The sequence below is a fragment of the Giraffa tippelskirchi genome, chromosome 9, assembly GCF_054371585.1.
Source record: "Giraffa tippelskirchi isolate mGirTip1 chromosome 9, T2T-mGirTip1v1.2.pri, whole genome shotgun sequence".
In the NCBI taxonomy this organism is placed as follows: domain Eukaryota; kingdom Metazoa; phylum Chordata; class Mammalia; order Artiodactyla; family Giraffidae; genus Giraffa; species Giraffa tippelskirchi.
This window is the reverse complement of record NC_137283.1, coordinates 90,055,500-90,199,678: the sequence shown is the minus strand read 5'-3', so window position 1 is coordinate 90,199,678 and position 144,179 is coordinate 90,055,500. Positions and strand designations below refer to the sequence as shown.

Genomic DNA, 144,179 nt, shown 5'->3' with positions numbered 1-144,179 from the left:
TACAGCACAGGGAACTATACTCAATATCTTGTAATAACCTATAATGGAAAAGAATCTGAAAAAGTATATATATACACGCACACACATATAACTGAATCACTTTGCTGTACACTTGAAACTGACACAAAATTGTAAATTAACTGTATCTCAATTTTAAAAAAGTGCCCTCAGAGCCTCCCAGCTGGCACTAGTAGTAGAGAACCTGTCTACCAGTGAAGGAGACATGAGACATGTGTTTGATCCCTGGGTTGGGAAGATCTCTTAGAGGAGTGCATGGCAACACACTCCAGTATTCTTGCCTGAAGAATCCCATGGACCAGGGAGCCTGGAGGGCTACAGTCCATAGGGTTGCAAAGAGTCAGACAGGACAGAAGCAACTTAGCACGCACACACACTCTCAGAGCAGTAGAGGAGACAAATAAATACTATAAAAGCCCCAGAATGGAAAGAGGGTGAAAGAATTCTTTTTAAAAGAGAAAATGCTTGAGCTGCACATAACGGGGAGAGAATGGGCAGCTCATGGTGTCTCCTTGGGCCTCCTCCTTATGAAGAGAGTGCCCAAGTTACCCAGGAATTTCTGGGCTGCAGTTGAAACCCTGCCTTCTTCTGATGGCCCTCTTTCTCTGAAAAGCTTCTGTAAGGGCTTCCCTTCCAGGTGGCTCAGCGGTAAAGAATCCGCCAGCAATGCAGAAGACCTGGGTTCCATCCCTGGGTTGGGAAGATCCCCTGGAGAAGGAAATGGCAACCCACTCCAGTATTCTTGCCTGGAGAATCCCCTGGACAGAGGAGCCTGGTGGGCTACAGTCCGTGGGGTCACAAAGAGTCAGACGTGACTGAGCATGAGCACCTCTATAATAGGACTGTAACATAGAAAGGATAAGTTTCCCCTCTTCATGGGGAAATAAAGGAAGAAAACTGTTGTCATTCTCTCCAAACATTTCTACATTCATTTAAGTGTGCAACAAACATTCGTGTCAATGAAGTACTAGGCCCTGTGCTAGTTGCTGAGGATTCAAAGAGACAAGAAACTCAGTCTAGAGAGAAAGAGAAGTGAGGTTGTTGCTCAATCATGTGCAACTCTTTGCAATCCCATGGACTGTAGCTTCCCAGGCTTCTCCATCCATGGAATTTTCCAGGCAAGAGTACTGGAGCGGCTTGCCATTTCCTTCTCTAGGGGATCTTCCCAACCCGGGATTCGAACCTGGGTCTCCCACATTGCAGGCAGATGCTTTACCCTCTGAGCCAGAGAGAAAGAGATAAAGTCAAAATGGTAGTCTGTTTATAAGAGCTCTATTTGAAGTGTACTCAGGGGGGTGGGGGGAGCAGTGCTGGGGTGACCAGCTTCCCCAGTTTATTTGCTACTGTCCCCATTTTGGCACTGAACGTCCCACATCCTAAGAAACTGCTCAGTCCTGGACAAACCGGGACAATTGGTCAACCAAGCTCCTAGCCACAGCATAGGGCCCCCTGATGCAGCCTGGGGTAGGGCTGGGAGCATAGTCACGTTAGAATTTGATGTCGAGCGTAAACTTAATGAAATACTCGATGAACAAGGACACAGGGAACATTTATGAAGGGGATGAATTTAGCACATGGGAACCAGATGATACTGAATTATGCTTAGGAAAATCCCAGCAGTGTGCCCACAGTTCATGTGAAACCATCCCCAGCACTTTTATTAACCACAGAGTTTATTTTTTAAGCTGAATCTGAATAATTGATAGCAAAATCTAAGTTTCCTGATCTCTTTTTTCCTGTTGCTCGTGCCCTGTGAGTGCTAAGTCAGTTCAGTCCTGTTCGACTCTTTGTGACCCCATGGACTGTAGCCCTCCAGGCTCCTCTGTCCATGGGACTCTCCAGGCAAGAATACTGGAGTGGGTTGTCATGCCTTCCTCCAGGGGTCTTCCTGACCCAGGGATCGAACCTGCATCTTCTGCGGCTCCTGCATCAGGCAGATTCTTCACTGCTGAGCCACTGGGGGCAGAACCTCATAAATTCAACCCCACTGTTTGTTCATCCCTGTGCCTCTCTCTGCTCCCCTCATCCAATTTGTGCTCCCATAAAACGCAATGTTCACATCTCACTTCTCAGCAAAAATATGAGATGTGTTGAGTGAATTCACATTAATAATATTTTAGCTAACAACACTTCGAAGAGCTCTACAGACCATTTACCAAGGAAACTAAATTATTTCAAATGCTTGTGTCAAAATAAATGAACCAAGGCTTTTCTGATGTAGCAGCCTAACATTTTATTGTGGGTATAAACACAGCTCCCCCCTTTCCAAAATTTGGCAATCCTTTATTAGATTCTTTCTTCATTAGGGAGAATAAAACATGTCCTCCTATGGATTTTTCCATAACTTCTAGTGGTGGAATAGGGCATCTCTTTCCTAAAGTAGTTTAAACTAGCATGAAACTCTTTTCTAATAATAAAAAAAGTGTCTTTAGAATAACTTAGAATTATTTCAAATGATAAGCAGAATTTATTAAGGTTATGAATCAGAGAGAAATGTGTTGTTGTTGTAATTAAAGAAAAAACCTTTAGAGGTTAATCTTTTCCCCCATATTTTGGCTGAGCAATTGAATTCGGGTTTTTTTTTCCCTCTCCTAATAGGTTCTCTTTGGTTCCAAGGTATTCCCAGCTGCTGAGAGTCACAAATTCTGCCTGAATAGCAGGGTGACCTTTTCAGAGAGCAGCCAATGTTTGTAAGCTCAAGTACAAAGAAAACCAAGTTTACTGACTCAATGCTAGAGGAAGAAGAAAGCTCATTCAAAGCAGCCCTCTATCACCCCATACTCCCATCCCTGCCAGAGTCTTCCAACTCCTTCCTCTTCATCCTGCCTGACCTTACTGGACCAGTAGAGCGGCCAGCTACAGGGATGCCATAATTCACTCAGGCTCTTTGATGTCTTTAAAATTCTCTCAGTTTCCGCTTGTCTTTTTGGGGCAAAGAAGCAGCATCTGGCACCTCCACTCTGTGGAATGCGGCTGTCTGCTCCTGGGAAGGGACTCAAGAGGCAGCCATCCTGGGTTAGGAAGGCAGGTGACCTGATTATGACTGCCCACTGCCAGTCTCCCAGGTTACTTTTGGTCTGTATCTGACCAGATGTCCTCAATTCCCCAGGCCTGAATACACTTAACCTTGCTTCTCCAAACTGCTTTGCATTCCTCACCCACCCCCAGATCCTCTCCATTTTCAGCTGTTAAAAAAAAAGAAATCACAGACATTGCAGTTATCACACATCTTCTGACTGTTCATCACGGCTTTGGATGCTCCTTTCAAATCGTCTCTTCCTTTCTTCCCCTTCTTTTTAACCTCCCAATTCTGCTTTTTGGCAAACAACCAAAGATTTCTCTGTGCGACTTAAAAGAAATATTACAAGACAAACCTTCTCCTGGTAGAGAGCAATGGAATGATTTGCATATATAATCTCTTCCTGTGTCTCCTGCTAGCTAGCATGGGCCTTTTTGTCTCCAATCCTCATGGTCTAACAAAAGAATAAATTACAGCACTACTGATGGAACATTAAACTGACAATCTTCTGAGGCACTGGGAGTTTTAATGGAAACCAAAGAAAAGTCAAGATTAGACAATTTCTTGTAAATGTATTTCTTTTTTCCTATATGCCCTCTCACGTATTATCAATTTTCTGACCTTCTTATTATTCAGTTTCCTAGCTGCCAAATAACACATCTAAATCTGCTTTTGAGCCAATCTCTCATCAATGGAACTGTACTTACTGTTAGAGAATTATGGTATTGGCAAACTGGTTACAAGGTGTTTAGGCTTATAATTTAAAGATTTAGTTAAATTAATAAATGATAGCAATTTCAAGGACTGAATGGATTCCCTTACTTAATATTTTGCCTCCTTCCGCTTTCATTGAGATGGGAAAAGCGAAAATCAAGGTGTTTATATAGTGCCATCTAGTGGCACAGATGTTTAAAAGCTCTGGAGAAGGAAATGGCAACTCACTCCAGTTTTCTTCCCTGGAGAATTCCATGGACCTGTGAGCCTGGACAGGAAGGCCTGGTGTGCTGCGATTCATGGGGTCGCAAAGAGTCGGACACGACTGAGCGACTGAACTGAACTAACTGAACTGAGGAGGCTGGAGGGCTACATACAGTTCATGGGGTGGCAAAGAGTCGGACACGACTGAGCAACTAACACACACTTTCATTGAGGGGCTGTTTAAATGAACCTAGAAAACAATTGCTGCTATTAATATTAAGGTCTGATTTTAGAATCTCCAGGATTGATTCTAGTCTTGTTTTACCTCCTATGGGGATATCCAATCATGGGGGCCATTTTTGGTGTCATTGAGAAAGTTTTAATCTGCTTAGTGGAGAGCCAGAAAACCTCTGAAAATCCAGAGGAATTGCTGCTGCATTGCTGTTTTAACTTTAAACTTTCTTGCCACTCCACTTCTGATTGTAAAACAGATTCTGCTGAGAAGAGAAAAATGTTAATAATCTAAGAAAACAGCAATGATCATACCACTGAAAATACAAAGATGCTCTCCTCTTCCAACTCTTCTCACTTAAACCTATTGTTCTTAAATGCTAACTATGTGAATATGTACAAAGGTTTAACCAGTTATATTTATGAAAGAGATATGCTTTTACGCAGACAAGACCAGAGTTTGAGAAGTTGGCCCCTGCTAGCAAAGTTCAAAATCAATAACAACCCCTCCACCACCACACACATATAGAAAGTAAAAATTAGAAAAATGAAGCCAAATCAGAAACTATGGTCTAATTTATTTACGTTTCCAAGGATCTGCATGCTCTTTTGAAGACTGATCTTGAATTTGGAATTAAGGCAGGCTTTGCTTTGTGGGCTTCTTCCAAGACCAGAATTCTATCTTGACCCAAAGTACTTCTGGCTTTCTCAGAGGGCTCTCACCTGTCAATGCAGAGGGCATGGGTCCAATCTCTGGTCAGGGAACTAAGATCCCATATGCCGAGTTGGGGTCAAGATCCCTAATTTCCCCAAATATCCCATCGGGACATTTCTCCTTAAAGAAATTCAGTCTTCCTCTCGTGGTTCCCTGAGATTTACAAAAGGACATCTTTGGTCTTAATCTTTTCTTTTTTTATTAATTTATTTTTAATTGGAGGATAATTGCTTTACAATGTTGCATTGGTTTCTGCCATACATCAACATGAATCAGCCAGAGTTTATACATATGTCCCTTCCCTCTTGAACCTCCCAACCACCTCCCACTTAATCTTTTCTTCACTGAGGTACTCATAACTGTGAAAATGAATATGACAAAAATGAATGTTTCAGGATAGAGGCTTTTAGGACACGGATTTTACTACCATTTTGCCATGTTAATTAGAGAGTAACTGAATGAGGTACACCTGTCTAAAGCAGTTTTCAGTTAAAAAGGACTCAAAACCTCTGTTCTGAATTTTGGCTAAACTACTATAGAATTTGCCTTTTCAGAAACAGAATGCTGCTCTCTTGGTCTCTGTGGTTTTAGAATCCCTCTACTCCCGTAATTCAAAGGCTTTCATTCTGTTGATGGCATTAGCAGCAGTCTCATAATTGCTAGTTAGAATCCACATGCGGTGAAGTTGAAGTGGTCGTTGGGCAAGTTGTTGTTAAAGAGTTTTAAATTAAATACCAGTTTGGTATCTGGTGTTCTTTGAAAGGGCCAACCTTCCACAGCAGGAACTTTAGTGGAAGAATGCCAAGCCGTACTCACTTTTTGTCTCCCTTCCAACCCTCTCCAGTGGTGCCAAGTTTATTACGGGTTAGAAGCTGAGCAGGATCAAGCGCTTCATTTCTAAAATGGAATCATTTAATGTTCATATAATTTTATGAGGGCAGTTTAATTATTTCATAATTACATAACCAGAACATGGCACGATGCAAAGTTGTGATGAATGCACTATCTTACACCCTTAAATATACCTCCCCATCCTCCGCCCCCGCCCCCGCTGCCTCAGAAGTCTTGATCAAATCACATACAGAGATTCAATTAAACTAATACCTAGTCTGTGTTGGCATCTCTCTCTCTGCTCTCTGTGTGGGCATTAATTCAGAGTTTTCATGGGCATATAGTAAGAAAAACCTTCCTCCTATGTCCTGTTAGTTTCTCTTAGTGCTTGAACTTTCTGGTAACCTATTAGACACTATTTTATCCCGCTCTTAAAAAGTAGAATCATGAGGGACTTCCCCAATGGTCCAGAGGTTAAGACTCCACCTGTCAATGCAGAGGCCATGGGTCCAATCTCTGGTAAGGGAACTAAGATCCCATATGCTGAGGGGTGCAGCCAAAGGTCTTAAAAAAAAAAAAGTAAAATCATGAGATTCAGTAGTAAGATGCTCCTCTAGGAATCTCTCTCTCTCTCTCTGTCACCCTTCTCAAGGATGTGTGACTAGAGGAGACATAGATGCTAAGCTATGGGCTTCATGCCCTCTCTTCGAAATAACTTTTTCACATCCCACTCATCATGGAAAGGTAACACAGTACTGGGGCACTGATCCGTTTCTGGCACATCATTTTATTAATGAACAAAATAGCACCTAAAACAAATTCTTGCCTGCAGTAGTAGAAGATATCTACTTGTGGACTGGTTTAACCAGAAACTAGAGCTATTCTCATTACAAGGAACTTAGGACTGGCAGGAACTATAAGGTTGTTCCAGTTTCGTAAAACAAGCAACACGTTGTGTTAGTTGCTCAGTTGTGTCCGACTCTTTCCAATCCCATGGACTGTCACTCACCAGGCTCCTCTGTCCATGGGATTCTCCAGAAAAGAATACTGGAGTGGGTTGCCATGCCCTTCTCCACGGGATCTTTCCGACCCAGGTATCAAACCTGGGTCTCCCACATGGCAGGCAGATTCTTTACCATCTGAGCCACCAAGGATCAGTTCAGTTCAGTCACTCAGTCATGTCTGATTCTTTGCGACCCCACAGACTGCAGCATGCCAGGCTTCCCAGTCCATCACCAGCTCCCGGAATTTACTCAAACTCATGTTCATTGAGTCGATGATACCATCCAACCATCTCATCCTCTGTCGTCCCCTTCTCCTCCTGCCCTCAATCTTTCCCGGCAGCAAAGTCTTTTCTAATGAGTCAGCTCCTTGCATCAGGAAGCCAAAATACTGGAACTTCAATTTCAGCGTCAGTCCTTCCAATGAATATTCAGGACTGATTTCCTTTAGGATGGACTGGTTGGATCTCCTTGCAGTCCAAGGGACTCTCAAGAGTCTTCTCCAACACCATAGTTCAAAAGCATCACTTCTTCAGTGCTCAGCTTTCTTTATAGTCCAACTCTCACATCCATACATGACTACTGGAAAAACCATAGCTTTGACTAGACAAAACTTTGTTGGCAAAGTAATGTCTCTGCTTTTTAATACGCTGTCTAGGTTGGTCATAGCTTTTCTTCCAAGGAGCAAGTGTCTTTTAATTTCATGGCTGCAATCACCATCTGCAGTATTTTGGAGCCCCCTCAAAAATTAAGTCTGTCACTGTTTCCATTGCTTCCCCATCTACTTGCCAGGAAGTGATGGGACCAGATGCCATGATCTTAGTTTTCTGAATGTTGAGTTTTAAGCCAACTTTTTCACTCTCCTCTTTCACTTTCATCAAGAGATTCTTTAGTTCTTCTTTGCTTTCTGCTGTAAGGGTGGTGTCATCTGCGTATCTGAGGTTATTGATATTTCTCCCGGCAATCTTGATTCCAGCTTGTGCTTCATCCAGCTCTGAGTTTCTCATGATGTGCTCTGCATATAAGTTAAATAGTCAGGGTGACAATATACAGCCTTGACGTACTCCTTTCCCAGTTTGGAACCAGTCTGTTGTTCCACGTCCAGTTCTAACTGTTGCTTCCTGACCTGCACACAGATTTCTCAGGAGGCACGTCAAGTGGTCTGGTATTCCCATCTCTTGAAGAATTTTCCACAGTTTGCTGTCATCCACACAGTCAAAGGCTTTGTCATAGTCAATAAAGCAGAATAACTCTCTTGCTTTTTTGATGATCCAATCAGTTCAATTCAGTTCAGTTCAGTCGCTCAGTTGTGTCCGACTCTTTGCGACCCCGTGAATCGCAGCATGCCAGGCCTCTCTGTCCATCACCAACTCCTGGAGTCTATCTAATAGATGTTGGCAATTTGATCTCTGGTTCCTCTGCCTTTTCTAAAACCAGCTTGAACATCTGGAAGTTCACAGTTCATGTACTGTTGAAGCCTGGCTTGGAGAATTTGAGTGTTACTTTGCTAGCGTGTGAGATGAGTGCAATTGTGCTGTAGTTGGAGCATTCTTTGGCATTGCCTTTCTTTGGGATAAGAATGAAAACTGACCTTTTCCAGTCTTGTGGCCACTGCCGAGTTTTCCAAATTTGCTGGTGTATTGAGTGCAGCACTTTCACAGCATCCTCTTTTAGGATTTGAAATAGCTCCACTTGAATTCCATCACCTCCACTAGCTTTGTTCGTAGTAATGCTTCCTAAGGCCCACTTGACTCCCAGGGATAGTAATGGCTTATTGTTTATTTGTTTGTTTGTTTTTGGCTTTGCTGGACCTTCATTCCTGTGCATAGACTTTCTCTGGTTACAGGGAGCAGGGTCTACTCTAGCTGTGGTGTGAGGGCTTCTCTTGTTGCAGAGCACAGGTTCGAGCGCTCTCAGGCTCAGTAGTTGTGGTGCTCAGGCTTAGTTGCCCAGCGGCACATGGGATCTTCCTGGACCAGGAATCAAACCCGTGTCCCCTGTGTTGGCAGGTGGAGTCTTATCCACTGGACCACCAAGGAAGTCCTATTAAGCATGTCTGTGGTTCCAAAAATATATTTCTAGAATATCTAGGTTTCTTATTAAAATTTCCTGGGTTTTATGGACATAATTAGGAAATAAAAGGACATTTCATCTATGAGACAGCTTCCTACTCAGAGCTCTAAGGGACCCACGACCCCATGTTATAGTTGTCATCCACAGAGAGAATTTTATGCTTCGGGTCCTAAAAAGAGGGTTTCCCTGATGGCTCATTGTTAAAGAATCCACCTGCCAATGCAGGAGACGCGGATTTGATCCCTGCATCAGGAAGATGCCCTGGAGAAGAAACTGGCAACCCCCTCCAATTTCTTGCCTGGAAAATCCCGTGAACAAAGGAACGTGGCAGGCCACCATCCATGGGGTTGCAAAGAGACAGACATGACTTAGTGATTAAAACTACAACTAAAGAGAAGGTGATGGATGGATAGGGATGAACATAAACAGATATTTGTATTTTCACGGCACTAGACTAGAACCCAGGGTCTATGGTTATATTGTCTTAAGAGACAATTTAGCTATGTCTTCAAAAACAGAGGGGACAGGGTGATTCCTGTGTGTTGGGGACAGGAGTGAGGCAGATGTGTGGGCAGGAACTGAGAAGGAAGGACAGATATTATGGGCTCCACTGGGAAAGCCATCCAAGCCTGCTTTAGCCATCAGTCTCTGCTAGAAGAGACCTCGGTGTGAGGCAGTATAAATGCTGCTGACAACCTGGGCCTGAGGACTCGGGCACCAGGAGTCTGCGTGAGGTGCCTACACTGACTGTATGAAATGCTGGGGAACTAGACAGTCTGCAGATAGATCCACCTGTCTGGGAACAGGAGCTCTCTGAGGCCTTGCTATCACCTGTATACAAATTACAGTGCTGTAAAATAGCTCATAGACACTGAAAGGCCCAGGGACCCAGTAATATGAGCTAATTCACCTAGTTTTCCATTAGTGTCACCCAGATCTTTTTGGTCCATTTCAACGTCTTTCACAATTTTTTCCTACATTGGCAATCATGGAAATAAGAGATTGTTTTCTGATGCTCCCCTGAAGCCTAGTCATCCTTCAATACACTTACAAATAACTCAGTTTAGAAGTTTATTCTGATCCTCTCAACTGATTGTAGCTCTCTCTTATATTAATAGCTCCACAATTCCCTTCTCTCCCTCTCTCTCTCTGTTTTTCTTTAATATATATATTTTAATTTTTTTATTTGGCTACACTGGCTTTAGCTATGGTGCTCAGGATCTTTAGTTGCAGAATGTGAAATCTTAGTTGCCGCATGTGGGATCTAGTTCCCAGAGCAGGGATCAAACCCAGGGCCCCCTGCATGCCTTGGGAGGCAGCGGAGTCTTAGCCACTGGACCACCAGGGAAGTCTGTTCCTTATCTCTCTTTTATGGCAATATTTCATTTTACCACCAGTAAATGAAAAAATTAAACCTTTGGAGTGTGGGCTTTATAATGATTTAAATGAACAGAAGTCCTTCATGGTCATCCTTATGAGAAGATTTTACTATGATTTCCTCCAGTGAAATTGAAAGTTTAGAAAAGTTTTCCATAGAAAATGTGAATAAAAGTTTTTTTAAAAGATTTTTAAGAATGTGTTTTGTTTTTTGAAGTGCAGGTTAGATCCTGATCATCAGCTAATCATTTATGGATTGATACTACCTCGAAAGCATTTTTAGGTCATTCGGTATGTAAATAGAGAGAGTTTAAAACACTGCCTTCAAAACTAGAAATGATTGCACTGGGACCCAGAAGTAGTTGGCATCCTTGCATAAAAAACATCGGGTACCAATCATTTATTCACTAAAGGGGTCTACAATCCCAGATTAAATTATTCACTGTTTTGATTCAATTAGCTTTTGATTCAGCACCTGTGTCTTTAATGACAAAGTTATTCCAGAAAAAGTTGAGCCCTGGAAAAGTTTTACCTAGCTGAGATTCCCCTCGAGGGAGGATATGAGTCACACAGTACTTACACTGGCAAATAAAACCACAGCACATGTCTGCTCCCTGTGGATTTTAATTTGCAGCAACAATAAGCTGCAAGTAATGGGCCTTAGGTTAAATGGTTGAATATAAAGTTCAAATCAGAATTAAAACATCTTGTCTTAAAAAAGATGAGGTAAATGTCAGAGGCCAAATGTTCTGAGAAGCCTTACAAAAATGACTGCCCAGCCCCCCCCCCCCCCAAAAAATCTAGATAGGGGCTTCCCAGATGGCTCAGTGGTAAAAAACCTGCCTGTCAATGCAGAAGATGTAGGTTCGATCCCTGGGTCAGAAAGATCCCCTGGAGAAGGAAATAGCAACCCACTCTAGTATTCTTGCCTGGAAGCTTCCATAGACAGAGGAACTTGGTGGACTACAGTCCATGGGGCTGCAAAATGTGGGCACAACTGAGCAACTGAGCACCAGCACTTTCTAGATAGCCTGGGTTTATCTCCCCCCAAAGATATCTTCGTATGAATCTTTTCATTTGAATTAGTTCTTTCAATCCAGTTTGTATCTTGCACTCACAATCCCAGAGGAAAGGGACAGCAAATATGACCAGGAGAAAAAATTCAGTTGTCAAAGCATGACTTTGCCAATCGATTTCTCCCCTTGGGGTATACTTGCATCTCCAATACAGTGCTCCCTGCCTTTCTCCCTGTTAATTTATTCTTTCATGCTTATGTTGTTGTACTTATTCATTCATGTTTATTTAGTCATTCCTTCAACCAACACTCTTGCCTGGAAAATCACATACCAAGGAGCAGGAACAAGCATGGCATCAGGATTCTCAGGAGCACTGCTGTACACCAGAAGGTGACAGAGCAGTGCCTGGCCTGAGAACAAAGCCAGCCCTGAGGAAGACAGCATGAAACAACAGAGAAGCTTGGTGTTGCTCACATCATTTGAGCTCTAAGATGAAGCCATGTTGGAAGGCAGTTTTACCTTCGGTCTTCTCAGTTCAGATACCCATCATTATTTACACAAGTGTGTGTTCATCTTCCTGTTACTTGTTATCTTGTCTCCAGCATAACTAAGGTAAGGAGTGAAGAAGGCTGAGGTGTAGGTTGACCCAGGATTACCATTGAGTTTGAGGCAGTCATGTGCCCCAAGAATTCAGGGAATTAAAAGTCATGACAAGGGACTTCCTTGGTGGTCCACTGGTTAAGCACTGCCTTGCAATGCTGGGGATGCCGGTCAAAAGATCCCCAAGTGCTGCAACTAAGACCCAACACAACCAAATAAAGAAATACTAAAAAATAAATAAATAAGAATGAAAGAAAATGAAAAACATTTTCTTAAATGAAAATATTTAAGAAAGAATGATAAATGAATGTAGACTCCATAGGCTTAAAAATATCTGGTCTTCCTCCACAAAAATTTTCCTTTTCTCTGTCTTATCTTCTTAGGGCTGAAGTCCATATTTTTCATGCTATTATCTAATTTGATTAAAGTCAAATGAAAACTATTTATAAGCATTGCAGCGTTAAATTTCGTGAGAATACAGAAGTCTAGGTTCCTGTTTCTAGTCCTTGTGCTATATATAGTAAGAGTGTTAACATACCCACAGGGGCTTCCCAGGTGGCGCTAGTGGTAAAGAACCCACCTGCCTCTGCAAGGGACGTAAAAGGCGCAGGTTCAATCCCTGGGTCAGGAGGATCCCTTGGAGGAGGGCATGACAACCCACTCCAGTATTCTTGCCTGGGAAATCCCACAGACAGTGTAGCCTGGAGGGCTACAGTCCATGGGGTTGAAAACAGTCAGATGTGACTGAAGTAACTAAGCACAAACACACACACACACACACACACACACACACACACACACACACACACACACACACACACACAGCACTCACCCATTCACTTATTCAACTCTTAAAAAGCAAGACAAGGCAAAATGTGAAAATGAGCTCAAGTGAATTTTACAGATGGCAAGTGCAATGGGATTTGAGAGGAAGTAGAAGGCAATCTGTGCAGTTCAGCTAATGTGGGGTGATTAGAGGAAATTCCCCAGGGCTCCCTTTTCTCTCATTTAATCTGTTAGCGTGACAGGGGGCAGCAGGCTTAGTCTGTTTCTGATGTGATGGATGAGGAATCTTTTATTGGCTCTGTGACCTTGAGCAAGTCACTTAACCCCTTAGAGCATCATCTTTTTTATTATAAACCTTTTGATTGTAAGTCCCTACTTCTTTCTCAGGATTTATTGCTGTGAAGCAAAATCATAATTGGAAACAAAGGATGTTAAACTAACTTCCAAACTGGAAAACACCAAAGAAAAGTAGGCACTGATGATGATAATGAATGGTGGACCTCAGCTAGTCTAGAGGTACCATGACTATGATACTATTTACTATGTTTTACTTTGTTTTTGTCTTTGGTCAAAAATCTAAGTATCTAATGGTGGCAGTTTTAGAAGACTTAAAAAGAACAAAGCTGTGAAGAAGAAACTGCTATACAAGTCATAACATGTACCTCTCTGTTATCTCCATTTGGGGGCAGGTCCATTGGGCAACGATGTAAATTTTTAGGAAGTGCTTATTCAGCTGCATTATATCCACAGCCCTAAAACTGGGATCAGGAAACAGATGTACACTAACAATGACCTTTTCTGTTTGGGACCAAAGAAAGCTTCCATTCAAATGAAGTTGTTCACGTGGTTCTGCTCTTGTAAACTTTGCAAGTTAATTTCTTCATGTTAAAGGCTGAGCGAATTAGGAGCAAATTGCCAAACACCAGCAAGGATCCAAATCCACATACACATTGAAGGCAAAGCAGTCATAAAGGTTATAGGGGAAATGAGGTCCTTAAGATCCTGGCTGTCTTCCTCCTCCTTCTTTAAGTTAGGCCAAGATAATTTCTCTGAGTCTTACTTTGTTTATCTGAACTATGTGTTTCAGTCTGTTCTCTTGCTTGCTCCTCTGGTCCTGTGCCTGTCTTCTTGTCCACTCCTGATCTGCTTACAGTAGAGGGCAATTGTGCAGCTCCCTTTAGCATCCCCCTTTCAGAGCCCTCACTGAACGTTGTGCTTAAAAGCAGGAAGGAGCTTCCCAAGTGGTGCTAGTGTTTGAGAATCCACCTGCCAATGCAAGACATGTGGGTTCAATCCCTGGGTCTGGAAGATCCCCTAGAGTAGGAAGCGGTAACTCGCTCCAGTATTCTTGCCTGGAGATTCCCATGGACAGAGGAGCCTGATGGGCTACAGTCCATGGGGTTGCAAAGAGTCAGACACAACTGAGCAACTGAATACAGAAGCAAGAAGTTTTCCGAGGCTTAGTCTTCCTTCCATCTGAGAACCGGGATGGGTCACTCAGGGGGTTTAGGGAGGGCCGTGCTGCATAGCGTGAGTGAGCTATAGAAGAAAAACCCACATTCTGGACATGGAAGACATGCCAGAATTCTTGTTTCTTTGGGATTTCAGAATAACAAAAAACCTCAGAAAGGGAGGGCCACCGACTGTTCCAAGTTCCAGTTCTCTCTGCTTCTAGAGGTAACCAAGCAGCTACATTCAGGCTCAAAACAAAGCAATTCTTGAGGGATATTGCATATCCTTATTACATTCTAGCCTGATATCAATTTCTCAGTGGTTTTAGTGGGTAGAGATATGCTTTAGGCTTTGTTGATCACCCTTTTAAATCTCTCAGAAAATTAAGATATGCAATTGAAACCCTCAGAATAAGAACCAGCCAGCATTCAAAAGTGCAAAGAACAAAGCCTGCATTGCCTAGTTTAAGCCTAAAAGGGATGTATTAAGATTTTGGGCACCTTATAATTTCTGAGAGAACCTTTATAATCAGGTTTATAGGCTACAGGGCCTGTAATAATTAGGCTACTGGGTTATCCAGTGAAGACAGTATCTCTCTTGCTTCTGGATAGAGGAAAGGAAGCTTGTTCTTTTGCACTGTCAGCACTGAATATGCAACTCAAGTTCTAGGACCTTCACCCTAATTACCTTTGAAATCTGAATGCTTTTTCTTTTTAAACTTTATTTCCATTTCTCTACTTTTTAGAAAATATATTTATTTTTTATTTTGCAGTAATTATAGATTCCAAGGAAGCTGCAAAAATAGCTCAGGGAAGTCCCTTATACCCTTCACCCAGTTCCCCCCAATAATTACATTTTATACAACTATGCTGTGCTGTGCTTAGTCACTCACTCATGTCTGACTCTATGACCCCATAGACTGTAGCCCACCAGGCTCCTCTGTCCATAGGGATTCTCCAGGCAAGAATACTGGAGTGGGTTGCCATGCCCTCCTCCAGGGGATCTTCCCAACCCAGGGATCGAACCCAGGTCTCCCTCATTGCAGGCAGATTCTTTACTAGCTGAGCTACCAGAAAAGCACTTGTATAACTATAGACCTGTGTATAGGTCTGTGCAAATGTATAGATTCGTAGAACTATCACTGGAATCAAGGTACAAAACTGATCCATCACCATAAAAATTTTCTCTGTGCTATCCTTTCATAGTTATACCTACTTCTTCCTGTTGCTAATCCCAACAACTATTAATCTGTCTTCATCTCTATGTTTTCATCATGTCAAGAATGTTAAGTAAATGCAGTCACATATGATATTTTAAGATTGACTTTTTTTCACTCTTTTCACTCAGCTTATTGCCCTTCAGATCCATTTAGATTATTGTGTTAGTTAAGAATGAAAAGTTAGTTCCTTTTCATTGTTGAGTAGTATACCAAGGTATGGATATACCATAGCTTGGGATATACCATAGCTTGGGATATACCATAGCTTATTGAACAATTCACCCAGTGAAAGACATTGTGGTTGTTTCTGGTTTGGAACTTTTACAAATAAAGTTGCTTTGAATATTCACGTAGTTTTCCTGATCCACTTTTAAACCAAGGTCTTCCTCACATTGACCCACTGACCCATTGGAGGTAGATCTGCTTGATAGAACCCAGACCAGAGTTTGTGCCCAAGGGTCCTAACAGATCTCCCTTATCATCATTAATCCCTATTGGTCATTTAGTATGATAAGCATACTTTCAAACATATACAAAGTATATGTAATTATATATATATATATATATAATTTAACATATACAAACTAGAAATATATAGAGATTTTAACATACACAATAATTATGTACCTATACAATTTCTAACATATACAAAGTAGACAGAAATGTAGAATGAATACCCATGACCATCACTGAATTTCAACAGTATTGTGATTCTGCCATGTCTTTCGCTCACATCTCCACCTGCTCTCCCTACAAACATTTGATTATTTTGAAACAAATCCCCAAGCTATAATTTTATCTGTGAATATTTCAATATGTATCTCCAAAAATGAAGAACTTTGAAAAAACATAACTAAAATGTCATTATCCCAATGTCATACTCTGGGTTCCTCCAGAAACTTGTACTATAACACAGACTTGAATGCAAATAGTCTGTTTGAGAGAAGGAGCCCCAGTAGGGAAAAGGAGGAAGTGTGACAAAAAAGGGAAGGTTGTAAGTTAAACACGGGTAGAAAGCTGCTCTGGTAAGCATTAACTGCCCAGCACTTGCAGACAGCCAAGGGCTGGCCAAGACTTCAGCAGGCAGAGAAAGCCCTCAGGGAAGAAATGCAGATGCTGACAGTAAAATTCTGGGTAGCATGCATATTCATCCTAGTAAGGGTGAGTGACTATGGGACCTGGGAACTTATCCTACACAGGCATAAAAACAGTTAACAAGTAATCAGCCAGTGTTCAGATTCCCCCTAGTGTCTCATCATTTTTAGCATCTTACGTGTCCAAATTATGACCCAAATCAAGTCCATACATTGTAATTGATTTATATAATTTGTTTGAAAATTCAGACTAATTTATTTATTTAAAATATTTATGTATTTTTGGCTGTGTTGGATCTTTGTTGCTGTGTGCAGGCTTTCTCTAGTTGCGGTGAGCAGGGGCTACTGTCCGTTGCAGTGTATGCGTTTCTCACTGCAGTGGCTTTTCTTGTTGCAGAGCACAGGCTCTAGGATACTCGGGCTTCACTAGTGCTGCTCTTGGGCTCTAGAGCTCTGGCTCAGTAGTTGTGGTGCATGAGCTTAGTTGCTCTGCAGCATGTGGAATCTTCCCAGATCGGGGATGGAACCTGTGTCCCCTGTGTTGCTAGGCAAACTCAGCCACCTAGACCACCAGGGAAGCCCCTGAGTTATACAGTTTTAAAGTCAATTTTCCTCTTTTTATTTTGGAAACTTTAAACATGCAACAAATTTGGAGGAGTTTTACTTTGAACTACAGTAAACATTTTTAATATACTTCCCTTATCACGTATCTATCATCATTTATCGTTTTCTCCAAATTATATTTCTTGATACATAGTAAATAGTAGGCATTAATTTACACTTAAATATTTTGGCATAAAATCATTGCTAAAGTTCATATTGCTTACTATTTTTTTTCCTCTTGACGTAACTTTTAAACAATGAAATGCACAAATTTTAAGTGCATATCTGTTGTCTTGACAATGCATACAGTTTTGTAATCCACACCCCTGTAAAGATACAAATTTTTTTTTTTTTTACCAACTTGGAAACTTTTCTTTCCCAGATAATATCTATCCCTGATTCCTCAAAGGCAGACCACCTAACCTAATGTTGTTTATAATGTTTTCTTATTTTTCCTTCTAATGTCTGTAGGATCTAGAGTGATGACTTCACTTTCATTCCTGATATTGGTAATTGGGGTTCTTATTGAGAGACAATTACCCATGAGTCTCTGTTATCTGAAACCTAGTTTTACCTCTTGGTGGATATTGAGTCAAAAGACACAACCAAGCCAAAGAGCGGGAGAAAGAAGTATTTATTACTTGCAGCAAGTAAGGAGAATACCAGGGATTTCCCCCAAAGCACTGTCTCCCTAAATAGCAAAATTGCCAAGGGTACATGCATATTCAACGAAGGGATTGGGATGGCATATTCATATTCCTGAAGGGGCTTGAGCAGAGGAGAATTCAGCATAGAAGTGGGGCAGTGGTTAAGAGAGTCCAAGTTTGGTTGACTGAAGCAGTCAGGAGGATCAGAAAAGGTCAGTCTTTGTCATTCCTTAGCTTCCAGTTGATCTGGTGGTTGAAGGCTGGAGGGAGCTTGAATTCTGCAAAGGAGTTCAAGAATGCCTCAGGCTAGTCATTACCATGAACTGATAGCCTTTACAACTGATTTATTATCTCTGCTATTTTCACTTCTCTTGCCTGATATTAGTCATTTATTCCTGCATTCTTTTGTTCCTTAAAATTATAATCACTGAGCTCTGTTGAAGGACGAGCACTGGGCAGGCTTAGATCACAGGGTGGCTTAGGCCCAAAATGGCTTCTTTTGTGTCAAAAAAGCCTTAGCTGGCTCTCTGTCTCCAGGAACCCCTACCCTATCTACTTATATGTCTTCATGTTTCTGCACATCTTGTGAGGAGGACACTGACAGCCTTTGTCCTCCACTGTCTTCTCAAGGTTGTGGTGTTGGTATTCAGTTCAGTTCAGTCGCTCAGTCGTGTCCAACTCTTTGCGACCCCATGAACCGCAGCACGCCAGGCCTCCCTGTCCATCACCAACTCCCGGAGTTTACCCAAACTCATGTCCATCGAGTCAGTGATGCCATACAGCCATCTCATCCTCTGTCGTCCCCTTCTCCTCCTGCCCCCAATCCTTCCCAGCATCAGAGTCTTTTCCAATGAGTCAACTCTTCGCATGAGGTGGTCAAAGTATTGGAGTTTCAGCTTCAACATCAGTCCTTCCAATGAACACCCAGGACTGATCTCCTTTAGGATGGACTGGTTGGATCTCCTTGCATTCCAAGGGACTCTCAAGAGTCTTCTCCAACACCACAGTTCAAAAGCATCAATTCTTCGGCACTCAGCTTTCTTCACAGTCCAACTCTCACATTCATACATGACTACTGGAAAAACCATAGCCTTGACTAGACAGACCTTTGTTGGCAATGTAATGTCTCTGCTTTTTAATATGCTATCTAGGTTGGTCATAACTTTCCTTCCAAGGAGTAAGTGTCTTTTAATTTCATGGCTGCAATCACCATCTGCAGTGATTTTGGAGCCCCCAAAAAATAAAATCTGACACTGTTTCCACTGTTTCCCCATCTATTTGCCATGAACTGATGGGACCAGATGCCATGATCTTAGTTTTCTGAATGTTAAGCTTTAAGCCAACTTTTTCACTCTCCTCTTTCACTTTCGGAGAAGGCAATGGCAACCCACTCCAGTACTCTTGCCTGGAAAATCCCATGGATGGAGGAGCCTGATAGGCTGCAGTCTATGGGGTCACTAAGAGTCACACATGACTGAGCGACTTCACTTTCACTTTCATCAAGAGGCTTTTTAGTTCTTCTTCACTTTCTGCCATAAGGGTGGTATCATCTGCATATCTGAGGTTATTGATATTTCTCCCGGCAATCTTCATTCCAGCTTGTGCTTCTTCCAGCCCAGCGTTTCTCATGATGTACTCTGCATATAAGTTAAATAAGTTGTGTTGGTATAGCAAACAGCCTTGGTAAATAGCGACAGTGGCTTTCTCTGGAGCAGAGGACATGTTTGTTTACTATTTAGTATAATAAAGGCAATTTCTGCTTCAGGGATAAAAACAGACAGGTCTTCTTGCAATATATTTTAAAATACTATTTCCCGAAGCTTGGAGTTCCTTAGCTGGGATGCTGACTCACTAACATTTGCAACATCTACCTGGGCCACTCTGTGTCATTCTTGATGGATTTGGGGGCTAAAAGTGAAACTGTGTACCTCTGATTGGAAGTTGAAGCCACTCACCAGGACTTGAACCCAGCCGAAACCCAGACTGAGACTTGAACCCACAGTCTTTTTTTTTTTTTTTTTGAACCCACAGTCTTTTAACTGAGATCATACCAAGTCTCAGGAGTTAATGAATCTCAGGTTCTTGATGTCTCATTGCAAAAAGAATTCAATGAGAGACAAAGTGATTGGTAAGAAGTGAAATTATATAGAGATAGACACACTATACAAACTGAGTGTAGGCCATCTCAGAAGGCAAGAGTGGCCCTGAAATATGGCATGGTTAATTTTTATGGGGGCTTCCCTGGTGGCTCAGAGAGTAAAGAATCCACCTACAATGCAGGAGACCTGGGTTTGATCCCTGGGTTGGGAAGATCCCTTGGAGGAGGGCATGCCAACCCATTCCAGTATTCTTGCCTGGAGAATTCCATGGACAGAGGACCCTGGCAGGCTACAGTCCATGAGGTTGCAAAGAGCTGGACATGACTGAAGTGACTTAGCACAGCTCACAATCCTTCTACTCATTAGCCTATGAAATTACCCAGCCTATAAAAATGTGCTGTATGCTGTGCTTAGTCACTCAGTTGTGTCCAACTCTTTACAACCTCATGTACGGTAGCCCTCAAGGCTCCTCTGTCCATGGATTTCTCCAAGCAAGAATACTGGAGTGGATTGCCATGTCCTCCTCCAGGGGATCTTCCCAGCCCAGGGATCGAACCTGCATCTCTTTTGTCTCCTGTGTTGGCAGGAGGGTTCTTTACTGCTAGCACCACCTAGGAAGCCCATCATGGTGGGTATGTCACTTAACTTATGCTAATGTATTACAATGAGTGCATAATGAGGTTCAAGGTGCATTGAAAGTCAAAGCTTCCACCATGTTGGATCTAGTTGGTTCTAACTAGTTTTTATCATGTCCTGTGGCTTTGTCATTCTTCTTTTTTTTTGGTTTTCCTGGGTCTTTGTTGCTGCACACAGGTTTTCTCTAGTTGCAGCAAGTGGGGGATACCGTCTAGTTGAAGTGCACAGGCTTCACATTGCTGCGGCTTCTCTTGTTGGGGAGCACAGGCTCTAGGTGCATGGGCTGCAGTAGTTGCAGCTTTGGGGCTCTAGAGCACGGGCTCAGTAGTTGTGGCACACGAGCTTTGTTGCTTCATGGCATGTGGAATCTTCTTGGACCAGGGATCAAACCCACATCCCTTGCACTGGCAGATGGATTCTTACCCACTGTACCACCGGGAAGTTCACTATCTCATTCTTTGAAAGGTTGTCCCCTGCTTCCTTCCCTCCCGTTTCAAAGGGAAGTGATGCAGACATAAAGCTCATTCCATTTGCTGTGCCATGAACAATAAAGTCTTGTCTCTGGCCCAGGAATCCCATTAAGTGCACCTGCTGCTGCTGCTGCTAAGTCGCTTCAGTCGTGTCCGACTCTGTGTGACCCCATAGACGGCAGCCCACCAGGCTCCCCCGTCCTGGGATTCTCCAGGCAAGAACACTGGAGTGGGTTGCCATTTCCTTCTCCAGTGCATGAAAGGGAAAAGTAAAAGTGAAGTTGCTCAGTCGTGTCCGACTCTTAGCGACCCCATGGACTGCAGCCTACCAGGCCCCTCTGTCCATGGGATTTTCCAGGCAAGAGTACTGGAGTGGGGTGCCATTGCCTTCTCCTATTAAGTGCACCAGCATCCCTGAAACTGTGATAAACTAATTAGTTAGCTTTCTAAGTAGGGTATAATTTCAAGCCTTTGAAATTCTTGTCAGTTCTCAATTTTTTTTTTTTTCTGGATAACTAACTCTAGGTAGGAGTTGATCAATTTTGCTAATCTTTTCAAAGAATAGTTTTCAGCTTGCCACTTTTCTTTACTTTTTTCTCTGTTCTATTTGATTGAATTCTGATGTTATTATTTTCTTCCCTCTCTTCACTTTGAATTCACTTTGGCTTTATTTTTCTAGCTTCTTAATGTGGAGCCATAGGTGACTGCTTTTTTTAAATTTTTAATTGGAGGATAATTGCTTTACAGTGTTTTTGGTTTTTGCTGTATAATGTGAATCAGCCATAAGTATACACATGTCCCCTCCCTCTTGAGCCTCCTTCCCAATCCCCACCCCATGCCATCCTATAGATTGTTATAGAGCACCAGCTTGAGCCCCCTGGGTTATACAGCAACTTCCCACTAGCTATCTATTTCACACATGGAAATGCATATGTTTCAATGCTACTCTCTCAATTTGTTCCACCCTCTCCTTCCCCTACTGTGTCCAGAAGTCTGTTCTCTAGGTGATTGATTTTTGGTTGCTCGTTACTAACCTAAGTATTAAAAGTTACAAATTTCTATATATGAGCACTACTTTATCTGCATCATGCAAATGATATGTTGCATTTTTATTTTTGTTGTTGCTGTTTAGTTACTGAGTTGTATCTGACTCTTTTGCCACCCCACGGACTGTAGCCCACCAGTCTCCTCTGTCCATGGGATTCTCCAGTCAAGAATACTGGAGTGGGTTGCCATTTCCTTCTCCAGAGGATCTTTCCAACCCATTGATCAAACCCAGGTCTCTTGCATTACAAGCAGATTCATTTTTTATGGCTGAGTAATATTCCACTCAGTATATATGTTCCACACGTCTTTATCCATTCATCTGTTGATGGACATCTAGGTTGCTTCCATGTCCTAGCTATTGTAAGTAGTGCTGCTATGAACATTGGGGTACATGCATCTTTTTCAGTTATAGTTTTCTCAGGGTATATGCTCAGTAGTGGGATTTCTGGGTCATGATGTAGTTTCATTCCTAGTTTTTTTAAGGGATCTCTGTACTGTTCTCCATAGTTGCTGTATCAATTTACATTCCTATAAATGGTACAAGAGAGTTATCTTTTCTCCACATCCTCTTTAGCATTTATTGTTTGTAAATTTTTTGATGATGGCCATTCTGACTGGTGTGAGGTGATATCTCATTGTAGTTTTGATTTGCATTTCTCTAATAATTAGTGACATTGAGCATCTTTTTATATGCTTATTGGCCATCTATATGTCTTCTTTGGAGAAATACCTGTTTAGGTCTTCTGCTCATTTTTAATCGGGCTGTTTGTTTTTCTGATATTGAACCATATGTGCTATTTATATGTTTTGGAGATTAATCCTTTGTCAGTTGTTTCATTTGCAATTATTTTCTCCCATTCTGAAGACTCAATATTGTGAAAATGACTATACTCTCCAAAGTAATCTACAGATTCAGTGCAATCCCTATCAAACTACCAATGGTAGTTTTCATGGAACTAGAACAACAACAATGAAATCACAATTTGTATGGAAACAAAAAAACCCTGAATAGTCAATGCAATCTTGACAAAGAAAAATGGAGCTGAAAGAATCAACAAAACAAAAAAACCCTGAATAGTCAATGCGATCTTGACAAAGAAAAATGGAGCTGGAAGAATCAACCTTTCTGACTTCAGACTATACAACAAAGCTACAGTCATCAAGACAATATCAATACATCAATATCATCAAGACAATATCAAGACACAAAAACAGAAATACAGACCAATCAAACAAGACATAAAGTCCAGCGATAAACCCAAAAACCTATGGGCACTGTATCTTTGACAAAGGAGGTGAGAATATACAACGGAGAGAAGACAGCCTCTTCAATAAGTCGTATTGGGAAAACTGGACAGCTATGTGTAAAAGTATGAAACTAGAACACTTCCTAAGACCATACCCAAAAATAAACACAAAATGGATTAAAGACTTAAATTTAAGGCCCAAAACTACAAAGCTCTCAGAGGAAAACATAGGCAGTACACTCTTTGACATAAATCACAGCAAGAGCCTCTTTGACACCTCCTAGAGTAATGGACATAAAAACAAAAATAAACAAATGGGACCTAATGAAACTTAAAAAGTTTTGCACAGCAAAGGAAATGATAAACAAGATTGAACTGATTTTTTTTTTTTATGTTAAACTGATGGCCATGATCTCATTCTTGAACAAAGCTGATCTAACACATGTATTTTCTGCCCAAAGCATCTTTACAGACTTCTTGGGCTTGGGAACACTTCAGCAGTCCATTTTGGGGGAGCCACTTTAAAGAGCAAAATCATCCAGAAAAAAGCACAAGAATGCAAAATACATGGCAGTATATAAAGACACCTGCTTGCATCCTGAGAGTTAAAACAGGAAGGCAGAGCTTTGTCTCGTTTGAGCCCCTCTGGAATGTGCTGAGAACACCTGCAGCAGGTGACTCAGAGTTCCCGCTGCCCTGTGTGTATCCCTGAATCACTAAGCTCTGAGTACCGATTTAGGGGTTACACATACATTTTAGCCCATTGGTGAATTCACAAATACAGAATCTGTGAAAACTGAGAGTTGACTATATTTCCTTGAACATTTTCTCTTTTTCATGTTCTTCCTTCCTTCCTAAAATTTTTGAGTTTCCAATTGGCAGCATTCCCATTGAAGATCTTTCTTTAGCATCTCTTGTGGGCCGGTTCTGATGACAGTTACTTCTGTTACTTTTTGTTTCTCTAAAAATATCTTCATTTGCCTTCATTATTGAGGGACAATGTCTGGGTTAGCAGTTATCTTTCTTCTGCTCTTTAAAGATATTGACCTACTGTCATTTTCATAGGTGGCACTGTGGTAAAGAAGCTGTCTGCCAATGCAGGAGACCTAAGAGATGCTGGTTCAATCCCTGGGTTGGAAAGATCTCCTGGAGAAAGGAATGTTAACCCACTCCAGTATTCTGCCTGGGAAATTCCATGGACAGAGGAGCCTGTTGGGCTACAGTCCATAGCGTCACAAAGAGTCGAACACAACTGAAGTGACTTGGCACACACGCACATCATCTTCATAGTTTATGATGTGAAATCCACAGTGATTCAAGTCATTCTTCCTTTTATATAATACTACATCTTTCTCAGAGTGCTTTCTGATTTCTCTTCATCTTTGGTTTTCAACAATTGGACTATGATGTTTCTGGGCATAGCTATCTTCGAATTTATTCTGCCTAGGTTCTACTGAGCTTCTTTGGATCTGTAAATGTATATTTCTCACAGTGTTAGTTTTCCTTAAATATTTGATGATTCTTAGTTTTGTGCTCATCTGTGCACAAAAGAGATTAGAACAGTATTGTTTGTGGAGGAGGCTGTGTCTATTGTGAGGAGGAATAAGACCTGTAGCCACACCTGAATACCTGTCTTGCTTTAGGGGTATGAGGAAGGGGTGGGTCATGTTGCTGAACAGGAAGAGCTAGTAGCTAGTGTTCAGGTATAAGAGTTTCCTGATTACTCCAGGTTTCACCTTCCACATGGCCACTGTCCTGTCTTTTAAACTGAAGGTCCTATATTCGACCTGGAGGCAAATATCCTAACTGTGCTCATTGAAGAGGGAGGCTAAGGAAGATTCAGTTAGCTTATCTGCTCCTGCTATGATAGTCCAGTTAATCACTTTGTGGGTTAGTATGAATTCCTTTAGCCACCTGCTCCCGATAGCCACCATGGATGTGGAGGCACTGCTGTTGTCTTTTGTAGCAGTCCTATCTTGTTGTTTTGGGGCTGTTACTACTTTCTACTGTCCAATCCAGCCTCCTATCCATCTTTCAGAGAATCCTCCTAAGTTTTGGACCATCACTAGCCAACGTTCTTATTTTCCAATGCACTCATTTATGAATTTTAAAATTCAATTTTAAAGATGCTTTTTCTGCCAGGTCTAGGGATTTGTGGCATGCAGTATGTGCCCAGCCTGCCATTTTAAATCCAACTTGCTTTTCTTCTCCCCCTCCCCCATCTCCTCTCCTCCTCTTTCTCCTCCTCCCACTCCCTTTTCTGAAAGAAGCAGTGGTTATAATCTGATTTAATCACATAGTTAAGCAAAGAAGGAACACAAGCAAATCTAAGTTAAGGTGGGCTGAGAAAAGAGCACTACAGATTCTTGTAGTAAAGTGGGAATAGAGTTTGTCCTGATTATGAAAGAATGCTAAGCTTGCCAAATCCATAGATTTGATTTCTCACAATTTTTGTTTGCCTCATGTAGGCTTTGACATGGTCTCAAATTTCTCCAGCATTTGCCTTGAATTTTTGGATTTATTGGTGAACTCTGCTTTCAAGCTTATATATTTCTAAAGTTATATTCAAACACTGCCATCTTGTGGGTCATTTCTTGGGTCTCCCAATCCCACCCCTCAAACTTGCTCATGCAAATATATTCATCCAGAAGATTTCAGGGATATCAACGTTTATTAGGTGCACTAACAGCAGTACTGAGATATATATAAAATCATTAAACTTCATAAGTTCTTTATGAAGGAGGTACTGTTAATCCCATCAGAGGTGAGGAGACTAAGGCCTAGAGTGGTTGTATAATTTGCCTTAGGTCTCAAAGCTGGTGGTAATAGAAGTAAATTTTTATATTCAGACAGTTTGCCTTCAGAACCTTTGCTTGTACTGCACCCACATATAAAACTAATAAATCTAAAACAACCCAGTGTGACACAGTAATATGAATAAGCTATAGAACTATTAGAGAAGAGAGGATAACTGTTAGGAAAGGGCATCAGGGAAGGTGTCACAGATTTGTGAGGAGGTTGCCTCCTCTAAGTGAGAATTAGGATAATTTTCCCATTGGAAGGATGCAGCAGAGACCATAACCCCTGGATCTAATAACATAGAAACACCCTCAGTTCAGTTCAGTCGCTCAGTCGTGTCCGACTCTTTGCAACCCCGTGAACCGCAGCATGCCAGGCCTCTCTGTCCATCACCAACTCCCGGAGTCCACCCAAACTCATGTCCATTGAGTTGGTGATGCCATCCAACCATCTCATCCTCTGTCGTCCCCTTCTCCTCCTGCCCTCAATCTTTCCCAGCATCAGGGTCTTTTCAAAGAAGTCAGCTCTTCGCATCAGGTGGCCAAAGTATTGGAGTTTCAGCTTCAACATCAGTCCTTCCAATGAAGAGTTATCTAATTTTATCTGCCGTTGTACCCTGTCTTCTTTTGGGAAACTACTTGTCATTCTGCTTCAATTATTTGTTGTTTAGTTGCTAAGTCATGTCTGACTCTTTGTGACCCCCGTGGACTGTAGCCAGCCCAGGTTCCTCTGTCCGATGGAATTTCCCAGGCAGGAATACTGGAGCGGATTGTCATTTCCTTCTCCAGGGCATCTCCCAGACTCAGGGACTAAACCCATGTCTCCTGTATTGGCAGGTGGATTCTTTACCACTGCGCCACTATAGAACTCTAATAAAGGCTGTCAGTCATGATGCCCTTATGCTTCACCTAATCTGAGACAATATCAGGGTACATCAGGGGCCATGAGATTTTTGTGCTTGAGGCAGAGGGCTCAGTCCCGTCTTCTCTAGTGGCAAAGCTGAGGTGGGTGTCAGAAAGCTGCTTCCAGCCAAGCGTTCTTACCTGGAAGGCAGTTTGGAGTAAAAGAAAATTAGGTCAAACAATAAAGTTCTCGTCATCTGTAGGCCAGCTGCATTGCTGATCTTCCAGTAGCAATAAGCACTCTTGCAAAACCTGAGCAGGTCTGAGTTTTGGTTCATTGCAACCATACAAATTCTGATATTCTTTCTTCTGTCACCAGCTGAAGTAGGGGCAGTAATACATTCCTTGTCTCTGTACAACTTCAGTGGTAGCACAGTACATTCTGATTATGAAGGATAGCACAATTAATTAACATGGGAAATGTGGCATTTATGGAGTTTATTGGAAATGGTGTGGTTTAAACATCTCTGTGATGCCCTGTCTTGGCCTCATCTCAAGCTCCATTCCTGATGCCTGGACTATTTTCCTACTTCTCTGCCTCTAAATCACTGTAATCTTGTAAAGCCATCCTTAGATTTCTTGCTTTACACCTAATTTAATTTTAAAAAATTGTTTATTTTTTGGCCATACCATATGGGTTCTTAGTTCTCTGACTAGGAATTGAAACCAGGCCCTCAGCAAAGAAAGCACAGAGTCCTAACCACTGGACCACCAGGGAATTTCCTAAGACTACTTTGGAGATTCCAGTCAACTATTTTTCTAAACTTCGATTTTTTTTTAAACTTAATGAAGTAACTTTAATTATTGCAAATAAAAATGACAAATTCAAAATGATAGAAATTAAAAGTCACCAATAACCCACCACACAGATAATAATTGCTACTGGTATAGTTCTCTCTCTTCTTTCTTCTATGTGTCAGCACAAAGAGAATTTTTTTTTTAATGGCTAATTTTGATCTCTTCCTTCACTAACCATATCTCCAGTGCTTTTTTCATTTCATTTTCCTTTATTTGTACTATTTCCTAATCATTGCAGTATTCCATCCTGCAAATTACCAGTATCTTTGAAGACCTCTACTTTTCCAGGGAAATGGGGAGCAATCTCACATCCCTTGGCTTGCAGTATTCTTTCGTTCCTGCTTCATCTTGTTATCATCTACTCATTCTTCCAATGTTAGTTCAAGTGTTACTTCTTTGGGAGCTTCAATTTATCATAGTATTATTTGCAGTTTTTGTACAAGTTGCAAACAATTCTTATGTGTGGGATTATCTGGGTCTGTATAAGTGTTTTGTTCACTAATTGGATCCCTATTGTTTACAAGTGCCTGACACTGGCTATTGTTAAAATGAATAATTGCAATGGGACTAGAATAATTCCACTGCTAAGGAAATCCTTCTTATTTATAAAAAGTAACATCTACCATTTAGGAAGTGTTATTGTGTTCCAGGCACTCTGCTAAGTGCAATATGTCTCTATTATATATGTCTGTATTATAATTACATTTTGGTAATATGGTAATATGCATTGTTGTTCCTATTTTACAAATGAGGAAACAGAGGCTTCCAAAAAGGCAAGTAACTTGTGGAGAGACTGATAAAATATTTGATCTTTGGTCAGTGCATTTATTTACATTATTTTACTTGCCATTGCTAGCTTCTTTGTGCATGAATATAAAAGTCGTCATACATAGCTTACTTTCAAAATCACTTCAATGTTTACATTATAAACTAGTTTTTGTTACCTGTCAAAGAAGGGCACCTAGAATAAGGGGCAAAGAGACAGAACAGAGCTAGTTATTCTCTTCACTAACCAGCTGGGTGTTTTTGGGCTTCCACAAGGCAAGCTCCAGAAAGAGTTCAGCTGAATGGGCCGTCCCGAAGGAGACATTTAGTCCAACTCTGTCGTTTACAGATGAGAGAGACTAAATGGCTTGTATAACTGACCACGTGGCAGAGCCCCACAGCTACTTCCTGACTCCTCGTGTTGTTTGTTCTGAGTCACCCAGCCCTCCTCCAACGAACAGTGACCCGGCGCCTACTGTATTAGGCATTCCCAGGCAGGGTGTTTCTTTTTCGCTACCCTTGTATCGATTATTGGCTGCTTGCTTTTCCTTCCTCATTTTTCACGCGACCATGTTAATAAACGGCCCTTCCGTGCGGAGTTAAAGGTGGGGAAGGATAGTGCCAGCCTGGCGTCAGGCAGTGGCGTGAGCTGGTGATTGGCGGGCCCCGGGTCGGCCGCTGGACCCGCACAGCGATGATCTAAGCAGTCCCTGACGCCTTCTGACCCAGGGAGTGACCCCCCAGATCATCCGGGTGTGGGAGGGGCGAGGCTGTCTCTCTGCCAGACCGCGCCCTGAGCTTTTCAGTGACCCCATTGGTAGGGCCTCGGGGAGGAAACTCAGGGGCCAGATGCCTACGCCTTTGGTTTCTGTTGCGTGGTGACCAAGGCATCCGTCCAGGTCTCCAAAGCTCAGTTTCTCTACCAGGGTTTATTGTGAACTGCCAAGTCTCCAGCTGTGGGGGCGAACAGGGTTTCTCCTTGGGCGACAACTGACGGCGGGACGGACATTTCCACCCCCCTCGGCCCCCCCGTTGGCTTAAGAGTCCCCGACCGCGGCCTTCCCCCACCCCGCCGTCCCCCTCCGCACCCTCCCAGCCGCCAGCGCTGGCAGTCCCAAGGCCGCCGGGGTCAAGTTCCTTTAGGGCGCCAGGGAAAGGCCACAGTTTCAGTGCTGCCACGCGAGGCCTTCTGGGCAGACACTAGCCAATCCTCAAGAGGCATACACGAGCCCCAGCCAATCAGCGCCCGTCTTATTCCTAGGTCCCGCCCGCACCGGCCTTACCTCCCAGAGCCACCCCCCCCACTCCACTTCCAGGCGCCTGTAGACGCGGCTGGAGCTGCAGCCACCTCCAGAGCTGACCCGGGCCTGGGGACCGGCCTCCACTGGCGCCCTTCGCTTTCTCCTGCTGCCTTCACTGAGGATGAGTCCCTGCGCGGCCGTGCGCCCACCCTGCGGAGACCACTGGTGCATTTTCATCTAGCGACTGGTGAGGGAGGCTTCAGCCGTGCCCTGCCGTTAGGAGCCGGGCAGAGGCGACGGGATGGTGTGATCTTCCCGCAGGGTGCGGGGCACAGCGGGCCGGGGACTCCGCGGCGCCGAGGCCGCCGGGCTCCGCTCGAGGCGGCGCGAGGCCGGCCGTGTGGCCCGGGTCCCAGAGGCCACCTCCCCGCGTCCTCCCCGAGCTAATGAATGGTGTGTGCGGGCAGTGCGCTACGTTGCGGTTCTCCTGCCACGCCCTCCAGCGACGTCGCGCTGCTCGTTTCTGGTGGTTGTCTCCTGTCACTGTCCCTCGAGCTTTGAATGTGAAGGCATTCCTCGAGGCGACCGTATCCCTCAGCCCCTTCGTCGCGTCACAGAAGTTTTCGTTCACCCTGGGGATGCTAACGATGAAGTGCAGAGTGAATCGAGTTCTGTAAAAGGGACCCGTTCTTTTCTTGGGGGATGGAGGAGACAGGATAGAGGCCTTCTGTTCTTGTGTCATGTTGCGGATTTCTAAAAAAAAAAAAGTTTTAGTTGAGCAGCGAAATAAGTAACCCAGGATATCCGTGATTCCGGATTTCCAGCGTAGGTAATAAAACGTAAAGTGTGTTCACCGGACAGGTCAGGAAGTAGAAATTGACGTGACACCTTGGTTTTTTTGCCCCACGCATGGAAGTAGGGGGTTTGAAAGTCGAAATTCATCAGAAATGCTACAAGAACCAGTGTTTCTATGCCCGTGATGTCCAAATTCACATCCTGCCATAGATCCTTGATCTTTTCACTGCCGTTTTTTTCTTTAACTTTTTAATTTTAATTTTTATTTATTTATTTGGCTGCACCTGGTCTTAGTTGGGGCATCTGGGATCTAGCTCCCTGACCGGGGATGAAACCTGGACTCCCTGCACTGGGAGTACAGCGTCGTAGCCACTGGACCACCAGGGAAGTCCCTGCCCTTTCTAATTTGAATTCCGTGATTTTTATGGGTTTTAGAAACCGATATAGGGCAGAAAGAGCTGCTTTCTAAAAAGAATTATAGTATAGATACTTGCAGAAAGTACAGATATTTAGTCAAAGCAGCTTATTTCAAGGAATTAAAAAAACGGCTCTTCTATTATTTAAAAAATTTTTTAAAAACTTGTGCCCACGGCTTTCAGTATGCTAAATTGTACATTATGCTTCAAGACCATAAAGTTCAATAGACCATGTTACATAAGGAGCTCAGTGTTACTTGGTTAATTATTATAAATGACTTCAAAGTTAGCTTATTATTATTTTTTTAAATCTTTTGGTCATGTCCTGTGTCATGTGGGATCTTAGTTCCCCAACTAGGACCAGGGTTCAAACCTGTATCCCCTGCAATGGAGCACAGAATCTTAACCACTGGAGGGACCCCTAAAGAAATCCCTTTATTATCATTAATAGGATGGTAATTCTTTGCCACCTCCAGAGATGTGCTTGTCCCTTAAAATTTGGGGAATTGTTCAATTGTGAAACTGGGTTTTATGCTAATAAAATATTGAATTTTCTATCTCTTGTACCCAGAGAATAATTGAGAAGACATTAGAATGAAATACAGTATTGATAAAGCTAAATTATTTCCTAAAGTAGTAAGTCTTGATGTTTTAAAATTAGATGAAATATTTTCAGGGCTTACAGAAGGAATTTAAAATTTTAAAAATTCTTTGATTATAAGTCACTATTATAATTTGTAGCTTTGTAACAGTTAACATAGATACAAGTCTTTAGGGAAGATATTTTGATTTTAGAGAGCTCTTCAAAAAAAATAAACCTACTGGTTGAGTACATATTATATTTTGTGAGAAATGTAAGTTAGTATGGCATTCCCTTCCCTCCTTTCAGGAGCTTAAAATCTTTGTAGGCAAGGTCTCCACTCATAAGGCAAGTTGTTATCATTTTGCTGATGAAGAAATTCGGATTAGGGAGATTAAGCTACTGACCAAGGTTTTAGATAGTAGGAATCCAATTCTTTTTCTTTTTTTTTTTTAAGTGAAACATGTATTTATTAGGTGGAAAAGAGTTGCTCCCTCATGGTAGTTTGAATTACTTTTTAGGAGCCATTTCTTCTGGGTTTCATTTGGCCAGTCATTTTGATTTGCCTGGGTCTGAGTCTGTATTCAGTATAGCTGAGGAACTTCCCATGCGTGCCTGTTCATCTCTTAGCCAAGATGGAGTCAAGTGCAGAGGCTTATGGGTAGTTGACATCACTTACTGTGAGGTGATGCCTCCTCCCTTTTTGACCTCTAAGGAGCGTTTCATGTGTAGTCCGCAAGGTCTCCTTGACTTCAAGAATGAGGTATAGGTGGTCTTTTATCTGGGCAGGGCCCAGACTCTTCCATTGTCCTGCTTTTATGGAGTTTCTGGTGTTTATCGAGTTTCTGTCCATAGGGGAGACACTGTTGAGCCTGCCTCAAATCCCCCCTAAGAGATATAAACCCCAAGAAATCCTTATTGGGAGGATGAAGGGCAAAGGTCTGTCTTCTCTAGCTTCTTTAGACTGACATGGAGCTCATACACTCTACCTAGTTGGGGTCATAGAGCTCTTGTTCTGTCTCACCAAGGGACCCGGGTTGACTTCAGCTGTTATTTTGGCAGGATCTATTCCGAGGAGTGGCTGGTATCTCTCCATCACCGTCATCTTGATGCAAAACTATTATTATATATATTATTATATTATATATTATATTATTATTATATATATTATTATATATTATAATTTGTAAGAGACAAAATAATTTAGATTGAAAAAGTCAGGGGCCAAATATCAATAAAAGAATTTTTGTAACCAGAGGCCCAAGCAGGGGTAAGAACCAGGTTACATTTGGTAGCAGTTTTGATCCTGGTCCAGATAGAATCAGAGCTTGGGTTACCCTGTCCAGAGGAATGGATCTATTTGGTGTGGTCATACACATTTTCTTTGTCCTGTTAGCCCAGTATGATTGATGTAGGTAGGTGTCACAGACTGAGTCAGAAGTAGTTGGACAAGTGACAACCTGAATGTTAATAGACAAACTGGGTCACATTTCTTCTCAGCATAGTAAGTCAGAAACCCAGTCTGGTCCTGGTGCTTTGGGGAGACTTGTAGCCAGGTAACCATTTGTCTCGTTTTATGTAGGGATGTTTTACCTCTTGATGTGGTATTAACATGTACATAACGAGTGCTATTGGTCCCCACACATGTGTTTTCTCATCTTGTTAACATATGATTTAAAGCAAATTCATTGTCTAAAAATATAATAATTACAAGAGGAGGCCTTTAAAAAGTAAGGTCATGGTTACCACCTGCTAGCAGACATTCTTTTGAGACTGGTTGGTGGCATCCCAAGTTTGACACAGTTCAGAAAACTCAAGGTCTTAGCAATACAAGGACTTGTCTGAAATCACATCCATAGTAGGAGCCCAATTCTTACAAGAACAAGTAACGGTAATTCTTTTCTGCCACACTGTTCTAGTTCTTACTGAAGATTTCCTAACTGCATTTTGAAAGAGCAGTTTGGGTAGAGAGAATAAGTAGAATTCACACTGTTTTATATCTGTGTGATTTTAGATAGGCTACTCAAGCTTTTATATCAATTTCCTCTTTGTAAAATAAAGGTAATAATATATACAGGACAATACAGGCTGGAAAGAGGATTACGTTAGTTCATTTATGTAAAGCACTATGCTTGTCCATATGAAAGTTCAAAAGATGGTAGATGTAATGTTTCTAAGCCATGGACAAGTTGGCAGCCTTGTAAAGGTTTGAGTAAAAATGTTCCAAGCAGAAGGGACTTTAATATAGTTACTCCATTTTCTGATCTATATGTATCACTATGTTCCTTTTTCCTTCAAAACATTTCTTGGGTACTTACATGTACATGAATTGTCTCATTGATTTTTCAGAACAACTCAGGAGATAGTTATTCCCTTTTTACAGAGAGAATTGAAGCTTAGGTGATGGGTCATGTGCCCAGGGTAATTTATAATTTAATTAGTGGTGTATCTCAGTTACTAGCTCAGTGTTCTGAATTCACAGTCTGAACTTTATGTGCTACATAATCACCGAGTCTAACTGGCATCTTTTTTCTGAGGTCACAAGGCTATTAATGCATGAAATACATTGTTTCATTTTGGTCTTAAATATTTCAGAGACTAGCATGATCAGATTTCTGTGTTAGGAATATAACTGAACTCTTAATCAAGGGTATAAATAGGATTGTGAGCCATTGTTGAGGGCTCAACCTCTACTGACTGGCACCTTTGTAGTGGCCCAGTCTTCAAGGTTAACAATTGCCAGAGTGAACGTCAACATTCTAGGAATCAGCGAACTAAAATGGACTGGAATGGGTGAATTTAACTCAGATGACCATTATATCTACTACTGTGGGCAGGAATCCCTTAGAAGAAATGGAGTAGCCATCATGGTCAACAAAAGAGTCCAAAATGCGGTACTTGGATGCAATCTCAAAAACGACAGAATGATCTCTGTTCATTTTCAAGGCAAACCATTCAATATCATGGTAATCCAAGTCTATGCCCTGACCAGTAACGCTGAAGAAGCTGAACTTGAACGGTTCTATGAAGACCTACGAGACCTTTTAGAACTAACACCCAAAAAAGATGTCCTTTTCATTATAGGGGACTGGAATGTAAAAGTAGGAAGTCAAGAAACACCTGGAGTAACAGGCAAATTTGGCCTTGGAGTACAGAATGAAGCAGGGCAAAGGCTAATAGAGTTTTGCCAAGAGAACACACTGGTCATAGCAAACACCCTCTTCCAACAGCACAAGAGAAGACTCTACACATGGACATCACCAGATGGTCAACACCAGAATCAGATTGATTATATTCTTTGCAGCCAAAGATGGAGAAGCTCTATAGAGTCAGCAAAAACAACACGGGGAGCTGACTGTGGCTCATATCATGAACTCATTATTGCCAAATTGAGACTTAAATTGAAGAAAGTAGGGAAAACTACTAGACCATTCTGGTATGACCTAAATCAAATCCCTTATGATTATACAGTGGAAGTGAGAAATAGATTTAAGGGACTAGATCTGATAGAGTGCCTGATGAACTATGGATGGAGGTTCATGACATTGTACAGGAGAGAGGGATCAAGACCATCCCCGTGGAAAAGAAATGCAAAAAAGCAAAATGGCTGTCAGAGGAGGCCTTACAAATAGCTGGGAAAAGAAGAGAAGCAAAAAGCAAAGGAGAAAAGGAAAGATATTCTCATCTGAATGCAGAGTTACAAAAAATAGCAAGGAGAGAGAAGAAAGCCTTCCTCAGCAATCAGTGTAAAGAAATAGAGGAAAACAACAGAATGGGAAAGACTAGAGATCTCTTCAAGAAAATTAGAGATACCAAGGGAACATTTCATGCAAAGATGAGCTCGATAAAGGACAGAAATGGTATGAACCTAACAGAAGCAGAAGATATTAAGAAGAGGTGGCAAGAATACCCAGAAGAACTGTACAAAAAAGATCTTCACCACCCAGATAATCACGATGCTGTGATCACTCACCTAGAGCCAGACATTCTGGAATGTGAAGTCAAGTGGGCCTTAGAAAGCATCACTACGAACAAAGCTAGTGGAGGTGATGGAATTCCAATTGAGCTATTTCAAATCCTGAAAGATGATGCTATGAAAGTGCTGCACTCAATACGCCAGCAAATTTGGAAAACTCAGCAGTGGCCACAGGACTGGCAAAGGTCAGTTTTCATTCCAATCCCAAAGAAAGGCAATGCCAAAGAATGCTCAAACTACCGCACAGTTGCACTCATCTCACACGCTAGTAGAGTAATGCTCAAAATTCTCCAGGCCAGGCTTCAGCAATACGTGAACCATGAACTTCCAGAGGTTCAAGCTGGTTTTAGAAAAGGCAGAGGAACTAGAGATCTAATTGCCAACATGCGCTGGATCATCAAAAAAGCAAGGGAGTTCCAGAAAAACATCGATTTCTGCTTTATTGACTATGCCAAAGCCTTTGACTGTGTGGATCACAATAAACTGTGGAAAATTCTGCAAGAGATGGGCATACCAGACCACCTGACCTGTCTCTTGAGAAACCTGTATGCAAGTCAGGAAGCAACAGTTAGAACTGGACGTGGAACAACAGACTGGTTCCAAATAGGAAAAGTAGTATGTCAAGGCTGTATATTGTCACTCTGCTTAATTAACTTATATGCAGAGTACATCATGAGAAACGCTGAGCTGGAAGAAGCACAAGCTGGAATGAAGATTGCCGGGAGAAATATCTATAACCTCAGATATGCAGATGACACCACCCTTATGGCAGAAAGTGAAGAGGAATTAAAAATCCTCTTGATGAAAGTGTAAGAGGAGAGTGAAAAAGTTGGCTTAAAGCTCAACATTCAGAAAACTAAGATCATGGCATCTGGTCCCATCACTTCATGGGAAATAGATGGGGAAACAGTGGCTGACTTTATTTTTTTGGGCTCCAAAATCACTGCAGATGGTGATTGCAGCCATGAAATTAAAAGACGCTTACTCCTTGGAAGGAAAGTTATGACCAACCTAGATAGCATATTTAAAAGCAGAGACATTATTATGCCAACAGAGGTCCGTCTAGTCAAGGCTATGGTTTTTCCAGTAGTCATGTATGGATGTGAGAGTTGGACAGTGAAGAAAGCTGAGCACCGCAGAATTGATGCTTTTGAACTGTGATGTTGGAGAAGACTCTTGAGAGTCCTTTGGACTGCAAGGAGATCCAACCAGTCCATCCTAAAGGAGATGAGTCCTGGGTGTTCATTGGAAGGACTGATGTTGAAGCTGAAACTCCAATACTTTGACCACCTCATGCGAAAAGTTGACTCATTGGAAAAGACCCTGATGCTGGGAAGAATTGGGGGCAGGAGGAGAAGGGGACGACAGAAGATGAGATGGCTGGATGGCATCACTGACTTGATGAATGTAGGTTTGGGTAAACTCCAGGAGTTGGTGATAGACAGGGAGGCCTGGCGTGTTGTGATTCATGGGGTCGCAAAGAGTTGGACACGACTGAGCGACTGAACTGAACTCAACTGAACTGTAGCCAGCTATACTCCTCCACTCAATTTCTCATCAACACTTCATCACATATAAAACAAGTTTTCACCTTTAATTTCTGTTTATTCCTTTTGTTTTAAGTTTGTTTTCTCTGATTTCTAAAGTATTTACCCCCTACTTTTCTTCCTGGCTGTCCAAGCCAGAAACCTAGGCATTATCACCACATCTAATCAACTCAAGGTCCTAAATATGTTTTTTATTGCTCACTTTCTTTATCCCGAAAGAAAGGCACGTAAGACTGTCTGTAATCTAGTGCATCCAGTATATATATATTAGGCATTATGCATTTCTGTTTTCTGAATTTCTTGGAATTTCAGAATGGACCAAGGTGATTTTAGTGCTTTTATATTTTTCTTACTTTGGCCTCAAATGCCCACTAACCCCAGGCTGACACGTACTCGTCTTTAAGTCTTCGTTTATACATATCCTTTCTGAAATCTCTATATCCTTCCTATTGACTCTACATTCCTGAGTCACTTGTTATATTTTTACCATAGATTTTTAATCATGGTTTTTTTGTACTTGCTTAAATTCATTCCCCTCTACTAAGCAATTCATTTCCCTGTACTAAACTGTGACCCACTGATGGTAGACTATGTGTTAGATAATAAATCTTGTTCAATCAATACAGTTGTTAAATGAGCTACATTTTCACTCAAGTATTATCAATGAGTATTGAGAATAGAATTTTTTGAATTATTGAGAGTAAAACAGTTGCTTAGTTATGTCTGACTCTGCAATCCCACGACTTTAGCCCTCTCTAGGCTCCTCTGTCCATGGGATTTCTTAGGCAAGAATACTGGAGTGGGTAGCCATTCCCTTCTCCAGGGCATCTTCCCAACCTGGGGATTGAACCTGGGTCTCCTGCATTGCGGGCAGATTCTTTACTGTCTGAGCCACCAGGGAAGCCCTTAAGCTCTATGTATTTTTGTTTTTGCAGTACCTTGTGACCTGTAGATGCACTGAGGAGGCAGCATTGTGTTGTAGAAATAGCTTGGACTTTACTGTGACATAGATCTGTGTTTGAATTCTAACTCTTTTGCTGATAGTGTGATTTCAGTGGCCTACTTAACCTCTCTGAAGTAAAATATCACTTCATGTAAAATGTCACATGCTTAAGTACTTCCTTTGCTCTCTTTGCCTTCAGTAAGTATTGTTCAAAGCATAAATAAGATTAACACTAGACATTGGGCCAGGAATTTAGGGGAAATATGAGGGCAGGAGACACGTTTGAGAATTATGAACACATAGGTTAAAGTAAGATGAAGAGTTTGAACTATCCAAGGAGAGTATGAATTAGGAAAGGAAGACTCAGTGAAACACTGAGAGAAGCCCAACATTTGAATGTCAGGGGAAGGGAAAATGCCTTTGGAAGAAGTGGTAGGAGAGAGAGCCCATGCTTAAATGCTTCAGTGGTTCCCTGTCCTTTCAGTACTCCTTGGAGATGTGAATGTGGTGGTAATGAGTCAACAGCAGGGAAGTCAAGTAACATTATCCCCAAGTAATATTTGGCAATTTGGATGTCATTGGTAACCTTAGTATGTATGGTTTCATTGGAGGAGAGTGCTCGGAAACCAGTGACAGAGGTATTGAAGACCAAACAAGCTCTAGGATAAACGTGTTATCTTTTTGTTACTGAAGAAATGATAGTAATAAAAACTACTATTTGTGGGATATACATTTGGTGGCAGATACAATGCTGAGCAGCTTCATTTATCATTATAGTAACTCTGTGAGGTGGGTGGCATTGTCTGTTTTCAGGTGAAGAAATGAAGGCTTGGAGAGATTATCGTAATTTGTAGTTACATAATTGGTAACAGGTGGCATTGCTATATTTGAATCCAGATATGTAGGATTCAGAGAAGTGCTAGCTCTTAGTCACTTCCATATTTATGTTCATAGTACTCTGTATGTGCTTCTCTCATTATATATTGTATAGTATCACTTTTATTTAGATTTAATATTCTTTTTTCCCTTTAAGTGTTTGAATTATGTATCATAACAAATTACGGAATTCTTTTCTCTTGTACCTTAATTATTGCATGTAGGGTTTGAGTGACTGATGTAAGTGGTTCTTTTCAGTTATTAGGAAGACACTGAAAACACAAAATTTTAGAGCCTCAAAGGAGTTAAGTACATGTGAGTATTTTGCCACCTATCATGTTTTCCAGTTTAACATTTTAAACTACTTGAGGCTTTGGTACTTTGTCTTCGTGTCAGCTAACTATCGAACACGTTGTTGGCTTATTTACATGCAGTCTAGTGGAAACAGAACTGGAGCTAGGAAGAACTAGGAGTTCTCAAGTTCTGTGCTATTATTTCCATATAGGGAAATCATAATAGTTAGGAACCAGTTAGGTTTAGAATTTCTGACTTAGTGTGCTTTGAAATGGGAGTGGAAAATATGGATTTGGAATGTTTATGTCTGCTGCACAGAAGTTTTTCCTGTACATACATGTAAACTCACTTATGACCCTCTAAATAGTCATATAACTGTTTTTCCTCTGTTGTTATAGCCACGCGTTTTGGGAAACAAACTCACTCAGAAGGACAGTGCAGGTAATTGAGTGCAGTTTATTACACCGGCGGGCCCAAGGCAGAGTCTCCTCTTAGCCAAGGACCCCGACCAGCATTTGTGAAAATCTTTTATACCCCATGTGTACGTGTCTGAACTCACCACCCCAGATTCCTTGAAACTTACATAAACAAAGGAAGGGTAAATATAATCACAATAATCTCATCATTTAGGTGTTAATGTGTTTAAACAGTTAAACAGTTGGCCAATAATCGATAAGCCCGAGGTTACACTCCGATAGGTACAGAAAAATTTACGGCCCGTCCAGAGACAGGGGTGATTAGTGTATGTTTTCTTTTAGGCGATGAGTAACCTGGATTCGATCTTCAAGGTTCCCCTGTCCGGAGGGGGTCTTATCCTTCTATTGTCGTTTCCACAGGCACTAAGCACAGAGTTCAGAGTCCATTAGAGAGGTGGCCGAACCTGATCAGCATGAACAGGCCTAAGATGGAGTCCAGGCCCTATGAATTCCTTCTTCACTGTCATTCATATAAATACAGAAGTCTCTTGATATCAGTGGGGTACTGGTTCTAAGACCCCAATGGTATACCAGAATCCACAGATGCTTAGGTTTTGTATGTAAAATGACTTAATATTTGCATACAAGTATACTTTAAATCGTCTTTAGATTACTTCCAATATCTAAATACAATGTCAGTGCTATGTAAATATGGTTAAACTTTGAACAACATGGATTTGAAGTGCATAGGTCCACTTATGCTTGATTTTTGTTAATAAATGTGTACTGCAGTACTACCAAGATCTGCCTTTGGTTGAAATTGCAGATATGGAACTGTGAATAGGAGGAACCTAGCATAGGGAAAGCTGGCTGTGAGAGGGTCATTGTGTTGTTCAAGGGTCAACTGTAGTTGAAAATGCTATGTAAATATAGTTGGTCAGCATGAGGCAAAATCAAGCTTTTGTTTTTGAAACGTTGTGGAATTTTTAAATACTTTCAATCCAAGCTTGGTTCGATTAACAGATGTGAAACTTGCAGATATGAAGGGCTGACTACATATTTAAAATAAATTAAAATGAAAAAAGTATTTTGGGAACTTAATTTGATACCTTGGAAAAGATAACTTATGTAGAATTTCTACTATAAAAGCTTTAAAATCTAGGCATTATAGATGGACTGACTGCTCATTTAAAATCCAGAAGACAAAAATACTGAAAGGAGAAGATAATTAGATGATAAATAAAAGGTGATGGAGAAATGCTCAATATGAAGTAGTCCACTCTAGATACCAAATTTCTAGTATATTGGTGTTTAAAAAACTGAAGATAAGTAGTTTATCAAGTGGTTGACAAATAATATTTTGTTTCTCCAGATCTGAAAGGGCAAAGCAAGAGACATTAGCATATTGGAAAAAGACTAGAGGCTCATGTATGATGGTTGAGTTTTCTGGACTTGCCTGTGGCCTCTCTCATCAACACGTTAGCATTTATATATGTTTTTAAGATGTATGTTTATTTTAAAATGTGTACATGCCCTTGGTAAAGCATTCAAAAGAGGTTTGTAGTAAAAAGTAAGTCTGCCTTTCATTTCTGTCTCCAGCCATGTGCTCTTCCCTGGAGCAACCACTGTTAACCATTTTCTTGTATGTTCTTCTAAACATCTTTCATGCGTATTTAAGCATAAGCATATGCTTACATATACATTTTCTCAGAAGTGGCATTACACATGCATCTAGTTTTAAGAGACATTTTACAATCTATCTTGCAGGCTATCTCATATTAGAAAATATGTAACTGCCTTTTTTTTTTTTGATACATGAACAATCTTTTGCATGGATATACCATAACTATCTTAACTATGAAGATTTTTTTCATGCATTGATGCAGTGACTTTTCTTGTACTTATGCCGTTTCACACATGGATATATTTTTACAGGATAAACCCTTAGGAGTAAAATTGCTTGAGTCGGAAGGAATGTGCATTTTACATTTTGGCAAATACTACTGAGTTGCTGTCTATAATGACTGTACTGGTATACACTCACCAACAATGGAGTAGAGTTTCTGTTTCTCCACACCCTTGTCTATACACAGTGATGTCAACCTTTTTGATCTTTGTCTTTCTGATAGATAAAATTAGTGTCTCATTGTAGTTTTAATTTACATGTCTTCTCTTTTGAATGAGATGAGTTTCTTTTTAAAAATCCATTTAACACCCCCCCCCCCGCTTTTTTGTGTGAGAAAGTTGGTCATATTCTTTGACTTTTATTCTATTGGTCTCTTACTATTTTGTATAGATGATATATTCAAGGAAAAATTTTCTCCTTTTTTGTCTTTCAGGTTTTTTATGTATGTTTTAAACTGATGGAATTTATTGGAGTTTTATAACTTCTGGATTTTAGATCATATTTAGAGAGACTTTTTGTGCTTTTAGATTAGAAAAAAGAGTCTTTGTTTTTCATCTAGTATTTTTATGGTGTTATATCTTATGTTTGACCCATCTGGAATTTGTATTGCTGTAAGGTATAAAGTAAGTATTTATAGTTTTTTCCCCCCAGATAGCTATTCAGTTGTTTTGATACTTGTTGTTTGCATATTTTTAAAAATACTTATTTGTTTGGCAGCACTGAGTTCTAGTTAGGGCACGGAGGATCTTTTTGTTGTGGCATGCAGGGTCTTTAGTTACAAGATCAAGTTTCTTGACCAAGGATTGAACCTTTGTCCCCTGAATTGGGAGCGTGGAGTCTTGGCCACTAGACCACCAGGAAAGTTCCAATACCTGATGTTTAATTAACATCTCCCTCTGTGGTGAAGAACCTTCCAGGCAGAGAAAACAATGTTAGCATGGTGCCTGGCACTTAGTAAACACTAAATGATAAGAGTGTTGGTTATTGTGGTGGTGGAGGTGCTGGTGATAATGATTATTTAAATGTTTTTTTTTTTTTAATTGGCTGCTCTGGGTCTTCATTGCTGCACGAGGCTTTCTCTAGTTGCAGCAAGCAGGGGCTTCTCTTTAGGGCACGTGGGCTTCAGTAGTTGTGGCACATGGACTCAATTGTTGTGGCTGGAGGGCTTCAGAGTGCGGGCCCAGGAGTTGGGGCGCACTGGCTTAGTTGCTTTGAGGCTTGTAGGATCTTCCTGAAACAGGAGTTAAACCCATGTCCTCTGCATTGGCAGGCAGGTTCTTAACCACTGGACCACCAGGGAAGCCTGATCATTCAGTTTTAAGGGGTAAAGTTTTCAAGTGGGATTCCTATAAAGACAGTAGATTTAAGTGTGTTTATAGCTTGTGGAGGCATAACTGGTTAGAGTGTAGAAATACAGGAGAGAAGTAATGAAGGTTCTGGAAGAAAAGAGGCAGATTCCAGAGTAACACACAGAAGTTAACCTTTAAACACGAGACTGGAAAAAAGGAGAGGATGACTGATACAGATACAGAATACTATAGATGTGAAGGTGATGTTGATGCAAATAACCAGTGATCCATAGTAAGAATAAAAGAGGGTTTTGTTCCAACTCAACTGCAGACTGTAGCCCAGGAAACAACATCTCAATAACTTGGGAGGAGCCAGTATACATGATTTTTTTTTTGCTGGGAAATACATACAGTCAAGCATGCATGTTGGTAAAAGAGTACTGCTAATCACAAATGACAGATATCTCAAGTAAATGGTTGTAGTGTTTTTCTGTGTATGGGGAGGTGTGAGAATCTGGTCGTCTTACCTATCGTGGAGCCTGTAGATCCCCAGAGTAGAATGCTTTATCCTGTTTTTCCCCTCCTAAATTTTCCTCAGGACGTACTGTCAGTGGGTTACTGAAGTGGGTTGCGACTCAAGCTTTGTGTCACTGGATGGTGAGCCACACTCTTCTTTAATGGTAAAAGCAGATGTACAGTGTGTTTGACAGGCCATAAGAAAGACTGTTTTTAGTTAGCATAAATTTAAAGCCAAATTATGTATAAGCAAGAATGACCTCTCCATATCTCAGTATGTGAAAATTTCTTCTATCAGTGAAATGTTTTTTTTTTTAAACCTGGTTAATTTTTTTTTTGTTTTTTGGCAACCATAACAGAGAAGATAATGCAAAACTGTGGCCATCTAAAAAGCAATATCAAGGTGACCTCAAAATTCATTTCTTTGAAAGTTACATATGAAGTAGGGACAGGTGACCACAGTTTCAGGGCTTGAAATCTCCTAAAATGCAGAATAACACAAAGTAATACCTCTCTCTTCCTCTCTCTCCTTTCTTCCCTTCCCTCATCTCTCTCACTCACACATTCTCCTGTCGGATGACAAAATTTAAAAAAAATTGGTAACAACTTTGGCGTTCTTTATTCAAGGGAAAACAACCCATGGATTGCAGGGAGTTCAATTCTCATTAGCAGTGAGGCAGTCTTCCAGTGGATTTTGGGCAAGAGAGAGGGAATTTTGCAGAATGTTGAAAGAGGCAACTCTGAAGCAGGATGTGCTTGACTAGGAGGTTGGGGATTTCCTACTGAGGCGTGCAGGTCCTGTTTTGTATGGGGAGGTGAGTGCACCAAAGCAGAGTTGGAGGATGATTGGTGTTAGGTTTCCTGGACGGGTTTATCTGTAAGTGTGGACTGGGTTTGTGATAGGAGCAGGACCTGATTAAATGAATTAACTTCATCACTACCCATACACATACCTACCCATAATGCCTGGATCCTGAAGTAAAGTTTGAGTGAAGTTAAAGAACTTAGACATACCTCGGATGTGAGAGACCCTTCCAGTCATCTGTATGGTGATGTTGGTAGAATCCAGGCAAACAAACTGGAAGGTGGCTGCCAGGTGAATCCACTTCCCTTTCCTCCTCAACTTTCTCTGTGGGGGTGGATGGAGCCACCTTTCAGACAGGCTTATAGTCAAGCAGAACTCACCTCCCTCATCAAAACTGGGAGAGGAGGCCAAGGAGGCCGAGCTTTTGTCGGTGAAGCTCTTTAACTTTGCCACAAATTCCATACGGAGAGTATCACAGGGGAGGAGGAGCAACTAAAGTCAGATCCTGTCGTTTATTTGCTTGCTTGTTTTTGAAAGTAGAGATCAGAGGCAGTTCAATAGGGGGTAATTGTATTGTAAAATACTCGAGTAAGAGATTCTGTATTTTTTACTTTGTTTCTCCTTCTCTTACAGGTCACCCTTGCAATTATGGATATTTAAAAGGATCAGACAGTGTGGAGGGGGAGTTCCCCTCCTCACTCCCCCTTGGTGCTTGACTTCAGGAATAATTTATAAACTGTGGAAAGTTTTCTTTTTTAAAGAAAGAACCTGTACTGATATAAACTTTATAGAGCTATTTATAGTTTTTTGATTTAAATGCCAAAATACATTGTACAAATCTATATAGTTTTATACTGTTGCCAGGAGGATTTTAATTATAACCCTAAGCAGGCCATTTATTCTCTATCAGTCTTTCTGAATAGCACCTTTGTGGCCTGGCTTTTTCATTTTTTTAAAATTATCTGACTATTCTGAAGAAGGAAGCTGCATAAAAACAATTATTAGGATGAATTCTTCCATCCCTGACTGCACATCGAAGTGCCGATCCCTGACGCATGCCCTGGATGTCCTTTCTGTGGTAACGAAGGGGAGTGAAAACCAGATTAAGGCCTTTCTCTCCAGTCATTGTTACAATGCTGCAACCATCAAGGATGCCTTTGGCCGGAATGCCCTCCACCTTGTTTCCTCCTGTGGAAAAAAAGGAGTGTTAGACTGGCTTATTGAGAAAGGAGTGGATCCCTTGGTGAAAGACAGGGAGTCAGGATGGACAGCTTTGCATAGAAGCATTTTTTATGGACATATTGATTGTGTTTGGTCTCTACTGAAGGTGAGTGTCATTTGTTTTTTTTTAAACTTTGGTCTGGCATGTGTTTTTCTTAATCTCCACGAAGAGATTGGCATTCTTATCAATTGATAAGAACTTGATATCTTTTACTATTGTAATCATTTTTAGAATTTAAATCTCATATATCCTTTTAATTTAACCTTTTACGATGTGAAATTCTAAACATATACTAAAGTTTATAATGTAAACTGTTAGCCAATTTTGTGTTACGTATTTAATATGTCTCCACTGACTTTCTCCACCCCATGTTATTTTAAAGTAAATCCCAGACATTTTGTCATTTACACAGTACTATATATCTTTCAGCATTTTTAAGAAATATGGTTTCCTTTTCTATAACTATATTATTAGCTACTTTAAAAGGACACTAGTTATTGAAATCATATAAGGACTCTGATTTGAGTAGTGTGTTCATTTCTTGTTTGGCTAGGGATTAAGTTTTTATTGTTGTTGTTCAGTTGCTAAGTCATATCTAACTCTTTGTGACCCTGTGGACTGGAGCACACCAGGCTTCCCTGTCCTTCAGTATCTCCCAGAGTTTGCTTAAATTCATGTCCATTGAGTCAGTGATGCTGTCTAACCATCTTGTCCCCTGCAGCCTCCTCCTCCTCCTGCCCTCAATCTTTCCCAGCATCAGGGTCTTTTCCAGTGAGTTGGCTCTTCACATCAGGAACCAAGTATTGGGGCTTCAGCATCAGGCCTTCCATTGGATACTCAGGGTCAATTTCCTTTAGGATTGACTGGTTTGACCTCCTTGCTGTCCGTAAACAGTATGAAAAGGCAAAGTTTTTATATTTGTTTAAAAATTTAATAATCAGAATCAGTTTTGCATGCGTGATAAGGCACTTCAGTCATGTCCTACTCTTTGCAACTCTGTGGGCTATAGCATACCAGACTCCTCTGTCCATGGGATTCTCCAGGCAAGAATACTGGAGCAGGTTGCCATTTCCTCCTCCAGGGAATCTTCCCAACCCAGGGATTGAACCCGTGTCTCTGGCATTTCCTGCATTGGCAGGCAGGTTCTTTACCACTAGCACCACCTGGGAAGCCCAAAAAGTGTTAGTCGCTCAGCAGTGTCCAACTCTTTGCAATTCCATGGACTGTAGCCCGCCAGGCTCCTCTGTCCATGGGATTTCCCAGAATCAGTTTATTTTAAATTTCCCATGAAGTAGATTAAATCTAGGTTTGTTGTACTGGTTAGACAAATACTGTTTTGAGATATACCCCAGTATCATTTCATTAATAAATGCAAGTTAAAAACTGTCAGAAATCATGAGTTTTAAACTGCACAGTTTGTTTTTGTACAGGCATTCAGTCGTGTTTGTGGAGGACCAGAGAAGAGCAAAGCAGTTCCTGTCCTCAAGGAACTTGTGGTCACATTGTAAGACATTAGGGAGCTTATATTCTATTTTTGACTTCAAAACAATTGTCTGCATAGTGGTCTTTAGACAGTAACATTTACTGATCAACATGATTTTCAGTATATATTAATAGCAAAATATCCTTTTTGGAGCTAAACTGTCTAGGTCTACTACTTACCAAGTCATCTTGGATGAGTTACTGAATCTTGAACCTCAGTTTCTTCTATAAAAAAGAGGATAAGATAGTAGCATCCTCATTTTTTTCCCCCAGGGAGTTTCAGTAAAGAAAAACTTTTCTTAAGTATTAATAGTACTATTAATTCCTATTATATCTAAAACCTTTGGGTATCGGTTTAATTCCCTTATTATAACCTCTTTCATAGGAAAAGTTAGGCTAATAAGAGTTAAAGCATCTATCAGCTCTACTTTTACCCTTTCCCTTTAGTTTCTGCTGGAAAATTGGATAACTGCCAGTCCTTTCAAGCTTGAGAATGTCCTTCAGTTTTCTCCTGTCCTAGGGTTTGCCATTCAGGTGTGAGGATTTGGGTCTTCAGTTTGAAATAGGTTCTGGTATGAATTTTGGACCTTCCCTCCCTTTGGGTTTCATTTCCCTTTAGAAATCCTCAGTCATCCTTGCTGCCCTGGCTAGGAGAGGCCAGGACATTGTGCCTTGGGCCACCTTGCTCTTGGCTTGACTGTCTAATTTTCATCAAGAGTCCTTCTGATCAGTGATAGACATCCAACATGGATGCTTCCTACAGATGAAATATCCCATAGAAACTTCTTTCTTCCACTTAGTACTCCTATGTTGCTGTAATCCGTCTGCATTTGTTTAGTCCAGACTTCTTTTCCTTTCCCCTTTTAATTCTTAATTGGAAGGGCTGCAATGATAGAGGTGTTTGTTGTCAATTTCGCTTCTGCGGGCAACTCTTGCATTTAAGGTGTTATGGATGAGCAGAAAGAGACTATACAGAAAAACACATTTTAAATGAATTACATTTGATAAAAACTTTATAGTATGAAATTTTAGAATTAAGTGCTAAAATTATGCAATAAATACACACCCATGCTGTCAGTTCCCAGTTGCCAAAGATGAAAACCCTCAGCAGAAACTTCTTACAGTAGAACTAGCTGAATCATAAGATTGTGTGGACTAAATGATAACCTATTTCTAAAGTATTCAGAACAGAATTTTTCTTTAGTGCCTGATGTGTATTAGGCAGTGATCTCCATGCTAGAGATACTGTAATGAAAAAAAAAAGAATCTTGTTTTGCTTGTTTTTTTCTGTTATGCTTTGATGCTATTTAGTAAGCTGGTGAATTTATCTCCTCTTTGGGGGATATGTAAAGAATTGATCTTTAAATAAATGAGATAGACTACACATTGGTCCTCGACGTTTAGAGTTTAAAGTGAGCATATTAAAAAGTATCAGAGACCACCATATCTAGGGAACTCCAAAGGCAAAATAAAGTTCCTAGTCCTTTATGCAGTTGGGGCTACGAAGATGCAAATGTAAGTAGTCTTACGAGGGTCCAGTCAAGTTTAGGATGAATTTATAAAACTGGTAAAGTAAACTCTGCAGGGATCTAAGTTTCTGGGATCCTATTTGTCAAATTCGTAACTTGGGACACTGCCCTAGAATCAGCCCTTTTTACTCTTATAAAGGTCAAAATCAGGTCTTTCTATGTGGATTTATTATATCTAACTTAGAAAATAGGCAACATACATTTTTAAATTTATTAAGATCTTATTAAAAAATCACTTCTTAATTTTGTTTTATTTGTTAGCTCACTATCTTGAGTAGTTTTTGTTCATTGACAATCCTTGTGAAATCAGTTGTCATTACCATATGGAACACAATGAAGTTAGAATAGCTGTTTAGTTGTGAAGTCGTGTCCATCTCTTTTGCAACACCATGGACTGGGTTTCCCTGGTGGCTCTGTGGTAAAGAATTGATTTTAGTTTATTAAAACTCATTGTTACAAGATAAGAGGAGAGCCCCTTTCTTAAGTAACCCAAAACAGTGTTCCAGCATATTATGGTTAAAGTTTAAAAATTTCATGGTTCCATCTCAACCTGTAACTCCAGTGTGTGTGGATAGGCAGTGATCACTCACGTCAGTGAAAATAGTTGTTGAGGGCTTCCCTGTGTTAAGTGGTTAAGAATCTACCCGCCAGTGCAGAGGTCATGGGTATGATCCCTGCTCTGAGAATATCCCATGTGCCACAACTGCTGAGCCTGCGAGCTGCAACCGCTGAAGGCCATGCACCTCGAGTCCCTGCTGAGCAACAGGAGAAGCCGCCACGGTGAGAAGCACATGCACCGCGATGAAGAGTAGCCCCTGCGCCCTGCAGCTAGAGGGCGCCCGAGCACAGCCACGGAGACCCAGCACGGCAATGGAGACCCAGCACGGCCACGGAGCCCGAGCACGGCCGCGGAGACCCAGCACGGCAACGGAGACCCAGCACGGCAACGGAGACCCAGCACGGCAACGGAACCCGATCACGGCCACGGAGCCCCAGCACGGCCACGGAGCCCCAGCAGAGCAATGGAGACCCAGCACAGCCACGGAGCCCCAGCGCAGCCACGGAGCCCCAGCACAGCCACAGAGACCCAGCACGGCCACGGAGCCCGAGCACGGCCACGGAGCCCCAGCACAGCAATGGAGCCGGAGCACGGCCGCGGAGACCCAGCACGGCAACGGAGACCCAGCATGGCCACGGAACCCGATCACGGCCACGGAGCCCCAGCACAGCCAAAACTAAATAGCAAATCCTAACAAAAAGAAACCTAGATTCAAAAATAGTTGTTGAATGCCTTATCAAACTGTCAACAAATACTAAGTTATTTTCAAAAAGGAGTACATTTTGTATTTAAAAGGCTGTAATGTAATAGTAATATGAATTGAACATTGCATTTTCTCCTCTCCTCCCATTATATTTTAAAAGACAGTAAGCATGTACTAAGGATAGGGTGTACTAACTGCCTTAAATAAATGGGATGGAAAATGTTCTATTTCATGTTTAAATTCTGGAGCTATAAAACTATAGATTCAATTCATTCTTAAAACACACAAATGCACATTCTCACATTTATTTATGGCCTCACCATACATCTTATGGGATCTTGGTTCCCCAACCAGGGATTAAACCTGTGCCCTCAGCAGTGAGTTTTAAGACACAGTCTAACTGTAAGTGATGAGACAATGCTGTGAAATTTCACATAGTAAATTTTAAGTGGAAAGATGTAAATCACACAAATAGGAATAAAAAACTATAATTGTCTTCATGTCAATAACAGATATCGGAGAAGGTAATGGCACCCCACTCCAGTACTCTTGCCTGGAAAATCCCATGGACGGAGGAGCCTCGTAGGCTGCAGTCCATGGGGTCGCTAAGAGTGGGACACGACCAAGCGACTTCACTTTCACTTTTCACTTTCATGCATTGGAGAAGGAAATGGCAACCCACTCCAGTGTTCTTGCCTGGAGAATCCCAGGGACGGCGGAGCCTGGTGGGCTGCCGTCTGTGGGGTCGCACAGAGTCAGACACGACTGAAGCGACTTAGCAGCAGCAGCAATAATAGATATAACAGAATTTAGGTCAAAAAGAGCATAGGTGATCACATTATGTACAGTAAATCTGAAAACATAAACATATAAAAAGTAAAAACTATTGTTTGCCCTTGTGTAGAAATCTTTACAGCCCTTATCTGGTTGTGGAATTTGGTTCTTTAAATACAAAAAATAATAATAATAATTGTGTATGTACGTACATACACACTCAGATTTAGGGCCCTCTAGGTAACTGACTGGTGTTACCATGGAAAACTTTCATATCTAGTTCATTTAGATTTTTGTTTCATTTTGGTTTTAAATGTTGCTTCTTTACATTTTATGGTTCTTCTTTATTCTACCAGGAATTGGATATTTGATTTCTCTTAGTTTTCTTCTGTGTGAGAAATAAATGTTTATGAGCATAGAAGATAACTGTTATTAGGTGTTTATTTTTAATGTTCTTTATAGTTTGATCATCTGGCTTGATAAATGTAAATGTTGCTGATTATAGGTAAATGATTAAAAATATATGCATGTTTATCTATATGCACATTTTTTCCTTTTTTAGCATGGTGTTAATCTATATATTCAAGATAAAGAAGGCTTGTCAGCTTTGGATCTTGTAATGAAGGATAGACCAACTCATGTAGTATTCAAAAATACTGGTAAGAAAATTCCGTAAATATATTCCATTAAAGTAAAGTTTAGAAAATTTTAACGACATTTTATTGTTATAAAAATAACCTGAGAAAATTTGTACATGGATATCTGCAAAGGCTTTTACTCTAATATATATAGGTTGATAACTTTGGTTTTCTTTCAGAACACTTAGGTTTATTTTATACTTTTTAATTTCAGTCTACATTTATGTGTATAAGAGTAAAAACACAGCCTTGAAGAAAGTAGGGAAAACCTCTAGGTCATTCAGGTATCACCTAAGTCAAATCCCTTATAATTACACAGTGGAAGTGACAAATAGAATCAAGGGGTAAGATCTGACAGACAGAGTGCATGAAGAACTGTGGACGGAGGTTCGTGACATTGTACAAGAGGTGGTGATCAGAACCATCCCCAGGAAAAAGAAATGCAAAAAGGCAAAATGGCTGTCTGAGGAGGCCTTACAAATAGCTGAGAAAAGAAGAGAAGCAAAAGTCAAAAGAGAAAAGGAAAAATATACCCATCTGAATGCAGAGTTGCAAAGGATAGCAAGGAGAGATAGGAAAGCCTTCCTCAGTGATCAGTGCAAAGCAATAGAGGAAAAAAATAGAATGGCAAAGACTAGAGATCTCTTCAAGAAAATTAGAGATACCAAGGGAACATTTCATGCAAAGATGGGCACAATAAAGAACAGAAATGATATGGACTAAACAGAAGCAGAAGATATTAAGAATGAACTGTACAAAAAGATCTTCATGACCCAGATAATCATGATGGTATGATCACTCACCTAGAGCTAGACATCTTGGAATGCAGAGTCAAGTGGGCCTTAGGAAGCATCACTACCAACAAAGCCTAGTGGAGGTGATGGGATTCCAGCTGAGCTACTTCAAATTTTAAAAGATGATGCTATTAAAGTGCTGCTGCTAAGTCACTTAGTCGTGTCCAACTCTGTGCGACCCCATAGACGGCAGCCCACCAGGCTCCCCTGTCCCTGGGATTCTCCAGGCAAGAACATCGGAGTGGGTTGCCATTTCCTTCTCCAAGGCATGAAAGTGAAAAGTGAAAGTGAAGTCGCTCAGTTGTGTCCGACTCCTGGCAACCCCATGGACTGCAGTCTACCAGGCTCCTCCATCCATGGGATTTTCCAGGCTGCACTCATGCAAATTTGGAAAACTCAGCAGTGGCCACAGGACTGGAAAAGATCAGTTTTCATTCCAATCCCAAAGAAAGGCAATGCTAAAGAATGTGCAAACTACCACATAATTGCACTCAATTTGCTACATGCTAGCAAAGTAATGCTCAAAATTCTCCAAGCTAGGCTTCAGCAGTATGTGAACTTCCAGATGTTCAAGCTGAGTTTAGAAAAGGCAGAGGAACCAGAGATCAAATTGCCAACATCCATTGAATCATAGAAAAGGCAAGACAATTCCAGAAGAACATCTACTTCTGCTTCATTGACTACGCTAAAGCTTTTGACTGTGTGAATGACAACAAACTGGAAAATTCTTAAAGAGATGGGAATAACAGACCATGGCACCTGCCTCCTGAGAAATCTGTATGCGGGTCAAGAAGCAACAGTAAGAGCTAGACTTGGAACAATGAACTGGTTCCAAATTGAGGAAGGAGTACATCAAGGCTGTATAGTGTCACCCTGCTTATTTAACTTCTGTGCAGAGTACATCATGTGAAATACCAGGCACGATGAAGCACAAGTTGGAATCAAGATTGCTGGGAGTAATATCAATAACCTCAGATACGCAGATGATACCACCAAAGAGCCTCTTGATGAAAGTGAAAGAGGAGAGTGAAAAAGTTGACTTAAAACTCAACATTCACAAAGCTAAGATCATGACATCTGATCCCATCACTTCATGGCAAATAGATGGGGAAACAGTGGAAACAGTGACAGACTTGGCTCCAAAATCACTGGAGATGGTAACTACAGCCATGAAATGAAAAGACGCTTGCTCCTTGGAAGAAAAACTATGACCAACCTAGATAGTGTATTGAAAAGCAGAGACATTACTTTGCCAGCAAAGGTCCATATAGTCAGTGCTATGGTTTTTCCAATAGTCATGTAGGGATGTGAGAGTTGGACTATAAAGAAAGCTGAGCGCCGAAGAATTGATGGTTTTGAACTGTGGTGTTGGAGAAAACCCTTGAGAGTCCCTTGGACTGCAAGGAGATCCAACCAGTCCATCCTGAAGGAAATCAGTCCTGAATATTCATTGGAAGGACTGATGTTGAAACTGAAGTTCCAGTATTTTGGCTTCCTGATGCGAGGAGCTGACTCATTAGAAAAGACTTTGCTGCTGGGAAAGATTGAGGGCAGGAGGAAAAGGGGATGACAGAGGATGAGATGGTTGGATGGCGTCCCCGACTCGATGGACATGAGTTTGAGCAAGCTCCAGGAGATAGAGAAGAACAGGGAAGCCTGGTGTGCTGCAGTCCATGGGGTCACAAAGAAGTCAGTCATGATTGTGACTGAACAACAAATAAAGGCAGCTAGAATTGTAACTACTGTAAAGTGATTGATGTGCATTGAGAAAGGACAGCATTTGAGGTCGAAGGGAAAGGAAGTGATTCTTCTATCCACATGTTGGTTCTTATAATGGCACTTTATCTTTTCAATTTTTTTGCCCTGTGCTTTGTGAATGTAAATTGATTGAAAAGAAGAGATGTAAATGGGGGCACTAGTTAATTTGCATTTTAACTAATGAGCAAGGTAGGTAAGGGCATGTTCTTCATTTTATTTCTGTCTTGGACACTATATTGCAAGTTACAGTTATTATTCCATTCAAGAACTTGATAAGCATTCCAAAATAAAAATGAAGATTTATATCATAATTAGCTGTGATTTTTATCCCAGTTTCATATTTGTTGCCCTAATCCCTAGTGTGATTTTGCATCTATCAAGAGCAAACTATTGGAAAATAATGTTATGTAATAATAGAAACTAATACCATGTGCTTCATTTAGAACCTGTATATATGAAACGTTTTAATGACATTCTACGTTTAAATAGTTATATGTAGTATTTTCATGAGAGCTAAGTGAATATGGCAGGTGGTATTTTACTCATTTGGCAGTTAAACCTTAGCTGCTAAAGAAACAAGGGTTCAACATGTTAAATTGCCTTTGTTGAGACAGGCCTGTGCTGATTTGGATCTTCTGATTTCTGTTTCTAGAGTGTTATAATAAATTAATAGATGGATAATTTAAAAGACAATTTTGGTAGTATCTTTCTAAATACAGTAGTTTAGTTTTTGTAAAGAGTCATGTTTGAAGTAAACTGATTAGTTCAGTATGTAATTAAGCAACACTAATAACTTGTTTAAAATGTGATAGACTATAACAACTAATTTTCATTTTTAGATCCTACAGATGTCTACACTTGGGGAGATAATACAAATTTTACCCTGGGTCATGGAAGTCAGAATAGCAAACATCATCCAGAGTTGGTGGATCTGTTCTCCAGGAGTGGGATTTATATCAAGCAGGTATTTTACTAGTTCTTTTAAGATTTTGTTAGTCTTAATCATAGTTAGACTGTGTAAAGTATCATAAAACTATGAGATGTTTGTGCAGTATTCTTGCCTGGAGAATTCCATGGACAGAGGTGCCTGGTGGGCTACAGTCCACGGGGTCACAAAGAGTCGGACACAACTGAGTGACTAACACATTTACGTTTGTGTAAGAGGCATTAGAAGTTAGAAGGAGTTATACAGATAGTAGTTTTTTAAAGGTAGAACTTCTGTTGGTTTTTCTAGCTTTTTTTTTCCATTTAGAGTTCTTCAAATTGTTTCTCAAGTGAATTTGTTGTTGAAACTCAATTTGTTATTAGTTTTAGGTAAGTGAACCTGAGTTGTTAAATACAAGTAATTGTAAAATTTTAATTGATAATTGTAAAGGTTTTGCCTTTGTCCTTATATCATAATTCTGGTTATCTCCCTCTTCAGTGGATTTTGGTACTATTGACCTACTCATCTTTTCCTGTAATGCTCTGTATGTGTGTGTCTCTGTGTGTATAATACATATCTAGCCTCAGCGTTTCTTCCTCTTGAGCTTCATTTCAGTTGCATTCTGGATAGTCTTCAAAGTGTTTAAGTTTAACTGAAGTGTTAATTTTGCCAGTCCTAAACAACCTCTTGGAGAAGGCAGTGGCAACACACTCCAGTCCTCTTGCCTGGAAAATCCCATGGATGGAGGAGCCTGGTAGGCTATGGTCCATGGGGTCGCTAAGCGTTGAACACGACTGAGCAACTTCACTTTCACTTTTCACTTTCATGCCTTGGAGAAGAGAATGGCAACCCACTCCAGTGTTCTTGCCTGGAGAACCCCAGGGACCGGGGAGCCTGGTGGGCTGCCGTCTATGGGGTCGCACAGAGTTGGACATGACTGAAGTGACTTAGCAGCAGCAGTATCAGCAAACAACCTCTACCTAATAATTTTTAAAGCTATAAATCTCATTTTCTAAATCCGAAAATTACACCTCAGAATATGTCTGCTGAGTTCTTTTCTCCATTTTTTTTCCCCCCAATGTAATCATAACTGTCATCCCCTTTTATTCCCCCAGGTATTTGGAGGATAAATTATATAGCCACCATATTTAGGGCTATGTAGGACACTTTTTCACACCAGAAGTCACTAATGTATCACGATTAGCAATTTAAAAAACATAATAGAAGAGTTAAACCTAGGAGAATATTAAAATTTGAGAGAGCAAGAATAGGAGCCCACATGAGAATAAAGAGTGATGAAAGGAGTAGAGAGTAGAGTGGTGTCCTGAAAGCTTAGAAAGGCACCTGTTTTCCTTTTCTGACTTGGTACAAGATACAGTCAGATTTGGTGAGGGGAGGTTTTTCAGGAGCAGAGATTTTTACATAAATGTGAAGGAGCAATGGAGGCATCAGGAGTAATGGGGCTGTCTACATAACCAGGCACTCAGTAAATAGTGCCAAATACTGCTTTCCTTCCTCTCAACCCTATCCATAGTGTTTGCATTTCAACCTTTATTTTGTGGTTAAAAAAAAAATCCTTTACATCCTTAATTTCTTCACAAAGTCCTTGGTGTCCTTGTCTTAACTGAAATGTAGCTCTGTCTTTGTGTACACTATTTCATCCTTAACCCTACCAAGTGAAATATGCTCAATTCTTCAGATCAGGTGTGCTGATTCTGGCTAGCTATCTATTAATACAAAGACTTGGAAGGGATTGAGGATGCTGAAAGGACTTGGGACAGACCAGAGTGTTAAGCCTGGGGTCAGGGTCTCTAGAGAACATGAGGGAAACTGTTAGGGTAGGCCTGGCTGTTCTTTCTCACCTATTTAAAAGCTTTTGGTAGACATTGCTGATCAATCCCAGCACACTCTTCCTCTCCCTCCCTCCTTTAGTCCCACTCTCTTCTTCCCCCTCTCTGTTTTAAAGTGAATTGGGACAAGTTCTCAGAATTCACCTGTCAGCAGCCACTAATGACTGATCAGAGTTGAGGCACTTAGAAAGGCTCCTGTTTTCTTTTTCTGACTTGGTACAAGATACAGTCAGATTTGGTGAGGGGAGGTTTTTCAGGAGCAGAGATTTTTACACAAATGTGAAGGAGTCATGGAGGCATCAGGAAATGGGCTGGCTGATTGTACCTTCTGATTCTAAGATACACGTGCTGTGGAAGAATTGAGCATATTCCACTTGGTAGGGGTAAGGATGAACCAGTGTACATGAAGACAAAGGTACATTTCAGTTAAGAAAAGGACATTTAAGTATTTTGTGAAGAAATTAAGGATGTAAAGGATTTTTTTGTTTTAACCACAAAATAAGGGTGGAAACACAAACACTATGGATAGATTTGAGAGAAAAGAAAGCCGTGTAAATTAGTAAGAATAAAGGAAGCAAGTTTTGGAAATGGCAAACCACTCCAGTGTTCTTGCCTGGAGAATCCCATGGACGGAGGAGCCTGGCAGGCTACAGTCCACGGGGTCGCAAAGAGTCGGACACGACTGAGCGACTTTCCTTTCCTTTTTCCTTTACTGAGTGCCTGGTTATGTAGATGGCTCCATTACTCACTGAAAAACAGCTGATTCTGTCATACCAGATGAATTGACTGCCGTGGGACAGAGATTATTGTTATTAGCGTAATGTATTCCTGATAATCAAGATGAAAGTCCATGATCAGTTGCCTCTTTAAAAAATTCAGAGGTTTTAAAGTTGAAGGTCCTATACTCTGGCATTGGTTGTTTGATGTTCTTGTTAGTTGTTAAGCGGTGTCTGACTCTTTTGAGACCCTGTAGACTGTAGCCTGCCAGGTTCCTCTCTGTCCATGGGATATGCCACACAAGAATATTGGAGTGGGTTGCCATTTCCTTCCCCAGGGGCACTTTCTTACCGAGGGATTGAACCCTGCATTGGCAGGCAGATTCTTTGCCACTGAGCCAACAAGGAAGCTGAAGTTGGAAATTACAGAGGCGCTCTAATGTTGAATATAGAATTGAACAAAATGTATTATTTCTAGTATCATAAAATAATATTTCCTTTACAGATTTTTACTTTGTATTACAAATTTGAATACAATTTTGTATTTTTAGACTTTCTAGATGTTTGTGGTACAGCTAAATAAATGACTTTTTTTCTTTAATCAAAGACCCAGAGTCTCTGATAAACTTTCTTTGGTAAAAAACAAGTTCTATAAAAAAGTATTTACAGAACTTGCCAAGTGGTTAAGGATATGTGTAAATAACACTTGCAGTGCTTAATATAAGCGCTAATATATAAGCACTTCAGCTTATAATATTCTTATAAACAATTCTAGGATTTTTAAATTTCTTAATCCTTTTTTAATGTCGTAAGTTAGAAATATTTATGGATAGCATAAGAAATACAAATGCAAAGTTTTTAAAGATGAAAGGATTTTTAAATAGTATTTAGGTAAAGTGAGTGTACTGATGATGCCTTGAAAAAAGCTTGAAAATCAGTATAAATTATTTAAAGCCATGTAATGATACTAAAGATATATTAAACATTTCAGAGATATATACCACTCCCTCTGTATAGGTGATATTGAAAAAATATTCTTACAGCATTTCTACTGTTTTCTTTAGTAGTATATCACTATTTGGTAATCTTTATGCTTCATATTTTATTCTGTTCAATTCTTGTTGTGTGAGATTTATGAAATTGGAAAACAATTGGTTACTTTTTGTATTTTCCTTTGTTTAGTCTCTTCTGGGTTACATGTGCTTAATTCCTTCTGAATTTTCTTTTTCCCCCATATGTCGGTGTTTTTAGACATAGTTTTAAAATAGACCAGTATATATTTTAAATTTTTATTTCAGAAAACTTTAAACATGTATGAACTAGAGAGAATAGTATAATGAATTCTGATGTACCCATTTATTTCTTTTTTATAAAATAAAGGATATTTTATACAGAGACATTTAATAATATTCTCTTGTTTTCCTGTAGGTGGTGCTTTGTAAATTTCACTCAGTGTTTCTGTCTCAGAAAGGGCAGGTTTACACCTGTGGTCATGGTCCTGGAGGACGATTAGGCCATGGAGATGAACAGACATGCTTGGTAATTGAAATGTCACTATACAATTTAGGTAACTTTGGTAAAATTTGATAGATTGGAAGCTTCACTTAACTAAATTTCTTTTTTTAAACTAACTGAAAGGAGAAAATAGTATACTAACTGATAATTGATTGTAAAAGATCAGTTACTTTCCTGGTATATTGTGTTTAAAATAAAGATTTAAATATGTAAAATTCTAAAGCATCAAAAAATTTTTTCTTATAGCAAGTATTGAGTCAGGAGATATATAAGTAAGCTTTAAAATATTTCCATAGTTGAAATTTTAAAAGGAGTTTACTAATTATAAAACATTTTTCCTGTTGTAGTCCAGGATTTATTCGTTTTTAACTTCTCGTTAAGGTATTTGTGGTCTAAAAATTGAGCCAATATTCTCATTATATAATCACAAAATTGAGTCAGCTACTGAAATTTAGTGCTAATTGGGAAAACCTAATAATCATTACATTACGATAACCCTATATGCGAGACAGAATAAGAGACACAGATGCATAGAACAATTTTATGGACTCTGAGGGAGAAGGTGAGGGTGGGATGTTATGGGAGAATAGCATTGAAACATGTATATTATCATATGTGAAACAGAACACCATTCCATGTTCGATGCATGAGACAAGGGCTCAGGGCCGGGGCAATGGGATGACCCAGAGGGATGGGATGGGGAGGGATGTGGGTGGGGGGTCCAGGAAGGGGATCACATGCAGACCCATGGCTGATTCATGTCAATGTATGGCAAAAACTATTACAATATTGTAAAGTAATTAGCCCCCAACTAAAATAAATAAATTTATTAAAAAAATAAAAATAAAAAAAAATAAAAGCAAAAAAAAAAATCATTACATTCAAGATAATACCTTACTAGTTTATTTTTAAGTAAGGTTTTTTTTTTTTTGAGGGGACTGCTGGCATAGTCATCGATTAAGAGGTCTTGAAAAAGGAGAGAGAGCTATGATAATTGCTTCTATTATTTGAAGGGTATATTATGTGCTAGGCATTGCTTATGCTTTCCATTTAGTATTGTTACTTTGATTTAAGCCTTAAACAGCCTTGTGAAGTTATAGCCTTATTATCCTCATTTTATTGTACATAATGACAATAGTAATAATAGTACTCACTTATCAGTTGTTTACTCTGAGCCAGAGATGGTTGTTTTGCACTTACCAACTCATTTACTCCTTATATTGATCTTATATCATCCAAAATACTATTATTATTTTGTGTTCAGATGAAGAAAATGAGAGAAGTTAAGAGATTTTTTTGAGATCAGATAGCTGGTAAATGGCTGGTTAAGATTTGAACCCAGAACAGATGACTTTAAAGGAATATAATATTGTTTGGTATTCATTGAAGGGCTGTGTTGATTCCTGTATTTTTATTTATTGCTTCACTCCACCAGTGAATACTTTGGTTAAAGAGCACCCTTTGTTCAGACCAAACAAATTTGCACTTGGTGTATGATACATGATAAGGGCTCAAAATCATTTCTCGAATCCAATTGTTTTATTAAAATGTCTTACTGGGATTTTGTATTTTACTATAAAGCAATGTCCGTGTCCTATTAAATTCATCCCCCTCCTTGTTGAATTGTAGAGTTTGCCTATGATTGATACAGCCATACAGCAGTCATGTCATTTGGGATGTAATATCCTCAGATTCTATTTGTATATTTTATATAAATGGCTAATGTAATATACCAAAGTTAATTTTATTTTGTAGGTCCCTAGGCTTGTGGAAGGACTCAGTGGTCATAATTGTTCTCAAGTAGCAGCTGCTAAGGATCATACTGTTGTATTAACTGAAGATGGATGCGTTTATACATTTGGTCTAAATATTTTTCATCAGTTAGGACTCATTCCTCCACCTTCCAGTTGTAATGTACCCAGACAGGTAAACTTCTCTTTTTAAACAATAATGTGATCATTGCCATAAAACCTATATGGACAAAAAGATTGAAGGTGTTGATAAGAGCAACTTATTTTACCTATAGGCAATGGTATATGTTTCTTCAATGGTATATATTTTATTTTTCATAGGAGAAATTGAGCATAGTACAAATTAAAATTTGTTTGGAATGAGAAAGAAAGAACTTGGGATGTTAGGCAGCAAACTGCCTTTGATTCAACTTACAAGTGGTCATAAGCAGAGGGGGATCCAGATATTTTGCAGAGGGGGATCCAGATACTTGGGGTTTGAAGCTTAATTTTGAGGCCTTCCTTAAAAAGAAAATATGAATTTTTTATAAGTAAAAAATGGGCCACGCAAATGAGGTACCCAGAAGTTTAAGCTGATTGGCTTCATGGTCAATCTGTCTCTGCACAGAAATCACACCTGGCAAGTTTATTTGAGGGAATATAAGCCTGAAAGCCACTGTTCTGTGTTCTATTCTCCCTTTTTCTTTTGTACACCTACCAGCAGAAGGTGGCCTTTCCTCAACTTCAGGGCCCTAGTACACAGGACAGGACTGGTGCTTTAAATTAATATATAACTAGAATCATCTATTGGAGAAGGAAATGGCAACCCACTCCAGTATTCTTGCCTGGAGAATCCCGTGGACAGAGGAGCCTGGTGGGCTGCCGTCTATGGGGTCGCACAGAGTCGGACACGACTGAAGCGACTTAGCAGCAGCAGTAGCAGAATCATCTATAACACGTGTGTTTTCAACTCATAAAATTTTGCATTTCTGGTATTAAATTTCTTCACTGGTTTAATTCTCTGGATTTAAAATGATTATTAGATATACATTTTTTATTAATAAAGCTTTAAAATCCAATGCTTTTGCATTCTGGATGGCTAGTGAATCAATAGTAATTACTCCAAGATAATTAGAGGTAGTTTCCAATCTGTGGTACTTCTTAGAAGATCCACTTTCCTCAACAAACTGGGGAATTTGTAGATATTTAATCGTTTTGTAGACTTCTTTAGGAATAGTAGCTTTTACTCACATTTTCGTTCTCTGTGTGGCTATCTTGGAGCTCTGACTTGTTACGGACATATCCAGTGTTCTTAAGGGAGGGCAGATTTGTGCCCCAGAGCCATCTGGCAATGTCTAGAGACAGTTTTAGTTGTTAAACTAGGGGGTAGCGGTGGGGTTAGTGGTACTGACATCTGGTGGACAGAGGCCAGGGATGCTCCCGAACCTCCTATGACGCACAACACAATCCCCCACAACAATCATCTGGTTCAAACTGTCAGCAGTGTTACTGTTGAGAGACTCTGGATATGTCAAATGTAAAAGTATTGTGTTTTCTAATAAGAACCAGAATGCCTGTTTTGTATATTGCTTGTTAACAAAAGTTTAATGATTTGGTGTGTATAAAGTTTTTTGTATGTTAAAACTGCTGACTTAAGGTGGCTGCATCAAAATGTCTTAGGTTATGAGAGGAGTTGGGGTGAGTATTAGTGCTGAGATCTGTTGGTGATGACTGCCGTTAGCACTTGAAGGGGTTACTGGCAGCAAGTATGCCCTATATTTGCTGCCCTGGTCTCCTGGATCTTTTGCAAAATTCTGTTAGTTTATAGATACATAATAAACTGAAGCCTTACTTGTCTTTTGAATAGATGCAGGCAAAGTATCTGAAAGGAAGGACAATCATTGGAGTGGCAGCAGGCAGGTTTCATACCGTGCTGTGGACTAGAGAAGCTGTTTACACTATGGGACTAAATGGTGGACAACTGGGTAAGAAATCCAGGAGGACAGGATCTGAAAAATAAATTTTTTTCTTAAAACGGATATTTTGTGATTTGTTTGTTTATGTAATTTTTTAGGTTATTTACTAGATCCCAATGGAGAAAAGTGTGTAACTGCTCCTCGTCAAGTCTCTGCCCTTCATCATAAGGACATCACTCTGTCTTTGGTTGCTGCTAGTGATGGGGCTACTGTCTGTGTTACCACAAAGGGAGATATTTACTTACTTGCAGACTATCAGTGCAAGAAGCTGGCTTCTAAGTATGTATATTTCTGTGAAAGAAACATACCTTAATAATTCAACTCATCCAGCAAATATCTGAGTTTCAGCTCTGTGTTATTCTCTGAAGTGTCAAATGGGAACATTGAATGGTGGGAAAGTCAAGAGTTTTTGCCTAAGATGATAATCTTTTGGCAAATGTTCAGTAAATATATGTAAAAGTTCTTTGTAGGATTGTAAAGAGTATTTCTGAATTATGATAACATATGGTTAAATATGACCTATAAGTTTCCCTTTTTTATGCTTCAGTGCACAGAACTAGATTAATCATAATTCTTGGTTTGTGACACAATCATCTTTGGTTCGTGTATAGCCTTTATATATTACATATTTATTTAAAAGCATTGTTAATCATATTCTGTACCCTTTACTCAGCCCAAGTATTTATACCTAATTGGTGTATTTTCATATTTTTGTATAGCCAGTTGTTATCTGATAACGTATTATAGTAACGTGATAAACAAGTAGTTGGCTGTCTAATCAAAAAGTCAGTTAAAGCAGGGAATTATAAAGCTTACGATTTAAGCATAGACAAGTCAGTGAGCTGGAGTTTTGTCTTTTGTGTATAAACCATATTTGTAATGTATTATCTGTTATTTCATTTTGAACGACTTAAGGAACAAGTGCTTAAAAACAATTATGAAGTAAGTTAAGGGCAGAATCCTGTATTTTTCATACATTTTCAGTATTCTATATAGTTGGTTAATCTATATCTGATTTGACAGTAATTTTTTGCTTGTCATATTTGTTGCATCATTTTAAAGTATTATGCTTTTATAGAAAGTGTTCTTCTCAGACTATTTTGTTGGTTTACATATTTCATTATAAGTGTATTAATAAATACAAGTAGAGAAATAGATCTCTGAACAGATAGAATAGCTCAGTTAGTGGGAGTAGGTGTGTGTAGAAATTCTAGAGAGTAGCCATCCAACTTTTAAAGTAATCAGGGATTTGAACTGAAATGCAACAGAATGTGCTTTTGCTGTCAGTGAGATGGTAACTTCATGAACAGATACCATTATGAATAGAAGATGTCAACTGTCAATATACACAACTTACCTTCTGTGTGTAATAATTGGAAAGTTATAAATTGTAAGGTCATATTTCAGTTATAAAAACATGAAAATGTGCTCAAACATGTTTCTTAGAACTGAGTATGTAGGTTTCTTTCTGAGCATGAGATGATTTGTAGAATGTTAGAATTTGTTTTTACTTTGCATTTATAAAACTTACCCTGACAACATTAAGTTACATAAATATGTTACATCCAAGTTTTGCCTAAGAAAATTCTTTTGTCATAGCATAATAATTTTGAAAACAAAAACATTTAAAAATATTTTTATATTATTTTTTTAAATAAAATATAAAAATATAACATTTTAAGTTATTTAAAATATAAAAATAAAGTATTTTTAAACATTTAAAAATATCTGAAAGAGAGGACAGTCATTGGAGTAGTAGCAGGCATATTTCACACAGTGTCATAGGCATCACATGTGTGGATATAATGAAATGTGTAATGAATTGGCTAGTGGATGGGTTATTTTAAATTAGCAATACTAATTATTTTTATGGTAGCTATATCTATTTAAAGTTGTCCATATTTGAAATTAAGGATTTCTGTTTTGTTTTGAGGTTTAAATTTTTTCTGTTAAGAATGCAGATAATATATAGCAGCTTTTTCACCTTACCAGTTATTTAATCTAGGGAGAATGTGTATGTTAACACATGGGTTTTTAGATACATAGCGTGTGTATCTGAGTAGGTAGAAACTTGCCATGGAAAGAAATGGTCATTGTGTAGGGGAAACTCATAAAAGGATAAAAGGAGGCACTAAGGATACCAAAGGTCAAATCACCTTACTTTATCTTTCACAGCAATCACCCTAAATTGTTTGAATAGTAATTTCTTTAAAATTGAGCTTGTATATTATAGCAAACATATTAATCTAGATTTTTTTTTTTTTTTCATTCAGACAACTAAACTTGAAAAAGGTTCTTGTATCTGGGGGGCATATGGAATACAAAGTTGATCCTGAACATTTGAAAGAAAATGGGGGTCAGAAAATTTGCATTCTTACAATGGATGGAGCTGGAAGGGTGAGTATATATTTATGCAAAAGCTTAGTAATCTTGTTCTCAGTTGATAGCTGTAGAGGACCTGATAATGTAAAACTGTGTTGCTATGATAGTGGATTCCTACTGACTTTTGTTTCCCTACTTGTTTTTGATGTCCAGTACTAATTGGTTTGGAGCTGGTGTTTCAAAGAAAGTATGACATTGCATGTTGCATAATACTGCCTTGTTAAACTATAGTTTAAAATTTTGTTTATTGTGTCTAAAATAGAAGTAAGGGATTTGATGAGTTATTTGATATATACACTAAGTATTAAAAAATGATATTGAATTATATAGATATGAGGTATATAACTACTCTTTTAAAAAAGTAAAAAACTAAGCTGGCAATATTAAAAATACATAATTGGAAATTTTCTCTCAAATTTGATCTTAAACAAATGTACACAAAATATTATATATACAGAGATTATAGAAAATATAATATGTTTCTGGATTGCTGTATAAAGAATCTCTGGGACTTCCCTGGCAGTCAAGTGGTTAAGACTCAGCACTCCCAGTGCAGGGAGCACAGGTTTGATCCCTGGTCAGGGAACTAAGATCCTGCATGCCACCTGGTGCAGCTAAGGAAAAAAAGCCTCTCTTGTCTCTTTTCATTTAAGTAAATAGAGTTGTAATTTTCATTTCTCTGATAAAATTGTCAATTAAAAATATGTATTATACATTAGAAACACTGAATAAGTTTTACACTCTGACTGGAAAAACAGATTGCTATCTGCTTTTTGTTTATAAAATAAAAACATACAATAAGTGTATTGAGGTTTTATAAATTGCTATAAAAATTTACATTTTAGAAACTGAAGAATTATTCATAAAACTCCACCTACTGGTACATTGTAGGCATAAATCTTCTGTGATTGATCATTTTATTTGAGGAAACTATCTTTAAGAATTAGAGGCCTAATTTGTACTAAAAGAAGGAAGCAGAGGCATAAAATTACATTTAAAAAGTTGAATATTAAAAACATTTGACTTTGGGATATATTTCATGTACATTAATAGAGATCTAGCTAGTTTATACATGTGGATATTTACTTCCTGTAAAATTAATTACTGTAAAAATGACAAGCTCTGATGGTATCAGCTAATCAGTAGAGTCTATATTTTGTGTATATAACTTGAGTGACCTTGGCAGATACCATTCTGTGCTTTAAGATTCTTAATTATGAGGGGATTGAGCTTTTCAAGATCAGCAGTATTAATTTTTCAAATGAAATCGTACTTGGAATGCCAGTCTGTGATGCAGATGAAAAAAAAAAGGCTTGCTGCTCTAGATAGAGCTGGATTGGAAAGCCCAATACCTGGTCTCTTGTCATTTTCAGTCCTTGAGCAGCAGCCCCTTGGCCATTTCTTGGGAGCACGGAGGCTGGCAGAACCATGTGGAAGCCGCTGAATTCTATGATGATTGTTCTGTCTCTGAGATTTTGTTTTACTTGCATTATGCAGACATCTTTTTTTGTTCCCCTTGAGAGTAAAGTTTGGATTTTGGTAGGGTGGTTTTCATTCTTCTTGTAAATACTATACTTAAGTCTGACATTCAAGTTTTAGCATTAAGAATTTTGTTTTTCTTTAGCATATTGTATGCTAAACATTGTAGCATATGTTTGCTCCAAATGAGGAACACTGAACTTTACTTCTTAAGAGAAGTGTCTTTGAAGCATTTTTAATGCTTCATGTTTGCTTGATGTATTTTCTGAAAGATAAACCATCATGGCTTTTATATATATCTTTTACTACGGAAAAATGAACATTGAAACATACTGAGAGCTCTTATTTTTTGAGATAAGATCTCTTGATTTCATTTTTGGTTGTTCAGATGCTATATTGCTTTCTATTCCACTGTAATTTGGTTTTATCTTAGGTATTTTGCTGGAGATCTGTCAACAGTTCTATGAAGCAGTGTCGATGGGCCTATCCACGCCAAGTCTTCATTTCTGATATCGCTTTAAGTAGAAATGAAATTCTTTTTGTCACACGAGATGGAGAAGGATTTAAAGGGAAATGGTTTGAAGAAAAAAGAAAGAGTTCTGAAAAGAAAGGTTAGTTTATATATGTGAATGGGATGTAAAAGTACCTTCTAGCTAATGTTTGATTTTGTACTTATTTATTATTAGATTTAACTGACAAGTGTTACTAGGTTTTACCTCTGTATCTCTACTTTTGATTTTGGTTTGTCTGTGTGCAGGTAAACAAAGGGAATTCAATCCACTTAAATCCTAAGTTTTCATCTGTCAGTATGGCCTGAAATCATGGTACATTCCCATCAGTAACAGAGGCAGAGTATTGCTAATCTCTAGCCTTGGCTCTAGGGACAGGGCAGTATAAAATTAAAAAACAAAAACTTTGCAGGTGGATTTGAACAATCTTCCAAATTCCTTTTCTTCCCCTTCTCCCCAAATTGAGAATTGAGTGGCTTATGCTTTGTGGGTGTTCGGGGGGGGGGTTATATTCTTTTTTTAAAAAGTTTGAATATATAAAATGAACCTTTTATAAGGTATTTTAGGATTTAAAGGAAGATTACAGGAAGAATAAGATTTTTATGTTCATTGAGAATTTTAAAAAGTACAGGTTGCTTTATTAAACAATTACTGAATAATTGGAGGCAAGTTTTATTTATTCCTTGATGAATATAAAGGAGAGCTTTAAGATGCTAGCATGGAAAATAGGAGTTATTCATTACATTATACAGTTCATTCTTGATTTTCTGACTATGAATTTACAAACTTGTGGATTGCTTAACATTGTTTTTTTTTTAACTCTGGTAGCAGCTTTTTTCTTTCGTCCATAGTTAATAATCTTAATAGTTGATTTTTTTTTTCTTCCAGAAAAACTAGAATTCATTAACCTCTTCACATCTCGTTCCTTCCACCCTAGCCCAAGTCATATCAAATGATCACTGCAAAAAATGTTTCCTTTTTTCAACTCCTGTTTCTTTTTATTTATTCTCTTACCAGAGTGAGCTTTTAAGATCCAATCCCAATATTCTGTGTTTAAAAACTTTTTGATGGTTTCCTCACTTCCTGAACATGGCCTACAAGGCTCCTGCTCTGACCCTTGTCTGCATCTCTGAACTCCTCTTGAGTTCTCTCCCTCTCATTACCCCTCTCCAGACACACTGACCTTCAGGTATTCAGTCTTGTCCGGTTGTGATTGGTCCCAGGGCCTTTTCTAATTTTCACATCTCAGCTTAATTTATGCTTCATCAGAGATGTTTTCACCGATTATTTAAACTTGGTTACCCCGTTTAACTTTCAATGTTCTTTTTGTATTTTTATCATGTAGCTAATTTTTACTTGTTTTTATGTATTTATCTTTGTGATTAATTTTTCTAATGTTGGTCTTCTATCATATTTTAAGATGGCAAGGACCATGATATATAGTCATTATATCCTCACAGTGAAATCAAGGTTTCTTTGTAATCATTAGCATTCAGCATATTTCCTTCCCTCATTAAGTCATCTATTGAATGAACAAATCAGTTATTATATGCTAAAAGATATATAAGACACATTTATAATTACTCAGGAAATTATAAACGTATTCTTCAAAATTATAAAGCCACAAAGAAATGATTTTTGGATAGTTTATTGATTTGTAGTATTTTATTTCTTTATAGATTACACAAGTCTAAACATTTAAGGTATATTTACTATGTGTTGGATATAGTGCTAGGTTTTAATGATACAAAAATATGTAAGATGGGCCCCTGTTCTCAGTCATGAGTTTGTAGGGGCAGTAGATACGTTTATAAATATTTGCAGTTCATGGAGACAAATACTGATTTGCACATAATAAGTTTTTTAAGAACATAGAAATTGGAATAACTGAGTGACAGGAAGATTAGTAAATCCCTGTGAGTAAAAGAGAGTGAATTTGAGAGTAACCAGAGGTATATTTTTGAAATCTCCGCTTTCTCTGGTTTCATTGCTACAGCCACAGTCTTACAGTGTTCATTGTTTTTGGACTCTTAAGTTTTGTTAGTGATCTCTCTGTCTTTATCTACTTTAAACATTTTTCATATTACCGGCAGAAACATTTGCATGCCCATGCCATACTTTTCTTGCATATCCTTGATCTGACTTATACTGATAAAATCATTTGTTTAATACCTGTCTTCTCTGCTTGATTGTATACTCCAAGATTGTAGAGGCATGCTATCTTGTTCACTACCGTATTACTAGGGCTACACTGAAAAGCACTATATCACCGTAGCACATGTGGTCATTCAGATATTTGCTGAATAAATGGAAAGAAAGGGGAGAAGAAGGGAGGAAGCAAATGACATTTTTAATGGAAGTTGAGGAATTTTTAAAGGTAGTATAACATTGTATCTGCCTTTTAGACAACTTTGGTTGCAATGTGGAGGATAGAATCATGAGTAATTGAAAAAAGAAGAAAAATTTTTTAAAAAGTCATGAATAATTGAGAATTGACCCACCAAAATGTCTTCTATCAGACGAATAACATATAGGGTATACGTTATGTTGAAGAGAGAGAAGATGTAGTTCTTCAAAAGGACTTCATGCAGACCAAAGATTTCCCTGTTCTCCTAATCATTTTCCTATTCCATTTACTCCTAAGTCATTTTAACAGTTTCAGTAAAACCTTGATTAATAAAAGTTTATTTTTTTCTTTTTAGCAGAGATTTTATCAAACCTTCATAATTCCTCACCAGATGTGTCTTGTGTCTCTGATATAAATAGTGTATATGAAAGAATTCGACTTGAGAAACTTACTTTTGCCCATAGAGCTGTTAGTGTCAGCACAGATCCAAGTGGATGCAACTTTGCAATCTTGCAGTCAGATCCTAAAACAAGGTAAATGTACACTTGTCTATTTTAAATTTCATTTTTAGAAGGAACAGTCATTGGGTTTTCTTTTGTTTTCAAAAGCTCATGGTATAAATTTAATTGAAGAGCTGTTGTCAAGTCTTGTAGAGACTTCAGACATATAATCCTATTACTAGGTTAACTCAAAGGTGGAATTTGTTATATTGGAAATTATGAGTATTTGTTTTAGCTTGTAAACGGATATTTATTGAAAATATTGAAGGTAATATGTACATACACACAGAATTTATTCATATCTTTGGTACTTCATGTGGAGAAGGCAATGGCACCCCACTCCAGTACTCCTGCCTGGAAAATCCCATGGACGGAGGAGCCTGGTAGGCTACAGTCCATGGGGTCGCTAAGAGTCGGACACGACTGAGCGACTTCACTTTCACTTTTCACTCTCATGCATTGGAGAAGGAAATGGCAACCCACTCCAGTGTTCTTGCCTGGAGAATCCCAGGGACGGCGGAGCCTGGTGAGCTGCCGTCTATGGGGTCGCACAGAGTCGGACACGACTGAAGCGACTTAGCATAGCATAGCATAGCATTGGTACTTCATGAGGACCTCTAGGTTCTCAGATTTTGAGAAATATAAGTATTTGTTACATAGTTTACAAAAATTTCTGACCATTGAGTACAGTGGGAAATGATAGAAGAGGTGGTGTAGAGTCATCTGGAGGGCACTGTGAATCTCAGTGCAGATCTTCTGTCACATTAGTACAGAGGTGACAGGTTTGAGATAAATATCAAGGGTCTTATTGAAGAGGGGAAAAAGTCCTAGAGACAGGATTATCATTCCTCCTGGTTTGCCCAGGTCCAGCCCACCTTGAGCACTGAAAGTTTCCTCTCCTGGGAAACCGCTCAGTCCCAGGAGTTGGTCACCCTACTGAGAATAGTGAAATGTAGATTGGGATGGTATGATTGCATGCTTCCAGTACTGAAAGAACCAGGGGTATGGACTGATGTATGTGTGTATATTTATCTTTATTTCCTTGAGTTTCTAACTTGTTCTTGGATCTGGGACCTGAAGTATTTATTTGCTGTTCTGTATATATTCTCCACTTGTGACATGAAAGAATATAAAACAGGAAAAGGTTGAACACTGTACTCTACTCTTTTTAATGTTTTTAGTAATACTTTTAAAAGTACATTAAAAAAATTTCCCCAAAAGTCATTCAAATTTATGTTTTAGTGTTTCTCTATAGAAACAGAAAACTCTCCTTTCAAAGGAAAACTTAATTCTTGTCATGTTAGTTTAGAGGAAATAAAATACATAAAGGAATAGAAAATATTTAAAGGGTATCTAAAATTATGTGCAATATTCTTATTGGAAATGTCAAATGAAAGATTTTCTAAGCTTAATAAGTAAAAAAAATATACTTAAGGAGAATTGGCTAGGGATGCTCTTGGTTTTTTGTGTTTCCTTCTTTTTCCATTATTTTGAAAGTAAAAATAATTTTTGTTTCATTTCTAGCCTTTATGAAATTCCAACCGTGTCCTCCTCATCCTTTTTTGAAGAGTTTGGCAAGCTGTTGAGGGAAACAGATGAAATGGACAACATCCATGACGTGACATTTCAAGTTGGCAGTAGACTCTTCCCTGCACATAAGTATATTTTGGCAGTGCGTTCGGACTTTTTCCAGAAATTGTTTCTTTCAGATGGTACTGCATTAGACTTCACAGATGTTTACCGGAAAGATGAAGATTCTGCAGGCTGCCATCTCTTTGTGATAGAGAAGGTTCATCCTGACCTGTTTGAATACCTTTTGCAGTTTATATACACAGATACTTGCGACTTTTTAACTCATGGCTTCAAACCAAGACTAAATTTAAACAGAAAACCAGAAGCATATCTGGGCACTCCAAATTGTCATTCGAATAAAATGAATTCCCATGAAGATAATCAGAAGTCAGCATTTGAAGTTTACAAAAGTAATCAAGCTCATATGATTAGTGAAAAGCAGAAGAGTAAATCCAAATCTTCCAAAAAAGTAAAAAGTGTTGGGGAAGATGATCCTGTAAAAATGTTGCAAAATGTCGCAAAGAAATTTGGTTTCAGTAATTTAAGTAGTAGGTATGACTCCTCCTTAGTATCTATTCATGTACCTCATTATGTCTTCCTTTTAGAAATTCTGCTTCTTGTTTGTTTTTTTTTTCCTGCTCAGCTTTGCTTTGCTTTTTGCTCCTACTTCTGATCTTGGTCCTTCTCTTCCCCTCCCCACCCTGCTCCATCCCCTCCTCGTCTTCCTTCTCTTTTCTCTTTCCCTTACTTTCCCTCTCTCTCCTTTTCTCTCCCTATCCCCTTTCTGTTTGAGTCTGTTTCTTTCTTTTCAGGGACGTGTTTCTCCATTTTCTGCTAAAGCTATCTCTAGGATTCCCTGGATTAAAACATTAAAGGATAGGAAGGCTGTTCATGGATTTGAACTCTCATGGTCTCTCTGTAACAGGGATCTGGAGTGGCAGGCAGTGTGGTATTCTGCAAAGAGTGCTGTCTTTGGAGTTAGACCTATATGTGCCTCTTAGCTCCACTGTAACTAGCTAGGGCAAATTTCTTATTTCTTTGAACCTCAGTTTCTCAGTAGATAAAATGAGAGGGATAATAGTTACCTTATATTATTGGTGTAGGTTGGTCATAAAGCATGTGTACAGTGCCTGACAATATTTGTCGTCCTACAAACCAGATTTTTTGGAATTCTCTATTTTTAAGGTATTTATGTTGCCTGTGTATGACCTTAGTTGTGGGGCAGGAGCCAAGGGAGGAGAGTTTACCATGTTTTCTAATTGAAACCATGAAGGGTTTTGTGTCATAGCTTTCACTCGTTTTTTGTCAGTCATGATGTTTAACACATTTTGAATATTAAGTAAAATTGAAGGAGACTGTATGACTTCTTTATCACAGAGTGGAGGTTTGCTGAGATACTCTTCTAGGTGATACAAATTACATAATCATGTTTAGATGGGGGCTCATTTATTGGATTTTTGTTGTTTTGGTAGGGGAATATAGTCACCAATTGTTACTTTTTATCCTTGATAGGTTAGATGGAGTCAGATATGAAAATGAAGAAATTAGTATCATTGCCAAGAAAACTGGTAGTAAACCAAAGCTAAATCAGAAAAAATGGTAAGTTAGGAAATGAAGATAAGCTTTTCATCTCTAGATTTTGGGGACCTAACTGGAAGTAGAGCTCTTTTTATTTACACATGTATGCAGCAAAATGTGTATGTGGATACTCTCTTACCTTTATTAATTTTTTTCATGTCTGGAAATGTTAGGAGAGTTGTTGAGGCAAATGGATAAAATATTAACTGCTCAATAAGACATAGAGTTTATTTTATTTTTCTGATTACTCTCTAATGAAGAATTAAAATTTCCCTAAATTTTGTATTTTTTTTTTATAAATAGGTAATGATGTTAACCCAGAAACCAAAATAATTATGCCTGTTCTCTTCATCATTATGAAGATTATTTCCTTTAGTATAAAATTTTTCCATAAGTATATTATTCTAAATATGTTTATTATTAAAAGTTTTTATTTTTAGGTATTTGTCTCTTGTAGGTGGAAAATTTTAGAGAAAAACCTGGTTGTATATAGACTGTGCTTAGCACGGAATAGATTGTACAATTAAGTGAATTAATGACCTTTGACGATGATGCCACTTAGTGTTATTTTAATAAACACCTAGCCTGTATTGAAAAAGGGAACTTAGAAGAAAGACTTTCTTGAATATTTATCTGTACACAGTTCCTTTTACAAATACTATCTTCATTGTAAGGCCTTATTTTTTTCCCTAAAGTGGAAGGAGATAAAATATTTTATTTGTATGTATACCCTCAAGTTGTTTGTTATATGCCACCTTTAATTAGGAGAAAATCAAAAGTTAAGACAAATCCTAAGATTGCTTTTGCTTCAATTGAACTTTTTTTTTCCAGTTCATTTTTATGTGATGTGACCATGAAATCAGTGGATGGAAAGGAATTTCCTTGTCATAAATGCGTTCTTTGTGCTAGACTTGGTAGGTTTACTTTTTGTTGGTTGCAGATTTATTTGTTTTGGTATTGTTTCCTATTCTTAATTGAATTTTTTTTTCTTTCAGAATATTTTCATAGTATGCTGAGTAGCTCATGGATTGAGGTAAGATTTAAGTATAAACCACATAGGCTGCTAATTATGCTTTATATTTTTGGAAAACTATATACTAAAGAAATTTTAAAATATTTTTAACTCAGTTTTTCTTTTGTATTGACTTTATGCTTAAACTGGCTGGAAAATAGCAACTTTTTGAAGTTAAAGTTGTTGCGAAATAGTTACTTAAATGAATTCTCCATTATTATTTGGAGTTATATTTGTAATACCAGTTTGTTTCTTTTTTCTCAGATTTTCTTGATTCTTTTTCATGTTACAAGACATTTTAAAATTAAATGTATCTCATTTTAGCTTTGTTTTAACATTATATTCTTTTGCATTTGATGTGATTCCTGTTAAAAGTTTTTCATACTGATCAGCTCAATCAGATTGTAGTGTTATTTTGTAGTTGAAAATTAATTGTTTTATTTTATTTAGGCTTCCAGTTGTGCAGCTCTGGAAATGCCAATACATTCTGACATACTGAAAGTTATTTTGGACTACCTCTATACTGATGAAGCTGTTGTGATAAAAGGTATTAATAAAAGTTAGGACATTTTAGATATTTAAGATACAGTTTAAAAAGGATAAAATTACACAAATCTTATTTTCTGCTTTAATTGAATTAATCAACAAAGGCTTAAATTTAGAATAAGCTATACAGATGATTACTAACAGTGAAGGAATAGAATAGAAAATTTTCATTACCTATGTGAAAATGAACTCTATAAGAATTGTTAATAATGGTTGAGATTAGATTTAACATTTTCATACCTAGCTACTTACATGATTGAGATGAAAAATTGACACAGGGAGTATAGTCTTGATAAATAGTCTTGATAAGTAGTTTACAAAAGTTCTTTCTTGTCTGTTTTTCCCCTCATGTGAATGTGTCTGAAGTAAAATAATAATTGAACTGAGATTTATAAAGAGGGTGCATTTATATACTTCGTCAGGAACACACCCGTGTTTTATTTACCAGGTATCTTTAGTCATAGGAGTGATACACTCTGTGTTCTGTTTTCTGTATATACCAAATTTTCTTAATCAGTTTGTTGATGGACATTTAGCATATTTCTGTACTTTAACTATTGTGAATAATTTTGCAGTGAACATGGGAATGCAAGTGTATCTTCAAAATCCAGATTTCAGTTTCTTTGGCTAAATACTCAGAATTGGGATTACTGTATCATATGATAATTCTAGTTTTAATTTTTTGAGGAACCTCCATTCTCTTTTCATAGTGGCTTTACTAGTTTACGCTCCTCTCAACAGAGCACAAGAGTAACCTTTTCTCCACATCTTCATTTGTTATCTTGGTTTTTGTTTTGATAATAGCCTTCCTAACAAGTATAAGGTGATATCTCCTTGTGGTTTTGATTTGCATTTCTTTGATAAACAGTGACATTGAGCACCTTTTCATTTACCTGTTGGCCATTTTTATGTCTTCCATGGACAAATGTCTAAGATCTTTTGCCCATTAAAAATAAAGTTTTTATTTTATATTGGACTGTTGTTGATTTATAATGTTGTATTAATGTCAGGTATACAGCAAACTGAATCAATTATGCATATACATGCATCCTTTTTCAAATTCTTTTCCCATTTAGGTTATTACAGAATATTGAGCATGGTTCCCTGTGCTATACAGCAGGTCCTTGTTGGTTATCTGTTTTGAATATAGTAGTACGTATATGTCATTCCCAAACTCCCAGTTTATCCTTTGCCCCAGTCTTTCCCCTTTGGTAACCAGAAGTTTGTTTTCTAAGTCTGTAGTTTATTTTTGTTTTGGCTATTGAAATTTATATGAGTTCCTTATATATTTTGGACATTAATCTCTTATGCTTTGCAATTATTTTCTCCCATTCCAAGGTTGCCTTTTCATTCTGTTGACTCTTTGGTGTGATTTTTGGTTTCATGGAACACCATTTGTTTATTTTTGCTTTTGTTACATGTGGTTTTGGTGTCACATCTTAAAAATCATTGCCAAGGCCAGTGTCTAGGAGCTTTTCCTGTTTTTTCTTCTAGGAGTTTTTTTGGTTTCAGGTCTTAGATATAAATCTTTAATCCACTTTGAGTTGATTTTTGTCCAGTTTCATTATTTTGCATGTGGATATTAGTTTTTCTCATATACTTAACTGAAGAGACTGTCTTTCCCCGTTTTGTAGACTTGACATTCTTGTCAAAGATTAAGTGGCTGTATACATGAAGGTTTATTTCTGGCCTATTTTGTCTCATTGGTCTACATGTCTATTTTTATGCCAGGGTGTTCCTATATTGATTACTCTAGCTTTGTAATAGGACTTTGAAATCAGGAAATATGACAACTCCAGCTTTGTTGAACTGTTTCAATATTACCTTGGCTGTTTATGGTCTTCTGTGGTTCCATATGAATTTTAGGACTACTTCTTCTGTTTCTATGAAAGGTACCATTGGAACTTTTATAGGATTTCATTGAATATGTAGATTGTTTTGGGTAGAATGGGCATTTTCACAATATCAGTTCTTCTAGCCCATGAACATGAGATATCTTTCCATTTATTTGTATCTTCTTTAATTTGTTTTTTCAATGTTTTGTGGCTTTCAGTATGCAGATCTTTCATTTCCTTGGTTAAATTTATTCCTGAGTCTTTTATTCTTTTTGATGCGATTGTAAATGGGATTGAGTCCTTAATTCTCTTTCTCTTAGCTCAGTGTTAGTGTATAGAAATGCAACAGGTTTTTGTATATTGATTTTTTTACCCTGCAACTTTATTCATTTATTATTTCTAATAGTAAAAGATGCCACCAAAATACTATTAGAAATAATAAATGAATAAAGTTACAGAGTTAAAACAAATATACAAAAACCTGTTGCATTTATAATTTGTTGACAGTTTTTATTATGAATGTATGTTGACTCGCAAAGAGTCAGACATGACTGAGCAACTGAATTGATGTTGAATTTTGTCCTGTGCATTTTCTGTAACTATTGAGATGATCATATGATTTTTAACCCCTATTCTGTTATGTGATGTATCATGTTTATTGATTTGCACGTGTTAAAGTATCCGTGCATCACAGGTGTAAATCCCACTTGATCATGGTGTATGGTCCTTCTAATATGCTCTTTAATTATGTTTATTGGTACTTTATTGAGGGTTTTTATATACACACTCATCAGGGATATTGTTCTGTAATTTTCTTGTAGTGAACTTGTCTGTCTTTTGGTAGCAGGATAAGGTTGGCCTCATAAGGTGAGTTTGCAAGTGTTCCCCCTTCTTTGGTTTTTGGGATTAGTTTAAGAAGGATTTGTGTTAATTTTTCCTTAAATATTTGGTAGAATTCACTGATGAAGCATTCTGCTTTTGAACTTTTGCTTATGTGGAAGATTTTTGATTGCTGATTCATTCTCCTTATTCTTTTATTAGTCTGTTCAGATTTTCTGTTTTATTATTGAGTTTTGGTATGTTTCATGTTTCTAGGAACTGAACTATTTCTTTTAGGTTGCCCAGTTCATTAGCATATAGTTATCCATAATAGTCTCTTATGATCCTTTATATTTCTATGATATCATTGGTAATGTTTCCTCTTTCATTTGCAATTTTATTTGAGTTTTTTTTTCCTAGTCTACTTAAGGGTGTGTTAATTTTCTCTTTTCAAATAACCAACTCTTTGTTGTTCTTTTCTCTTGCTTTTCTAGTGTCTGATTCATTGGTTTCTGCTCTATCTTTAGTATTTCCTTCCTTCTGCCACGTTTGGGCTTTGTTCTTCTTTTTATAGTTCTTTATTGTATAAAAACCTTCAAAGGTTGTTCGAGTTTTTTTTTTTTTTTTAGGGCATTTATCAGTATAAATGTCTTTCTTAGAAATTCTTTTGTCCTTTAAATTTTGATATGTTGTGTTTCCCATTTTCCTTTGACTCAAGGTATTTGCTTTGCTTTCTCTTTCTTCTTTGACTTCCTGGTTACTCAAGACCATTTTTGAATTTTCCAGTTTTTTTCTGTTTTTCTAATTTTATGCCCTTGTAGTTGGAGATGATAGTTAATATGATTTCAGTCTTAAATTGTTGTTTTGTGGGCCTACACATGGTCTCTCCTGCAGGGTGTTTTGTGTACACTTGAGAAGAATGTCTGTTTTGCTGCTGTTGGATGGAGTGTTATATATATGTCTGTCAGGGTGATTTGGTCTATCTGCTGTTGGTCATATCTGCTGTTTCTTTATTGATTTTGTCTGGGTTATTTATTCATATTGAATATGGAGTATTGAAGTCCTCTATTATTTTTAAAAATATTTATTTACTTGATTATTTTTGGCTATGCTGGGTCTTTGTTGCTGCACATGGGCTTTCTGTAGTTGTGGCGAGTGGGGGTTATTCTAGTTGCAGCACGTGGGCTTCTTGTTACAGTGGCTCCCCTTGTTGCAGAGCACAGGCTCTCAGAGCATGGGCTCAGCAGTTGCGGTCTGTGGGCTCTAGAGTGCAGGCTCAGTAGTTCTGGCACATGGCCTTAGTTGCCCTGTGGCACATGGGACCTTCCCAGACCAAGGATCAAACCTGTGTTCCCTGTATTGGGAGGCATATTCTTAACCACTGGACCACCAGGGATGCCCGAAGTTCTTTCTATTATTGTAATTTCTGCCTTCAGCTTTTAATATTTCCTTTATATAGTGCTCCAGTGTATCTAATGTAATTTTTTCTTTGTTGTTACCATGAGGCTTGCATGTCATATAATCGTGGAACTGGAAGTGTTAGTGGCTCACTCATGTCTGACTTTCCAACCCCATGAATTGTAGCCTGCCAGGCTTCTCTGTCCATGGAATTCTCCAGGCAAGAATAGTGGAGTGGGTTGCCATTCCCTTCTCCAGGGGATCTTCCCAACCCAGGGATCAAACCAAGGTCTTCTCCATTACAGGCAGATATCCTTTACCATCTGAGTCACAAGGGAAGCCTAATTAATTATAACAATCACAGCTTTTTTTTTCTGTATTTCTTTTAATTGATGTATGGTTAATTTACAGTATTATGTTAGTTTCAGGTGTACAGCATTGTGGCTCAATATTTTTATTGATTATGTTTCATGTAAAGTTGTTAAAAAACCAGTGTCTTTATTTTTCTGTACTATACAATATATCCTGTTGCCTTCTCATTTTATACATAGTAGTTTTTAATTCTTAATCCCATAACCTTACCTTGCCCCTCCCTTTTCCCTCCCCCCAGTGGTAACTGCTGGTTTGTTCTCATTATTTGTTTTTGTCTTGTTTATATATGTTTGTGTTCTTTAAATTCCATGATTCAACATACAAGTGATAACATGAGGTATTTGTCTGACTTACTTCAATAAGCATAATACCCTCTAGGTTCATTATTGAAAATGACAGAATTTCATTCTTTTTTATGGCCAAGTAGTATTACACTGTATGTGACACACACACACACACACACACACACACACACACACACACACTTGTGCACATGTATGTTTATATATAATACACATAAACACCACATCTCCTTTATCCGTTCATTGGTTGATGGTTTTTTGGGTTGTTCCCTTTCTTGGAAGGGGACGAAAGAGGATGAAATGGATGGATGGCATCACCAACTCAATGGACATGAGCTTGGTCAAACTCTGGGAGATGGTGAAGGATAGGAAAGCCTGGTGTGCTGCAGCACCTGGGGTTGCAAAGAGTCAGGCACAACTTAGTGACTGAACTACACCTATCTTGGCCATCATTTACTGCTTAATTTTGCATTCAGATTTTCTTCACTTTTAGTTTTCTCCCGCTCTGATATTGTTTCTCTTTTTTTTCCCCCAGATTACCATTGGCTTTATTTTTTTTTTATATACCACTAAAGCATTTATTTAAATATTGGAATATACTTGATTTACAGTGTTGTGTTAGTTTGAATCAGTTCTACATATACATGTATCCACCCTTTTTTAGATTCTTTTCCCTTGTAGGCCATTACAGAGTATTGAGTAAAGGTCCCTGTATTAATAGGAGGTCCTTATTAGTTATCCATTTCACATATAATAGTGTGTATGTATCATTACCTATCTTCCAGTTCCATTATTTCTTCAAATATTATGTCCTTTCTTATTTGCTTCTGTGAGTCCCCTATGTATCTTTTTGTAGTATTCCATAAATCCCTTATACTCAGTTTATTTTTACTCATTCTTTTTTTCTGTTATTCATATTGGATCATCTCAGTTAACCTATAGTTTCTGTCTTCATTGATAGTTTTCATTTCTTGTGATGTTAATCTCATACTTTCTTTTAAATTTTTAGACGTGATTTTTTTTGTTTTTGGACATATTTAAAATAATCGATTTAAACTCTTTGTAATAGTTCAGGATCTTGGCATTCTTATACATTCTGTTGACAGGGCTTGGCAGGGCAATTGCACGGTCCTAACCACTGAACCACCAGGGAATTCCCATAATGTAGCAACTCTTGAGATCAGATTCTCTTTCTTCTCCAGGGGTTATGTATTTTATTTACTTATTTTTTTCTGTTTATTTAGTGACTTTTTGAAGCTAATTCTGTCAGATTGATATTCTTTGTCATGTGTGACCACTGAGGTCGCTGCTTGTTCAGCTAATGGACAGAATTTTCCTTAAATGTCTAAACCAGTAAATCTCCCAGCCTCTGCCTAGGCGTTCTTTGTGTGTGTTGCGGCATGGCTTCAACTCTTAGCGGTTAGGCAGGCCGCTTACAATTCTGCCTCAGCTTTTATTTCCTGCTTTTGCAGAATCTCAAGTTCAGCCCAAGGTCAGAGTTTGGGGCCTTCCTCAGTGTTCTCTGGGCATGTTTGTGTGGCCTTCCAGAGTCACAGGAATGTGTTAAAACTTTTCAAAGCCCCTTATGGACACTTGTATTAGTCAGCTTAGACTGCTGTAACAAAAGAACAGACTGAAATTTATTATTCACAGTTCTGGAGGCTAGAAGTCTCAGACCAAGATCTAGCAGGATTCTCTTCCTGTCTTATACACAGGTTATGTGTATAACCTTGTTATTATGTCCTTACTTGTTGTATTGTGTAACAAGCCTCTTGTTATGTGCTTACTTGGCTTTTCCTCAGTGCTCGTGTGTGAGTGTGTATGGAGAAAGAGTGAGAGAGCACACACGTGGAACAGCTTGTTGGGGAAATATGGGTCGATCTCTGTCTCATAGAAAGAGACTGATCTTGTCAGATCAGGGCCCTACCCTTATGGCTGCACCGTGTGAATTTTCACGGGACACAAACATTCAGTCTTGACAACATCTCTTCCCTGAGCTATTCTTTTTAAGTTTTTTTGACCTGCCTCTTGTTTGCTCTGCCCCTTATCATTGTCTTGGACAGCTTCAGTGTTAAACAGTTGCTATTTGTTTTTAATAAATACCCTTTTCTGAGGCTGTTCACACTGGGTAAGCTTTGAGTCAGGTCAGATAAACCCCTGCTAGTGGGGTTTGCAGGAAACTGCTAGATCAGTTAAATAATAAGTTATTTGATAATGTTGCCCCACAACTGTTCTGTCACCTCCAGTGTCTGTACCTGCTTATTTCAGCCCATGATTGCAGGAGTGATGGCTTTTAGGATTACTCCTGAGAATCGAGGAGAGTAGGATCTAAGTAGGAGGAGCCAGGGTGTCCCAAAGCTCACTGTTCTTAGCAAGATTCAGCCAAGTTTTGGGAGTCAGTGCTCCCTGATTATTGTCAGCCTTTGGTTAATTTCTAGAATTCTGAAAGAGTTGATTTTTGATCATTTTTTGTAATACTTCTCGTTGCTTTGGTAGAAGAGAAGAATTTTTGAAGTAGTCCTTAGTCTGCCATTTACAGTGACTTCACCTCTCATTTAATGTTTTTTCTACTTTAATTTTTTTCTTTTTAACCAGTTTTTTCTCCCTATGGTGGTGTGTTTTTTTTTTTTTTTTCTATTTATATTACTATTCTGGCAGTGACTCGGGTGCGTTGCTTAAGGTCATTAATAGTACACTGGACCAAGGTTATGTTAAATTAAGGAAATCTCTATAGTTTAAAAGTACTCTTAGATGACCAGTTTCATTTTAAATAAACCTAAGAGCTTTATTCACCTCTGCCGTCCCTGTGTGTGTGTGTGTGTGTGTGTGTGTGTGTGTGTGTGTGTGTTTTAACATATACCTGTATATTATCTTTGATGATGAGAAGGGACTTTCCTCCCTATTAGTTTGTGTAACACTAATGGGAGATTTTAAATAAGGCAGGCGTTCTAGCCCTTTAGACTAAAAGAGATCTACCCGAGTTGCCCATTTCATGGTCCTAAAGTAGGCCCATTTTATGCCTAAACCAGGACATTTTGGTGTGATTTTTTTTTTTTTAACAGTTTTCTACCTATGAGATAGAAATATTTTGATGTTATTACTGTTTATCATATTTACAATTTCAACATTTAGAAACTATTCATCTTAACTCTCTTTTGTAGTGTTTTGTAGTATCTTAATTACTTGGACTTTTTTCCTAGGTAAAATGTTTACAAAATAGTGTGAGTGACACTTTTTTTTTTTTTTCAGAATCTCAAAATGTGGATTTTGTTTGTAGTGTTCTTGTGGTGGCTGATCAACTTCTCATATCTCGATTGAAAGAAATTTGTGAAGTAGCATTAACTGAAAAACGTGAGTATTTTTGAATCTTAGTGTTTTCTGAGGTTGATTCAGGATTTATGGTATTTTATTGACTTTATGGTGCAGTTTAAGTAAAATGCATGTTTTTGTATCATGAAAAATGTCCACACAGAATTATTTTTTACCATCATGTGTAAGCACATCCTTATTTCAGACATGTTAATATGTGAATGAATACATGTAAATCTTATAATTGAAATATGTTAATTTTTGGAAATACCATAAAACTTGAATAATAAAAGTGGCATGAAATTATTTTGCAATCTGAAGGATGAGAGTTTGAAAGTGGAAATTCTTCACACTTGCCCTGGTCTGTAAGTCTACACTTAACTACCCTGTTATTTGCTGGAATTTTTTTTTTTTTTAGCCACATTGTGCAGCTTACAGGATCTTATTTCCCCATCAGGGATGAACTTGCATCCTGGGCTGTGCAAGTACACAAGTCCAAACCCGTGGACTGACAGAGAATTATATTTGCTGGAATTTTTTTGTAACCATCCCATCAATGTATTTGATCAAAAGTATCTCTTTTTCTGAAGCTCTTACTTCTCTCTCTTTGTTATTTCAGTTATTTGAAGGCTGTCATCTTAACACCGAACTTTGAAAGCCCAAGTTATTTTTTATTATTTTGTGCCTTACATCCAAATTGCACTGTCAAAACTGATCCATCTCTTAACGGTGTTGCTCCCCCACCTTTTATTCTCGCTGTCACTGTGCTAGTTGAGATCACTGTTACTCGTCCCTTCTGTACAGTGTCATAGTAGTCTTTTAAGTCCTCTTTCTCTCTTCTGACTTCTCTTTCTTTAATCTTCCTATAGGAAGTGGTTAGTGTCTTCTCCTATTCATATGGTTTTAATTGCTTCCTCTGAGATAATGGTTACATTTCCTTAGCCTGATAACAAAAGTTTCTTGGCTTTCTAATCTTAATCCTTGTTCTCCTTCTTTGCCTCTTAAGGAAGTGTGAAGAGATTTCCTGTTAGATTTTTCTGATTTATATTTGCTAATAGTTTATCTTAGCTCAGGTATCTTATTTACTCACTTGAGCTCTGTGGAGTATCTTCTTGGTTATCAAAAAGAGAACAACAGCTATGATCTTAAAAGCCAGAAAAAGGAAATATAGTTGTCCCTCAGTGTCACAAGGGATTGACTCCAGGAGCCTCTGCAGGTATTAAAATCTGTGGATGCTCAGGTCCCTTATGTAAAATAGTATAGTATTGATACAGTGAATACAGCTGGTCCTCTGTGTGTGGAACTTGCTGGTATGGAAGACCAGCTCTATATTAAAGGACACAACATACAGTAGGTATAAAATATACAAATTGAGGATGTTTTCAGTTGTTCAGTCGATTTTCTGGCATCCTTTGGATATTTTTTCTTGGCTCCTGCTGCACAATTGCCCCTGTTAATGAATTTCTTGATCATCTTAGAATCTAGCAAGAGAATGATTCAACAGAACGTCGGTGTCTGTTTATTGGGCAGTCCTTGAAACCAGCTGAACAACTCTTTATAAAGTTTTTATATGATCCATTTTTATTTCTGTGAAATGGGAGACTTTGGGTTCATCATTAGTTGAGATTTTGGGTCAGTCCAGAGTGAGCAGAGATCATTATTGTCTGCATGTAACTTTTGACTGAGTTACAAGAGAGAAAGAGATAGGAAATGGAGGAAGCTAGGTGTAGAAAATAGTTGTGTTTCTCTGTTGGCTGGGGCTCAGAGTAAATAAGAAAAGGGGATTTCAGAAGCCAAGTTACATGTTAGGTAAGCAGAATATTCTTGGACAGTCTGCAGTAAAACACACTTCGTGTATATATAGTTACAAGGATTATAACAAAATCTAGCATCTTTTGTGCAGTATGCCAGATTGTGCACTAGCATGAATGATAATATAGTAATATTTAAATGTACTTATTTTCTAAATATAGTATGCGTTTATATATGTAAATATACTCACGTAAAGTCTGATAGTTGATTTAACATAAATATATTTTTATAGAATGATTCTATCACTTTTTCTTAGTCATAAGTATATCCTTTTAGTTTTATAGAAGAGGAGATAACTATTCTGTGCTATGTAAATGAAAAGGAATGTTGTTTATCAGTGAAAGTTAAAAATATGCCAAAAAGTTTAGGTAGAATATTGTCAGTTCTTATGTGTTTGCTTTTAGATGACACTATAATGCACCTTTTTTATTTTCTTTTGCTTAAAATTCTGTGTGTGTTTATTTTTCCTCATAACAAATCATTTAAAATTACTTTGGCATATCGGGTTGGAAAATAAATTCTATATTTGCCCTAGTATAACTTTTTTTGGCAGGATAGCACTTTCAGTTTTCCTTCTTCTAAATGTTCAAACCTGACAAGTTAAGAAATAAGTATATTTCATTTGCTATAGTTAAAATGCCTTTCATCTTGTTTTATAGATCTTTTCTTCCTTTGTAGTTACCCTTAAGAATGCTGCTATGCTACTGGAATTTGCAGCAATGTATAATGCTGAACAGTTGAAACTCTCTTGTTTACAGTTTATTGGACTGAATATGGCAGCTTTACTTGAAGCAAGGTAGGTTAAGTATTATATACAGACTGTCGCAAAAGCACTTATTTACATATAATAACAAATATTAATTTGAAAGTGAATAACAATAAATCCTAACTTTGTAGAAAAAGTGAAAATGTAAGACATGTAATCATTTCATCAGTATTTGGATGCTTAATATATGCCAGCCATTGCTACAATACTACAGTGAACAAATGGACAATATCCTTGCCCTCAGTATTATAGGAGCTTACATTCTGGTTGAAAGGTTATGGGACAATATTATCACAAGTATATTTGTATATGTATTCATATCTCTCTGCTTGTTTAGGCTAATTTGTAACTATGTAGTTGTTACCTGGCTTTTAGAAACTATCTGTAATACTAATTAAGCCAGCACTTAATTACTTCACATATATTTATGCATAAAATTTGTTACTGGTTGATTTCTATTTTCTCTTTGTATTTATTCTCTTTTAAGATGTTCCCTATACTACATATTGATTCTTTGGTCAAACTTAGTGTGCAGCAGATGGCCTGAAAAATTTAGTTGGTCTGGTTTATTGCAAGCTGGTACATGTGTTCAAGCTTTGATGGTAATGAAATATTCATTATGAAAAATGATACGCTACATGAAAAAATAAGTTAAACATTATACCCTATGTTATAAGCCAACATTTCACATTATATTGATGTTTACCTGGATGAACAGAATTTGATAAATGCTAATGATTTAGGAGTCATAGACATTTTAGAATTAGAGGAATCTTAGGAAATTTAATCCCATTCTTTTCAGCTATTTTAGCAGTTGAACTTTTTAATGAAATAAATTTACAGATTCATTTTTTAGTGTAAGGTCAAGATTTTATTACATTTATTCACTATAAAGTCAGTGAAAAGAAGATGAGTCTTTTTGCTGAATACAGAAATTTCAGATTAGAGTTTTTGGCATCAGTTATATTTTTAAAGTCAATATCCAGTATAATTCTGTATTTTGTTTTACTTGTAATAATACGTAACACTTATTGCCATAATAGTAGTTATTAATAACAATAACTAATAGTAGTAATATAATAATAGTTACATAATAATGGTGATAATAATACTACCATGTGCCAGGCAGCATTCTAGAGGTATTGTATGGATTCTCATAATTTTCATGAAAACCTTATAAAGTAGATTTTTTATATCATATGAGGATGAGAAAAACCCATGAAACTTCCTTTGCAAATAATCAAGAAAAACCTTGATTCATATAATTAGAAGTGTTGTTTGATAACTAACCTTTCAAAGTCAGGATAATTTTTAATAAAACTAATTTCAAAACATGTTTGAAATAAAAGTTTTCTACTTTTTTATAAAGATGAATCACTAAGAGATTCTTAATAATTGACATTTAGGGCTCAATTTAGAAGAAATTCTTATGGCCATTTAATCTTTGTTACTTGGTGAAAAATGCTTTCTAAATACAAATTAATAGTATGGGATGTTAGACAATGTCATTTAAAATGCCTCTGGTATTTTAGTGTCAGAACAAAGTTTTCAGAATAAATTCATTTATTTTTGCTGACGTTACATTAGTAATTCTAATCATAGCAATTTTTTTCATTATTGCCAAATTAAGGTCATTTAATATGTCAGATAAGGATCAACCACAGTGTGAAATGAACACCATATCTAAAATATGATATTGGAAATTGATGTGTCACACTACTGTTTTTCAATTATTATGTTGTGACACATTTGTCAGCTGAAGTATTAAGGATGGCACATGTGGTGTGTTGAATAATTTTACATAAGTAGACATGAATAAGTTTCATTAAAATAAAGATTTGTTTGTATAAATGTAAACATTTCTAGTCAAATATGTGTGTTTCAGAAGTGTAAATAAATACGCCAATAGATGTTAAGAAAGGAGAGCTGCATCCAGATTGATGTAGCATTACATGTTAATTATCTGCAAATGCTGAAAAATCTGGTATGGTACAGATTTGAATATGCTTGTTCCGTATTGTTGTTTAGTCGCTAAGTCATGTCTGACTTCAGATGGTGATTGCAGCAATGAAATTAAAAGACGCTTACTCCTTGGAAGGAAAGTTATGACCAACCTAGACAGCATATTAAAAAGCAGAGACATTAGTTTGCCAACAAAGGTCCGTCTAGTCAAGGTTATGGTTTTTCCAGTGGTCATGCATGGATGTAAGAGTTGGACTATAAAGAAAGCTGAGCGCCAAAGAATTGATGCTTTTGAACTGTGGTGTTGGAGAAGACTCTTGAGAGTCCCTTGGACTGCAAGGAGATCCAACCAGTCCATCCTAAAGGAGATCAGTCCTGGGTGTTCATTGGAGGGACTGATGTTGAAGCTGAAACTTGAATACTTTGGCCACCTGATGCAAGGAGCTGACTCATTTGAAAAGACCCCGATGCTGGGAAGGATTGAGCGTAGGAGGAGAAGGGGACGACAGAGGATGAGATGGCTGGATGGCATCATCGACTCAATGGACATGGGTTTGGGTGGAATCCGGGAGTTGGTGATGGACAGAGAGGCCTGGCGTGCTGTGGTTCATGGGGTCGCAAAGATTCAGACACGACTGAGCGACTGAACTGAACATGTATGACTCTTTGCAACCCTGTGGACTCTAGCCCACCAGGCTCCTCTGTCCATGGGATTCTCTAGTTAGGAATACTGGAGTGGGTTGCCATTTCCTTCTCCATGTTTCATATTAGTTGTAAAAAAAAGCTTGAAGTATACTTTAGAATGAAAACTGATTTAAATTTTTACTGATGCCTCAAAGTATCAGTAAAATTCCTTGAAATCTCTTTGAATTTAGTTGAACTAGTCCAAATGTCATTTTATACATGAAGGTATTAAAACCTAGAGAGATGAAAGGAGTTGCTCAAGGTCATGTAGATGATTAGGAACAGTGATAATTCTAGATAGAATTCAGGTACCTGATAGGCCATTGTTCTATCAATATAATACTCTTTTGTAGGAATATAATTAATTATACTAATTATAATTATATATTAAATATGATTATATATTATATATAATTATATAATTATATTAATTATTACTCTTTAAGGATTTTAATTTGTGGAAAATGAAAGTTGAAAATGAATACTTTATTATTATGATAGAAAATATTTTTCTATTATTTGTAAGAGTTGCTTGAGTTGTATTCAGTATGTTTGTCTAATATGTTTGCTGTATATTTGAAATATATAATCACACATACTTCCAAAAAGAATTTGTTGCTGCTGACATATTAAAAAAGAAAGTTATTCAACAATATAAAATGTCTCTATATATTTGAAAATCTACCAAGTATTAAATTACTTGAGTCTTAAGATAGAATTTTATAACTTATTTTTCAGATCTCTTGATGTTTTAAGTGATGGTGTTTTGAAGGACCTTTCTGTGTTTTACCGGAAAATGGTAAGGTTTATGTTTTTTTTCAGTTACAGTATCAAGTAAAGCAGTATATTTGGCCCAACTTCTCAGTAGAACAAATTCCTAATGAATTCTTATTCATTAGGATCTTTTAAAAATGAGGATATAAGATTTATGTACCCACTGTACAGGTAAACATGATAATAAAAATTAAAGATGTTCAGTGATAAAATTAATGTCTATTTAAATTCCTTTATAAATGGAATTTATGGAAAGCTTTGGAGTCTTTTTTATTTTTTAATTTAGCAAAGATCCGGAAATTATAAAAACGTGGGCTTTTAATGATTTTATTTATTTTTATTGAGGTGACATTGATTTATAATACTGTATAAGTTTCATGTGTACAGCATTATATTTCTATTTCTGTATACTCTACAGGTTGCTTCCGACCAAAAATTTAACTTCTGTTTGTCAGCATATGGTTGATCCCTTTTACCTATTTCACCACCTGTGTTTCCTTCTCATAACCACTACTCTGTTCTCTGTACAAAGGGAATTTTGGGCTTTAGTTTGTTCATTTATTTTGTGTTTGTTTATTGGTGTTTTATATTCCATCTATGAGTGAAATCATGCAATATTTGTCTATCTCCATCTGACTTATTTCACTTAGCATAATACCCTCATGGTCTATCTGTGTTGTTGCACATGGCAAGATTTCATCTTTTTTTCATGGTTGAGTAGTATTCTGTTGTATGTATATGTGTGTGTTTATATATGCAAATGCATAGAACACAGGTTCTTTATCTGTTCATCCCTTGATGGACACATACATTGCTTCCATATCTTGGCTAATGTAAATAATGCTGCAGTGAACATAGGGGAGCATATATCTTTACCAGTAAGTGTTTTTGTATTCTTTGGATGAATACCCAGAAGTGGAGTACCTGCCTATAATATGGTAGTCTGTTCTTAATATTTTTAGGAATCTCCATCCTGTCTTCTCTAGTGACTGTACCAATTTAAAGTCTCACTAAAAGTGTACGAGGGCTCCCTTTTCTCCACATCCTTGCCAACATATGATATTGTGTTGTCATTTTGACTCTAGCCTTCTGATAGGTATACAGTGATATCTCAGGGTGGTCTTGATTTGCATTTCCCTAATAATTAATGATGCTTAACATCTTTCCATATGCTTGTTGGCCATCTATATGTCTTCTTTGGAAAAAGACGTATTCAACTCCTGTCCATTTTTTAATGAGATAGTTTTTTTGTTGTTAAATATGTCATTGAGTTCTTATGTATGAGTTGTGTTTTGATATATCATTTGCAAATATCTCCTCCCGTTTGGTAGGTTGTCTTTTCATTTTATTGATGATTTCCTTTGCTCTGTAGAAACTAGTTTGATGTAATCAGATTTGTTTATGTTTGTTTTTGTTTTCCTTGATTGAGAAAACATATCTAAAAAGATACTGCAAGACTAATATCAAAGTGCATGCCACCTATGTTTTCTTTTTTAGGACTGTTATGGTTTCAGGTCTTACACTAAAGCCTTTAATCCACTGTAAATTAATTTTTGTCTGTGATGTGACTGTGGTCTAGTTTAATTTGTTTTGCATGTGGCTGTCCAGTTTTCCTAGCACTGTTTATTGGAGATTGTCCTTTCTTCATTGTATATTTGTTCCTTTGTTGTAAATTAGTTGTCCATATATGCAAGGGTTTATTTCTGAGCTTTAATTCTGTTTGGAGATCTTTGTATTTATTTTTCTGCCAATACCATGCTGTTTTGATTACTATGGCTTTGTAATATTGTTTGAAATTAGGGAGTGTGATACCTCCAGCTTTGTTCTTTATCATTGTTGCTTTGACTATTCAGCGTCTTTTTTGGTTCCATATAAATTTTAGAATATTTTGTTCTGTTTCTGTGAAAAATGTTCTTGGGATTTTGATAGGTATTTTATTGAGTTGGACTGCTTTAGGTAATATGGTAATTTTTACATTCCATGAGACTGGAATGTCTTGCCGTTTATTTGTATCTTCTTGAATTTCTGCCAACAGTGTTTTAGAGTTTTCAATGTACAAATCTTTCACCTTCCTGTTTAAATCTTTTGTTAGGTGTTTTGTTCTTTTTGTTGTGATTATAAATGTGATTGTTTTCTTAATTTCTCTTTCTGATAGCTTATTCTTAGTGTATAGAAATCCCACAGATTTTTGTGTGTTGATTTTGTATCCTTTGCTTTGCTGTATTCATTTGTTATTTCTAACAGATTTTTGGTGGAATGTGTGTATCGATGTATGTGTAAAATCATGTCATCTGCAAATAGTGACAGTTTTACGTCTTTCTTTCCAGTTTGGATGTTTTGGATGTCTGGTCCTGGATCTATGTTTTTTAGGTGCGTTTTGATTGCTGTCTCAATCTCTGTACTCATGATTCATCTATTCAGATTTTCTGTCTCTTCATGATTCAGTCTTGGAATGTTTAATGATTCTAAGAATTTGTCCATTTTTTCTTGGTTTTCCAATTTTTGTATTCTCTTATATTCTTTTACATTTCTTGGTATTATTTTTTTCTTTTATTTATCAGCCCTTCTCTTTTTTCTTTGTCTAGCTAATGATTTGTCAATTTTGCTATCTTTTCAGAGATCAGCTCTTTATCTTTTGTACCGTCTTCTCTGATATTTATCTTTCCCTCCTTCTGCAAACTTTGGTCTTCATTTGCTCTTTTTCTGGTACCTCTAGGTGTAAGTTTTTCTTGTGTCTTGAGGTAAGCCTTTATTGCTACAAACCCTTAGTACTGCTTTTGCTGTTTCCCATAGATTTGGGTATATCAAATTTTCATTTGTCTTCAGATAGGATTTTGTTTCTCCTTTGATTTCTTCAGTAACCCAATTGTTCTGTAGCATGTTGTTTTTTACATATTTGCAATTTTTCTATTGTTCTTGATTTCTATTTTCTTATACCATTGTAATCAGAAAAGATATTTGATAGGATTTTGGGTTTCTTAAATCTGTGGAGACTTTTTTGTGTCTCAACATACAGTCTATCCTTGAGAAAGTTACATGAGCATTTGAGAAGAATGTATATTCTGCTACATTTGGATGGAATATTCTGTTCAAATCTGATCTGTCAAATATATCGGGTCTGATGTTTCAGTTAAGGCCACTGTTTCCTTGTTGACTTTCCTTCTAGATGGATCTGTTGATGTATATGTGAAAGTCACTCAGACGTGTCCAGCTCTTTGTGACCCCATGGACTGTACAGTCCATGGAATTCTCCAGGCCAGAATACTGGAGTGGGTAGCCTTTCCCTTCTCCAGGGGATCTTCCCAACCCAAGGATTGAACCCAGGTCTCCCGTATTGCAGGCAGATTCTTTACCAGCTTAGCCACAGGGAAGCCCATCTCTTGATGTAAGTGGGTGGTAAATACTCCCTACAATTATTTTGTCGCTGTTATTTCTCACCCTTTGGTTTGGTTAATAGTTGTTTTATATATTTTATAGTTCTTAAGTTAGGTACACATACATTATTAACTTCAATGTCTTCTTGATGAGTTTTCCTCTTTATAACTGTATACTGACCATTTTTTGTCTGTTATATTTTTCGGCTTGAAGTCTATTTTGTCTGGTATGAGGGGGGCTATACCTGCTTCCTTTTTGCTGCCATCTGCTTGGAGTATAATATTCCATCTCTTCACTTTGAGCTTGTGTTTGTCCTTACAGCTGAGGTGTGTCTGCTGGAGGTAGCATACAGTTGAGTCTTGTTTTTTGGTGCATTCACCCAGGCTCTGTCTTCTGATTCACGAATACAATCCATTACATTTAGGGTGATTATTGATAGATGAGGACTTAGTGCTGAAATTTTATGGTTTGTTTTTTTGGTTGCTTGACATCTCCATTGTTTCTTTTTCCTTGTGTTTTTTGTCATTTTGGTGTGGAGGTTTCTTTGGTCTTTTCCTCAGTGTTTTCTTTTTTTATGTTTCATAAATCTCTGCTCTATAACAAAGCTTTGTGGTTGTCCTGAGCTTTGTAAAAAACATCTCACAGAAAAACAGTCTTTTTTTCTGCTGATAGTATGTTACCTTCCTTTACCTGTTCAATTTTTCTTATCCTCTTTTATGTTTTTGTTTTCTCAAATTATCCCTTTTTATGTTGTGAGTTTGCTACCAAACAGCAATGGCTTATAGTTATTTTTCTTTTTTTCTCCGTTTAACCTTTATGCTCTCCAGTTTCCTGGTTCTATTTATCATCTTGCTCAGTTTTATTTACTTTTGTCTCTATTAAAGTACTGCTTTAAACGTGTCTTGTTATGCAGGTCTAATGTTGATGAACTCCCTCAGCTTGTTCATTGGAGAAAGCCTTTATCTCTCTGTCATATTTAAATGATATCTTTCCCAGATAGAATATTCTTGGCTCACAGTTTTTAATCTTTTAATATTCTGAGACTGTCATTTCACTCCCTCCTGGCCTGTAGAGGTTCTGCTGAGACATCTGTTGATAACCTAGTGGATGTTCCTTTATAGGCCACTGTCTTTTTTACACTGCCTGCCTTTAAAAAATCTTTGCTATTGACTCTTAGCAATTTTATTATTTATTAGTTTTCTTGGAGAAGGTCATTTTGTGTGAGGTAATTTGGTGTTCTCTTAATTTCATGTACTTGTATATCCAGTTCCTTCCACAGATTTGGGACGTTCTCAGCTGTTATTTCTTTAAATAAATGCTCTGCTGCCTTCTCCCTCTCTTCTCCTTTTGGGTTCCTGATTACCTTAGTGTCATCCTTCCTAAAAGAGATAGGTCTTGAGGAATTTCCTCATTTTTTAATATTTTGTTCCTCCTTTTTCTTATACTTGTATCATTTCAAGATTTCTATCTTTGAGCTTGCTAATTCTTTCTTCCATATATTAACTCTATTTATATTTCTTTCTAATGCATTCTTTATGTCATGTGTTGGATTCCTCAGTTCCAGTGTTTGTTTGGTTCTTTTTTTGAGTTTCTGTCTCTTTGGTAAAGTATTTCTTCTGTTCATTAATTTTATTCCTGAGCTCATTAAACCACCTTTCTGACTTCTCGTAGCTCCTTGAGTTAGCAGCTATTTTGAATTATCTTTCAGTTATATTGAAACACTCTGTGATTCAGTTTGGTTTCTGGAGAATTATTTTCTTTTTTGTGATATAGTGTTACTGTGATTGTACATGGCGCTTGATGAATTAGTCCTCTGCAGGTGCATTTGAAGTTAATGACAGGTGGGAGGTTAGAGTCCTTGCTTTTGTTTTCCAGTAGGTGGCACTATAACGCAAGGTTTTGGTTTCTTCCCTGCCTTGCGTCCGATTATATTTTCTAGTTGGCATTTTCCAGCTTCCACTGGCTCTGTGAGAAGTGTGTCTCAGTGCCTTCACTATTCCTTCTGTGCCTCCTTGATCCTTACTGCCTTTCTTCTGCCAGAACTGCTGTCATCACTGGAATGTTGGGCCCTTCCCCAGCGTCTGGGATTCTCTGAGTGCTGGTCTCCTCTGCAGGGGGGAGGAGGAGCACGAGAGTGGGAGGAGGCGCAGTTTCACAGGTGTCTCTGCCGTGTCTGGTGTTGTATAAGGTTTCTGGGCTCTGCCACGGTGGGAGGTGGGGGTTGAGGGCTGGGTTCCAGGGCCCACTGCCACTGCTACCCGGTAACCTGTGGTTGTGAGCACCACCACTCCTTTCAGGAGGCTAGAGATATGTGTACCACCTTGCCTGCTGCCACTCGGTTCTCTGAAGCTGTAGACTCAACTACCATGGTTAGAGGCCCAGGATCGCAGGCACAGACTCCACTCTTAGCAGTTCTGCCTCCTTCCTCTGTGTGTCCCAACCTACACCTTCAGATGCACAAATGTGTGGAAATCTCTGGTGTCCTAGTGTGTTGGACAGAAGCACCTTTCTTGAGCTCTGGCTGTTTTACTTTTTGTAGATTGAAGGGGCGAGAGAAAGGTAGGTGATATCATTCCTCTACACATTTTGTAGAATTTATAAGAAAAAAATAACTACTTTTTTCTTACAGATTCCAGCAATGGAGAGAAGAGTCATTACACCATATCAAGATGGACCAGATATTAGCTATTTGGATGTAGAAGATGGAGATATCTTTTTGAAAGAAGAAGTAAATATGGAACAGAATTACTCGTAAGCTTTAGATCGGGTTTTGTCTTTTTTTTTCTGTTTCTTTTCTCCTTCCCCCATTCCCAATCTTGGACACTGTTGGCACTTTTGTTTTGACACTGAAAGAAAATGTGAAAATTAACGTAGAAAATGGGTATTTATGTTCATTCTTAGCCTTGATATGAATGCATAATTAATATTTGCAGATATAGTAAAACTAAGCATAAGCATAAAAGGAATATAGCCTTCCAGTTTAATATGTTGGGTTGAATAAGTGCAATTATCTTCAGTACCTGAAGGTTTGGTTCATACCAAACCCTGCAGAGAGCATAGTAAAGAAATGAAAAAGGCATATTGTGCTAGAATAGTGAGAACGGGAAAGGAGTAAATGACAGGAGATGATGTTAATGTTTTGGAAGTTGGAAAGTGGTTGTTGAGCAATAATGACTTAGAACAGAAAAGACTAAAACAGAAGTCTTGACAGGCTTAAGAATTAGAGATACTGGGTTTATGAAGACCAGCGTATGTGGTTGGATTTCAAAAAGAGCATTGTTTGAGAATTTTTCGAAAAGCATTGATCTATTCCTGAACCAAATAAGTGCCTCTCCTCCATCTTGATAGAAGAGAAAGGTTTGCCTTCTGGGGAGGGTGAACCAAGGGGATTCATCAGCCATTCCTCTGATCCCTCAGTATAGAGAACCCTACTAGTTCAAGAGACATGACCTACAGTGCCTGGCATTTGGAAGTCCGCTGATAAAATATCCCAGGTTCTACATAATCTCCCTGTTGACTGTTTGACAAGTCAGGTTTAGAATTTCCAGTCTGTGTTTTAGGCTAGTTTATCAGCTGGTTATAGAATTACTTTCCCTTTACTTGGTAAATGACCTGTTAAAATTTTGGGATGTTCAAGTAATTTACTCCATATAAGTATGAGTGTATATATATGTAAGTGTATAATAGTCAATGTTGCTCTCTGAGAAGTTCCTCTTGGTTCTAGGAATTTTTTTTTAACCTCTTTTCTGGAGTTTGATGGTAGCTGTTGGGATACTTGATATTTATAAATATCTGACTTGGATGTATGATGTGTTACCACATTAAAAGTTATCATAAAATTAACATTGACTTAAGTATATTATCCTTTACAAAATAATAGTATTCATAGCTGACCTGTGTTAACTGGGGATAAATTATGTAATGAGATTTATTATTTTTAGATGAGATAAGATACTTGTAGTCCTCATAGATAGTGTTATTTTCCTTTTCCTGGTTAATAATGCTTATTTCAAAGAATTAAGCAGCCCCTGAAATGCTTTAAAAATTATCACCAAATATTTCTAGTTCCAGATCATAGATTATAATAGTTTGTATGTGAACATGTACAGTATTTTACTTCTCAAAGTATTTTCATATATACCACCTTGTTTCTGACTTTCACAGAAATACTAGAGTTACAGTGTGATAGTATCACATTGAAGTTTAGTGGAACTCTGGGCCACGTAGATAAATGGGGCTCTTAGAGCATGTGTATTCTTCTGTGTTTTCTGTTTGATCAAAATGCTGTATTCCATTGCTCAAAATTTCATTATTCTGTTTTACCTCTAACTTAACTTTTTTAAAATGACTTTTATGTTTGCTTTTTTCCTAGGGAAAGTATGTTCAAGAAGACAAAAACAAAAGCGAAAAAGAAGCCACGTAAACGGTCAGATAGTTCTGGAGGTTATAATCTTTCAGATATTATTCAGGGTCCTCCATCTACAGGTTAGTGGAACCTATTTGAGGGTGTATTTTCTGATCTAATCTTTCACGACTCTATTCCTTATCTAATTCATGTAACATGTGTTGAATACTATTACATGCCACTGCTGGGTCTACAGAAACAGATAATCCTTGTCTTAGGGAGGCCACAGAAAATGGTGTGTATTGTGTGGTTAAGTACTCTGATATCTGCTCTGTGAGCACAAGAGAGGCACTCAAAGCAGTCTGAGAAGATCTGTTAGAGGAACGTGATAGCTGAGCTGGCTCTTGCAGAGTAAGGAGAGATTAGTTAAGAAGAGGAGGCAGGTTGACATGGTAAGAGAATAGGGCAGTGTTTCAAGCCTAGAGACAGTAGAAAGATTGCACATATCTTATGCATATAGTTCAGCTTGGCTCAGCCATATCAGATCTCTGCAGATAAGAGATAGGTTGGAGAGGGTCAGACTTTGGAAGACATTAATTAATAATACCATCTAGTGTTATAATCTATACTCAAATTTCCCTACTTGTCCAAAAATGTTTTTATAGCCTTTTTTGTTTTAATGTAAAAGAAAATCTAATGTCTTACTAAGATTGACATTGCTTTTGCTTATTAGTGTATTTTTAGTGTTTTTAAACTAGAGTAGCCCCCCCACTCCAGTACTCTTGCCTGGAAAATCCCATGGACGGAGGACCCTGGTGGGCTGCAGTCCATGGGGTCACTAAGAGTTGGACACGACTGACTTCACTTTCACTTTTCACTTTCATGCATTGGAGAAGGAAATGGCAACCCACTCTAGTATTCTTGCCTGGAGAATCCCAGGGATGGGGGAGCCTGGTGGGCTGCTGTCTGTGGGGTCGCACAGAGTCAGACACGACTGAAGCGACTTAGCAGCAGCAGCAGCAGCACCCCCTCACAACGTTTTGTTTTCAGAAGTTGAGGCCAGTGGTGGTATAGACCACCCTATATTGTAGATTCATTTGATTAGATCTAAATTAAACTACCTAAGTTTCTTTAGATAAAAATTTGAAGTGTAAACAAATAATGATACTACAATATGGCTTCAAGGAATAGTAGGTGTATCTATAGCAGTAAGACAAACTGGTGCAATTTCTATCCACAGTATTTTCTTTCATAGCCAATCAGCTTTATACAGACAACTTAAGGACAAATGAGGTATTTGACATGTTTGATAAATAATGTGAAGAATAATTGTTTTAGGTAATATAAAAGATATTTAAAAAGATAGCTAATATAAAGTTCTTTCTCATTTACTACATATCTTGATTCCAATTTTAGGACCTTTTCAAATTTAAAATTCTGTGATTTTTCATTCTCTGTGTTACATGAATTACCTCACATCCTTAGAAGGAAGCATAGGTACATTGATGGGAAGATATTTAAATGGATAGACAATCATGGAACTAGTGATTTTCCAAATACCTAAAAGGTTTATGGAAAAAGCAGACATTTGGTTTGTTTTAAATGATGTTATTGTTAGCACATGTGTTAGAGTCATAGCATTTCAGAGTTGGAAGAGACATTAGTAATGAACTAGTTTATGCCCCTTCCTTTAAACTTGAAGCAAGGTCAGAAAACTTTTATGTGATTTTAGGTAGTAACAGACAGAAGTAGAATTTATTTTCTTGATTTCCCTTTGGTATTCTTCCTGCTATACTACTCTTTCTGTGGCCAAAGCAAATGATTGAAAGGTTAAATTTAATAGGGGCCAAAAAAAAAGACCTATTCTTGAAGAAATTTTGAGTATGAGGCTAATTTCACCAAGGACAGTTGTGTGAAGGCTTAATTTTTGTGTTGATCCTTAAAGTTAGAAGACATTATTTATTAGATTAATTTAAAATTGACTTTTGGGAACATTCCACTAGTAAATACTTTTTTTTTTATAAAAAGAGTAGAGTTTACTTATTTTTGTCTTCCTTTTTTATCTTTATGGGGGAAAATATTAAGAGTCACTTCTTACATTAGATACCAAATAACAATCTTCCTCATAATTGATATGTAATTGAAATGAGTAAAACTTGTTTTAAAACCTCCATTTCAATTTTTTTACTTCATTAAATATTTGGTTCTTTAAATGTAATTCATATGTGTTTAATGTATATGTGTTTAAATGTTTAAAAACTTTTTACTTTTTAGGACTGTTAAAGTCTGGTAAGACCAATTCTGTGGAATCTCTTCCAGAACTATTGACATCAGACTCTGAAGGAAGCTATGCAGGAGTGGGTAGTCCTAGAGATTTACAGTCTCCTGACTTCACAACAGGATTTCATTCAGATAAGTCTGAGGTTTGTCTTTGTTTTTTAATGCACTATTTTCTTCAAATTCTAGTCTAGAGACAGTTTAGTCTTTCATTGTTTTTACTCTAAAATGAAAGTTGCTCAGTTGTGTCCGACTCTGCGACCCCATGGACTATATAGTCCATGGAATTCTGCAGGCAAGAATACTGGAGTGGGTAACTGTTCCCTTCTCTAGAGGATTTTCCAACCCATGGATCGAACCCAGGTCTCCCGCATTGCAGGCAGATTCTTTACCAGCTGAGCCACCAGGGAAACCCAAGAATACTGGAGTGGGTAGCCTCTCTCTTCTCCACCGGATCTTCCTGACCCAGGAATTGAACTGGGGTCTCCTCCATTGCCAGCGGATTCTTTACCAGCTGAGCTACTAAGAACCCAGCTTTTTTTATTGGGCTTTTTTACAAGTGTTTTACTCTAAAATACTCCTCTAACTGGTTTATAAAAATATATATGTATATAATTAGTGACAATAATACATGTATTAATTTTCTCAAATTTGCCTATTTCTTCTCTTAAAGATTTTAATGGCACTGTTGAGCTCTTTATGATGTTATATTTCTAATCTTTCTACATTAAATATAATATTGATGTAAACTATAGCAATACTGTATAGGCAGTTGAAATATATGTGTATGTGTAGTTGCTCAGTCATGTCTGACTCTTTGCAACCCCATAGACTGTAGCCCACCAGGCTCCTTTGTTCATGGAATTTTCCAGGCAAGAATACTGGAGTGGGTTGCCATTTCCTACTCCAGAGATCTTCCTGACACAGGAATCGAACCCATGTCTCTTGTGTCTCCTGCACTGGCAGGCAGATTCCTTACCAGTAGCACCACCTGTATATTCATGGCTGGATTACTTGAAATTTATTTTGTGGAATGTCAGTTAACACCAGCTAAAAACTAAGGAAAATGATTTTGAAAATGAGCTGAATTGCAAAATCTGTTTAGTATCTTTCCTCCATGGTATTAATTAGAACAGTGCAATCTGAAATGGAGTTCTTCTCTTAGTCTAGCATAATTGACACCAAGCTGCTGAACTCCTAGTCTGGTCAACTCTGGGGAGGCCATATTTTAGACATCTCTTAACATTTTAGTCCATAGTTGTTAATCTTCAGGGAATGAAAACATGTAACTTACCAGATATAATCTTTTTCTAACCTCTGTGCATTCACAAAACATATCAGAATATCTAGAAATTTGTGAGACCTCAGAAAATGTACCCTTTATTAAGAGTCTTCTAGGCCTCAAGGATTGATATAAAACAAATTTTTATTAAAATTTTTTTTATAGAGTAGAAGTTTGGGGGCAATTCATATTACACTAAGGTTGGTCTGAAAGACAGTTGAGGTTTAAAGGAAGGTTGAAGTGCCTTTCTAGCAGTAATAGAAGAATCTATCCTAGCAGTGGAAATAACTATTTCAATAACTTCTTGACCTCTTTTAAGAGCAATAGTGTTAGCATCCCTTTTGAAGTGACAATATTATTTGGCTTTCATTTTATTCAGAGTCCTCTAAGTATATTCAGAGTGAATTGTGTGACATTTATACAAAACTTTAATTTTGCTTCATCTTCAAATCATGGACATTAATTTTAAAGTTACTGCTTCATATCTTATTTGAACCACTTATATTTGTTAACATTTTTGTTTAATGCTCATGTAAATAGGAATTTAATGTGCAGACTTATTTCCCTAAAAATTATTCCCAAAGGTTCCAGTAATTAGGTTATAGCCACTGAGGATTTGAAAACTGATCAAGATACTAAACTATAGAAAAAGTGAATTAAAAGTGCTAGATGATATTGTCATAAAATTTTATTCTTTAATATAGTTTAACCAGTATTTACAGAGTACCAAATGTGTGTAAACTGCTGTGCTAGGAGTGCCTGTTATTACTCAATTAAAAAAAATTTTTTTTTTACCTCCAGGGGAAAATTAAATCATATGTTAATGGTACACCTCCTACATATTTTAGGGAAGATTTAAAACCATGGGAAAAATCACCAGTACTTAAAATAACTGCTCCACAGCCCATTCCCAGTAACAGAATTGATGCTACAAGCTCTTCCAGTTGGGCTTCCGGCTCTTTCAGGTGGGATTTTTATTTTGTTCTGTACTGTGCTTGTTAGTCGGCAAAATACCATTCATTCTTAGTCAAATGAAAATCTTTAATGGAGCACATTTAAAAACATTAATATAAATTTCTAATATAGAGAAAATGATCTAGCTGTATACAAATTACTAACCAGCTAAAATAGGCTCTTTTTTCCAGACAAAATATAGTTGCCTTTGTAGTGTCCTTAATGAGTACTAGTAAATCCTCTTTAACAAACACATACACGCACACAGTGACTTGACATCACCGTTTTTTTTCTAATGAATAGTGTATATTAGGAAAAACTCCCACTCATTATCTTTTCTTTAGCACATGAAAGGGTATTTAAGATCTCATAAAATGTGTTGTTATTCACAGTTATTGTCAGAAGATAATCATTTAATGTTATACTGTAGTTTTAACTTACCTGTGTATTCTATCCATAATTTTCTTTTATTTAGAAAATCCAGTTTTTGAAACTGAAAGAGTAAATATAATTAAAATACAGTATTCTTTCAAAATGCTTATTGAGGTTGTTCTTCATCTTTATTAGCTAGTATGGTTTATTATAGGCTAAAACTGTTAATTGCCTTACTAGTTATATTATCATCTGGACCATTTGTGTAAATATTTTGAAATATGCTCTATTGCACAGTTGGAATAAAGATTATGATGTCCTGGTTTATGGTTCATGGTCTAAAGATAGTCAGAAAGTAGTTTCAAAATTTTTTGCCTAAGTAAACATTCTTGTGGGAACACTTGGAAGCATCTTCTAATCATTAATGTTAGACTGCTTTATTAAACATGTATCACTTAACATTTGGCTTTAGATACATTTTAATTATTATTTATGTATGTATATGTAAAAGTAGCTTTCATTTATCCTTTTTGAAGTTGACCACAGCTGACAAAATGGACCTAAATTGTCCTCTCATTAATGATGTTATATATAACTTACAGTTTCAGTAATCTTTTTGGGTATAAAGTAATGAATGGGTTGTAAAGTAACTTTTATATGTCTTTTAGTCCTGTCAGCCCTCCTGTTGTGGATCTCAGAACCATCATGCAAATTGAAGAAAGTAGACAAAAATGTGGAACTACACCAAAGACAAATTTGGGGTTGGTTACAAAATCATAAAAAGGAAAGAACATGTTGTATTATAGTTTTGCCCTAAAGAATTAGAAAGACTTTCTGGACCTTTCCTATTATTTTTCTGCAGTTGATGTTAAAGTTAGTTCTAAGCTCTTTTCTATTAATAGGTAATTTAGTCTCCATAGCATTATTTCTTAAGTACATGCTAAAGATTGAGTTGGGTTGATAGTCCAGCTCTTGTGGAATACAATATTATATGCCAGAAATTGGCCTCTAAAATAATCAGTATAGGCTATTTCTGATACAAGTGTGATGCACACTACTACAAGGGCTCATTGTAGCTATTACTTTATCCTTGGTAGTATAAACTGATTATATATATATATGGTCACTGTTGAAACTTGTGGTCATTTTGATGTAGTAATAGTAAAATTTCATCAAATAAACACAAAGCAATATAATTACCTGTAATCTTAAGCAGAAATTTCTAGCAAAATTATTTCTTATGGAATTAAACTTTCTCAGAAGCAGTAAAACTGATTGGTTTAATTTAATTTCTAGAAAAATGATTTCTCATGGAGTTAAACTTTCTCAGAAGCAACGAAAAATGATTGCAATGACTACCAAAGATAATAATTCAGGAATGAATAACATGGAAACAGCTTTAAGTGCTCCTTCAAAAAGCCCCAAGCCAGCGAATGCATGGTATGCTCTAATTTTTATTAAAATAAGCTTTGTACATTAGCTTTTAAGGTAGTTCTTGGCTTTGGTTTTTTTTTTTCCTCCTGTTTTTTCAAATATTTTGTTCCCCCTTTGCTTTTATGTAATGAATCAGACCTTGGGAAATACTTTATTTTTTTGTTTGTTTTGACAAGTATGTCATGATTTTCAGATTTTTTTCATATGTGTAGATAACATTTCTTCTTGGTATTTTAATTAATGTTTATTGCTAAAGTAGTTTGAGAGTCATTTTTTTATAAAAAATAATATATATCATGGAGAAGTTTGATAAAAGTAAATCTCTTTTAGCATCCTAATTTCTTTGCACATTCCCTGTATGTATCATGAATATCTTTGTTATCATAGCTTGTCATTGTCACTTCTAAGCAGGGCTATTTACTTAACACTATGTTATATAGTTTTCTCCATTAGAATTTAGCCATAAATGCAGCATTAACAGGAATCATTTCCAAAGAGTTCAGATGGCAATTTTGAGATATGTAAAATAGATTGTACTTCCTGCTTCCCTTCCATCCTGTTTTGGTAACTAATATCATAATAGACTTTTAAAAACGTTTTTATTTAGTTTTGGCTGCACTGGGTCCTCACTGGTATGCATGGGCTGTCTCTGGTTGTGGCGTGTGGGCTTCGTAGTTGTGTGCAGACTCTAGGGTATGCCGGCTTCAGTAGTTGTGGTGCTTGGGCCCAGCTGCTCTGTGGCAGGTGGAATCTTCCTGGACCAGGGACCGAATCTGTGTCCCCTGCGTTGGTAGGCAGATTCCCAGCCTCCATACCGCCAGGGAAGTCCACTAATAGAATATGTGGAAACCAGTTTTAGAGGAAAAATACATGGATATATGAAGGGCAGAAAAAATCCCTGTTGCTGTCACAAACATAGAAGAGGGTACTGGAGATTACCCTTGATTGGGGGTGGGGTGGGGCGTGGGGAGATACTTCATTGCTTCTAATGCCACTTTTTTTCTATTTGCAAGAAGGACTATTTTTTTCCCAATTAAAATGCAAATTATTTTGAAGAGAATGGCAACTCATTTTATTTTGATTGCCATCAAGAAGAGCAAATGTCAGAACCACTAGTAAATCTAAAACTTAATCACAGTAAAAAAAAAGACAGGAGAAAACCCAATTTAAAAAGAAAAGAGTAAAACTTGAGGGAATGGGTTTAGTAGAATGTTTCAATTCATTGGTATTTGTTGTGTAGCTTCTACATGCAAGGCATGTTCTAGTTTCTGATAAGGCAGTATACAAAAGTAATTTGATGACTGCCTCTGTTAGGTTTATGGAGTAGCTGTTAAAATAGAGTTAATGTTTTTCCTAAACAAAAGTATGGAAAAGACCAAAAAAAAAAAAAACTTCTTAAATTAGTTCTATTAGTTCTCAAGATACTAAATATATTGCAATTTGAGCCAGTTAACTAAGCACACGAGGAAGCTTTCTGCTGTCATGTCAGTCGTGTCCGATTCTGCAATCCCATGGGCTGAAGCCCACCAGGCTCCTCTGTCCATGGGATTCTCCAGGCAAGAATACTGGAGTGGGTTGCCATTCCCTTTCCAGGGGATCTTCCCGACCCAGGGATCAAACCCGTGTCTCTTATGTTTCCTGCGTTGGCAGGCAGGTTCTTTACAACTGGTGCCACCTGGGAAGCCCGAGGAAGCTTTGGGCTTAGTAAATACAGTTTCAGCCATGCCATCAACTAGTTTGCTTATTTAAAAACAAAAAGTAAATGAACAAAAGAAGGAACAAAACAATGATCACTCAAGTTGGGAAATCCAACTAATAGACTTAATCCAACTCTAGGTTTAGAATCTATTTCAAATACCGGAGTTCATTCCAACCCCAATAAAAAAAAATTCTCTTTTGACTGGTTAAGATTCACAACAGAACCATCATATGATTGTAGTTCCTCTTTTATGCTTTTATTTTTCCCTGGAATAACTAATTCCCTTACTGGGAAACATCCCAGATAACTTGTGACTTTTGCTTTTTATTGGAGCCATTTTCATTTAGAACTCTGAGTTCTCTGGTCTGAACTAGGCCTTTTTCAGGCATGCTTAATACTGTGATCTTGAGACTTCTCTTAATTGTCATCCTGGGGATTTCCTTTGCTTCCCTCCAGTGTTCGATCCCGTTTCCTAGAGGCTGTGTTTTTCGATTTCTTGGTTTACTCTTTGAGGTAGCACAGTCCACATCAAAACCAGTAGTTTTCTGATGAAGAATGTATAGGACGTACATTTTTGGAGCTCTTATAACTTTGAAAATGTTTTTATTCTCGCCACCCTTGACTGATAGACAGGAACATAAATCTGAGTTGGGAATCATTCATAGAGTTCCTTTTTCTTATTCCTGTTGGTAATTCTAATGCCATTCCAGTTCCTAACTCTTAATATGTTACCAGTCTCTTTTCCTCCTCCCGCTTTTTATCTCTAGTGTTCTTAAATTTCATAGTGAAGTGCCTTGATGTGGGTTCTTTTTTGATACATTATACTGGCTACTTGGTGGGCTCTTTTATTAATTGTGAAAAGCATGTCTAGGAACAACTTGTATACTATTTGATACTTTCTTCCTTACTATTTTCTCTAGAAATCATATTAGAAAAAAAGGAATAGATTTGTTTTTCTGAGGATCTCTCTTGTAAATGTAGGTCTAAATAAAGTTGGTAGAATTTAAAGTGTGCTCAGCTTTGAAAAAAGTAGAAAATTAATATGAAATTAGCATTTTAATTTGATTTGATTTACAGATTGTATATATGGAATATATTCATTGCTATAGTGATTTTTTCCAACTACTTCTCAAACGGACATCCTCATCTCCCAATGAATCATCTAATGTGATTTTTCTTAATTATTAAAGGATGTTTTTATTGTATTTTTATCTTAATAACAGGCTTCCCTGGTGACTCAGCAGTAAAGAATCCACCTCCAGTATAGGAGGTGTGGTTTTGACCCCTGGGTTGGGAAAATCCCCTGGAGAAGGAAATTGCAACCCACTCCAGTATTCTTGCCTGGGAAATCTCAAGAACAGAGGAGCTTGGAGGGCTACATACAGTCCATGGGGTTGTAAAAGAGACACAACTTAGCAACTAAACAACAACTTCTTAATAATAAGCTTAATGTGCAGTTCATTAGCAAATCACAAATTAGCCCTTCAAGTCTACTTCTGGTTGTGGTAGGGAATTTACTTAGTTTGTTCACCCGTTCATTCACGTAGTCTGTATGATGACCTCCAGTATGTAACAGTACTCCTGCTGCATGCAGTTAGGTGTGACAGTGTTAAATATGAAAAATAACTGGTTTTTGCGTTACAATGAAATTCAAACCAGTTGACTTTTAAATCTGTTGTGAAAACACCAAGTGTATATGGGAGTTGATCACTTTTCATTATCCTTTATTTTACTTGGAGAAATAAAACTGCGTTTCTCACCAGCCATCTTGAGTGGAAGAATGCACGATCTTTGTGGCCTGGCTGTATGAATGTAACTTCTTCCAAATTCCATTTTGAGCTAACCTATAAACTAAGTTCAGTTGTTTAACTTGTTAGCTAGAAATTTTACTCATTAAAGCACAATTTTTAGAGCTTCCTTAGTTGAGAAAAAAAAATGTTGATTAATTTTTTATGTGGCTGCAAATGTCTATAAATGCTTCTTAAGTTTCTCTGGCTGCTAAAATGGAAAAGAGCCAGAGCCTTTGAGTTAGGAAAGTAAAATTGTGGGGAAATCAGACATCAGACACTGTTTCAAATTATGGCATGATCAGTGGAAAGAATAATAGAAATCATTTAAAGAAGTCTGCATAAGACATTTTATAAGTAACCACTATGCATGATTAATAAACATGTGAATATAAGATATCTTGTAAGTAAGCATTGTTACCTATATTTATTCTTAAGGAGATGTTATCATATATAGATATGAAAGAAATAATTTTTTTTAGGGTGTACACTATTTACCACATCTAGAAGTTTTCAAATTACCACTGAGTTGAATCTGACATCTTGTGGTTTTTATACAAATGATTGTGAAGTTTCTGTATTTAGAGACATGAATTATTTACAAAAAACATTCATCGGATTTTTTTGGCAGAGTATTTGTCAGCAGTGTTCCCAATGACTAATAATACACAGTACTTTATAGCATAGTTGTGTTGTTTGCCAGTAGAAACTTTCAGGTATGTGTATTTTGGGGAGGAGAAGGGAGTTGGTAAGGAAATGGGGTGTGGTTCTTTGTGTTTAATTTTTTAATGTTCTGCACATGTATGTGCTTTGGAGAAAATTTTGTGATGAAGTCAAAGTCAGGTAAGTTCCTTTTGAGGAAATACCTTTAACATCAATGCCGTGGTAGTTCGTATTTCTGATAAATCTGTAAAGAAAATTTCTCTCATATGATTTAAGAATTTTACATAGGGTGAATGATTTTCTGTGAACATAGTAGTATAGTGATTAAGCCTGCTATCAGGAGTCAACCTTGCCTGAACTTTAAAATGTGGATCTATTACCTAGTAGCAGTGTGAATTCAGATTAAGTCTTTAATCTGACTTTCCAGTTTTTCTCTGTCAGATCAGTTATTTAATCTTTCTCTGTTTTCTTGTTCATAAATAGGCTAAAAACAGGACCTGTTTCACAGGGGTATTGTGAAGAGTAAACAGTTAATGAAACACATTTAGAACAGCACCTTAAGCATTGTATAATATAAATATTAACCATTAGTATATAAATAAAATGTAACTTTATTTGTAATATGTTCACATGATTGATTTCTTTAGCATGTATTGAGTTATTGGTGAGTTTTTCCTTAGAAAAACCTTATGTGAGGCAGTTGTATTTAATTATTGAGCAGATAGAAATTTGGTAGAAGGTTTCAGCTGATTTTGTTATGAATAGATGCTTATTAGCTCATACACTAACAAAACTAAGTGTGAATCATCATTTTCCTTCCATCTGTGTCATCTTTGGCACTTTATAAGGAGTATTATTTTGATCCTTATTGAAACCAGTGATAGACTAGATGGCCAAGCATGAGTTTTGTGATTATTAAGAACTGGGTTTGGATCCCAGTTCTGCTTATCTCTGGTGATCTGAGGGTCATTCAAATGCCTTAGCTTTGGTTGTGTTCTTTTAAATTTAGGTAGTGATGAAAATACTTTAAGGATTATTGTTATAAAGATTAAATGAGATGATGCATATAAAAGTGTTTTGGTGGTTAGGTCAGAATCAGATATATATTAGTTATTCAGACAGGAACATTTCATGCAAAGATGGGCATAATAAAGGACAGATATGGTATGTACCTAAGAGAAACAGAAGATATAAGAAGAGGTGGCAAGAATACAGAGAACTATACAAAAAAGATCTTCATGACCCAGATAACCACGATGGTGTGATCACTCAGCTAGAGCCAGACATCCTGGAATGTGAAGTCAAGTGGGCCTTAGGAAGCATCATTATGAACAAAGCTAGTGGAGATGACAGAATTCCAGTTGAGCTATTTCAAATCCTAAAAGATGATGCTATGAAAGTGCTGCACTCAATATGCCAGCAAATTTGGAAAACTCAGCAGTGGCCACAGGACTGGAAAAGGTCAGTTTTCATTCCAATCCCAAAGAAAGGCAATGCCAAAGAATGTTCAAACTATCACACAATTGCAGTCATTTCACACGCTAGTAAAGTAATGCTCAAAATTCTCCAAGCCAGGCTTCAACAGTACGTGAACCGTGAATTTCCAGATGTTCAAGCTGGATTTAGAAAAGGCAGAGGAACCAGAGATCAAATTGCCAACATCCGCTGGATCATTGAAAAAGCAAGAGAATTCCAGAAAAACATCTACTTCTGCTTTTTGACTATGCCAAAGCCTTTGTGTAGATCACAACAAACTGTGGAAAATTCTGAAAGAGATAGGAATACCAGACCACCTTACCCGCCTCCTGAAAAGTCTGTATGCAGGTCAAGAAGCAACAGAACTGGACATGGAACAACAGACTGGTTCCAAATTGGGAAAGGAGTACGTCAAGGCTGTATATTGTCACTCTGCTTATTTAACTTATATGCAGAGTACATCATGAGAAACGCTGGGCTGGATGAAGCACAAGCTGGAATCAAGATTGCTGGGAGAAATATCAATAACCTCAGATATGCAGATGACACCACCCTTATGGCAGAAAGTGAAGAGGAACTGAAGAGCCTCTTGATGAAAGTGAAAGAGGAGAATGAAAAAGCTGGCTTAAAACTCAACATTCAAAAAACAAAGATCATGGCATCCGGTCCCATCACTTCATGGCAAATAGATGGAGAAACAATGGAAACAGACACTTTTATTTTCCTGGGCTCCAAAATCACTGCAAATGGTGACTGCAGCCATGAAATTAAAAGATGCTTGCTCCTTGGAAGAAAAGCTATCACCAACCTAGACAGCATATTAAAAAGCTGAGACATTACTTTGCCAACTAAGATCTGTCTAGTCAGAGCTATGGTTTTTCCAGTGGTCATGTGTGGATGTGAGAGTTGGAGTTCATAAAGAAAGCTGAGTGCTGAAGAATTGATGCTTTTGAACTGTGGTGTTGGAGAAGACTCTTGAGAGTCCCTTGGACTGCAAGGAGATCCAACCAGTCCATCCTAAAGGAAATCAGTCCCGAATATTCATTGGAAGGACTGATGCTGAATCTGACACTCCAGTACTTTGGCCACCTGATTCGAAGAGCTGACTCATTTGAAAATACCCTGATGCTGGGAAGGTTTGAAGACAGGAGGAGAAGGGGACGACAGAGGATGAGATGGTTGGATGGTATCACTGACTCGATGGACATGAGTTTGAGTAAGCTCCGGTAGTTGGTGATGGACAGGGAAGCCTGGCATGCTACAGTCCATGGGGTTGCAAAGAGTCAGACATGACTGAGTGACTGAACTGAATTCCTGAATTCATATAAGATAATAGGATTTTAGAAGGCTTTGCTAATCTTTTATGGGGAACCCCAAATAGTTTATGAATTTAATCTGGTGTAGATTTTATGATTTCTTCAAAGTATGAATTTAGTTTTGGGAGGAATTAACTGGTTAGCATTTGTGTTCACCTTTTTCCTGAGGAAATGAAATAGATTAAATTAATATTTGACTAGGAAGTTTTTTATATTATTATTCATAATATTGACTAATTAAGGATTTCTAAAAATGATGCTTAGGATTAATAGCTAAAAAGTTACATTTCTGGATTAATTTTTCTAAGTCAGACTTTAGGAAGGAAAGATATTATGCCTGTTAATTGACTATATTTCTTCATATCAGAATTTGTGTTCTCATTGTCTTCTTTTTCTCTTTAAGCAAATTTTGTTAAATGTGAAAATTGTGAATAGTAACAGACTTACATAGCATTTCTGTGTATCAGGTACTGTTAAATATTTTACCATAAGTTGACATTCGATCCACAACAATCTTTATAAGGATGGAGATGGTATTAGTATCTCCATGTCTTTGACTAGGGTTATAAACATTTTTTGTTTTGATGTAGATGTTTCCTTAGTTTAGCTTTTGTGATTAAGTGTCTCTTTGTATGTGGGTAAGGTACAGGGCAAGGGTTTTGTTTATTTCCTCATGCAGATATCTAGTTGTTCCAGCAGACCTTATTGAAAAGATTGTCCTTGCTCTATTTTATTACTTGACAGTTTTGGTGGAACTCAGTTGACTATGTATGTGTGGGTCTAATTCTGGATTCCACTCAGTTCCATATGACTTACATGCTTGTGTTTATGTCCATATAGACTGACTTGTTGATAACTTTTATAAATATTAAAATCAGATAATGCAGTTTCTCTGATTTTGTTCTTTTTATTCAGAATTATTTTTTCTATTTTTAATTTTGATCACATTTATATAAATCTTAGATTTGGCTTGTCCAAAAAAAAAAAAAAAAGTTCTTTGTCAGATGTATGTTTTACAAGTATTTTTTGTTTTCTTAATGATATCTTCTAATGAGCAGAAGTTTTTGATTTGGTTAAGTCTAATTTATCATTCCTTGATTTGATGCTTATTGCTGTTTATGTCCAAGGAAACCTTTGCTTGCCACCAAGTTATGAAGATAATCTGTTTTCTTCTGGGACATTTAGCTTTTACATTAAGTCTATAATTCATCTTGAAATAATTTGGGGGGTATGGTGTGAAATAAAGGTCTTTTTATTTTCTTCTATAAAAAACACTTTCCCCACTTGTTTGCTTTGACAATTCCATTATTGAAAGTAAAGTGACTATCACATGAGAGTCTATTACTGAGTTCTCTAATCTGTTCCATTGATCTGTTAATAATTATGTCAATACCACACTGTCTTGATTACAGTAACTTGTTTTATCTTCTTCCAGTTTTGTATTTCTTTTTTAAGACAGGCTAATCTAGGTTTTTATATTCTCATAAATTTTAGAATCAATTTGTTAGTTTCTACAATAAAAAGCTGATGGGATTAATTCAGTTTTTTAGATACAGGTCTGTACAGATTTTCTTTTTTGTTATCTTTGATTAGGGTATGTCCATTTCTTGTAAATTGTCAAATTTATTTGCATATTTATAATATTTCTTTATTGTACTTTGAAATTGTTATCTTGTACTATCTATTGCTTTGTAACCAGTTACCTTAAACAGTAGCTTAAAACAACCAGTGTTTATGGTCCTTTGGGTCAGGAATCCATTATGGCTTAGCTTGGTTAATGCGCTTTTTTTAATGCAATTAAGTGGAGGGACTCCCCCCCCCCCTTAACATTAAAGATATCGTTTCTCTTTTGACTTTCATTTCTAATAAATAAGCCAGGTGTTTTCATACTGTGTTGGATTTCTGTGGCTGCTTTTAAGATTTCTTTTTTGATCTCTGATTTTTAGCAGTTTGCCCACTATGTGTCTAAGTATGTTCTTTTTTACATTTTTCTTCTTTGGGGTTGGCTAAAATTCTTGAGTTCTTTCACATTATGGGTTTCACCAAATTTGGAGATGGCCATTGTTTCTTTGGATATTTTTATCTGCCCTATCTCCTATCCTTCTGGGTCTCCAGTTACATTTAATATTACCTTAAGTCACCATGACTGACTTAAATCAATAAAACATTTTTAATCAGAAGAAAAGATTGAAAAAATTTATCTTCAAGTTTAGACTTTTCCAATCTTGCTGTTACACCCCTCCAGTGAATTTTGTTGTTGAATATTAAAGTCTTTGAATTTCTGTTTTCTTCTTTTTCATAGATACTTTTCCTCTGCTGAGCTTACTTATTTATTCTAACCATATTTTTTGTTGTTACCTGAGGCATAGTTATAATACTGTTTTTAAAAGTATTGCAAATTTCAGTATCTGGGCTATCACCCATGTTGATCTCCATTGATAGTTTTTTTCTTATCACAGTTTTGATTAGTCTATAACTGACAGCAAAAATCCAACTTCACATTGAAAACTGTAATTATATCACTAAAATTTTTGGTATGTATTCACTTCATTGTCCCCTTGTCACTTCCAGCAACAGCCTTTTAAGAAAAATGAATGTTTTTCCACAATCTTTGTTGTCTTTCTACAGGGTATCTTCTCAACATTCAGTTTCATCCAAGTCATTCCGGGATTTCTTAGTAGAAGAAAAAAAATCTGTTATTGGCCAGAGCTCAGGAGATCATGTCAAAAAAGTTTGTTTTAAAGGAATTGAAAATTCTCAGTCTTCAAAAGTTGTAAGGTAATAAACATTTTCCTACCTTTAAATGCTCTTATAGTGGTTCTGTGTTCTGAAATAATCTTTAAAAATTTATAAGGTAGGTTTTTATACATTCTTTTTACATTCATAATTAACATGTTTAAGATATATTTTGATAATTGGCTTATAGTAAACTATATGTATTTAAAGTATACAATGTGTAGTTTGGCATATGTATACCTTTGTGAAACCATCATCCCCAGGTTTTCAGGCCAGTGAATATTAACCACCATTCTCAGAAGTTTCTTCATGCCCCTTTACAGTCCTTCCCCATCCTGTCTTCTTGCAACTACTAACCTGATTCTGTCATTATAGATTAACTTTTATATTCTGTAGTTCTGTTATATCAGTGGAATCATTCAGCACATGCTTTTTAAAAAATCTGTCTTTTATTTAGCATACATTTTGAGATGCATCTAAATTTTTTTGAGCCTGTTTAGGTATTTCCATCTTTTTCTCTAGTTGTTTGTGATATTGGTAGTCAAAGACCAATGTATTTTAAAAAGATGTTTCATATTATAAATGCCTACATGAAAACCTAAACATAGATTAAAAGTGGTATTTTAAAAAATTTCCCCACCATGGTATGTAAATTCTCTTTTAATTATTGTTCAAAAGGGAACAAACATTCTTGGTGCATTAGATAGGCCAATGTTGGAAGGAAAAACTGTTCAAGTAGGTTGACTAAATGGAGTTTTCTTTTTACCCTATTTCTGCTAATACGACATCTCCTATATATTATACTCCCTAGAATGTTTTAGACAAAATAAAAATGTAATTAAAAATGTTAGCTGTGACCAGATTAATAATTTTGTTTTTCATAATCATTAAACAGTTTTTCACTGTCAGATCCCGACCCCCCCACCCCACCCAACTCCTTTTTAAAAATCAAATCTTTCATCCAGTTATATCAAACAGGTAATACAAACTTCTCTGACTAGAGCGAAGAGAGGGGTCTAGGAACCATACTACTTTACTGTCACTTTATCTGTCCTATAAGCAGCTCCTGAGGAATGTCAAGGTCTTCTGACAACACTGAAAAGTGCAGGTTTAGATGAACTGTTTAAATATAGTTTTGTTGTTTTTGTAACTGGCTTTCTTGTTATAGATATGTATATTTATTTGAGCCATTTACTTAGAGTACAGAAAATCAGATTAGGAAGGATCTAAAGAAGTCGTGATCTGTCTCTTAACTTTTCAAATACTTTTGGCAGAAGTCGTGATCTGTCTCTAACTTTTCAAATACTTTTGGCAGTGTAATGTTATTTTAAAACAAAAATCTTAAATCAAACTCTAACGTGTAAAACAGATAAGCCTTTTTATATAATGTTTACTTACTATTAAGGGAGAATATTAAAACTATTGTGATAGGCTCATAAATACAAACTGGGTACAAAGTAAGATGTCTTAATATTAACAAATATTAGCTGATGTGTAGCAGACATTATAGTAGATACTAGAGTTACAATGGTGAACAAAATTAACATAGCCCCTGCTCATACAGAACTTAGTCCAAAAGAGAAGACCAACCTTACACAAAAGTGACAACACATTATGAAGAGGAAGTTTATCAAACTCAGTATTCAACTTATTTCTCATGTTTTCATTGTATTTATTTTCACTGTTGCTTGGTTCCAAAATTATGTCTGACTCTTGCGACCCCATGGACTGTATGTAGTCTGCCAGGCTCCTCTGTCCATGGGATTCTCCAGGCGAGAATACTGGAGTGGATTGCCATGCCCTCCTCCAGAGGATCTTCCCGACCCAGGGATTGAATCCAAGTCTCCTGCATTGGCAGGCGGATTCTTTACCACTGAACCACCAGGGAAGCCCATTTATTTCAATTAGGATCTTCTAAATAAGTCATTATGGGCTTCCCTGGTGGCTCAGCGGTAAAGAATCTGCCTGCTAATGCAGGAGACCTAAGAGACGCGGGTTCGATTTATACCTGTACTTATATCTTAACCCATTTCCACTAATGAAGGCTTAAATTATTAACTCTCTTCTTTTTCTTATGGATGTTCAATGTTTTCAAGTAAATTCTTCCCATTTGGTTTTGAATATGCACAGGTGTCTCACATGTGGATTGGCGGGGGGTGGAGGGGTAGCAAGGGAAGTCAATACCTCACTCCGCCTCCTCACTTTCTTCTAGAATTGTCGTGTTGTTCCCAATTCCCTGCTTCCTTCACAGCCAAAAGATCTGTCATCGCCCACTTACTTATTATTCTGGCTTCCAATCCCACAACTAAACTGAAACAGTTCAGGCTAAATTCGGAAGTAGCCTCCGTATTGCCAACACCATGGGCTTTTTATATGACTCATACTTGAAGTTCACTTATAGGTTATCTTCTCATTTCACTTATGTTTCTCCTGTGTTGTTTCATGAGTTTCTCTGTTCAGTTATCAGCTGTATATGAAAGACTCAAAGTTAAATTGCCTGTCCACATCTGTCAAATGATCTTCAGACTTAGGTCTCCATCTGCCTTCTTTGATATTGCCATCCTATTTGAATGTTCAGAAATACCTTAAACTTTTATGTCCCAAACCAAACTGAACATTTTCCTCATAGCCTTCTCATAAAAGCAAAAATACAGGCAAAACATAAACCCAGCCTATTCTTGATTTCCTCAGTAAATGTCATTCACAAGTTTTACATGACCATCTTCCTCAGCAGTGTCCAGTCTGTCAGCAGGACATGCCAGTTATCTCTTCAGTGTTATATCCATTTGTGTATTAAACTATCTCCACTGCCACCACCCTCATTTAGACTACTGTAATCTTTTACCTGGGCCATCTGAGTAAGCCTCCTAAGTCTTGCCATGGCCTTTTGTCCTTCTCTACAGCATATTTGGCTAGTGTTTGTGTATTTTTAAATGCAAATCTTACCTTGTAGGATAAAAGCTAGAATTCTTATATGGTCTCCAAGGCTGATACAATCTACCTCCTGTCAACCTCTTTAGATTTTAACATGATCTCTGTATTTTAGCCTTGACCTTGTAGTTTCTCAAATGCCAGTTACTTCTTCCCACTTAACTGCCTTTTGACTTGTTGACTGACTTCTTCCAGTCTCTGTTCAGATTGTTTGAAGAAGCCTGACTTCTCTTACTGGGTCAGTTTCCTGTTACAGGCCTTCATAGCTCTTCTCACTTATCGCATTTACCACAGTTTGAGTAGTGCCCCCTTGTCTGTGGTTTTCCTCTACATGGTTTTGGTTACCTGCTGTGAGCTGTAGTGTGAAAATAGTCAATGGAAAATTTCAGAAATAAACAATTTTTTTAGTTTTAAATTCTGCACTGTTCGGAGTAGCGTGCTGAAATCTCTCCATCCTGATCATTTTACCTAGGACAGGAATCATCCCTTTGTCCAGTGTACCCTGCCCGTTAGTCACTCAGTAGCCATCTCAGTTATCAGATCAGTTGTTGGGGTTTCACGATGCTTATGTTCAAGTAATATTTATTTTACTTAATAACAGCCCCAAAGCACAAGAGTTGTGATGTTGACAATTCAAATATGCCAAAGAGAAGCCATTTAAGTGAAAGCTTCCTTTAAGTGAAAAAAAAAAAAGTGGAAAGGTCTCAACCTAATAAGGAGAGGGGAAAAAAATTGTATTTTTAGGGTGCTAAGATTATGTTATAAATGAATCTTCTACCCATGAAACTATAAAGAAGGAAAAATTCATGCTAGTTTTGCTATCATACTTGAGAAAATTGAAGTAAAACACATTATGTTTCTATAAGATATTTTGAAAGAGCCAGAGACCACATTCACATAACTTTTATACACTATATTGTTATATAATTGTTCTATTATTGTAACTTTCTTACTGTGCTAATTCAGAAATTAAACTTTACCATAGGTATGTATGTATAGGGAAAAAACATAGTGTGTATAAGGTTCAGTACTATCCGCAGTTTCAGGCATCCACTAGGGGACTAGCAATGTATTCCTATGGATAACATGGCAACTATCGAAAACTTACTATTGCTGTGATTCTTTGTTTACCGTTTCTAATTGTTGTTTAGTCGCTGAGTTGTGTCTGACTCTTGTGACCCCGTGGATTGTAGCCCACCAAGCTCCTGTGTCCATGGGATTTCCCAAGCAAGAATATTGGAGTGGGTTGCCATTTCCTTCTCCAGGGGATCTTCCTGACCCAGGGATCAAACTGTTCTCTGTCTGCTGTATATTGGCAGGCGGATTCTTTACTGCTGAGCCACCAGGGAAGCCCAGTGTTTTCAAATACTAGTCTTTTAATGTCTGTATTCAGCTGTATGTTCAGTGAGAGCAAGGAAGATTGATCTTTACTTATCATTGATTAGAATGTTGCCTAATAGGTAGTAGGTATTCAGTGAGCATCTGGTGAATGAGAGGAAGAATAAATGAAACAAAATTGTAGCTCTTATTTCAAGTAGCATTTGTTTTTAATGTAATGAGCTATATTGTTTGCCTTGGATGTATAAATGTCAAGGTGTGGATGTTAAGATTGTTTTTGTAGCATTTTTATATTTTAAGTATTGAATGTATTTTAAAAATTTTCTAATTTTCTTTGGATAGATACTGTTCATCTTTCAAAATATTAAGGATGTGTGGTTTCATAGTTGATCACTAGGGTGTGCTATAACATCAGGCTATTAATTGTGAAAAGTGGTGTGTGATGTTATAGTGCTTTAGACATTTTAATTAAAGGAGTGTATGATAGTATCTTGCTATCCATAGCTTGGGTATTTGGCAAGTGGAAGTTAATGTTTTAAATAGTTCTTTGTCTTCTGGTCACTGAGAAAGAAAACAGCTTTGATTTCAATTCTAATTTCATCATAGAAAATATGTTACCATAAGAGAGCTGTATTTAAGGAAATAATACAATATAACAGATAAAGTAGAATATTAATTCACCAGATTATGGGACATTTGATATACGTATTCTGCTGGCCTCTCTTGGGTTTATATATAAAAGTATAATACACAGACCCAGCCTGAAATATGTTTGAAATCTGGTTGGTAAGTCTAAACATGCATACATGGAAGTTAACAGACAGAACAAAAATACAGTGTTAATATAACAGTGTTCAAGAAGTCACACAGCAATATATGACTATATGCTGTATGAATGGTTCAGAGAAGGGAAAATGACCATGGGCTAGAGCTGTCCAGAAAAACTTCATTGAAGAGGAAAAGTTTGAGCATGAGTTCATAAACACTTTTCCTATTCAATCTCAAATATTTTGATCATTATATTTATGGCTATATATTTAAATGATTATTTATATTAACATAATGGTCAAATGGCCATATATTTATGGGATTTTTAAAGGAAGAGATGAGAAAGGGCAGTATAAACAGAGGAAATAGTGGGAATTAAAGCAAGAAGACAGGAACACTTTAGGGACTCAGTGGCAGGGATGGAGGGCTCATCTTAGGACATTCCACAAATAATACATTCTTGTCTTAATTGTAGAAAATGTGATTATCCGCCACCCCCAGGCTAGGGAGCTTATAAAAGAATGGCAAAGTTACTTACTTATGTGAAAAGAGAGGTTTATGTACTTTTTGTTTGTTTATTGTTACTTCCGTGTTCTTTTACATTTTAATGTGTTTCCTTTCACTTAAATACCCCCTTTATGTGCTTCTAGGCAGAAAATGTGATCTTGCATTTCTAATTAGTAAGGAAAATTACATGTGAGCCAAAATCATTATATCAGCTCTAATTTTATATAAAATCTTTGTAATTGCAATAATACAAAATTATTTGTAATAGTTTTCAACCATGTGAGCAAAAAGTAAGTTTTTCTCTTGAAGTCTAAATTTGGCAAGATTAATGTTCTTCAGTTTGAACAAAAATCTTTGAAAGACTTTAGCCAGCCCTTTTATGTTGCTTTCATTTCCAGAAGGCTAAATTTTATAAGATTATCTGTTGGGATGTCTGTTTCTATGCTGCAAATACCTGAGGCTTAATAATGCTGTTATTTATTATTGGAAAGCTTACACTCTTTTTGTATTTGTTTAGTCATAGCTCTGTTTAGCAATTTTACTTCATTCTAAAATGAAACTTTGATAAAGATGTTTGAGTAAATTTATAGTTAATGACGTTATCCATTGGAAAATCATTAATGAAAAAAATTCTAACATCTTACAAAACAGATTTGAGTTGGGTATAATTCTTACAGCAGTCCACTGTGAACCTTTCTGAAATGAGAACAGTAATGCCTATCATATGGGTTTGTTAGAAGGATTATATCAGGTAATTCATATGAAAGTACTTTATAAATTATATAATGTTAAGTAAGTTCTGATTGCTTGGCTTTAACAAGACCTATACAAGATACTTTAGTCCTTATATTCAGTTCTGTTTGCAGAGAGAAAAGGTGATATTTGAACCAGTCCTTAAAGAATTAGACGATACTTGTAATGGACTGTATTCTGTGCTACAGTGTATGGAAAATGCTCTGTATTTTGAGTGAAAAAAGCCTGGGTTTGAATTCTGTCTTTACCATTTACCCTATTTGCTAATCAGGCAAATTATCAAATATTCTTTGAGTATTTTTAATAGTTTCCTAATCAATATAATAGGAACAATACATGCTTTCTTCAGAGTATTAGAAAGATTAGATGAGATAATGTATATGAAAACAGACTCAGTAAATTTGTTTGCGCACACACATCAGGTTTAACATTTTTAGTTCTTAGTGCATTTGTACTCTGACCCTACTGTTTCATTTTAACTTTATTTCCCTCTTAATCTCTTAATCCAGTCATTCAGTTTTTTGAAGGGAACAACCTACCTTTACTTAATCCGACAGTCTTGAACTGTTCCATGTATTTGTACGACCAAACTGCATCTCAGGGCCATTCTCCTCAGCTTTAATGTCATTTCCTCAGTGAAGCCAATAGTGTATACACCCTTCTCCATATTATGTAATTTCTCCCCTGAATCCATAGAACTTGGTACATATTGAGGTAAATATCAATTGTCTACTCTCACATTGCTTTATCATTACTTAAATACCTTTAAAAAATCTCTTTTACCAGAGTGAAGAGAACTGGGTTTTAACCTGATTTTCAGTACCATATTACTGACATAAACCCAATAAATGTGCATAAATGAATCAGAAAGTCAGTATTTTAGGCCCCGTTTATTCATTCTCTGTTTGACTTTCTGTTGTAAAGCCCATCTAGACCTAAATTTGCTTATTGCTGAAAGAGGACAATTGATTAAGTAATTTCTAGGTGTCTTTCTAAGCATAAAATTCCACAACTAGGACTCTCTCATAGTTCCTTTGTTCATTTTTTTCCTTACAGGAATGCTTCTTACTTCCCTCATTCTATACCCTTTTTATTGTCTTCTCGGTGAGGACTTCTCAGATGACCAAATCTTTTTGGTTGTTTTAGTCTTTACAGTCAGTAGACCTTTAAGTTTGTTTTCTTAAATTCTTTTCTGTTATGTCATTTTATATCTTGGTTCCTCATCCAGTTTGTGAGTTCTTAGTGTGTTTTAAATTTCTGTTTTATCAGCCACATGTGAATCAGTGAAGTTAGAACACACCCTCTCACCATATACAAAAATATACAAAAATAAACTCAAAATGACTTATTAAAGACTTGAACATAAGACACTATACCATAAAACTCCTAGAAGAGAATTTAGGCAAGACATTTTCTGACATAAACATACCAATGTTTTAAGTCAGTCTCCCAAAGCAGTAGAAGTAAAAACAAAAATAAACCCCATGCACAGCAAAGGAAACCATGAACAAAATGAAAAGATCACCTATGAAATGGGAGAAAATATTTGCAAACTATGCAACTGACAAGGACTTAATTTCCAAAATATATAAACAACTCATAAAACTCAACAAGATAAAAATGGGCAAGACATACAGATGGCCAGTAGGCACACAAAAGGATGCTCAATACTGCTAATTATTAGAGAAATACAAATAAAAACTATAATGAGGTGCCACCTCATACCAGCCAGAATGGCCGTCATTAAAAGGTCTACAAATAACAAATGCTGGAGAGGATGTGGAATAAAGGAAATCCTCCTACACTTTCGGTGGGAATGTAAGTTGGTATGGCTCCTGTATCGAGGTTCCTCAGCAAACTGAAAGTAGAATTACCACAGCAACCCCACTCCTGGGCATATATCTGAACAAAACTGTAATTCAAAAAAATACACGCCACCCCTATGCTCCTAGCAGCACTATTCACAATAGCCAAGACACGGACGCAACCTAAATGTCCATCTACAGAGGAAAGGATAAAGAAGATACGGTACATAGATACAACCGAATTCTACTCAGCCATCAAAAAGAAGGAAGTAATGCCATTTGCGGCAACATGGATGGACCTAGAGATTATCATACTAAGTGAAGTAAATCAGACAGAGGAGAAATATCACATATCACATCACTTATATGTGGAATCTAAAATATGACAGAAACGAACCTATCCACGAAACAGAAACAGACTCTCAGACATAGAGAACAAACTTGTGGTTCCCAAGGAGAAGGGGGATGCGGGGGAGGATGGTGTGAGAGGTTGGGGTTAGCAGATGTAAGCTGTTACATCCAGAATGGATAAACAAGGTCCTACTGTATAGCACAGAAAACTATTCAGTGTCCTATGAAAAACCATAATGGAAAACAATGGTTTTAAAAAACTGAATGTATAGATATGTATAACTGAGTCAGTTTGCTGAACAGCAGTAAGCAGTAATTAACATTGTATGTCAACTGTACTTGAATAAAACAAATTTCTGTCCTATCTATAATCTCTGGGGTATCAAAGCATTTTCTGTATTTTTGTTGCTCACAATATTTTTACTATCTATTATAGTCACTCACAAAATTTGGCTGCTGACTATCATGTTTTTATATATTTTAAAACTTCATGCTAATCTGTTGCTTTTATTCATAAAATATTATTAATGTAAAACATTCTTCATAGAGTTGTCTATTTCCTAATGTATGTTTTTTTAATAAAAACTGGCTGTATGAATGTTATTAGAAAGGAACAGACCTTTTTTGGGGAGTGTAGTTGATTTAGTATTGTGTTAATTCTGGTATACAGCAAAGTGAATTGGTTGTACATATACCCACTCTTTTAGATTCTTTTCCCATATAGGTCATTACAAAATATTAAGTAAAGCTCCTTGTGCTATACAGTAAGTCCTTCTTGGTTATCCCTTTTATATATAGTAGTGTAGATATCAATCCCAGTCTCCCAGTTTATCCCTCGCCCACCCCGTTTCCCCCCTGGTAACCATAAAGTTTGTTTTCTACATCTGCGACTCTGTTTCTGAAGAACAGACACCATATCTTGTAAGATCTTCCCCCATGGTATTTTATACACATAATTGTATAATTATCTAGAGATTTTTGTTGTTTTATTTACAATTTCAAAGGTAAGTCTGACTTCATAAATTAATTTGTCTAGCGTCAGAGCCTTGCAATTCCTCCTCTATATTTCTATTAATAAGCAGTTTTACTAATGTTACTAAAAGCTTTAATCTCCAGTTTTGGCATTTGTTTTGCAGATGTTCTACTCATGGTTCCCCAGGACGAGAAGGCAACATTTCAGATGTACCACTTCCAGACAGTCCCAAGTAAGGTTAATTGATCAGCTTTGGGACCTCAAAGCTAGACTTAGTTTGGCACTGGGAGAGAAGGTTAAGAATTGAGGAAAGTATCAAATAGAAATGTAGTATCTGAATACTCTCTGCTCTACAGTTTGAGTCATCTTTCTGTTATATTGCTTTGCTCCATTCCACTTTCTGGTGTTTCCAAACCTTACAACGCTGATTCAAATAAAATATCAGTTCTCCTTGTTTCTCTTTCTCACCTTGTCATTCTGTTAAGTTTGAGTGCAGAAGCTTCCAGGTCCCCTTAAGTTATAGGTCACGAGGAAACAATGCAACACTGGTAAAGAGTATTTCAGGGGAGATTTGATGTGCAGAAATTTGGCAAGATGACTGAAAGCTCATTATTCCTATTCTTTCAGTCCCTGGCTGTCTTCCTCACTGACCGCTCCTTCTGTGGTAGCACCGGTCACTTTCGCGTCTATCGTAGAAGAAGAGCTACAGCAGGAAGCAGCTCTCATCAGAAGCCGAGAGAAGCCCTTGGCTTTGATTCAGGTAAGTAGCATGCCTGTTTGGGTTTAATTCAGGGTAAGAACTAGATACTGTATTTCATTCTTAGGTCTTAAGAAAATTCTATTTGTTTGCTTTGCAGAGGTGCAGGTATTTAGCACATCAAAATGTAAATGCAGTGTAAAACAAAACTGAAGCATTCAGCAAGTATTAATTGAAGGTATTCAGGATAATAAATTTAGAATTAAATTGTGTAAAGCTAATATTTTTAGCACTGGTGATGCTTAGGATTGTTTTAGTTTTTGAAAGTGACCAGTAGAGAACTTGGCCTTACCTGGCTCTCCACCTGTCTTCTGTATCAGTCAGAGTTCATGGGTTGTAAGCCACAGACACCCAGCCAGGCTAACTTAAGGAGAACAGAACTTATTTGAGAGACACTAAGATTCCATAGACTTAGCTGAAAACCAGAGAGCCAGGCTTAGGAAACAGACAAGACTCTTCGTTGTCCTAAAGAGCTCAAAGAGCTAGACAACTCATACAATAACAGGAAGTATCTCACAGGATGAGAGATTGCAATGAATGGATTCCATCAGCTATCTTCAGTTTCTTTTTCCTTCTGCTCAAGATTAAAATCAAGGAAAGGCGGGTATCTGATTATTCTAGCTCAGGCCTCAGCCCTTCTCCTTGCAGGATACCTATTGTGCTATATTGCAGGCATAGAAAGTGATAATTCAGAGTAAAGCAAGTTTTCTTCCCTTCCTCCTTTCAGATTGAGGAGCGTGCAATACAAGATTTGTTGGTTTTCTATGAAGCATTTGGCAACCCTGATGAGTTTGTCATTGTTGAAAGGACACCACAGGGACCACTGGCGGTACCTATGTGGAATAAGCATGGATGCTAGTACACCATGGGGTTGAGATACAAGTTTCATAAATTGTGATTGTTACAAGTAAATGCTGTGGAAAAAGAGTTCATATAAATTTGGTCATTCTGGATAGAATATGAAAGGATATAATTTCTTTACTGAATTTTAAGTATATAATGTTTGTATGATTAAAAAGAAATTCTTCAGAATTGTGATTTTAGTAACCTTTTATGTAAAAATGTGTGAGAGGAAAAACTTACTAGCTTAAGTTTAAGTAGAACTATTTCTTCTGAATAGTCTTAAAAGGAAAATATGAGTGATATAAGTGTAAAATGTAAGAGTGATGGATAAAAATAACTTTCATTTGGGATAAATAATTTAGAAGAGTTTTGCCAATTTTTTTTTTTTTTTTTTTTTTTTTAGTGTGGCATTGATGAGCTTAAAGTAGGAGCATCAGCCATTACTTCTGATCTGTTAATGGTCAAAATTTCGTGTTTGCTATAGTAGTTTTATGTCCCCATTCTTATGTCTTTTTTCATCAGGCTTTGGGTTCTAGCCTGATTTTTAAAGCTTGAGCTGTTTGAATGCCATATTATTTCAGTTTGAACAGCACATTCTCCATTTTGCATTGATCTGTGGAGTATTGTAGAAAGGAAATAAAACTATTCTGAGCAGCTTAGTCTAAGATAAAATTAGGAGTCATTGTGGGGATTGTTTTTTGATAGGGAGAGGAGACCTTATAAAAAGCCTAATTGTGAAAGAATCAGTTCCTAAAGGTGTTAAAATTTTCTAGAATAAATGCTTAATTATACATACAAGAATTGAACAGTGTGGAAGAAGTTTGGTTTATAGTTACCTTTGCAATGTTACATAGTTAAATTTTCTGAGCCTGGATTATATGAACAGACAGAAACATTGTTTTCTTTACAGTATGCTGTTTGTGTTGTTTTTGAGTGGTTAAAATTTTAAAACAACAAATGTTAAATCTGCTCCGGCGCCTAGACAAATTGCAAAGGTTAATGTTTGTGGGAAATAATAAGCCTAGGGGAACATACAGGCAAATCACTGCTGTAATTAGGTTGATGAAATATGGCTGAAATTAACAACACTTGAGCTTTTTAGCTCCGCCCAAAGCAGCAAACTTGTAAGCAAATGTGCAATAAAAAATAATCTTGATCCATTTCACTGTTGTGTGTTTGATATCTTGTACTCTACTGACATCTATTATAGGAAGAATTACCAGTGATTCTTCTTAATACCATATATTGTAGCCAATACTTAAAAGGGCAATTTTCCTAAAATGCATCTGTGAAATGTTTTATATTATGTACGTTTGAGTAAATTGAGAAGAAACGACTTTTGTAATGTGTTATTGATGTTGCTGTAAAGAGATTTTCTGAAGTAATTTTACTGCATTTGAACCTCTTATTCTTCCATGCATCATGGTATCTTTAAAGATGCGATAAAGTGATGATTTTCCTGGTGTGCTCCTTGCTGCCTGGGAAGCACCCTAAGGGCCTTTAGTGGATGGGATGTGAAGGAGGGGCAGGGGCTGACCAAGTCTCTGGGGTTTTAGGTCTTTACCAACCCCATTTAGGGTAATTGCACTTTATGACCTGTTTTATATAGTAGAGTATTATATAAAACTTCATTTGGCAGGGGTGGAAAGAGTTCTTTTGCTATTGAAATGAAAGGTGAACACTGCTATAAACTGATTCGTAAATGATTGCATGAAAGCAACCTGATACATTGGGACCAAAAAGCCTAGGGAAGTAATGGGTTTTTTTCCCCTAACATTATTCAGCCTACAATAATTAATTCATCTTTAATCTCATGAATTGGAGAAAGTCTTAAAACTCTAGAAGTGGGCAATTTAAGGGATCAGTGGGATGAAGAGGTTTTTAAGATTGACGACACGTGTAGAACTCCTTAGCCTGGAAAGGTGTTGACTGGATGGAGAATTGCTGGGGATAGAAGTGTCAGAGCAGTATATGCTTAAAATTTGCAAGATCAAGAAGTCTACAAAACAGATAGTCATATTTTTTGACAAAATACTAGGATTTAGGACTTATTGTAAAAAGGAACAACAATAGTTACAGTCAGTTGAGAAAGGTATTGCTACTTAATAGTTAATACCTGGGTTTGTTCTATAACTCTTCTGGAAGCTGGGGTATATTTTTTAGCTCATGAGAAGTGGATTGATAGCCGATTCATAAAATTTTAGATCTGAAGAAGCCTAGTAGATCAACACTGTGTATCTTTTTATTGTATAAATTAAAGAGTGTGAACTCCAGAGAAAAGGAGTAATGAGAATTCTGTCTTTTCAGTCTGGTCTGCCTACAGCTACACCAGACTGCCTCTTTCTAATTGTCTATAGTAATTTAGCCAAGACTAAGAAAATATTAAAAGACACTTAGTGAAAATAAATATAATCTGGAAGCCTCCAGAATTATCAATTTAAGAGCTATTTTCAGAAGAAACTACCACAACCTTCCACCAAGGAACTGGGGATAAGGATCCAAGATATTCATGGTAATGTTTATGTGTATCTTTTGCTTGAAAATGACCACCAAACTATATCTTAGACCCTATACATACTTCATTTTCTTACATGTTGTTACTTGGCAAAGCTGAATTCTTGTCAGTTTTGCCTTTCCCCAACTTTCTGATCTTTTTTATTTCCTTCTCTCTTAATCTGTCATTCTCCTAAGTCATGAACTTTTGAATTCTTTGTCTCTTTCACCATTTTGCCCCTATATTTACTGTCCAACTCCTATCAGTTCTGTCTCTGCAATATCTTTTATCTAATATTTTTCATTTCATTCTTATCAGTACTGCTCTGTTGTATGTCCTAAGTCTCTCAACGTTCTGAAAATTCTTGGTGTCAGGATCCCTTTATAATGATTAAAATTTTTGAGGACCCCAAACAACTTTCATTTATATTGATTACATATCTATCACATATAATGTATTGCAAGTTACAGCAGACTGTAAAATTTTAATTCATTAAAAAATCATAAACCAACACATGCTAACATAAATAACATTTCTAATGAAAATGTAACTTACAAAAACAAAATTACACAAGTGAGCTTGTTTTACATTTTCATATATAAAAATATGTAACTCAATATTTCAGGTTTAGGTCTTTACCACCTGGTTTAATAGAGGACCCCTAGACTCTCATATCTACTTCCACATTTAATCTGGCATGAAAACAAAAGTCATGTAGTGTCTGGAAACTTGAAAGATTGAGATTGAAAAAGGCAAATAACATGAGTAGTTTTGATCTCGCCAACTCCTGAAAGGTTGAGAAAGCGGTCCAGTTAACTGCCAGAGTCCCTTAACTGCCACCTTATTCTCTTTCTCCTGGTCCAAGACATTCAACTCTTTAGCTTTCAAAATAATACCCCCAAAAGTATATTTTCCTGCTCTGAAAACTTAAGTTACTCCCTCTGTACTTTGCTCATCTTGGGCTTCCAGTGATTTTTTTTTTTTTTAATCTATATGTATATATAGTGGTAGAGCCAAACCTGACCTGGTGTTTCTTCCAAATAGGCTTCAAGTTTTTTCATGCATATTTCTACCTAAATTTTTCTTCCTGTTCACCTATTGAAATTCTACCCATCTATGACCCTAATTCTATCTTTCTTATAAAGTTTTTCCCTTCTCATACCACCTCAAAAAGTAGAATAAAATAGCACACATGGATCAGTTATGTTCCCATTTCCTCTGAACACTTTATACCTTTTAGGGAATTTGTCATATTCTGCCATTATTTTTGTTTTTCTGTTAGTCCTTATCTTTTACTGTTACTTATAGTTTGAAGGCATAGAACTAGGCACTCTTTTCTTCCTGGTGTGTATTTAAATCATTACACTTGAACCATTATACAGACATAAGTGCACAAGAGAAAAATATAGTCTGAAAACTTACTGATTTACCACTAGGTCAAGAAATGGACCATTAACAGCCCCTTGGAAAAGAGGTGCTAGATTTGATTTGCGAGTATTTCATGGAGGATTTTTGTTCCTGTAATTCATGATATTGGTCTGTGGTTTTCTTTTGCTCTTTTTTCTACCTTTAGAATTAGTTTAATGATGGCCTCATAGATTGTTCTAAGTAGTCCCTTTTTCCTATGTGTCCTGGAATTTGGATATGGATTTTGTGGAAAGGTTTTAAATTATTAATTCAGTTTCTTTTTCTTTCCATGTTTTACACCTATTGAGATTTTCTGTATCTTGAGTGAGTTTCAATAATTTCTATGTTTAGGAATTTTTCTAATTCATCTAAATTGTCTAGTTTGTTGGCATAAAGTTGTTGCTAGCATTTACTTCTAATCCTTTTAAATTATGTAAAGTTGGTGGTGAGGTCCCCACTTTCATTCTTGATTTTGGTAGTCTGTTTTTCTTTTTTCCCTTGATCATATCAATTTTATTGTTTTGTTCAAAGAACCAACTTTGTGGTTCCTTTTGATCTTTCCCTGTTGTGCCTGCATCGTCCTTGGTTTCAACCCTGATCTTTATTATTTCCCTTTTTCTGCTTGCTTTAGGTTTAATTTGCTCTTCTTTCTCTAGATGTTTAAACTTAGATTATTGATTTAAGGTCTTTCTTCTTTCTAAAACATAGGCATTTAAAGCTATAAATTTGCCAGTAAACACTGCTCTAGCTGCATTCTGTAGTTCAAAATATTTTCTGATTTCTTCTTGATTTCATTTTTGAACCAAGGATTATTTAAAGTATGTTGTTTAATTTCAAAATATTTGGGAATTTTCCCCCAATATCCTTTTATTGTTGATTTCTAATTTAATTGTTAAATTTGGATCTTGTATTGTTTCAGTCCTTTAAATTTATTGAGACCTGTCTTACCATCTAACATATATATAATCTATCCTGGAGAAAGTTCCATTGTATTCATGAGAAGAGTATGACTAAATTGATATCAACCTCTATGAAATGATAGCTTCGGGACTCTGTATGTTTCTTACATTGAGAACATAAATTTGTTGCCTAAATAAAGGACAAGAATATATGCTGAAGAAAAAAAGGGGTGGGTGATTCTAGACGTATTCTATTTGTACCTCAGACCCATTCTCTGTTCTTCTTCCCACTACTACGTCTTAATAGGGTTGAACTCTAGGATTTTACCAGCCAGGATTAGGGAACCTCTGGTTTCTGGTTATATTAGCCAGTTTAGAACACCAGCAAAATACTGGCTTATTGACAGGAGGAAAAAGTTTTTTCTTCCCCTGCCCTTTACCTCCATGGTATTGCTATGGGCCGTATGTCTCAGGCAGGTCACAGCTCCTCAGGTAGCTCACTCTCCACACAGCACTTTCTCTCCAGATTCTGTTTGCCTTCACGCATTCCATTCTAGGACTGGCAAAAGATCTCCCATTGTTTCCAGCCTAGGTTACTGCCAGTATCCATTGCGACCACACTTTATAAAAGAATCCTTCAATAGTTTACCAGGTTGAGAGTACTTTTTCCTGCTAGGACTCTTAACTAATTTAGAGATGATCCAAGTAATGGAGAAAAGTAACAGAATGTAGAGGTTTTGATTCCAGGATATCATTTAGAAACTTGGCAGTGAATAGATAGATGCATGAGACACAGACATAATGGTTAGATAGGGCACTTGTTTTGTGTTTTAAAAAATTGAAGTCTCTGCATCCAGACAACAGGAGGTGGGAAGTCAGTGCTTATAGAGGGTGCTGGGAAAAGAGGAAATAACTGTAGAATGGGGATGAAGATGGAAGCAGCAGTACAAAGTAAAACTTGTGGGAAAGGAGAGAAGTGCTTTCTATTTCTAAACTGCAGGGAAGAAACTGGATAATCTCTAATAGTGGTTCTCAGATTGTCTCCACATCAGCAACATCAGCATCACTGGGAACTTAAGAGAAATGCAAAGTATTGGGCTCCACTCTAATTCTATGGAATCCAAAATGTGTAGAGTGAATCCCCACAGTCAGTGCTTCAGCAAGGCCTCCAGGTGATTCTGATGTGTGCCGTGTTACTTCAACACTAAAACCAAGCAAAGGTGCCACAATAAAAGGAAGCTACAGGCCAATATCCCTGATGAACATAAAGACAAAAATCCTTGACAAAATATTATGAAACTGAATTCAAAAATACATGAAGAGGATTATTCACTATGATGAAGTGAAATTTATTTCAGGGATGCAAGAATGATTCAACATCTAATCAATGTGATCTACCACAAAATGAAGAATAAAAATCATCTCAGTAGATGCAGAAAGAGCATTTGACAGAATCCAACATACATTTGTGATGACTCTCAACAAAGTGGGTTTAGAGGAAAAGTACTATATGACAAGCTCACAGCCAGCATCATACTCAACAGTGAAAAGCTAAAAGCTTTTCCTCTAAGATCAGGAACAAAACATAGATGCCAATTCTCACTGCTTTTATTTAACAGAGTTTTGGAAGCCCTAGAGCAATTAGGCTAAATAAATAAAAGGCACTGAAATTGGAAAGGAAAAAGTAAAATTTCACTATTTGCAGGTAACATGATATTATTTACAGAAAACACTAAAGACTCCACCAAAAAACTGCTAGAATAAATGAATTTAGTATAGTTGCAGTGTAAGAAATCAACATATAAAAGTCTGTTGTGCTTCTACACATTAATAAAGAACTGTTAGAGGAATTAAGGAAATCCCATTTATAATTGCACCAAGAGGAATAAAATACTTCTGGATAAATATAACCAAGGAGGTGAAACACCTGTTAAAACTAAAATACTGATGAAAGAAATTGAAGAAGACACAAACAAGTGAAAAAATATTTTGTGCACATGAATTGGAAGAATTAATTGTTAAAATGTTCACATTACTCAAAATATCTACAGATTCAATGCAATCCCTATCAAAATTTCCATGGCATTTTTCACGAAAATAGAACAAACCTAAAATTTTAATGGAACCACAAAGAACTCAAATAGCTAAAGCAATATTGAGCTGGTGGCAGCACACTTCTGATTTTAAAGCTGAAGAAATCAAAAGTAGATACATAGGTCAACAAAACAGAATAGAAACCTACACACATATGGCCAATTAATTTATGACAAAGGAAACAAGATTATACAAGAAAAGGTGTTGGGAAAACTGGACAGCATATGCATAAGAATGAAATGACTACTGTCTTATATAAAAAATGACAATGGATTAGATTTAAATGAAATATGTGAAACCATAAAATCGGGGGGAAAAATGGTGGTAGGTGGTCTTGGTGACGGTTTTTTAGATTTGTCACCAGAAGCAAAGGTAATGGAAGCAAAAACAAAGAAGTGGGACTACATCAAACTAAAAAGCTTCTGTACAGCAAAGTAAACCAACAAAATCAAAAGGCAACCTACTAAATTAGAGAAGGTATTTTCAACTTATATATCTGATAAGAGAATAATAGCCAAAATGTATAAAGAACAAATGTATGAAGAACATACAACTCAGTAGCAACACAAAAACACATACTGATTAAAAAATAGAGTACCTGAACAGACACTTTTTCAAAAAATACTTAACAGATGGCCATGAAAAGGTCTCAACACTATTAATCATCAGGGAAATGCAAATCAAGAACATAATGAGACTTCACCCTACACCTGTTAGAATGGCTATTATCAAATAAACATTTTGGCAAGAATGTAGAGATGGAACCCTTGTGAGCTGTTGGCATGAGTGAAACTGGTGCAGCCACTATGGAAAAAAAAAATGGAGGTTCCTCAAAAAATTAAGAGTTACCATATGATCCAGTAATTCTGCTTCTGGGTATTTATCTGAAGAAAATGAAAATACTCAGCATTAATTACAATAGTGAAAGTAAGGAAATAAACGAAGTGTCCACTGATGGATAAAGAAACTGTGATACACACACACACACACACACATACCCAGAGTGGAATATTCAGTCATAAAAAAGGGAAATCTTGCTGTTTGCAACAACATGGATGAACCATGAGGGCATTATGTTAAGTGAAACAGGTCAGATGGGAAAGGCATATACTGTTATGTGTTATTAAGAAAAACACGAAAAAACCTGAGCTCAGAGAACAGATTGCTAATTGCCAGACGTAGGAGGTGAAGGTTGGGCAAAACGGGTGAAGGGATGCAAAAGGTACTAATTTCCAGTTATAAAAAAAATAAGTCATGGAGTGTCATGTACAGCACTGTACAAAATTTTTGTGACTAGGTATGGTGACAGATGTTAATTAAGTTCATTGTGGTAATCATTTCACAATATATGTGAATACTGAGTCATTTGGTTGTACACCTGAAACTAATGTTTATGTCAGTTATACCTCAAAAAAAATTTCCTAGTGCCGTTATTCTTTGCTTGAAAATAAAAAATAAATGGCTCAGGCTAAGACTGTGTGGAAAAAATTATAGGGTCGAACTCAATTTCAAATATTCAAGATAGACCATGACTTCTTAAGTAATCAGATACTCTGTTTTACAATCTCCCTTCACCCATGTTTTATATATGTTTATGTGCATATAGAAATAAAGAAATAGAGGAAAACAATAGAATGGAAAGACTGGAGATCTCTTCAAGAAAATTTGAGATATCAAGGAAACATTCATGCAAAGATGGGCACAATAAAGGACAAAAATGGTAAGGACCTAACAGAAGCAGAAGAGATTAAGAAGAGGTGGCAAGAATATACTGTACAAAAGAAAGTACTGAAGAACTGTACAAAAAAAGGTCTCAGTGACCTGGATAACCATGATGGTGTGGCCACTCTCCTAGAGGCAGACATCCTGGAGTGTGATGTCAAGTGGGCCTCAGGAAGCATTACTACAAACAAAGCTACTGGAGGTGATGAAATTCCAGCTGAGCTATTTCAAATCCTAAAAGGTGATGCTGTTGAAGTGCTGCACTTAAGATGTTAGCAAAATGGGAAAACCGGGGCCAAAGGATTGGAAAAGGTCACTTTTCATTCCAATTCCAAGGAAGGATAATGCCAAAGAATGTTCAAACTACCGTACGATTGTGCTCATTTCACATCCTAGCAAGGTAATGCTCAAAATCCTTCAAGTTAGGCTTCAGCAATACACGAACCAAGAATAAAATACTCAGGAATATATCTACCTAAAGAAACAAAAGACCTATATATAGAAAACTATTAAGCACTGGTGAAAGAAATCAAAGAGGACACAAATAGATGGAGAAATATACCGTGTTCATGGATCAAAAGAATCAATATAGTGAAAATGAGTATACTACCCAAAGCAATCTATAGATTCAATGCAATCCCTATCAAGCTACCAATGGTATTCTTCAGAGAACTAGAACAACTAATTTCACAATTTGTATGGAAATACAAAAAACCTCGAATAGCCAAAGCAATCTTGAGAAAGAAGAATGGAACTGGAGGAATCAACTTGCCTGACTTCACGCCCTACTACAAAGCCACAGTCATCAAGACAGTATGGTACTAGCACAAGGACAGAAATATAGATCAATGGAACAAAATAGAAAGCCCAGAGATAAATCCACGCACCTATGGACACCTTATCTTTGACAAAGGAGGCAAGAATATACAATGGAGAAAAGACAATCTCTTTAACAAGTCGTGCTGGGAAAACTAGTCAACCACTTGTAAAAGAATGAAACTAGAACAATTTCTAACACCATACACAAAAATAAACTCAAAATGGATTAAAGATCTAAACGTAAGACCAGAAACTATAAAACTCCTAGAGGAAAACATAGGCAAAACAGTCTCCGACATAAACCACAGCAGGATCCTCTATGACCCACCTCCCAGAATATTGGAAATAAAAGCAAAAATAAACAAATGGGACCTAATTAAAGTTAAAAGCTTCTGCACAATAAAGGAAACTATAGCAAGGTGAAAAGACAGCCCTCGGAATGGGAGAAAATAATAGCAAACGAAGCAACGGACAAAGAATTAATCTCAAAAATATACAAGCAACTCCTGCAGCTCAATTCCAGAAAAATAAACGACCCAATCAAAAAGTGGGCCAAAGAACTAAACAGACATTTCTTCAAAGAAGACAGACAGATGTCTAACAAACACATGAAAAGATGCTCAACATCACTCATTATCAGAGAAATGCAAATCAAAACCACAATGAGGTACCATTTCACGCCAGTCAGAATGGCTGCTATCCAAAAGTCTACAAGCAATAAATGCTGGAGAAGGTGTGGAGAAAAGAGAAGCCTCTTACACTCTTGGTGGGAATGCAAACTAGTACAGTCACTATGGAGAACAGTGTGGAGATTCCTCAAAAAACTGGAAACAGAACTGCCATATGACCCAGCAATCCCACTGCTGGGCATACACACCGAGGAAACCAGAATTGAAAGAGACACGTGTACCCCAATGTTCATCGCAGCACTGTTTATAATAGCCAGGACATGGAAGCAGCCTAGATGTCCACCAGCAGATGAATGGATAAGGAAGCTGTGGTACATATACACAATGGAATATTACTCAGCCATTAAAAAGAATACATTCGAATCAGTCCTAATGAGGTGGATGAAACTAGAGCCTATTATACAGAGTGAAGTAAGCCAGAAAAAAAAACACCAATACAGTATACTAACGCATATATATGGAATTTAGTAAATCGGTTAAGATAACCCTGTATGCGAGACGGCAAAAGAGACACAGATGTTTAGAACAGTATTTTGGACTCTATGGGAGAGGGTGAGGGTGGGATGAATAGGAGAATGGCATTGAAGCATGTAAATTATCATATGTGAAACAAATCACCAGTCCAGGTTCGATGCATGGTACAGGGTGCTCAGGGCTGGTGCACTGGGATGACCCAGAGGGATGGGATGGGGAGAGAGGTGGGAGGGGGGTTCTGGAAGGGGAACACATGAACACCCATGGCAGATTCATGTCAATGTATGGCAAAACCAATACAATATTGTAAAGTAAAAAAATAGATAAATAAATAAATTAAAAAAAAAAAAGAATTTCCAGACATATATATATATATATAAACTGGGTTTAGGAAAGGCAGAGGAACCAGAGATCAAATTTCCAACATTCATTAGATAATAGAGAAAGCAAGGGAATCCCAGAACAGACATCTGCTTCACTGACTATGCTAAAGCCTTTGACTGTGTGGATCACAAGAAACTGTAGAAAATTCTTAAAGAGATGGGAATACCAGACGACCTTACCTGTCTCCTGAGAAACCTGTATGCAAGTTAAGAAGCAACAGTTAGAACTGGACGTGGAACAACGGAATGGTTCAAAACTGGGAAAGGAGTACAATAAGGCTGTACATTGTCACCCTGGTTATTTAACTTCTATGCAGAGTATATCATGTGAAATACCAGGCTGGATAAATCACAAGCTGGAATCAAGATTGCTGGGAGATACAGCAACAACCTCAGATATTAGAGTTGTAACTAATGGCAGAAAGTAAATATGAACTAAAGAGCCTCTTGATGAGGGTAAAAGAGGAGAATGAAAAGCTGGCTTAAACTCAACATTCAAAAAACTATGGCAAAAAGAAGGGGAAGAAGTTGGAACAGTGACAGATTTTATTTCCTTGGGCTCCAAAATCACTGTGGACAGTGACTGAAGCCATGAAATTAAAAGATGCTTGCTCCTTGGAAGGAAAGCTATGACAAACCTAGACAGCATATTAAAAAGATACCACTTTGCCAACAAAAGTCCGTCTAGTCAAAGCTACGTTTTTTCCAGTAGTCATGTAGGAAGGTGAGAGTTGGACCATAAAGAAGGCTGAGTGCAGAAGAATTGATGCTTTCAAATTGTAGTGTTGAAAAAGACTCTTGAGAGTCCTTGGACAGCAAGATCCAACCAGTCAGTCCTAAAGGAAATCAACCCTGAATACTCATTGGAAGGACTGGTGATGAAGCTGAAGCTCCAGTACATTGGGTCACCTGATGAGAAGAGCTGACTCACTGGAAAAGACCCTGTTGCTGGGAAAGATTGAAGGTGGGAGGAGAAGGGGACGACAGAGGATGAGATGGTTACATGGCATCACCAACTAAATGGACATGAGTCTGAGCAACCTCCAGGAGATGGTGAAGGACAGAGAAGCCTGGCGTGTTGCAGTCCATGGGGCCGCAGAGTGGAATACGACATAAGGACTGAACAGCAGTGTATACAGAAGCTTTATAGATTCTCTGTGTGTGTGGTGTGCACGTGCTCAGTCATGTCCAAGACTTTGCGATCCCATGGACTGCAGCCTTCCAGGCTCTTCTGTCTATGGAATTCTCCAGGCAAGAATACTGGAGTGGGTTGCCATCCATTTCCTACTCTAGGGGATCTTCCCAACCCAGGGATCAAACCCATGTCCCTAGAGTCTCCTGCTTTGGCAGGCAGATTCTTTACCACTGTGCCTCCTGGGGAGTCCTTCGATTCCATACCTAGTATAATTATCTTTAAATTTGAAGTTAATTTGTATAGATAATGAAGAAGTGGATACATTTTAAATGGTTGTTAATATCAACTTATCGGAGAAGGCAATGGCACCCCACTCCAGTACTCTTGCCTGGAAAATCCCATGGACGGAGGAGCCTGGTAGGCTACAGTCCATGGGGTTGCTAAGAGTCGGACACGACTGAGCGACTTCACTTCCACTTTTCCCTTTCATGCATTGGAGAAGGAAATGGCAACCCACTCCAGTGTTCTTGCCTGGAGAATCCCAGGGACGGCGGAGCCTGGTGGGCTGCCGTCTGTGGGGTTGCACAGAGTCGGACACGACTGAAGCGACTTAGCAGCAGTAGCAGCAATATCAACTTATAATGCAAATGATTTTCCAAATGTTTAAAATTTTTCTTAAGCTATGGAGCTTAATGTAGTATTTTTGTATTTGAAGCTCCTAAAAAATAAAATCCGGTAAACATAGTCCTTTTAAAATAGATGGCATTTGAAATAGATGGCAAATATATTGTCCCTTTTAAAAGATTCGGCCAGGAACTTCCCTGGTGGTCCAGCAGCTAAGAATCCTCCTGCCAATTCAGGTGACTTGGGTTCAATCCCTGGTCTGGGAGGATTCCACACGCCGAGAGGCAGTCAGGCCGTGCACCACAACAAGAGAAGTCATCGCAATGAGAAGCCCACGCTCTGCAGCTGGAGAGGAGCCCCTGCTTGCCACAACTAGAGAAAGTGCCCTCGCAGCAACAAAGACCCAGCACAGCCAAAAATAAAACTAGTTTTTAAAGATTCAGCTAAAAATACTAAGAGAATCTACAGTCCTTTCATCTCTACATGAGATAATGGAAAAAAAGTGGTGTAAACTTTTACTTAACAGCAATTTTGTAGGCACAATTTAGTGTGTACTAGAATTTCTAGTTTTAGGATAGAGAAAAGACATCTTTCGCTTTCTCTTGAAAATCACCTCTAAATTCTAAGAAAAGCAAGAAGCAAACACACAGTTCATTTTTGATCAAATCAGGAGATATCTCCAAGACTGTCCCACAGGGTAGGAAGACAGAATGAGTGTGGGTCCCATCAAACTTGTAGTAGAATGGCCTCCACTTTTATTAGTTGATTATAACTCCACAAAGCCCCTGTTCTTTTAAGTATTTTCTCCTTTTTAAGTTGGTTCTGATTTGAGCTCTTCTGGGTCCAATATATCTATCCTGAGTTTTTAAAAAATTTCCCCCAAAGAGTAGACTTGGTCATCCAGTTTGATAAGTTTCAGTAATTGTGGGTCAGCCGATAGAACTGACTTGTAATAAACATCAGTATGCTGCAAGCTCGTGGCCCAAGCCATCTCAGTATCAGGCTGACCCCAAAACAGCATCTCGCTGGCTCATCACCAGTTCTACTAACTGTGGCCATGTTGCAACCCACAAAGCACAGCCTCACTTTCTCTGCAGTGATTGTGTGTGTGTGTGTGTTTTCCCCAGTTGACTGGAAAGGGCCAGAACTAACTTACCTTGCAAAAATAAGTACTGGAGATCTACTATTTCAGCACAGTGCCTATAGCTAACAGGATGATTATATACTTAAAACATGCAGATCATGTATTCTCAGACACATGCAAAATACTATTACAGGGGGTGGGAGGAAACTGGGACGTGATGGGGGATTTGTCAGTAACCTTGATGGTGGTGGTGCTTTCACGGTGTGTTCTCATTTCCAAACTCATCAAGTTGTATAAATATGTACAGCTTTTTATGTATCAATCATACTTCAATAAAGTGGTTTTAAAAATAAGTAGAATTAAAAAAGAAGGAACAGGAGAGCTGAAAGTGATACCTCTGAGCTGGGGTTGGGAGCCACTTTTGGCACACATCTTTTTAGCAGGGTTTGACTTCTAAGCTCTGCAAGTGTATGTTACTGATAAAATTTAAAGATTGTAAAGTTAACTATGAACTCAAAAATGTAGTAAGTAGATAGGTGGCTTTATAGAAAAGAGAACCAGACTTAATTTTTGCTCAGTATAAATACTGGTCTACCCTGTGTTTAATCTTAAAACTTGAAACTATGTAAAGCAAGTGCCCTGAACTTGGTTAGCATGAAAGTTCGAAATATTAAGCCAAGTTTCCTCCATAAAATAAGCCCCAGTTTCAGAAAACATACAAGTATTAGACATCTGTCTTCACTCTATGTTGTAACTGTGTTAGATATTTTAAGGCAAAAATCTGTGGTGGAGTGTAACAAACATTTAGATTATTTATATATATATATATATAAATCTTATTCTTAGTCCTGAGTATACTTTATTTTTCTTAATTTATTTTTAATTGGAGAATAATTGCTTTACAATATTGTGTTGGCTTCTGCCACACAGCAACATGAATCAGCCATAAGTATACACATGTCCCCTCTCTCTTGAACCCCTCCCCGAACCCCCCACCCCATCCCACCCCTCGGCTGTCACACGGAACCACATTGAGCTCCCTGTGTTATATAGCAGCTTCGCATTACATATGGTAATGTATATGTTTCAATGCTCTGAGTACACTTCAGACTTGTTAAAGTAAAACTAAATTTTGAATCCTATTCTGGTGCATTAATAATATGAAGAGAGGTAAATTGTGGATTCTGTGAGGTTACCAATATATGCCACATAGTTATAGCAGCTGCTGCTGCTGCTAAGTCGCTTCAGTCGTGTCCGACTCTGTGCGACCCCATAGACGGCAGCCCACCAGGCTCCTCTGTCCATGGGATTTTCCAGGCAAGAGTACTGGAGTGGGGTGCCATTGCCTTCTCCAAGTTATAGCAGCAGAGAAGCAGATATGAACAAACCCTTTTCTAATAAGTGTATTAATTGCTGGGTCTTCCTATATGGACTACCTGGGTCAGTAAAGAAAATAAATCCAAAGCAGAAAGTTAAGAAAGTCAGTTAAAATTTATGAATGCTTCAAGTTGATTTCTATCAAGGTTAAGCACTTTTAAAATGGGTTTTAAATTTCGTGTTTGATTTGAGCCTTAGATTCTTCTTTGGAATTGCTCTTTTAAGAAATTGTGAATGCTAAAAGTATTCCAAAATTAGAAATAAGAAGCTTATAGGTTACTGGGATAGTAACCAAAAGTCCAAATTTCATGTTTTGATATAATTAAAAGTCTCCATATGAGGCACTATCTTTCATATTCATAGTAACAGATGGCACATTGGTTTAGAATTTTCAAGTTGTGAATTGTATCACAACTGTTAGCTTAAGAACTGGAAAAGGTACCTTTTTAGGTTTTTCTTTAGGCATTCTGTATGAAAACAGTAGGTGAGTAAATGTTTAACAGAATTACATAAAGTGCATTTATTTTGTTTTCTTTTTATTGTGAGCTAAGTAGCTTTAAAAAGTCTGAAAGCAAAAACAAAGTTCTGTTTTTGTGTTATAAACCAAGCCATAAACTTCAAATCAAGCTAAATTTTGCTATACTCCATTATTTAGCTTATTTTAATGACCCAATTTAAAGTTCTGGGAAACAATGTATCCTAGAATATTATAAAATTATGTTTTGTATACCTTAGGACAAAGAGGAAGTAATCTATATCCTCACTGGAAAAAATCATTTATTAATAAGATAGAAAATAAGAGCATCTTAAGATCAATTCATAAACAATTTATGCCTAATATTAGTAATTGTCCTAGTTTAGAACCTTTCAAAGTATGCTCTAGGTAGAAGTTACAGACAGTACTATTAAAAATAAACACACTATTCATTACTGTAACTCAACCCTGAACTTCTTGCATAATATTTTGAGGAAATAAATCTTATTTTCCTTTAATTTTTAGAGAAAAAACGGTTTCCTAGCTATTACATCTCTAAAGTGCTGTTTGTTACCTATGTCACTAGCTTCAGTTTGTGATTTAAACATTTAAAAAATAATTTTCAAACAAGTTACTAATCGCACTTGTCAATAAAAATAGAAAAACACTCAAGTTTTATAACTCTAGTATTCCTTTTATTTCCAATGCCAATGAAATGGAAATAACATTCAGCTGGAGTGAAAAATGAATTTTCCTTTACCTTCTAAGAATAACATGTAACAGTGACCAGCCTGGCTTTGCTCATTACTCTGAAGCTATGACCATAAAATAGAATATTTGACTCATTTTGCATCCTTAGAAATAGAAAAGTTTTAGAGGCAAAGAGGCATTTAGTATGATTCATATTTTATGTATGTCCATAACTATGTATCTAAAACCATCAACATCACACTCACCACCAAACATCTGTTTAAAAAGCTACTGTATGTGCTGTGTGCTTGGTTGCTCAGTCATGTCCAACTCTCTGCAGTCCCATGGACTGTAGTCTGCCAGGCTCCTCTGTCCTTGCAATTTCCCAGGCAAGAATACTGGAGTGGGTTGCCATTTCCTCCTCCAGGGGATCTTCCCGACCCAGGAATTGAACCCCCGTCTTCTGTGTCTCCTGCCTTGCCAGGCATATTCTTTACCACTAGTGCCCCTTGAGAAGCCCAGCTACTGTACAGATAGTAGAATTCAAGACAGAAATACAGTATGAATACAGAGTACTCCTCCTGTCTAGGGACCGGTGTCTGAGCCGTGAGTGGGGAAATGTAATATAACGCAGATGTTCTAAGAGCCTATAAGAAGAGATATTGGAAATAAGTACTATAATTAAGGTAGTAACTGAGATTGTTTGTATGTTATACAACATTTACTTTGCATTAGTTAAATAGAACCCTCCAAATGACCTTAAACTTTTCAGCACTGTACACCATTCAAGGTGAAAAGCAGGCATGTTAGAAAGGAGATTTCGGTTCTCTTTAACATCATTTACCTTCAGAGTTGTTGGTGTAAACTTGCTATTCCTCTAGGGTTATTGTTATAAACCAAAGACATATTATATATAGTATGTACATACATATTATATATATATACACACATATATACATACATATACTAAGTTTGCCATAGGATTATTTTCATTAATAAGATGCTATGACACCATATAAATGAGCTATTTGTGGAGTTCTTGTGAAGCTGAAACATTTGGTATCACAACAGAATTAGACAGTTTACAGAAATATTAAGCATTTTAAAATAGGACAGAAATGTAGGCTCAGTGTGGGATTCCTTAAAATGTTTTCTATGGAATGCTAATTCCAAGGAGTGTTTATCCACATAGTTCTTTATATTTCTAAAAAGCTCAGTCACTAATTTAATTTGGGAAATTCTGGGTTAAAGACTACAGGACTTTTCAGAACCTTTAATTTCCTAAAATGCATTGGAAATTCTCAAGAAGGGACTCTTCTAACGTTTTATTTTTTAACGGTATACCAAAATCACTTAACCAAGGAACTCTTTTCTTTTAGCAACAGCCCTAGGGACTGGAGTTCTATAGAGAATATCCTGAATTACACTGGTATCAAAGTTAGACATAGAAGCTCTAGAATTAGACATCCTAGCAAGTCAGTTTACCTCTCTGAGCCCTGGACTGTCACTTATACTGTAAGAGGAATGATTTCTACCTAATGGAAATATTACAGACTACTAGTTCAGGTAAAGAACATAGCTTATTATCACTAAGAATGCTTACTTATCAAAACAGCATTAATTGAAGAAGAGAGATCACAGAAGCAGGCACTTCATTCCTCAGCAGAATGTAACAAGCCTAGAAAACTGGGCAATACATCACCAAAGACAACTGTCATGCAGCAGGAAAAATAGGAACTATTTTATATTAAAATGTAAATCTTTCTTTGGTTTATGATTAGTAATTTGATCGCATAACAGTCACTACCTATTGAGTAAAATTTTCATACACATTATCTCACTTAATCTTCATAAAAAGTTGCTGAGATATTATGTCTATTTTTACATTTAGTTTTACAGATGAGAAAATGGAAGTCATAAAAAAATAACTTTCCCAAGCTCCCACAGCTAATCTTGGAGCCTGTACTGAAACTCTGACCTGACTCCAAAACCCATGATCTCCTTTTTAAATGAACATATTCATATAGTTAAAAACTCAAAAAATATAAAAAGACAAAGAGACATGCCTCCTGCTGCTGCCCACAACTTCTGGTTTCCACTACAGATAACCACACTTTTGTTAGATTAATTGTCCTTCTAGTTCCTTTATGCATACTCAAGCATGTACAAATACATGTTAGTCTCTTTTATAGGTGCATAGTTCTTAGACATGACATCAGAAGTACTGTCCATCAGACAAAAGGAAGATAAAACTTTTGTGCTGTGAAAGACACTTAAGAGGACAAAAGGCAAGCTGCACACAATAGACTATATAAAGAACATTTTTTAAAAATCCAATTATGAAATGGGCAAAAGATATAAACACATCTCACCACAGACGAGACACAGATGGCTAATAAGCACACAAAACCATGTTCAACATCATTAACCATTAGAAATACACATATTAAAACCACAGTGATATATCATTATACGCCTACTAGAATGGCTTAAGTGAAAAGAAGTGATAATACCAGATGCTAATGAGGGAGGATCTGGAGAAATGGTGTTTCTTATTTATTGGTGGGAATGTACAACAGTACAGCTACTCTGGAAAATGGTTTGGCAGTTTCCTGTAAAACACACACTTGCCATCTGACCCAGCAATTTTACTCTTGGGCATTTATCCTAAAGAAGTGAACATTTATGTTCACACAAAATCTGTATACAAACGTTCGTAGTAGCTTTATGTGTGATAGTAAAATACTGGATGCAGCTTAAATCTTCAACTCACATCTCCCACGTTATGGGTGAATAGTCCTCAGTCTCTGTGCCCACTGTCTGCTCACTTAGCTGACGGATTTGTAGTCTGTCTCCAGCATGGCAGCAATAACCCTCCTGTCCTGCATTCAATCGAACAAACCCTGGCACATCCATACAATGGAGTACTGCTCATCAAGAAAAAGAACGAACTATGATAACAAGCAACAGCCTGGCTCCACCTCAAGGATCTTGTGCTTAGTGAAGATATCTCAAGATTACAGACTGTGTGGCTTCATTTATAGAATATTCTCAAAATGATAAAAGTATGGAGATGGAAAACAGATTGGTGGTTGGCAGGCGACAGAGACTTCGGGTAGGGAGCGGGTGGTTGGCAGAGAGGGGCACAGGAAAAAAGAGGAAGCACAGAGGAGTCCTTTTTTGGTGACTGGACAGTTCTGTGTCTTGACTGTGATCATTATGTGAATCTCTACATGGTATGAAACTGTATATGCACTGGTACACACACACACATACTAATACAGGTTAAAAAATGATGGAAGCAGAATAGGGCCTATAGTCCAGTTAACAGTAATAGACTAATGTCAATTTCCATATGTACTACATCACTGTATGTTGTCCTGTAATTGTGATGTCATACGATAACTATACTTCTGCTATCAAAATTTGGAGAAGCTGATTGAAGGCTATATGGGACTGTATCATTTTTGCAACTTCTTGAGTTTATTAATTACCTCAAAATACAAAAGTTAAAAAAAAAAAGTGCATGTAGGATGGGAAGGTTATTTCCACCATCTTGGAGACAAGTTACACGCCAGTAAATAGTAGCACAGAGACTGGGAACTTGGGCTCTTGGAGCCAACACACAAGAGCCAGGATCCCGGATGATCTGCCCGAATGGTTGTGAGGACAGGTGGGCAGGAGCCAGCTCCGGATGTGGTTTGGCAACAATCATCATGGCTCCGTCTCCTTAAAGGCAGGCTCGGGATGGAGCATCTGCTTTGAGGATGAAGAGTCTACTCCACAGGATATCTGACTGACATACGTTAAAGGAGAACATAGAGACCCAATCCTGAACACAAGGCCAAACTGGAGAGGAGAGTGGGCAGCCCGAGATGCAGCAGACCCCAGGAGTTTTGGGGCCAGAGGGAATCTGAGCCAGTGGGTCCTGTACCGGCTGTGTGACTCATCACCACGTCCTGCAGTGTGGGGTTGAAAAGGGAAAGGCTTAGTTGCTCAGTCGTGTCCGGCTCTGTGCGACCCTATGGACTGTAGCCCGCCAGGCTCCTCTGTCCATGGCATTCTCCAGACAAGAATACTGGAGTGGACAGCCATCCCCTTCTCCAGGGGATCTTCCCAACCCAGGGATCCCGCATTGCAGGCAGATTCTTTACCATCTGAGCCACCAGGAAGTAGAATGTAAGAGCCCTGGAACTGGGACAGACACCTCATTGGGAAAGTGCTGCAGAATGTGGACAGGAGAGAGCAAGAAAGGGTCAGAGCACCAGAGAATTACAAGGAATCCTAAGTTTCACCTCCTTTCTTTTACCATTCCTTAAACCTGTTTCCAATTTGGAAATGACCGCAGAGTACTATACTTCTTATAGAACCGAGACACTGCTGTATTAAGAACTGTTATGGTTATATCAATACTTAGGCAGAATCAAACCACATATGGCGACTGAAGTCATTATGTTTCTTTGGGCAGGGGCAGGGTTCTGAGGGGCACTGTGCTTCATGGACACTGTCCTTGCTTTCCTCTTTTAATAAGAAAGAAACGTTTTGAAAAAAATCTCAATGCAATCTCCCGACAAAGCTATGTTAATACAGTTAAGTAACTGGGCTTAGAAATTTCCCAGGTCAGGAACTCTGCTCAATGTTATATGGCAGCCTGGATGGGAGGGGAATTTGAGGAAGAATGCTTCCCAGGTGGCCCAGTGGGTAAAGAATACACTTGCAATGCAAGATACGTGGGTTCGATCCCTGGGTTGGGAAGATCCTCTGGAGGAGGAAATGGCGACCCAGTCCAGTATTCTTGCCTGGGAAATCCCTTGGACAGAGGAGCCTGGTGGGCTACAGTCCATTGCAAAGAGACGGACACTGGAGTGACTAAGCACGCACGCACATGTATACATATGGCTGCGTCACTCCGCAGTGCACCTGAAACTATCAGCACATTGTTAACCGACTGTACTCCAATAGAAAGTAAAAAGTAAAAA

At 37.5% G+C, this 144,179-nt stretch overlaps 2 protein-coding genes and 1 long non-coding RNA gene across 7 annotated transcripts; 2 read left to right on the top strand and 1 right to left on the bottom strand.

The window, feature by feature from the left end:
- Positions 1 to 25,751: 25,751 nt before the first annotated feature.
- On the bottom strand, positions 25,752 to 29,176 carry LOC145521652 (uncharacterized). Its single transcript, XR_014065563.1, has 2 exons — positions 28,612 to 29,176; positions 25,752 to 26,941 (listed from the first exon to the last, which is right to left on the bottom strand). It is a non-coding gene; the product is annotated as an uncharacterized LOC145521652 (long non-coding RNA).
- Positions 29,177 to 29,671: 495 nt separating this feature from the next.
- IBTK (inhibitor of Bruton tyrosine kinase) lies at positions 29,672 to 123,999 on the top strand. 5 transcript variants are annotated; one of them, XM_081530422.1, is made up of 29 exons: positions 29,672 to 29,851; positions 44,597 to 45,290; positions 50,795 to 50,891; positions 54,262 to 54,386; positions 58,342 to 58,452; positions 60,184 to 60,354; positions 62,026 to 62,143; positions 62,233 to 62,413; positions 64,408 to 64,531; positions 66,429 to 66,606; positions 69,210 to 69,384; positions 70,876 to 71,475; positions 72,436 to 72,522; positions 73,333 to 73,415; positions 73,497 to 73,534; positions 73,964 to 74,060; positions 82,035 to 82,136; positions 84,585 to 84,702; positions 88,057 to 88,117; positions 94,097 to 94,218; positions 95,840 to 95,952; positions 98,087 to 98,235; positions 100,173 to 100,336; positions 101,366 to 101,458; positions 101,994 to 102,137; positions 111,701 to 111,850; positions 121,398 to 121,466; positions 121,862 to 121,994; positions 122,719 to 123,999. In XM_081530422.1, the coding sequence occupies exons 2-29, from the start codon at positions 44,970 to 44,972 to the stop codon at positions 122,848 to 122,850; spliced, it is 4,056 nt and encodes a 1,351-aa protein (XP_081386548.1). In that variant the 5' UTR covers positions 29,672 to 29,851; positions 44,597 to 44,969; the 3' UTR covers positions 122,851 to 123,999. The 5 variants fall into 5 exon arrangements, with proteins under 5 accessions (XP_081386548.1, XP_081386549.1, XP_081386546.1 ...); XM_081530423.1 differs by having other exon boundaries at positions 69,207 to 69,384; positions 98,132 to 98,235; XM_081530420.1 differs by having other exon boundaries at positions 69,207 to 69,384.
- On the top strand, positions 47,199 to 49,621 carry LOC145521650 (uncharacterized). The gene is made up of 2 exons (XM_081530425.1): positions 47,199 to 49,367; positions 49,426 to 49,621. Exons 1-2 carry the CDS (start codon positions 48,998 to 49,000, stop codon positions 49,437 to 49,439), a joined length of 384 nt encoding a protein of 127 aa, XP_081386551.1. The 5' UTR covers positions 47,199 to 48,997; the 3' UTR covers positions 49,440 to 49,621.
- Positions 124,000 to 144,179: the final 20,180 nt, after the last annotated feature.

What these genes read in the sequence shown, in the direction of transcription:
- IBTK (XM_081530420.1), top strand. Translation starts at nt 44,970, where the DNA reads ATGAATTCTTCCATCCCTGACTGCACATCGAAGTGCCGATCCCTGACG. An exon ending in ACTAAATGGTGGACAACTGG is followed by an intron (nt 62,144 to 62,232) that starts GTAAGAAATCCA and finishes GTAATTTTTTAG; the next exon opens with GTTATTTACTAGATCCCAAT. An exon ending in CAGTCTTCAAAAGTTGTAAG is followed by an intron (nt 111,851 to 121,397) that starts GTAATAAACATT and finishes TTTGTTTTGCAG; the next exon opens with ATGTTCTACTCATGGTTCCC.
- LOC145521650 (XM_081530425.1), top strand. Translation starts at nt 48,998, where the DNA reads ATGAAGAGTAGCCCCTGCGCCCTGCAGCTAGAGGGCGCCCGAGCACAG.